This window comes from Marmota monax, unplaced genomic scaffold, assembly GCF_021218885.2.
Source record: "Marmota monax isolate L192 unplaced genomic scaffold, Marmota_monax_Labrador192_F-V1.1 WCK01_AAM20220418_F8-fsc00851, whole genome shotgun sequence".
Classification (NCBI taxonomy): domain Eukaryota; kingdom Metazoa; phylum Chordata; class Mammalia; order Rodentia; family Sciuridae; genus Marmota; species Marmota monax.
Genome location: NW_026692680.1, coordinates 1 through 139,866, shown reverse-complemented (window position 1 = coordinate 139,866; position 139,866 = coordinate 1). Strand labels below are relative to the sequence as shown.

General features: G+C 36.7%; 1 long non-coding RNA gene across 7 annotated transcripts; it reads left to right on the top strand.

The window, feature by feature from the left end:
* The first annotated feature begins 41,060 nt into the window (after positions 1 to 41,060).
* On the top strand, positions 41,061 to 137,685 carry LOC124093969 (uncharacterized). 7 transcript variants are annotated; one of them, XR_009226954.1, is made up of 7 exons: positions 41,097 to 42,969; positions 43,074 to 43,664; positions 104,299 to 104,391; positions 119,883 to 120,011; positions 125,541 to 125,773; positions 130,396 to 130,455; positions 131,630 to 137,685. It is a non-coding gene; the product is annotated as an uncharacterized LOC124093969 (long non-coding RNA). The 7 variants fall into 7 exon arrangements; XR_009226957.1 differs by lacking the exon at positions 125,541 to 125,773 and adding an exon at positions 116,968 to 117,038 and having other exon boundaries at positions 41,105 to 42,969; XR_009226955.1 differs by lacking the exon at positions 125,541 to 125,773 and having other exon boundaries at positions 42,359 to 42,969; positions 43,074 to 43,233; positions 43,355 to 43,664.
* Positions 137,686 to 139,866: the final 2,181 nt, after the last annotated feature.

The window sequence follows — 139,866 nt, the reverse complement described above, 5'->3', positions numbered from 1 at the left end:
CCCTGGAACCCACCCCCACAAAAAAAAATTATCAGCCATGCTTTTCTGGATCTCAGTACAAAATAACAGAAAGTTAATACAAATTTGGACTAATTAGAGCAGGTATCATGATGGTTCTTCCAAAGTTTCTCTATCTTTGATTGCCAAAACCATTTTCATAAAATGATAGTTTGTGTGAAGAATTTTTTATCAGTTGCAACTGATGTCTTGAGGGAAAAAAAAATAACTGAACAACAAATTTGTTTATTTTAGGGAGGTTTCTGTGGATCCTGAATTTTAAATTATTTATTCTCTATACTCATAAAGAATAGATAAGAGTTAGGCAAATTTTCTCAGCATTCATTTCAGGTTTTGCTGTCCAACGTTCATTGGTCTTGCTTCTTCTAAATAACTTAAACTCATCCTGAAAAATTGTCTAACATTTATTTTCTAATTGCCTGGAAGTTTTGTCTTTAATCTCTTTCACATCTAGTTTGAGCTTCTTAGCACAGTTCCCATGTCCCCTATCACAGAAGTCTCTTTAGACACACATCATGTCTTAAACCAGTTTTTCCTCTTTTACCTCCTACTAACTGTCAAATTTCTTCTCAATTTCTCTAATACTTTTTATCATATACTCTGCTAAATTGGCAAATGGCTATCATCTCAAATTTTATGCATCCAGCACAGATAATAAATTTAGGCAATTAATTATAGAAGCTATCTTTTTTGTGAACTCAGTGGTAACATAGTTTCTAGTTCTGATAAACACCTATACATGGGCAATTCAACTTTTTTATTTCAGATATTAGTAAACAAGATATATATCAGATGATTCAGTTCTCTAAAGGCCAAGCAAAGAAATGATTATAATTCCGGAGCAGCAGCAGTAAACACTTCCTTGTGGCCTTATTCAATGTCAGCATTTCATTTTAATGACAACTGGGTCTCTGCTGCTCATTGTGAAATCCTTGAATGTGCTTAACAACCTGCTTGGAGTATATTGAGTTTATGGGGAAGACCAAATGAAGCCTGTAAATTTATTGTAAGGAAATTGTGCAAATTATATAGGAGATAGTCATTCTAATTTAGGGCTGAGCAGCACCCAAAATGTAAGTATTTGAATGGGACAGCATTTAAACAAGTACATTCATACCTCTTATCACATTTCATCATTGTCAAACATCTCTCTTATTAGAATATTTCTCAATTCTTTATTAGTAGTGCAAAGGTACTCTAGAGTATGATAACACAAATATGATAATTCACAGGCACTCTACTGTTTGTAGAGAATTTCTCATATATATCATCTCTTTAATGCTCTCAGCAATCCATTGAAGTGGGCATTATTATGTTTATTTCACATATGAGGGAAAGGACCCTGATTTAATTGACCCAAAATAGCTGGTTGAAGAGGAATGGTCTTCTTCCTCCCAGTAAAGCACATATTTGTTTTTCTTTGTTTTGCTGTCCAGCATGTGTTTCTCTTTCCTAATTAATGGGGGAAAAACCAGGGCAGCACTGTTGTGTGTGGTCTTGTAAGTCAATAGGGTCCTGACTCCCACTACAGACACTGTAAAAGAGGTCCTCCTCAATGTCTGGAAGTGAAGTATGACTCATGATCTGGGATCAATCAGTTTTTTGGTTTTTTTTTTTGCCTAGAACTTTGAATCATAAGGACAAAAAAATGCAAAGGTAAAAGATTGATGAGAATATACTTAGAATTTTCTATGTGTGCTGACCATGAAGCATTTGCAAGGCCGATGATACATGGAGACACATGTATCATAAAAATAAATATTTAAAAGTTATAAATTAATATAAATAAATTGCTTTATAATATAAACAATATACTTCTATTATTTGAAAAATGAACTCTCATCAAAACTTGGATGCCAGATTTAGAAGAAGGAAAGACCTCCCATGTTCTTGCACAGACAGAATTAATTTTGTCAAAATGACCATAATAGCAAAAGCAATCTATAGATTGAGTACAATCCTTTTCAAAATACCAATGGTATCCTTCACAGAACCATTAAAAGCCAGTCCTAAACTTCCCATGGAATAATAAAAGAGTCAGAATCGTTCAAAAAATTCTGGGCAATAAAGGCAATAAAGACATTGTGATACCTGTTCTCCAATTATACTGTAGAGCTATAGTGACAAAAACAATATGGTATTGGAATGAAAAAAGACATGAAGATCAATGTAACAGAATAAAAGACACAGACATACAGTCATCTGATCCTTGACAAAGGTGCCGAGTAATGTGGGAGAAAAGATAGCTTTCAAACAAATGAAACATCTGGTGCTGGGAAAAGTAGATATATGTAGAAGAATGAAACAATGTCCCTACACAAAAATTAATTCATAGTGGATCAAAGACCTATAAATAAGACCATAAATGTTAGAAATACTGGAAGAAAACATAGGGTCAACATTCTAACATACTGGCACAGGCACCGACTTCCTTAATAAGTCTCCAAAAGCTCAAGAAATAAAACCAAGAATCAATAAATGGAAAGGCATCCAATTAAACAAGCTTCTGCACAGCAAAGGAAACAAGAGCATCAAAGGAGAGCCAATAGACTGCGAGAAAATCTTTGTCAGCTGCTTTTCTGAAAGGAGGCTAAAAGCCAGAATTTATAAAGAACTCAAAAACCTTAATACCCCGTAAACAAACAACCCAATCAAGAAATGAGCAAATGATCTAAACATGTTTCTCAAAAGAAGATATACAAATAATAATAATAAGAGGAAAAAAAGAAGACATACAAATGGCCAGAAAATAAATGAAAAAGTCACCATTCTTAGCAATCAGAGAAATACAAATTAAAACTACACTGAGATTTCATCCTACTCCTGTTAAAATGACAATCATCAAGAATACAATACTAATTGCTGGTGAGGATGTGGGGAAAGGTACACTTACACTTTGCTGATGGGACTGAAGATTGGTATAACCAAGTTAGAAAGTAACATGGAAACTCCTCAAAAGACTAAGAATGGAACCACCATATGACCCAGCTATCCTGCTCCTTGGTATTTGTCTAAAAGAACTAAAATCAGCTTGCTATAGTGATACATGCATAACAATGTTTACAGCAGCACAGTTCACAATAGCCAAATAATGGAATCACCCTAGGTGCCCATCAACAGATGAAAGAAAAATGTTGTATATATACACAATCAAGTTTTATTTATCCACAAAAAATAATGAATTTTTTCCATTTGCAGTAAATGGATGGAACTGGAGAACATCATTGCATGTGGATTAAGTTAGAACCAGAAAGGCAAAGGTCAAATGCTTTCTCTCATATGTGGAAATCAGAGTAAACAAAATAAAAATGGGATCCTACAAAAATAGAAGGGAGAGTAGAGGGAGGGAGGAAGGGAGGGCTTGGGGAAGCACTGGGTAATAAAATCTATTGAATAATGTTTCGTCCACACTAAGCTTTTTACACTACAATTAATCTGATATATATGTATATATATGTATATATATCAGATTAATTGTAGTGTAAAATGTCATATATATTATATATATCAGGATTTATATAATATATTATATTAATATAATATCAAAATTTATAGTATATTATATAATTATACATTATATTGTTATTACATATGATATACATATCAGGATATATATTATATATATAATAGAAGGAAGGTCATCAGAGTAGAACAAAAGGATCTGGGGGAGGGGAGGAAAAGCAAAGGTACCTGAGAATGAGATCGATCAAATTATAGTACATCCGTGTTTGAATATAGCAGAATGAATCCCACTATTATGTATAACTAATGCACCAATAAAAATTTTAAAAATGAGTGAAAAATTTTCATTGAATAAAATAAAATTGTCTAACCTAATGCTTAAATTTTTACTATCAGAAACATTACTCATGTGCATCCTTGAAGTGAAATAATTACACATGTTTAATTATTTCCAAGAGTTACACTTCTTTAAGTAGAATATTCACCTACAGTATTTGAATACTGTTTAAAAGTCAGGTAACCCATGTAGAGAGTTATTATATTTTGAACAGTACTAAGGTAGCATAAACTTTGATTAGGAACTCAGAAAGTGTGACTGAAACCTAGTGTTATTCAAACTCCTTGTATTAGTTCAAAGTATTATGTACAATACACTTCAGCAACATCTTCAAACAAATCTGGAGAGAAATGAATTCTTCTTTCATGTAATGCTGATTCATTTTACTGTTTCTTTTTAAAATAGATGTGTTGAAATATAATTTACATATCATACAATTGGCCCATATGAAAAACATAATTCATTCACTGGTAGTATATTTATAACATAGTGCAACTATCACCACAATTGATTTTAGAACATTTTTGTTACTCCAAAAGAAAACTCATAGCCACTACTCCTTAAACTCTCCATCTTCTCCATGCCAGGCAGACACTTACCTAGTTTCTCTGTTCATAAATTTGTCCACTCTAGACATTCAATATTACTGAAATCATATAATATGTGGTCTTTTGTGACTATCTCCTCACCATGATTTCAAGGTTCACTCATGTTGCAACATTTATTAGTACTTCAGTTCTTTTTATTGCTAAATAATATTCTACTGTATACATTTACCACATTTATTTGTCCATTTGTCATATGGACATTTGGGTTTTCTCTAATTTTTTTTATTATCATTACTAATTCTAATATGGACATTCATGTACAAATTTTTATGTGGGTATGTATTTTCATTTTTCTTGGGTATAGGTATATATCTAGGAGTGAAATTGTCTGAACCTATGGTGACTCTCTGTTTGACTCTCTGTATAAGGAACTTCCAGATGGTTCTCCAAAGAAGTCATACCATTTTAGGTACTCACCAATAGCATTTGAACATATTTTTCTCTATATCCTCATCGATACATGTAAACATTTGTCTTATTTTATTGTATTCACCCTAGTTAGTGTAAAGTGGTATCTTGTTTTGGTTTATATTTGCAGTTATCTGATAGCTAAGCTAATTTCTGTATCTTGTTCTCATATTATCTCCCCACTCCCCCTCTCTCCCTCCTTCTGAAAATATTAACCTGAAATATTCCAAGTGAAATATTAACTCCATGTCACAGTGTTTTATGTTGATAATTTAATTTTATTTTAAAATTATGCGCTATATATTTTAAAGATCTGAAAGGATTTGACTATAAAGAAATGAATCATTTTTGAGGATATAGATAGGTTTAACCTGATGTAACATTACATAATATATACATGTGCAGGCATATCACATGGTACTTTAGTAATATGTGCAAGTTGAAATTTTAATAAAACTATGATATATTTCTAATAGATGACAATATTAGTATTAGTTCGCTTTCCTATAAATGTAGATATTAATATCTGAATTGGCTTCCAAAAATTTTTAATGAATGATTTTATCAAGAATCATGATTAAGCTTTGGACACTTTCTATTAATGAAGAGGCACTAGATAAATCTACTAAATCAAGAGGCACTTGATTTAGAGTACTATGTTTTTTAATAGAAAAACTGATGAAATATACCTTTCAAAAACATATTTAAATAGCTCTGTAACAGATTCACTATAGATTTCTGATGATGTGTTTTGAATTTTTTACTTAAAAGGTGTATTTTTACTGTTAATATTGGACTTAGTTCAAAGGAGATCATCCAATATGAACCAACGACGATACAATGTTAAATACAATGTGGCAAACCATCTAATTGAATGTTGAAAGTTAAAGCTGTCTGCTGTGATTATATGAAAACTCTATGTGAATAAATGGTACTTTATTTTATATATAAAAATGGCATTCAACCACCTGAGGAAACAAACTTTAATACTCTTGGGACTTTGAGGAAAGACTGAAGGGCAGAATGGTAAGTTGGCTTTTAATACGAAATTCACACACATATATATTGTAAGTCTCAGGTGGATTTGCAAAAAATCCTGTTCTCAAATGGATGAAAGTGTGCAAACTTCTTTGAATAAATTTTATATATATATATATAAATGAAATCTCCAAAGAGTAGTATTTGAGATATAAACTGTCTGGAACAAGTATTTCATCACTGAACTTAGAGAAGGCTCACAGAGCTTCTGAGAGAATACAGATTTATATTGATACACATTTGAAGATGGATTTCTAAGAAAATATTTTAGTTCCCTATTACATCAAGACATCAAGAACAAGATTGGCTGGGATTCAGATTTAATCTCTTGACTTCCAGAGAATTGACCAAACAGATGACATGCCCAGATGGAAAGATTCAGAATAATTGAGAAAAGAAAGCCTGGGAAAAAGTGCTAAGATACCTACAGAATGGTTTCACTAACTTGGTCTTGGCTGCCGCAGTGTGCGTACTTCTTGCTGTGTGATCTTGTGCAAGAGGCTCCCTTTTTCTGGCCCTGACTTCTTATCATAAATAAGATATCCCAGGGTTATAATGTAGATTAAATGGGATAAGGAGTCTATAAGGTATTATTTCAGGGCAACAATATTTCTCACTGTCTCTTGGTGATAATGGTCATTTCATAATAATAATAATAAAATGATGTATTTTTGATCCAAGAACTTTTTAAATTCTTTAACACCTATGATTTCATAGAGTTTTCAAATATATGTAGAACCCTAAGAGGAAGGTATAGTATTGTGTTTTTAATGACTGGAGCACAGAAACTGAAGTACATAAAGCTTCCGTAACTTTCCTTAGGTCACACAACTGTGAAGTTATAAGCCTAAGATATGAATCCAGGTGCTATTAATCATGATATAATTATTATCCACGTGTGTTGAAATGAATATGACTATGTCATAGCACAAAATTCAATATATGTTATTGTATATTTATTTTTGTTCCAAAAATAATTACTTTCTTGAAAATCAGTTTGTAGATACTAATAAATCTTAGAAATAGGAATTTACTCTGGGAAAATTATTGGCCAAATCATATTGTTATATTGTTTGCATGCAGTAATATGTAACAACAAATCCCACCATTATGTACAATTATAATACATCAATAAAAATATTTTAAAAATAAAAAAAGAAATGGGATTTTTTTTTTAAAGAAACAGGTTTTTGTTTTTTTTCATGGGCTTATGCAGTCATCCTTGATGACTGAATGAAATCACATAAATCTGTTTTCCAACAGACTACTATGGGAATAGTAGTAGCCATGTAACACCATCAATGTAGCATGTAAGCTAATTAAATTATCTTAGCTAACAGTGATGGTAAAGAAAGGTAACTATAAGATTGTAATGAGTATATCATCCAAAAACCAAGAAGAGTCAACATCTGGCTATACTATAATCAAGAGACAGGACTCAGTTGTAAGATCTTTCACCTTCTCCTCCAGTATATTAATCCCCAATTTTAGATCAAGCCCTAAAAGAATGCCCTTGAAGAATCAATCCTCCAAACCAGCCTTCAGACTGTGGGGATGCAGAGTGGACTAGGTCCTGCATCCTGAAAGAGACTCTCAGCAGCCCAGCAATGTCTACTATAGTTGGTTACTGGGTCAACTGTTTTGCTTTTTATTTAAATTCTGGGCAGCACCCCCAGGGATTCCAGGGGCTTTCCTGGGGAGGAAATTATAGACCTTAGCACTGCAGCTGGTCTCAAGGCCATATTCAATACTCAGTCTTTCTCTTTGACCTCTGTCAAAATGGTGACTCTGTTGGCCCTTTGCCATAAGAAATTCAAAATTTCCAGGGAGCTGCCTCAGCTTAAAATTCAATGGCACTGATGATGTAGCCATGGAAGAATGTTCTTCCTTTCCTTTGGGAACCAGGACCTTTAAATTCACAGATTTCACAGTTGCAGGAACAAGAAGCACACATTTCTCAAGTGGGTCATGGGGGATGTTCATAGGGAAGGCCACTCTAGCTTTCACTTCTTGGTTCCTCACTTGTTATGTATTCTACTTATTGGGGACCTAGAGGTATCTGATACTCATTGATTTATGGTATATGCAATGTCCCAGATATTATCCCCTTCTCACAGAAAATTGTGAGCTTACACCTCCATTGTCTTTCACAGGCTATTCGATCACTCTGCCGGATTATTGTATTCAGAGCAGTGTGGCCTGTGATAAAATTAGTGGGCCCCATCATCCTGCACGTGTTTAGTTTTAAAGTAGGTCCCTTGGTCTGATAGAGTTACTATGTAAAATTACTATAATTGGATCTAGCACTCTGTAAGCTGTCAGAAAGCATTGTTGGCTGAGACTATGTGTGTAGGAAAAGCAAATCTATGTTCAGCATAAATGTCTGTTACTGTCAAAATAAATCACTGAAACTTCCAAGATGAAACAAGTATCTTTTGGTCAACTTGCCAAGTCACTTGATGGTCTTCTCAAGAACTGATGAAATATAAGGAACTAAGATGTAGTCTTTTTTTGCTGGCAAGTTTAGCAGCACCAGGAGATAGATTAGCTTTGATGAGGGATAGCATACTCTGCTGAACGCTTGCATAACCTCTTTCCCTAACAACAAGGCTGCCATTCTCACGTAGTCATTACACTAGCACTTCAATGGCCAATTGCAGACACTGGCAGAATCCAATTGATTGAATCATTCTATGGAGTTGTCTCATGCCTCTTTGAGAGTGTTTGCTTTCTCTTGGGTCTTCAAATGCAATTCAAAGATTTTCACATATTATGTCTACTTCTGTAGATATATTGATTCATCAGTTCAGCTATTCTTGTCTATGTTCTTTCAATATTTTCTCTCTAGATCTCTATCTGCCCATGCCATTCATCATGTGTCTGTGTACATTCCAAACTGAGGCCAAATCTCTTTCTATACAAACAAGATGACCAAGTGCACTGCCTGAAGTTTGCCCATTGAGAGTATTTCCTCTAATGGCTGTCTTGGAAAGCCTCACCTGAGTATGTGAAGAGGTCAAGCTTCATCAATCAGTCTTTGGAGGTGGTCTGCCCTGAGAAAAAGGCCTGAGACATCAACAGAGGCAGCTCTCTTCACCAATGGGCAGTTCTAAGACAGAGTTGACAACTGAAGGCTGTCAGCAATAACGTCCTCAGATGCTGAGACAATATGATCTTCAGTATTAAATGGGGACCTGGGCACAATATAGCATCAGCTGTTGTCTATTTTTTCTGTGAGCAATCTAAGGATATGAACTACATTGCATTTTTATCTTCCCTCAAGTAAAGAATGAACATGGCATCTACGGTAGTAGGATATTGGGAGATGGAAGAATACTTAGTAGCCTGTAAGTCATTTGCATCTCTACTCATTTCCTCATCGTTTTCCTTGATGGAATTTGAATGTATTTTTGGTTATCTCTGAATGTGTCAAAGAGAAATGACTGACTAGCACTAAACTAAGAAAAGAAGATAAGAAGTGTGATTGAGAGAGGCATGAGATGAGGTGGCAGATCTAGGACACAGGAGCAGAAAAGGGGCATTTGTGGCATTCTTGAGGTTGCAGACTAGATGGATAATTTCAATTCCATCATTATTCTAACATGGACACAGTCCCAGGACTTTGTATCATCTCTGTTCAGACCCAGGGTTGTGCTAAAGCTTCATATACATCCATAAATCTCTCTGGCTCCTGAGATGACATTTAGTTTTTTCTGTCTATAGTGAACTACACAGTTCTATAGAAGGTTGAGTTAATCATGGCAGCTACAGAAATACTGTTGTTAACTTCCTGTGAGTAATTAATGCAATAAATGAATCTGATTCACTTTTATAAGAACCTGAATAAAAATATAAAATACAACTTTTGTTTTATAAACCAAAGGCTCTAGGATTTTGAGAAATTGACATTATTTTACATGCATCTATGTTATTTGCTGAGTTTAAATATTCATTTTAAACAAGATGAATATCATGATTATTACGGTAACAACTTTTTTAGTGAAATGAGAATATGCTTTGAGGTGTGTAGAGCAGGCCTTCCTAGAGATGAATCAGCATGGGGTTGTTTATGTGGCAGGTTTTCATATTTGCTCTGGAAACCTCACTATTCATTTATTATGAAATTGGGGTGATGACATAGTTTTCTGCCATGTTTTCATGCTACCATGCTCTGTGGGTGCTTCAAAGTTGGACAGTCCTTTAGGCTGGTTAAATCTGCTGCTCTGCAACAAATTTTAACAAAATAGCTTGGCATACAAAGTTATTGAAGGTAAATATTATTTACTTGGAGTCATTAAATTTCTTTTTTTCCAGGCTTATTGGGGTATGGCTGACAAAAACTGTGCATATGTAAGATGTGCAATATGATATTTGATATGCATATACAGTGTGAAATGACTACCACAATCAAGCTAACATGTCAATGAGGTGAGACCACTTGAGCTCTATCCATTCTTTTAGCAAATTTGAAGTATACAATACATTAATACATACTGTGTTGTACATTAGGTTTCTAGAACTTATTTATTTTACAAGTTAAAGTTTGTACCTTTCACCTACCATTTGCCCATTTCTTCAAATTCCCTTCCTCTGGTAACCACAATTCTACTCTCTGAGTTGATTTTTTTTTTTTTAGGTTCTACATGTTAATGAGATTATGTAATATTTATTTTCTGCTTCTGGTTTATTTTATTTGGCAGAATATATTTCTGGTTCATCCATATTGCTGGAGACGGCAGGATTTTCCTCTTTTTGAAGGCTGAATGACATTTCATTGTACATTTTCCTTATCCATTCATCCTTCAACAGACACTTAGGTTTACCCATTTCTAAGCTACTTTAATAATGTTGCCATGCACATGGGAGTGGGGAGATCTCTTTTAAATAGTGAATATATTTTCTTTGATATATACCGAGAAGTGGAAATTCTGGATCACATGGTATTTATATTTTTATTTGTTGAGAAACTTCCAAACTGTTTTCCATAAATGGATTTTCCAGTTCACATTTCAACAACAGTGTACAAAGATTTTTTTCCACATTCTCACCAGCATTTATTTTTTACTTTTTCATAGTAATCATCTTAACAGTCAATTCAGATCTTTTGCCTATCTTTTTTATAAATTTGTTTTAATTAGTTACACATGACAGTACAATGATCTTGACATATACAGTTGAATCAGATGGGATATAATTTCTCACCTTTCTGAGTGTACAGGTTGCAGAATTACATTGGTCATGCAGTTACGTATATACCCACAGCAATAATAATGTCTATTTTATTCTGCTGTCCTTCCATTGCCCCCTTCCTCTCTTTTGCCTATCTTTTTGATAGGCAAAAAAGATAGGCTATTTGAATTATTGTTATTGGTTTATATAATTTTTTCATATATTTTAGTTATTAGCCCCTTATTAAATATATGATTATTAAATATTTTCTCTCATTCAATAGTTTCCATTTTCATTTTGATTGTTTCCTTTAGTATGTAGGGAGGAGATAGCTTATTATAGTATCAATTAATTTTTGCTTTTGTTGCATGTGCCTTTTGGGTCCCATATACCAATTATTGCCAGAACCAGTTTTATGATGCTTTTTTATTGTTTTCTACTAAGATTTTAAGGTTTCAATTATTAAGGTTAAGTTCTTATTCATTTTGAGTTAATTTCTGTGTATGCTCTATAGGATAAGGGTATGAGTTCTTCTGTGTAACAACACAGGTTTCTCTACATCATTTCTTGAAGAGGCTCCCTTTTCCTCATTGTGTTTCCTTAGTGCCTTTGTTGAAAGCTAGTTGACTGTGTATGCATGGGTTCAACTCTTTTTTAGAGAAGCATCCATGTGCTGCTGAGAAGAAAGTGTATTTGCTCTATGATGGATGAAATACTCTAGACATGTCCATTAAATCTAAATCATTGATTGCAATATTTAGTTCTATAGTTTCTTTGTATAGTTTTTGTTTGGAAGCTCTATCGAGTGGTGAGAGAGGTGTGTTAAAGTCACACACCTCTAATACCCAGTATTATTGTGTTGTGGTCTTGTTCTTGCAGTCCATGTGAGTTGTATGTTTTTTCCCAACATTTCACCTTTGGTTGGCAGATGTCTTTTCTTCAGAGGTGAGTCTCTTGAAAACAGCATATTGTGGGTTTGTTTTTTTTTTTTAAATTACTGCCAGTCTATGTCTATTGATTGATGATTTTAGGCCATTAATATTTAGGGTTAATATTGAGATATGATTTGTATTCCTGGTCATTTTGGTTAATTTTTGTTTTTTAACTTGATTAAATTTCTCCTTTGATTGACTTTTTCTTTAGTGTTAATTCCTTCCTTTGCTGGTTTTCATTTTTTTTTCATTTCCTCCTCATGGAATGTTTTGCTGAGAATGTTCTATAGTGCAGGCTTTCTAGTTGTGAATTCTTTTAACTTCTGTTTATCATGGAAGATTTTTATTTCATCTTCAAGTCTGAAAAGCTTAATTTTTCTAGATATAAAATTTTTGGTTGGCATCCATCCATTTTCTTTGAGAGCTTGATATATGTTATTCCAGGACGTTCTGGTGTTGAGGGTTTGGGTTGAGAAATCAGGTGAAATCCAAATTGGTTTCCCCCTATATGTAATTTGATTTTTTTTTCTCTCACAGCCTTTAAAATTCTATCCTTATTGTGCATGTTAATCATTCTCATTATATTAAGCCTTGGTGTGGATCTGCTGTAATTTTGTACATTTGGTTTCCATTTTATTCTTTAGATTTGGGAAATTTTATGATATTATGTCATTGAAAAGATTGTGCATTCCTTTGGTTTGTAACTCCATGACTTCGTCTACCCTGATAAATTGGTCTTTTCATGTTATCCCATATTTCTTGGAAGTTCTGTTCATGTTTTCTTATCATCCTCTCTATGTGGTTGACTTTACTTTCAAGAGTATATATTTTGTCTTCATTGCCTGATATTCTATCTTCTAAGTGGTCTAGTCTGTTGGGGATACTTTCCACTGAGCTTTTAATTCAGTTTATTGTTTTCTGCATTCCAAGGATTTCTGCTTGCTTCCTTTTTATAATCTCTGCCTCTTTATTGAAGTGATCTTTCACTTCCTGTATTTTCTCTCAGATACCATCCTTTATTTCAAAGATTAGTCTAACTATGTATCTTCTAAATTCCTTCTCTGACATTTCCTCTACTGTGTTGTCTATGAATTCTATTGTTGGAACATCTTGGTTTGTTTGAAGCACTTTTCCCCTTGTTTTTTCATATTGTTTGTGTGTCTTCACATCTAGCAGTATGGATCTGAGGTAGTACAGTTTCTATTCTGTAGTCTTATTTTGTCCCTGAAGGCTTCCAGGACCTCACCTTCAAGGGGGAGACCAATACTAACAGCACCCAATGCAAACAATATACACCTTTAAACCAAATAGTTACTATTAAGGTGTCTAAAGTTTTGTTCCAATGAACAGAAATGATGTTTTCAATTATTGTCTACAATACAGGTGACTTTTTTTTTTCATTATTAGTTGTTCAAGTTTGCTAAAAGGGTTTATCATTTCAAATGATGGACAAAGAGGGAACAGAAGTAGTATAAAATGTGATGTTTATGAGGGAGAAGGAGAGAAGATAGAGGTAAAAACTTACAGTAACTGCGAGGGAGGAATTAATAGAGGTTGGTTGTTACTATGAAAGAGGTGAGAAAGAGAATTCAGGGAGGCAGGTGAGAGAAAAAATATATTGCTGCAGTCTGGCTGGGCACAAAATCACCAGCCACTCAAGCAGGAACAAACTTTATTTTTGAAACTCCCCGCCAATGCCCCGTAAGCTCCGGGGGAAAAAATGCCCACTGACCCACGCAGCGTTCTCCTGGCCGGGCCACAGCAAATCCCTCCTCCGGAATTCCCTCCTACCGCACTTCCCCAACCGATGGGAACTCTCCAGGAGTCCCTTAGCAGGCCGAGGTGGACAGCAGGGGTCTAATATCCATATGAATGCAGATCTTAACATAATCATATCATCTCAATGGCTTGCTGGCGTCACCTTTCAACCAAAAATGCCATGCATCATATTACTTGACTGTGGCTCTTAGCAATATATACGGATTTTTTTTTTTATAAAAATATAGATTAAGGAGTGGGATAGCTGGGTCAAATGTTGGTTCCATTCCCAGTTTTCCAAGGAATCTCCATAATGCTTTCCATATTGGCTGCACCAATTTGCAGTCCCACCAACAATGAATGAGTTTTCCTCTCCCCCCACATCCTCACCAACTCTTATTGTTGTTTGTATTCTTAATAGCTGCCATTCTGACTGGAGTGAGATGAAATCTTAGAGTAGTTTTGATTTGCATTTCTCTAATTGCTAGAGATGTTGAACATTTTTTCATATATTTGTTGATTGATTGTATATCTTCTGAGAAGAGTCTATTCAGTTCCTTGGCTCATTTATTGATTTTTGTTTGTTTGTTTGTTTGTTTGTTTGTTTTGCAGGGTGGTGTTAAGATCTTTGAGTTCTTTCTATATTCTAGAGATTCATGCTCTATCTGATGTGCATATGGTAAAAATTTTCTTCCACAATGTAGGCTCTCTATTCATCTAATTGTTTCTTTTGCTGAGAAAAGGTTTTTAGTTTGAATCTATCCCATTTATTGATTCTTGGTATTAATTCTTGTGCTATAAGAGTCTTATTAAGGAAGTTGGGGCCTAATGGAACCATCATTTGACCCAGCTATTCCACACCTTGGTCTATACCAGAGGGACTTAGAAACAGGATACTACAGGGACACAGCCACATCAGTTTTATAGCAGCACAATTCACAATAGCTAAGCTGTGGAACCAACCTAGATGCCCATCAGTTGATGAATGGATAAAGAAAATCTGGTACATATACAAAATAGAAAACTATTCAGCATTAAAAGAGAATAAAATTAGGCATTTAAAGATAAATGGATGAAGTTGGAGAATATAATGCTAAGTGCAGTTAGCCAATTCCCAAAAAAACAAATGCTGAATGTTTTCTCTAATATAAGGATGCTGATTCATAATGGGGTTGGGGGAATTATGAATAATTAGATGAACTCTAGGTATAGCAAAGGGGAGGGGAAAAAAGGGAAGGGGGCCTGGGGGTAGGAAAGACGGTAGAATGAGATGGATATCATTACCCTAAGAACATGTATGAAGACATGAATAGTGTGACTCTACTTTGTGTACAACCAGAGATATGGAAATTGTGCTTTATATGTGTAGTATGAATTATAATGCATTCTGCTATCATATATAACAAATTGCAATTCAAAAAATATAAGAATATACAACAAAACTGTAATATACTAATCAAACATTTCATTCCTCAAAAAATTGATGTATGAAAAATACTTGGATTCAAAGATGGTAAAGATGTGAGAGAGAGAAAAAAATGAAAAACAAATAAAACAAAACAAAGGAAAGTCTCAATGGAAAATTGAACAATTGCTTCCCTTGGCTTTCAAAATCTTTCCCAGCTTCCCTTCTCTGCTGATACACTGCTGATAGGTGGGGTTGTCTGAAGCTTAATGGTGGCTCCAGTCTGATGGGAGCCAGATGGATTGGGTGGACAAGCCAATAGCAAGATACTCTCACATCCTCTTCCAGTCTTCTTACCTGTTGTAGCTGGCCCCTTCCATCCTCATGCACTCCAAGACTTACTGAGCTGGAGAGAGCCCAGTTTTCTCCACTTTCTCCAACCTGTGCTCCCCACTAGGTAACTGACCCTAGCCTCAGGCTTTCCAAAGACTTGCCAGACCCAGACTGGCCCATGCAAACTCAGGTGCAATCTGACAGTCCTGGGCTTCTACTTCCTCAGGCTCTGCCTTGCTGCAGTCCCAAGATCTCTATGCCATTTTAACTTGCAGAGAGACCACGCTGCAAAGATGCAGCCAGATGGTGGTCACTAGCACACCCAGCAGAAAGAATTCAGGTGCAACCAGACCTGCAGATACTCTGACAATATATCTCCAGGCCCTAGCAGGTGTCCTCAGACTGAGGTGGCTACACCCCAAGATGGTGGTGGTGGCAGACCTGCAGACCTTGGCTGGTGTCCCAAGATGGCGGTGGCCACATGTAACTAAACATGCAGGTACTGTGACAATGAACTTCCAGGCAGCAGCAGGCATTGGGCAGCAGGGAATCCCCTAGCAGTCTGTGGGCTAGCAGTGGGTGGACCTTAGGCAGTGGTCAATGAATGGGTAGATGAAAGACGGGTGATGGACAGCTGAGAGGTGGGCAAACAGGCAAATGAGGGAGGATAAGCAGTGATCAGTGAGTGATCACCTGCTGGCAGCCAGCAGGTGATCCAGGCAGACAAATGGGGGGTAAACAGAAGGGAATCAGTGGGCATCAATGGCTGCCTTGCAGAGAAACAGTATTTCCTCTGCTTGAATCAGGAGTCATGAAGCAATGGGAATGCAGCCTCCCTCTAGTTCTCCAGCTTGGATCTCCCTCATCTATTAATTCTGTTCTCATTGATTTCTGTATTTGCTTTCCATGTCAATACTGCAGTATTTTGATTACTATTGCTTTGTTATATAATTTGAAGTCAGGAATTGTAATCCCTCCCTTTGTTTATCTTGCTCAAGATAATTTTAGCTATGGAGTTATTTTTCTTTCTTTTGGTTCCATGCAAATTTTAGAATTGTCTTTTCTATTATATAGATGATTGCACAAATTGTGGCTCTCTACACTGTGTACAACCAGAGAATTGAAATGTTGCACTCCGTTTGTATACGATGAATTGAAATGCATTCTGCTGTCATGTACAACTAAGTAGAACAAATAAAAATAATTAGAAAAAAAGAAGTCAATTATATGCTATAGGATTTACTTTTAATATATAGAGCACCTTAGATAATATGGACATTTTGACAATATTACTTTTTACATTTTTTTTGTCTTTTTGAGTTTATAGATTCTTCTGCTTGATCAAATCTGCTGTTGGTGCTGTCCATTGCTTTTATTTCCATTTTATTCACTGTGGTCTTTGAAATATGTTTTATATTTTTAATGATTTCTACATCATTGTTGACTTATTTGTTCATTAATTGTTTTTCTGATTTTCTTGAAATTTCTGTCGACATTCTTTTGTAGCTTATTGATATTTCTCAAAATAATTATTTTGAATCCCTTATTTGTCAATTCATAGATCCCCATTCTGGAATGTTGGTTACTTAAAAAGCTTGTGGTTTTTCTTTGGTGGTAACATGTTTCCTTGATTTTTTTGTTTTTATCATTTGCAGTGATTTCTGCATATTTTATGGAGAAGTCACCTATTTCAGAATTTATAGACTGCTTTCAATGGCAGGGAACTTCACCTATGAATGGGTGTCAGGATGCTGGCCAGGTAGATTGCAACAATTCTAGTTCTAATGAAGATGCACAGGCATAGCCTTTGTGTATCTCCATAAGTTGGATCTAGTATCAGTGAAGATGACAGAGATCCTTAGTGGCCAGAATATGTAGTGTTAGTGATAGATTTGGGGATCATTGTTGGTGAAGTTTGTTGAAATCCTCTGGATCTCTTTTTCTCCTAAGGTGGAAGCCATGGCCCAAAGATGCAGTTTCCCTTGCTATGGTGTTGGTTCAGTATGAAAGACAGGTGTACGTGGAACATCAAGGGAGCCATAGTCTGGAACATGGGTACACACAGAGATATAGTGTACCTGGGGTCCAGGGCATGGGTGCTCACAATCAGAGAAGTGCTTCTTTATCCTAGGTCCTGAAACACATGGACCCGTCATGGAAACAGAGTCCAAATGCGATAATTTGGGCAGCAGTCTAAAGTTCAAGGTATGGATGTGCTGGCTGAAACAGTGACTCCAGTGTGCTAGGCTCAGGTGTATACAAAGCAGCTGTAGAGCTGAGGTCCAGAGGATGGGCATATTGAGTCATTTTGATAACAAAGTGAACTGAAAAGATACTACCATCTTTCAGGTATCTCTAAGTTCTATTAAGTTATTTGTATGAACACCACCGATGATTTCTCAATTTTTCTTTATTTCAAATTATTCGATATGTGTCCTTACTCTAAAGCAAAAATTTTGGTACTGTATATCACACTAGCCTATTTATAATTTTAAAACTATCAGATAGGCATTAAAGTATGAAGACAATATGTATTTTAAAAAGCAATTAAAAATAGGAGTCCTTTCTCTTTACACTTTGAGATCTGTAAGAATTCTTATGATGTTCATTTTAATATTTAGTAACATTACCTAAAAGTACCATTTTTTACTTAAAAATACTTTAAAATGTTTTTAAAGTACCAGTTTTGTATTTGTCTGTTACCAAAAACAACTGCAAATTCTAGCATTGAAAATAATTCAAGCATAAATGTTTCCTCTCTTAATAGTAAAGGCATAAATTTTTTTTTAAATCTAGTTAACACTATATAACCTGGTTTATCATCTGATCAAGAAAGAATGGATTTCTCTTAACAAGACACTAACTTTCAGGAAACATCCACAACTTACAGTGAAAAAGGAAAAGATTGAAACTGCTGTGACACAGCATATAACTGTTCCCTTTGGTTTTCTTGAAAGCACATTTTGTTGATAATAGGCAATTGTGTGGTCCTCCTGGGAAAAGCTGACTTAGTGAGAAGTGATAGATGAAGAAGATTTCAGTAAAAAATTGAGAAAATAGTTCTACATGATGCCCACATTCTTTGATATGTAAGGGTATTTTATGATTCCTGAAAAATAATTTTGTAAAAATACAATGAAAATATTAAAAATTATTTCATTCCAGAGTAATGAAAATGATAAAAATGGTTAAAAATATTAGTGAACACTCTTTCTTATGACATATTAAATGTATAAATATAAATGTCATAATTGAAACTGTGTGTATATTATTTAATAATTATTTTTAATCATATATAAATAAGCACATTTCCTAAAATTGTTTTATATTTATTTATTGTTAAGTGAGTACATAGAAATCGTATCTATTTATGGGATAGGATGTGCTGTTTTGATACATGCATAATGTTTGAATCAGGCTAAGCATGTCTATTTCCTTAAATATTTATCATTTCTTTGTGATTAAAATGTTTAAAGACCTTTATTCTAGCTTTTTTTCCAGATATACAGTATATGAACATTATCTAAAGCATTGCTACTGTGCAACAGAGCACCATAACTTATTTCTTCTAACTATAACCTAATACCTGTTGTTTGACTTTACTCGCTTGACCTACCCACTACTCTCCCCAGTCTCTAGTGACCATTTTTCTACTCTCAACTTCAATGGGATCAAGATGTTAGATTCCTAATATGAGTGAGATCATGCAGTATTTGTCTTTCTGTGCCTAGTCCATTTCACTTAACATAGTATGGGTCTATCCATGTTGTTACAAATGGTATAGATCTCAATTTTTTTGTGTGTGAGACTGATTAGTATCAATTTTCTATATATATCACACATTATCTATTTATCAGTTCATAAACACAAGGTATTTCCATTTCCTGGCTATTGTGAATAGTGATTAAGTAAATATGAAGTACACAGTTATTTCATTTCCCTTGAACATATACTCAGTAGTGGGATTACAGCATCTTAAGCTAGTTATAGTTTTAATTGGTTGAGCTACTTGTCTATGATTTGCCCATCATGATTGTACTGATAAACATTCTCACCAACTTTCCAAGCAGAAATTGATATCTTTTGTCTTTTTGGTACTAACCATTCTAAACTTGAGTCAAGTGAGATGTTATTATACTTTCGTTTTTTATTTTTCTAGTGATCAATGATGACAAGCATTTAAATATACCTATTGGCCATTTATTTGTTTTGTCTTCATTTGAAAAATGTTTGTTTTAGGTTTATTGTATAATTTTAGCAGGATTATTTGGATTTTGCTAAAGAGTCATTTCCATTCTTAGCATTCTGGATAGTAACTCCTTGGCAGATGTATAGTTTACAAATATTTTCTCGGATTCCTTAAGGGGTCTTTTCACTATATCAACTTTTCCTTTGTTGAGCAGAAGATATTTTAGTTTTATGTAATTCTATTTCTTCAGTTTACTGTTCTTATGAGGATTTATTTTTAAAAATCCTTACTTAGATTTTTTTTTTTTTTGTACTGGGGATTAAACTCAGAGGCACTTGGCCACTGAGCCCCATCCCAGCCCTATTTTGTATTTTATTTAGAGACAGGGTCTCATGGAGTTGTTTAGTATCTCGCTTTTTCTGAGGCTGACTTTAAACTCTCAATCCTCCTGGCTCAGCCTCCTGAGATGCTGGGATTACAGGTGTGAGCGTCGTGCCTGGCAAAACTTAGGTTTTATTCTAGTACTTTCATAGTTTTAGGTCTTACATTTCAGCTTTAATCGATTTTGAGTCAACTTTTATATATCACGGTAAATAGGGGTTGAGTTTCATCCTTCTGCATGCGAACATCCAAATTTCCAGCATCATTATTGAAAAGAATGCACTTTCCCTAATGTGTGTTCTTAGCAACTTTGTCAAAATGAATTAGCTGAATATATGTCGGTAGACTTCTAGGTTCCCTATTCTATTCCACTGGTCTAGGTGCCTGTTTTTATACCAATACCAATTTGGTTATATTTTATTCATGCCCGCCATTTTGATTACTATAGATTTGTAGTATATTGCAAAGTTGGGTAGTATAATGCTTCCTGCTTTGTTCTTTGTGCTCAAGATTGTTTCAGCAATTTGTTTTTTATTTGTCTTCTGTGGTTTTATTCAAATTTTAGTATTTTTTCTAGTTCAACCATCTATAAAGAATGGTATTGTTATTTTGGTAAGAATTACAATCTTTAATCACTTTGGATAAAACAGATATTGATTCTCCCAATACGTAACTGTAGGATCTCTTTGACCATATTTTTGTCAGTTTTATTTTGCTTTTCAGTAATCTTTAATTTCTGTCATCCATGTTCAGAATTTTCAGTGTAGAGATCTTTTATTTGGGTAAAATGTATTTCTAGGTATTTAATTTTTGAGTGGTCATTGGAAATTGGATTGTTTCCTTAATTTTCTTTCAGATAATTTGCTATTGACCTGTAGACACACTGCTAATTTTTACATGTTGATTTTAGACCCTGTAGCTTTGCTGAATTTTGTTCTAATAGTTTGTTGTTGTTGTTGGATCTTTGGAGTTTCTGTATATCAGATCACGTCATATGCAATGTAACTTGTCTTTCTCTTTTCTAATGTGGATATTCTTCATTTCTTTCCTTTGTCTGATTGCTCTAGCTGAGACTTCCTTCTGATGAGAACTCAAAAGACCATAATGCTGATAGGAATGCTGATGAGGTTTCAAATGGAAATGGAGATTCCACTGAGAATTTGGAGAAAAGGCTATTCCTATTACACTGTGACAAATAATTTGGTTATATTTTATTCATGCCCAGCACTTTGTGGGAGGCCAAGATTAAATGTGATAGACTAATTTGCTTGCCGCAGTTTTCAAGACTGCAAAGCATTCAGGTGGTGGCTTGGGTATTACTGGCCACTTGTAGCCAAATTTAGAGTGAGATTCAGGAGTAAAAAGATGCCAAATACATAGATTTGAAAAGTCTGCAGTTTGGACAAGAGAGGAATAAAAAGTCTGTAAGAGTGTGGCCGAGGGTCTGATTGCTAAAGAGATCAGTGTGGATTAAAAAGCCAAGTGTTTTCCATCAGAACAATAGGAAAGATGCCTCCAGGGCATCTCAGAAATCTGCAACTTCTCATCATAGCTCTATCAGAGGTGCAGAAGATAAAATATGTTTCAGAGACTTTCCAGGCTAGATTTTTTTTTTCCAGAAAAAAGTCTTGGAGCAACGTGCATGCCCAGAATCACATGATTTATTTCCTCATGCTCAGCCAGCAAAGTACTCTAGGGTCACAGCCATGGTTCAAGCAGGCCCAGATGTAGCTCAGGCTGGTGGTAAACCGTGGCGTTGTACGCATAATGGTGATTTTGCAGGTGTGAAAAATGCAAGAGTTATGGCATTGTGGTAGATTCCACTGAGATTCTGCGGGGAACGTCAGGGAGAGCTGGCGATGTGCTACGGTGCCAGAGTTCCTGATGGGGGATGAGTAATGGAGCTATGGGAGCTAACTGAATGCTATAATAGAGGAAAAAAATAAGTAGAGTTTCCAGCTACATGAAACATTCTCTGCAGAAAACTATAGGCAATGTGCAGAGACAGTGTAAGAGTGGCCACGTGAGCTGCAACCAACAAAGCTGTAGGGCTCGGGAAGCCCAAGTCCTTGTGAGTTCACATCCTTCCAAAGTGTGCCTGTATATGCAAGCCAGAGATCTAGAATTTACTGTTTGCCCCGATGGGTTGAGTCTTTTGGAGGGCAATTCTACATTTTTATCTGCCAGGATCAATCTTTTGGAATGTGGACTTTTCCCTGTGCATATTTCACCATTGTGTGTGTGTGTGTGTGTGTATATATATATATATATATATATATATATATATATATATATATACATATATATATATATATATATATATTTTTTTTTTTCCTGAACAGGGTCTCATCATTGAATTTTCCTTGAATAGACTTTGGACTTGGACTTTTCAGCAATTCTAGAAACAGTTGAAGATGGTGAAATTTTGGGACTGTTGAAGGTGGGAGATTGCATTTGATATTGTGAGATGGAAATGAATCTTGTGATATTGGGGACAAAATAGTTTGGGTGTTGTAGTTTGGGTGTTGAGTGTTCCCCCCACCCCCAGGTCTCATGTATTAAATGCTTGACCTCAGGGTGGTGGTATGAAAAGGTGCTGTGGGATCTTAGAGGTGAGGCACAATGGGAGTTCCTTAAGTCAGTGTGCATGTGCCCTGGAAGGGAGTGGGACAGCCATCTCTTAGCCTGTTTCTGCTTTCTGGATTGAGATATGAATGCTTGCACTGACAGGTGCTCTAACCACTATGTGCCATTCTCTCCTGTGGCCCAAACCAATGGGATGATCCAATCCTTTACTTGAACCTCCAGAACTATCAGCCAAACTAAACCCCGCTTTGCTTCATAAGCAGTTGTGTGATGTATTTTGTTACAATGGAAAGCTGTCTAATACAAACAACTTCATTCTGATGAGATAGATTCCTTCTATACCTAATTTACTTAGTTTTGCTTAAAATCACAAATTAATGCTTAAGTTTACCAAATGCCTTTTCTACATTTATTGAGATAATTGTATGGTTTTTACTCTGATTCTTTCTTCTTTCTGTAGATGTAATGTATCATGTTTATTGATTTACACAAGTTGAATCATCCTTGATCCCCTGGGATAAATCCTATTTGATCATACTGTATAATCATTTTAATGTGCTGTTAGATTCAGTCTGCAAGTATTACATTGAGAATTTTTGCATCTATGTTCATGTGAGATATGAGTTTACAGCACTGTGTTTGGTTTTTTTGTTGTTGTTGTTGTTGTGTTCCTATCTGGTTTAAGTATCAGGGTCAGGCTGGTCTAATAGTATGACTTGGAAATAATTCTTCCTATTCAATATTTGGAATAATTTGAGAAGAATTGGTATTATTTCTTCTTTAAGTGTTTGGTGGAATTCAATAATGAAGCTGTCATACCTTGGGCTTTTCACCGATGGAGGATGGATGTCTTATTACTAATTCAATCTTACTACTTATTACAGATTTGTTTAGGTTTGCTGATTATTCAGGATTCAAATGTGGTAAGATCAGAAATATGTCCATTTCTTCTAGGCTACCAAATTTATTGGTGTATACCTATTCATAATAATCTCTAATGATTATGTATATTTATGGGGTATCAGTTTTAATGTTTTCTTTTAAGTCTCTGATATTTTTGAGTATAATACTTTCTTTGTAGTCTAGCCAAAAGTTTGTCAGTTTTGTTTATTTCTAAACAAAACAAAACAAAAACATCTTGTTATGGTTTGGATGTGAGGTGTCCCCCAAAATCTCACGAGACAATGCAAAAAGGTGAAGAGAAGAAATGATTGGGTCAGGAGAGCCTTAACCCAAGCAGTAAATCAGTTCTGTGGTGGGATTAATTGAGTGGTAGCTGAAGGCATGTGGAGTGTGGCTGGAGGAAGTGGGGCATTGGGGACATAGCTTTGGGGTATATGTTTTGCATCTGGCAAGTAAAATCTCTCTCTCTGCTTACTGATCACTATGTGAGCTGCTTCCCTCTGCTACATTCTTCTGCCATGTTGTTCTGCCCCATCTGGAGACTTGAGGAATAATGTCAGCTGTCAATGGACTGAGACCTCTGAAATCATGAGCCCTCACATAAATTTTTCTTCCCCTAAAATCGTTCTGACTGGCTCTTTTGGTCACAGGAGTGAAAAAAACTGACTAAAACACATGTTTTCATTTTCTTGATCATTTTTATTGGTGTTTTAGTTTCTATTTTATTTCTCCTCAGATATTTATTATTTATTTCCTTCTCTTACTTTGGGGTTTGATTTGTTCTTGTTTTCCTACTTCCTTGAGGTACAAAGATAGATTGTTTACTTGAGATCTTTTGGCTTGTATGGTGTAGGCGATGATTACTGTAAATGTCTCCCTTAGTACTGCTTTTGCTGTATCCTATATATTTTGTTTCCACTTTAACTTGTTTTGAGATTTTTTTTACATTTCCTCTTAACTTATTTAATTGTTCATTGGATTTTTCAGGAGTGAGTTTCTTAACCTTCAAGCATGCACTTGTACAGTTTTCAAAGTTCTTCTTGTTATTAATTTCTAATTTTATTACATATAGTCAGAAAAATACCTTAATAGGGCTTTAATTTTTAAAGCTTGTTGAGACCTGCTTTGTGACCTAATAGAAGAATGTTTCTTGTGCTGATGAGAAAACAATATGTATGATACAGCTGTTGGTTAGAATTTTCTATAGATCTCTTGGGTCTATGAAGTCTAGGATGCAGTTAAATTCTGCTATTTCTCTGTAGATTTTCTATATGAATGATATAAAATAGTTAAAAATGAGGTATCAAACCAAAGACCAAATGTTTTCTCTGATAAGCGGATGCTGATCCATAATGGGGAAGGGGTAGAGAAGAATGAAGGAACTCTGGATTGTGCAGAGGGGAGTGAGGGGAAGGGAGGAGGTGTGGGAATGGAAAAGACGGTAAAATGAGACAGACTTACCCTATATACATGTATGATTACACTACTGGTGTGACTCTGCACCATGTTCAGCCAGGGGAAGGAGAAATTGTGCTTCATTTGTGTACAATGTGTCAAAATGCATTCTACTGCCATGTATAAGTTATTAGAATAAATTTTTAAAAAAGAGATATTAAATTTTTCATTTATTTTTTTTCTGGAAGTCTATATCTTTTTATGTATATTAATATTAGTTTTATTTATTTAGTTTTTCCAATATGGGGTATGTATGCAACTATAATTGTTATTTCTTTTCTATTAATTCAGGCTTTTTGATTGTATAATGTTCTCCCTTGTCTTTTTTAATGCTTTTAATTTAATGTCTATTTTACCTAATGTAAGTATGGTGATTCCTTCCATCTTTTGTATTGTATTTGCATTTTCCTGTAATATATTTTTCTATCTCTTCTCTTCTAGTCTGTATGTACCCTTAGAGGAAAATGCTTTTCTTTTGTATGTGGCATATAATTGCATCTTTTTTTTCTATTTATTCAGTTCCTCTATGTATTTTTGTTTTGTTTTGTTTACTGTATGTATTTTAATTAGAGAATTTAATCCATTTATACTTAAGATAATTTTAGGTAGGTTAACTTCTGTTAATGCTGCTTTTATATATATATATATATATATATATATATATACATATATATATATACATATATATATATATATACATATATTACATTTATTGTGATTATTTTCTTTCTTTTTTCCCTTTCTTATAACTTTCTTTTGTGACTAAGTGATTTTCTCTAGTAGTACTTTTTGACTCCTTGCTTATTATTTTGAGTGGGTCTACCACAGGTTGTGGTTCTGTGATTATATTGAAGTGTAAGTGATCTTTTGATTATAACCATCTATTCTGAAGTGATAATGACTTAAAATTGGTCATAAAGATATTTTTAAAAAGAGAGAAAATTAATAGTCAGAAAATTACACTTGCACCCCATTTTTTCCCAGTCTAAATTTTTGATGTTTTATATATTCTTATGTTGTCTCTTAGAATATTAATAAATATAATTATTACTTTTTAATTTTTTTTTAGTTTTTATACTAAAGACATAAATGATTTACACAATATATTTCCAATTTTAGAGCACTCTGAATTTGTATGTACAGCTACTCTTACCAATGAATTTTATACCTTCCAATGTTTTCTCTTTTATTATTTTTTCTTTCAGTTTGAGTAACATTTTTTAGACAGATTTGGTGATGATAAATTCTCTCAGCTTTTATTAATATGTGGATGTCTTTATATTTCTCTCATTTCTAAAGGATATCTTTACTGGCCACAGAATTCTTGGTTAAGAGTTTTGATTTTTATCCAGCACCGTGAAAATCTCATTCCACTTCTTCCTGTCCTCTGAGGTTACTGCTAAGAAGTGTTCTTTCAGTATCTTGAAACATCTTTATGTTTTTACCTCCCACCCTTCTTGTTGCTTTAAGAATCCTCCTTGTCTTTAACTTTCAAGAGCATAATTATAAGTCTTGGGACAGACTTAGTTGAGTTGAATATGATGGTCAACTTTGATATTCCTGTACTTGGATAATCACATCCTTTCCTAAGTTTAGAAGTTTCCTGTTATTATCTCCTTTAGTGGTTTTTCTGCTCCTTTGTCATTACCAAGTCCCTCTTGGATTCCAATAACCTGAATATTTGTTCATTTGGTACTGTCACAAATATATCACAATATTTTTAATCTTTCTCAGTTTCTTTTTTCTCCCTCCAATTATGTATTTGCAAGTAACCTGTCTTGAATTTCATGATTCTTTCTTCTGTTTAATGTGTTGTGCTCTTGAGGGTTTCTATTACAATTTTTATTGCATTTAGTGTATTTTTCATCTCTAAGACTTCTGTTTTTAAAAAATTACTTATCTGTTAACTTTTTATTTTTTAAATTACTTTTATCTCTTTGTTAAGTTTATCTAGTAGAATACTGAGTTGTTTCTCTGTGTTTTCTTGAAGTGCATTAAGTTTCCTTATAATTGGCATTTGGAATTCTCTCTATATGGGAGTTCATACATATTGTTTACTATATGGTTGGTTTCTGAAGATTGGTTTTGTCCATCATGTGAAGTCATGATTGCCTGAATCTTCTTGAAGCTTGTTGGCTTATAACAGCATATGAACACTGAAGGGTCAAGTATTCATTACAGTCTTCATAATCTCACTTTTTATCTGTCATTCCTGAACTTCTAAGCAAGCTGCTTATCTTCTCTGGGCCTGTGGTCACTTCTGCTATTTCAGCACTAGATGGCACCCTAAGTCCAGATTGGTCACAAATCTGTGGTTGGTGTATTTTCACTGTTTCAGCACTATAGGATGCCCCAAGCCTAAATTTTTCCAGATTCTGAAGTTTGTGGGTTCTTCAAATGGAATATGGAGAGTATCTAAAATGGAGAGTCTGACCCCACAAACCTATGCTTGGGGTCCAGATTAGCTCACACACTTCATTTATGATTACTGGCTTATGGTCATGTACTATCAGGTTTTGCTGGCATTGGGCCTTACCATGAAATAAAGCTCCAATACAATGAATTGGCACTTATCTCACTTTTATTCTCACAAGCAAACAATTTCATTTTCTATATTGCTCTGACTGGGGTTGGAGAAAGAGAAAGAGAGTAGAGAGAGGAGAGAAAGAAGTGGAAGAGGGCAGAGAGAGAAGAGGAAGAGAGCAGAGAACAGAGGGCAGACAGCGTGGGCTTGCAAGCTTTGGCTTAAGAAGGGTTGCGGAGGCGAAAGTGGCAGGTGCTGACTGGCAGGGTGGCTCAGGAATAGTGAGTAGACACTGTGTCCTGCAGGGATTGGTCGAGAAAACCTTTGAATTTGGCGCTCTTCTACTTGGCACCCTTCGGAGAGGAGGGGGAGGGGTAAGGGATTCCGTGATGTTCTTGAGAGTTGAAAACTTCAGCGGGGAGTCTCCCACACACCCACCAATGCCAATGAGAGAGAAAGCAGGAACTGGTGTACTCAGGGATGAAGTTGACAGAACTCTGATTTCAGGAATGAGGAGTGAGAGATGAAGAGGAGCAAAGGAGGAGCCCCCAAAAGGCTAAGACGGCTCTGCTGAGATAGAGAAAACTTGCAGAAAAGCCAGTGCAGTGTGGGAAGTCAGTGTAGAGTTGGAGTCCACAGATGCCCTCAGATGAAAAATGGAGCACCCGAACAGGTACATGATTCTGAAGATTAGAACAAAAGCCAGTGGAGATACAGATTGGGTGTTGGACTAAATAGCAACTTACAGAAATAAAAACCAACTGAATGTGTAAATTACTCATAGAAAATATAAGAATGGGAAAAGGATAGAGTTTAGATGAAGACCCTTGGAAGTAACAATAGATAAAAAGATTTCTGCAAAGAATCCTGAAATGATATAATTAAAGAAAGAAGAAAAACAAAAACAACAAAATAGAAGAATAGTATCATGCCTATTTGATAAGGCTTGCAGATAAGATCAGAAATTTCTGTAAATGTCTTCAAATGGTAGGTGATTTATCAAACAGTTAAAATGTAAGATAAAAATGTCTCAAGTTTCTTAACTATAATGGACTTTTATATATAAAGAATATTCTTCAATCAATAAAATTAAGAACAGCTTATCAAATATTTATAATCATTGACATTCTTTCCTTAAAGGAGGAAATAGCCAATTTGGTTTAAATCAGTCACATCAATTTTCAGCATAAAAATTTTTTCCATGTGGGCGAATGTGATCTGAGTCACAAACAGTAAAGAAATTGAGTCATGGACAGTAAATTGATTTGGATTATGGTGACCTCCCACTTAAGAAAAGATTCTCTATTTGCATAAACATAGCAAAGTTTCTGCTCTGTATTTCTGTGTCACAAGGAAAAATGAGATATATTTTATCAAAGTGTTAGAGAATGTGTTTGGAATCATTTGACTTAGAATATAAATTACATGGCAGAGAACAAGTTCACATGAAAGTAGGGGCTCTGAGAAGACTGGCAGCCAGCTCCCCGTGTCCCTGCAGGCATGGATTCCTGACTGGGCTGCATCCCTCTGGTCATAAACAACACTGATACCAGACTTCCAGGAAGGACAACAGAATGAGTTGACTAATTTATTTATTAATGGCCAGTGAATCTCCTGGTTGACACAGAGCTAGATCGTGAGGACGGATATTCAAGTTATCCTAGTCCAAAATTGTTATGCTCTGTGAATAATGAAGTGAAAATAAGGCATGTATTGTCTTTTAAAAAAATGATAAATAAGAGTGTCATTAATGGGTCACTTTCAGTATGCTCTTTTCTATTGCCTCTGAGAACGAAGCCAAAGGTTTTCTTTTCTCCACCTGTTGAAAATGACTGACAACTAAAGTTCATTGTGTTCAACTTTGAATTCAAACTTCTGATTTTTTCCTACTTAAGGAATCTCTTGGCTGACTGCTCCATTCAGCAGTGTGTTCATTACATTCCTCTTTTGTCTATTCTGAAAATCCACCCCCCAAAATTTAACCTTTAGCTTTCTTCAGCAACATAAGGCCCAGGCCAAGTCTTTTATAGTTGTATCTTTTTTTTTTTTTTTCCACTTAAGCCTTCTTTTTTCCCCCTTTCTTCTAAGAAGTCATTATTAGGTTTTAAGTTTCAAGCAGGCCTGAGAACAACAACTAAATTAACAAGGCACCCTCCGGGGTGTGCTCCCTTTGGCAACTTTTCCAAGTCACCAAAATAAATCAGATGTGCCTCAACTTGTGATGGAGTTACACTGTGGTAAACCTGCCATGAGCTAAAAATATCTTGTTGAAAAATGTGTGAGAACACCTCAATTACTGAACTTTATAACTTCGCTTAGCCCACCTTAAACCTTTTCAGAACATTTCATCAGCCTATAAAATCATCAAACACAAAGTCTATTTTATAATGAAGTGTTGAATAGGTCAGGTAACTTATGGAAGAGCTTACAGAAAGTGAAAATCAGAACAGTTGTATGAATCTTGCTCTCATACCACATTAAGTAAAAAAACAAAATCAGTCAAACCATCTTAAGTTGGAGGCCACCTGTATGGTTTCATGAGACAGACTCTCTTCACCAAAACATCAAGTTGAACAAATAATCCAACGAATTTGTTATGCACGTGATAGCAGCAGCTAACTAACACTGGGAGACTGTTGCTTCAACATACAAAACTATGTTTAATATTGGCTTTGCTCAACCTGCACCGTGCTTACTATCTTCTGTTGGCACCTTTGATCTATTTATTTTTCTTTCTTCCTACAACAGTATTTTATCAGTCAAGTCTTATCTAAAGTGTCCCTTCTTCAAGTATATTCAGTTGAAAAGATTCCTCAATCCTGATCTCTTTCCCATAACCCAGCATTATTATTCATTTGGAACTTACAACAGGATGCAATTATCATTTTTAGTTTCTTCACCTTTCCACCCCCATCAGCATTTCTTCAAAATAGTGTGGGTCCTTGATTGACTTGTTTCCCACATGCTCCAAATATCGAGAGAAAGCCTGAGTTGCACTGAACAGATCCACAAATATCTGGTTAAAAAGTAAATGAGTGATTTGACAATAGGTGGGGTTGAATATTATTGTCTTTATTTTCCCAATATAATTTTGTTCTTTGGCAGATGTTATTGTTTTCTCATCATTCTATTGAATACACTGTCTTTTCCCTATTGTGTGCTCTTAGCACCCGTGATAAAGATAAATGGATAAAAAATACATTGATTCATTTCTGAACTCTCTGTTCTTTCCCATTGGTCCATATGTCTGTTTTAATGCCAGTGTCATGCTTTCTTTTTAAACCACTGTAACTTTGTAGCGTAATTTAAAGCCAGGAAGTAGGATGCTTTCAGCTTTGCTCTTTTTGATTAAAATTAATTTGACTATCGAGGGTCTTCTGTGGATCTATATGAACTTTAGGGTTGTTTTTCCTATTCTGTAAAAACGGCCATTGGATTTTATGTAGGGATTGCACTTAATATGTACATATCTTTAGTTAGTACGAACATTTTAACAATATCATTTCTAGTCCACGAATATGGAATAGATCTTTATTTTCTCTGTATTTTCTTCAATTTTTTTTCATCATTTTTTTCAATGTACAGATCTTTCACCTTCTTTAAACTGATTACCAAGTATTTTGTTCATTTTGGTGATATTATAACTAGATTTTTTTTAGATTGTTAATATAAAGGAAAACTGATTTTTTAATTCTAAAACTTTATTGAATTAATTTACAAATTTTATGTGATTTTAGGGGGGTATCATTCAGGATATTTTCTGTGTAGGAAATGTCATCTGCAAAAAGAGAACTTTTTTTTTTCTTTCTTTCCAATTTGGACACCTATTTTTTTTTCCTGCTTAATTGTTATGGCAGGATTTCCTGTACTATATTGAATAGAAGTCATAAGACTGAGTACAGTGTCCTATTTCTTATCTCAGGGAAAAGCTTTAGTAACCTTTGCTGTGGGCTTTACATATACAGCCTTTTACTATGCCTATGTATGTTCTTTCTATACATAATTTTTGAGAGTTTTTAATCATGAAACATTATTAATTTTTAAAAAATAACCTTTCTGCACCCATTCAGATGATCATAAGAGCTTATTTTTCATTCTATTTTATGATGCATCACATTTATTGATTTGTGTATGTTGGTTCATCCTTACATTCTAGGAAAAAATCCTACCTCATCATTGTGAATGATCCTTTCAATGCACTGTTACATTGGAATCGTTAGCATTTTATTGAAAAATTTTGCATGTATGTTCTTTAAGGATATTGGCTTGTAATTTTTTTTTTCTTGTAGTGTCTGACTTGGTATCAGAAGAGTAATGCTTGCCCTATAAAATGAGTTTTTGAAGCGTTTCCTTCTCTTCAGGTTTTTGGAAGAGTTTGAGAAGAATTGGCATTAATTTTCCTTAAATGACTTATCAAATTCACTAGTGAAACCATCAGGTCCTGGTCTTTTTCTGTTGAGATATTTTTGATTACTGATTCAGTCTCCTCTCTTGTTATTCATCTGCTCAGACGTTATATGTCTTCATGATTCTTGGCAGGTTATTGAAATGGTTTGGCCGATTGTATATTTCTAGGAATTTATCCAAGTCTTATAGATTATCCAATTTATTAACTTATAATTTGTAATCGTTTGTTTTTATGGGTGCTGGACTGGTAGCTTGGTTTAATACGAGGGCCATGCTTTCTTTTTAAACCACTGTAACTTTTTTAGCATAATTTGAAGCCAGGAAGTGGGATGCTTTGAGCTCTGCTCTTTTTGTTCATAATTAATTTGACTATTGAGGGTCTTTTGTGGATCTATATGAACTGTAGAGTTAGCCTAGAGCCTGGAACCACAAAAGCTGATCTGGAGTCAGGATATGTGGGTGCTGGCCTGAAGGTCAGGTTTGTAGTGACTCTACTGAAACATGGAGTTATGATGGTTAGCCTAAAGACTGGGGGTTCAGGAAACAGCCTGGTGCAGAGGAGGTTTGGGGACTATGTATATGGGCCCAGACAGGTTCTAGGATATAGAGTCAGACTATAGGCTCAGGAGATTCTGGAAACGTTAGTCCTGTACCAGAGGCCAGCCTGGAATTTCAGGCAGGCCTAGAACGTGAGTCTGAGGGGCAGGCTTGGCACTGGATTTCACTAAGGTGTGCCTATTGCTATAGTCAATGGAAATGTCAAGTGCTAACTTCCTCCAATTCCCCACACAGAGGTTATCTTTTTGCTAGGGGAAGAGTGACCTGGGCAATAGGAAACTATCTTTCCCACCTACTTCAATGCATCTTTTCTTAGTTTTATGCTATATTCATGTGCTACAATCTTTTATCTGGATTGCTTGGCTCTTATAAAAGTATTTCAAGTGCGGATAGTTTTTCAAATTGATGACAAGTGCTGGAAGATCCTATTCTACCATCATATTGATGGATACTTAAAAAGAAAGTTTATATTGTTGACTTGACATTTTTCTTCTTTTTAATTTAAGTATTCAATTTTATAATCTTTTCTGTTTTAATTTTTCTCCCTTTTTTGATGTGTCATGCTTCATTGTTATTTAGTTAAAAATACTTTGTTATTTCCCTGTCACCCCTGTCACTTTTCCCCAAACTCAAGATAACATTTAAAATGAAAACACCACATAGTCCTTAAAAGGGCGGGGAAAAAAGGAGAAATTGAACATAAAAGAGAGGATAAATGAAACACATAATGGGAAAATAGTAAGTATAAATTCATACATCTAAATAATTACATTTGATTACCCATTCCTCCAATTTAAGGACAGAAATTATTGGAATAAATGAAAAATCAAGAGCCCCCAAGAGAAATACATTAAAAATAAAGAATTGGGTAGGTTTGGGTTGAAAAAAAATATTCTTGTTGCTACTCAAGCAATACATATAAAAAGATTAGAGTGCATATATTAGGATCATAGAGACTTCAAGGTAAAGAATATTAACAGAGATGAAGAGGGACATTTCATAATGCTAAAAGTTCAGAACACCAAGGAGATAAAACAATCATAAATGTTGCCGCAGTCTGTCTGGCTGCAGCAAAATAACCGGGGGGTGACGAACAACTTGTGAACGTTGATACAGCAGGAGTAGGAGCCGTTTATTGCAGGACAGGAGCAGTATTTATACATTCCACAGAGCTTATCTAATTAGCATAAACTAGATACATCAGTCAACCAATAAGGAATCTCTATATTTAATGGCTCACTTTTGTTACTTCTCAAACCACTCCCTCTGGCATTTTGCCAGGCACCATCCAGACTTGTTTACAAACTCTAACATTCCCCTGGCAAAATGCCAGGTGTTATTTTGACTTGTTTACAGACTCTAACAATGCCTAATGATGTAGTTAAGAACATGAAATCCAATCCCTATCTCAATCTTTCCATCCAAAAAAAAACTCCAGATGCTCTGATACACTAAATGTATAAATCATCAAATTCCAGGAACAAAATAAATGAATGTTTACACAATGGAGGAGGATTTCTAAACCTCAATGTGGAAAGCAAGAAGGCAAAGTTGGTCACTAATGCGAGTTTTGTATGTATATGGAAGTGTAGTGTGTGTGGACATGTCCACACATACACCAGCACACATTGCTCTTGTAGTTTGGTGGTGTTAAAATAAATCTTTGAAATAATCCAATTCATACAGACAGGAAGTAGAACGGTGCTTACTGGGATGAGTTACAGGGAAAAGTGGCAAGAGAGTATTTAATGAGGACAGGTTGAATTTGTGAGTAGAAAAGTCCTGGGGATGGACAAATGATAGTGATGGCTGTATCATAATGAGATTCTCTTTGGTGCCATAGAACCATACTCCTTTTTAAAAAGTTAACATGTTAAATGTCTCATATCGTGAACTTGTACAACTGCAACTGTGTTAATTCTGTTTTTAAAATACCACATATATTCTTTTTTTTAAAGATTTTTTTTCTTAGTTGTTGATAGATCTTTATTTTATTTATTTATCAAAGGTGCTCAGAAAGGAACACAGGGCCTTGGACCTGCCAGACAAATGTGCTTCGGCTGAGCTGCAGTCCCAGCCCACGTGGTAACTTCCTAAAAAAAAGTGTCTGAGATATAATGACACAGGAATATGTTTACAGATATGTAAAAGTATTTTTAAGAAATAAAACACCAGAGGGGATAGGGTTGTAGCTCAGTGGTAGAGTGCTTGGCTAGCATAGGAGAGGCTCTGGGTTTGATCCTCAGCACCACATCAAAATAAATAAATAAAATAAAGGAATTGGGTCCAAATACATCCCCCATTGCCCCCCCCCAAATAACCTTTAAAAATATATAAAAATCATATAACATGATTGCAATGGACCACATCAGGGTATAATAAAAAACTTTGCCACAGTAACAATGAATGACTTATTTAAATTGAAATTCTTGGGGTAAAGATAGGCATGCACTTTAAATTTTGGCATATTTTCTGAAACTTCTCTGCAGAATAGGTATGACAATTTGTATTGCAATTATCAGAACTTGAAAATTCCATTTTCCAACACGGTTAACATTAGATTTTCTCACTATCTTGATTCCTTGTATTTGATAGGAAAACACACACATGTACTTTATGTTTCCTTTGGATTCCTCTACTGTGATTTGGATTACTAAATTTTTGGTATGTCATCTTTTATAAACAGCAGATACTGGGTTTTACCACTTTTGTAGGCTCTTTGTTTCTCCCTATTGACTTGTAGGAGGTCCCTATGTTATTAAGCTCTCAGAAGCAGGGCAGATACCCACAGAAACATCCCCCAAAAACTGTTTTCTAGCAATTGGCCACAGTTTTGCCTCTTGCAGAGAGCTCTTTGCCAGCTTGACCTGAGAACTTCCCGTTACTCTGGCCTCTCAAAACTTGCACCGCCTCCCAATCACCTTGCCCTGTGGACCAAGCCTTGAACATAGGTTGCCTTGAGAATCTTCAACATCTCAACCATAGATACCCTTCACTGAGTGCAGTGAATCATGTAAGCTCTGTTCCCAGGGGAGAGAAAGTCCATACCGCTGTGACAGTTTCCTATGAATAGGTGTCTGCAACTATGCTTATTTCAATATTCACTATTATGTGGTCAAATGGAAATCCTGGAGAAAGTTATGGAGATTTTGTGGAATGGTTTTCATTAACTCAGAAAGGAAAGATAGGAAATAAAAATAATTACTAAAATTTAATCATTCGTTAATAATTAATAAATTTAATTATTAAATAATTATTGAAGCTTCATAAAGGGAAGTATCGAGAAGTCTATAAAAAATGAATTCATTCCATAACTGCCTTTGTGAAGATGAAGAGTAGCCATAGTATTTCTAGCACTAAGACAAATTCGCCACTGGGATGTAATTGAGAGAGGGCTTCTTTCCACTTGATATATTTTGTATGAATATTCACTGACCTGTGTTGTTTGGTTTTCTGGCATTCCCTCTTATTTGGATTCAGACTTGCCCAGGGCTACCCTGCAATAGGCCATATTCATACCAGAAAGACAGATTACTAAACCCCAGTTAGGATATGTAAGTGATACACATATCTTTCAGTTCATAAGATTCTCATTTTATCTGTAGACGCTAAAAACTGTTGAACCATCTCTAGGAAATTTCCAGTTTCCAGGAAAGGAAGATGCAGTCCTTCCTCTCATTCTGTCTGTCTCCCTGGCTGTGGAGTCTGGATGTGTTCAGGGGCTTTTCAAATATTTGACAAGGGCCCAAATTCCCATGATTGTTCAAAGCAAAGGCCTTATAGGAATTGTGCCCTGTTCTCATTAACCATGCAAGGATACTCCTAGGAAATTTGTATCAGCATAAAGGGACAGTTATCAAAAGAGTGATAAGCAATAAATACTTTATTATTTGGTAAATTTTTCTATAATTTTTTTCTTTAGTATTAAACTGAGCTTACCAAAACTGGAAGTTAAAAATGAGTAACAATACCAGTGAAGCCTAGATTTGTCAGCTTTTTCGCTACAGTGAAGACCCGATCTGATCAGAATTATCTTAGGGGAGCAAAGTTTATTCGGGGGCTCATGAGTTCAGAGGTCTCAGTTCATAGAGAGCAGGCTCCATTCTTTGGAACCTCAGGTGAGGCAGAACATCATGGCAGAAGAGTGTGGCAGAGGGAAGTAGCTGACAAGATGATCAAGAAGCAGAGAAAGAGATTTCTACTTTTTACTTACAGATAGATAGCCCACATCCTTGACAAAAAAGACAGACCTCCTCCAGGTCTGGAGGCACCCGCTTGCCTTCAGTTACCTTGCAACCGATCCAAACAGGTGAGTAGTTCACAGATTGGGTTAAGGCTCTTGATGCCCAATTAACTTCTACTCTCCAAAGATTCAAAGAAGTATTTACTAGAAGAGAAAACAGCCTCCTAAACCCAACACAGCGTGTTTGGAAAGTATAAAAAACAAAAACAAAAAAGTCAATAAAAATGTTTCCAAAGAGTTGTGACCAGATGAATAGCTTACAAATCAGCCACCTTTGTCAATACCTGCCATGGCTGCTCACTCAAATGAGAACAACTAAGGTATCCCTGCACCAGATCTTCCTCATTTTCTCAAAGAAACATCAAATGGTACAAATGCTAAACAGAGAAAAGGGAGAAAAGGCAGTGCCAAGGACCAGCTCTCTTTTTTCATCACCTCTAGCTTGCTCAGCTCACATGGAATTTGACTTCCATGCTGACAACTAGTATTAGGCCACCTAATTATACATTCAACTAGGGAGCCTGCCTCAGAAAGGTACTATAGAACAAATTCTGGTGCAAGTTCTCCTTTGATTTCAGGCCTTGGAATAATTGTGAGCATCCTTTCTTCTTCAAGAATAGGCAGACTAACACCCCACCCACAGTGGACAATCATACCTGGACACAATATGTGGGAACAAAAAAGAAAGAAAAAAGAAAAGAACAGAAAACACAAGAGAGAACGACAAAGAGGCTCACGAACTTTGATCCTCCAGATGCTCCGATTTTCGGCAACCCACACAAGGGATCATGACAATGACTTGATTTCCAGACAGTCACTGTCCTCAAACATCTCAAACATCTTTTTCTGCCTATTCTTGAAGAAGAAAGGATGCTCACAACTATTGCAAGGCATGAAATCAATGCACTCCACTCAAAAATCCTCTCACCCTAGTTTCAATTCTTGTGAAGGAAGTGCCGAAGTATTTGAACAATACTCCCATGAAATGACTGCAGAGCAGGGGAAAGTCCGGCACACAGAAAGGAAGTGTTTCACATCCATCCACTTTGGAGTCAAAGGCCTGGAGATCCTAGGCTCTGGCAGAAGAGTGCACTGGTTTGTGTTCTCCATGGGACTTTCTGGGCTTTGCGTGCCAAGGATCCCCCTTGGTGGCTGCTATGCCATCCTGGCTGCTCTCCAGATACTTGCGGGTGTCACAGGACAGGCGGACTGACAGCCCAATGACGTCACCGTGTGCCAGTCATCCTAGGGGCTTCCTGACCTGGTGGCATCCCAGGAAGATCCAACACAAGCAGCAATGGGATCTTCCTCTCTGGGTTCTACCACATTATTTGTTTTTATTGTATTGGGGATGGAACCCTGGGGAGCTTAACCACTGAGCCCCATCCCCAGACCTTTTTTGTATTTGGTTTAGAGTAGGGCCTCACCGAATTGCTTATGACCTTGCTAAGTTGCTGATGCTAGCTTTGAACTTGGAATTTCTGCCTCAGCCTCCATGTGACAAGACACCAGGCTCAAGTACTTTCTTCTTCATACATAAGATACATTAGTTTGTGCATCCACGTATTCCTGTCATCTTTGTCCTCTTTCCAGAATCAACAGCAATCTGGTGGAGCGAGCTTTTCCTAAATGTGCTGATTTTCCTTAACCTCCTAGGGTCCCTTGACTGTCCTCCGGTTCATAAGGGTTTTCTCCTGGTGGACTGAGTCTCAGCATACCTGTGGGCTTCTGCATACCATTACAAGATCCCATTATGGTAATGATCTGGTTTCCTGAGTGTGGTCATGATGTGCTGATTCTCTGTCACGACCCCGAGCCGGAATCTCGAGTTTGATAGTGCTTGTCATTCTTCTTGTGCTGAGGAGTCCTCAGGGATATCCATGAGAGGAGAAAAGATGAGTGGCCAAGTAATTCACTAATTACCCCACAGTGCAGAGAACCTCAAACACCTTGATGAGAACTGTGGGACTGCCCCAATTCTGGGCTCTGGGGACACAGATCATTGTCCCTACCCTCATGGAATTCAGATGACACCCTTGGAGAGGCAATGGCAGGCACTAGAGACCAAACGCAGCAAGGGGGCTGCCATGGCCCTGGAGGCTCCCAAAGCAAGCTGTGGAATGAGTTGTTTCCACTTTGGGTTTTATATTGAGCAAGATAAAAATCACTGGAAAATTTCATGTTCTAGGGTGACATCTTCTGTCTTCTTTTTTCCATGGTATTGAAGATTAGTTGATTCTGGCCACTTGTTGACCAAAGTCCTAATTGCTGATCTACTTTTTAAATTTTTTCATTTGCTTTCATTAGTTATATATGACAGTAGAATGCATTGATGCACTTTTGAAAGATCATATATAAATTGATTTTTGTTGTTGTTTTTAAAATCCCCTTGGCCTGCTGGTTCAGTAGTAAATTAGTGAGGCCTGGGGAGTGCCAGGAGGAGGTTCCCACACCATGCTGGAGGCGGGATGGAGCCAGGCCTACCTTGGGCTCAAGCTCTGTCCAGGAGCCGGTCCCCAGGGATGGCCCAGTTTCTATCTGCCACCACCTGACGCCCCATAGATCCTTTGGCTTGGCCAAGGACTGCCTCCACTCCTCAGCAAAGATCCTTGGGAGCTCAGGATCAGCCCAGATCTCCCAGGATGACATGAGGTGATAGCCTGGGCAAATGGTAGTCACAGGTCCATCCTACCTCGGGCTGACCCCTGCCAGAGCTCAGACTCAGCCCAGGAAGGACTCATCCCACTGTCAGATGCCCGCCAGAGCTCAGGCTCTGCCCCACACTGACTCCGCCTACTGAAAGACACCTGCCAGAATTCAACCCCAGCCCAGGCCAGCCTCGCTGACAGGCATGGGAGCCTGGTCCAAGGTAGGCCTGGCTCCATCCCGCCACCAGTCAACCCCCAGCAGAGTTCAAGCCACATCCAAGACCGACTCTACCCACAGGCGAACACCTTCCAGAGCTCAGGCTCCTGCCTGATCAGCCAAGGCCAGCTGCGCGCGATCCTGAGCAAGGGTAAGCCAAGTTCCATACCGCTGATCCCTGCGAAGGTCAGGCCCAGGCCTCATCTACCCAGCTGAACTGCAGGCAAGCCAGAGCAGAGAGTAGTCACAGGGCCATCCCGCTGCAGGCTGACCCCTGCTGGAGCGCAGCCTCATCGCAGGAATGACTCCGCCTACTGTCAGATACCCACCAGAGGTCAGACTCCGCCCCGCACTGACTCCACCTACTGGAAGACACCTGCCCAGCCCAAGTCAGCCTTGGTGACAGGTGTGGGAGCCTGGCTTAGTGGCCGACCCCCACCAGAGCTCAGGACAGACCCAGGACCGCCTCTGCCCACAGGGAACACCTTTGGGAGTCCAGGCTTATGCCTGATCAGCCAAGGCCAGCTGTGCGGGAGCCTCGGCAAGGGTAAGCCAAGTTCCATCCCGCCACCTGTAGACCCCTGCGGAAGTCAAGCCCAGGCCTCATCTGCCCAGCTGAACTGCACATGAGCCTGTTCTCAGGTTAAGCCTGTTGCCATCCCACCACTGGCTGAATGCCACCAGAGCTCAGGCTCTGCCCTGATCAGCCTATTTCACCTTCGTGGGAGTCCTTACCTAGGATAGCCTTGGTCCTTCCAGCCACTGGCTGACCGAGACTACACCCAAGCACAGGATAGCCACAGGTCCATCCAACTACTGTGGGCCAGGCTCCTGCGCCTGTCAGGAAGGCTGATCTGACTGAGGCTGAACTTCAGTGACTGTCTGTCAGTGGTCAGAGACAGTCATGGGCCGAGCCTGAGCTCTGGTGCCAGTCTCATGGTGACTGGATGCACTTGGGCTACCCTGGGCTCGGACTTCATCTCTTGCCAGGTCATAGAGTTGGATCTGGGCAGAGCTCGAGCTCTGGCGAGGTTCTGCATGTGGCAGGATGACACTGGGGGCCCACCTTGCCTGGCCTCACAAGCAGTTCAGCAAGGACAATCTTGGCTGAGTTTGAGCTCTGCCTGTTGATCCAAGGCGGTCCTGTGTTTGGCCTGAGCTCTGCTTGGGGCCTGCTTGTGGCAGTTGGTATTAGGCCTACCTTGGGCCAGGCTCCTGTGCCTGTCAGTGAGGCTGGTATGGGCTGGGGCTGAAGTTCTGCAACTGACAATGGGTGGAGTCAGTCGTGGGCAGAGCCTGAATTTGGTTGCCAGTTTCTTGATGACTTGGAAGGATATGGGCTACCCTGGACTCTGGCTTCATCCTGCCAGGTCGTTGAGTTGGATGTGGGCAGAGCTAGAGCTCTGGTGGGGTTCTTCAGGTGGTGGGATGGAACAGGGCCTCCCCTTGCCTGGGTAGTGAGGCCAATCTGTGCCTTGTATAAACTCTGGCAGGGTTGTGCCTGTGGGCAGAGTCAGTGCTGGGCCAAGCCTGAGCTCAGGTGGTGGTCTGGTGGTGGCCATATGTTCCCAGGGCTACCCTCTTCCCGGGTTTCTGTGCACATCTGCAAGGCTTATCTGGTGGGACCTGAGTTACAGCAGGGGTCTGCTGGTGGTGGGAAGGCCTGGGACCTACTCTGGGCTTCAGCTACCACTCAGGTCGTCGAGGCTGAAATGGGCCAGGATTGGCCACCATTGAGTGTCTGTTGGTGGCAGTCTGTCCTGGTCCAAACGTGAGGTCTGGAGGGAGCTGCTGGATGGAGGAGGCAGGCCTGGGAAGAACCTGAGCTCTGGCACCAGTCTCATGATGAGTGGATGGACTCGGCCTACCCTGGGCCCCATCTCCTGCACAGGTCCTTGCAGTGGCTCTGGACTGGATCTGAGCTCCTGAAGTGGTCTGCCGGTGGGCAGAGGCAGTCCTGGCCAGAGTCTCAGCTCTCGGGAGGGTCAGCCAGTGGTTCTGGGCCGGACCTGAGCTCGGTGCAGGTCTCCCAGTTGAGGGAAGGATGCAGTCTTACCCTGTGTGTGGCCTCCTGCGCAGGTTGGTGGGGGCAGATCTGGACCGTATATGAGCTCTGGCAGGCGTCTGCAGGTGAGTGAAGTGGTCCTGGTCTGGGACTGAGCATCCTGCTGGTAGTGGGAAGAAACCGGGCTACTCTGGGCCCCAGCTCCAGTGCATCTGGGAAGGGCCTGAGCTGGGGCGGGTGTCTCTGGACCTTTATTTTATTCATTTGTTCATAGGTAGTACTGAGGATCAAAGCCAGTGCCTTACATTTGCGAGACAAGAGCTCTATCACTGAGTCACAACTCCAGCCCTATTTGCTTCTTCTTGACCTTTAATCATGCTATTTTTTGGTTCTATATCATTTGTTCAGGCATGCATCTGGATTTTAACAAGTAGCAATTTTGTGATATCACCAGCAATGCTTCAAAAGCTGGCTTCAAATGAGACCTTGATCCTCAGCCCGATTACATCCCACACATCCGTATCACCTCTGGCATAGGTGCAGAAGAGAGATGACTAAGACATGGTCCATGTGGGGAGGGGGGAGGGTGGATGATGGGAAAGGCAGCGGAGCACAACAGACACTAGTATGGCAATTTGTAAATCAATGGATGTGTAACTGATGTGAATCTGCAATCTGTGTATGGGGTGAAGGTGGGAGTTCATAACCCACTAGAATCAAAGTGTGGAATATGATATGTCAAGAAATTTGTAATGTTTTGAACAACCCACAATAAAAAATTAAAAAAAAAAAAAAAAAAAAAAAAAAAGAATGATCCAAAAGGTGAAAAACACTTTTTTTCTGTTTAAATTTACATTTTCCAAGGTGATTGTTTCTTGAAACAAGACTCTCTCTGCCTTATGGAGAAGTCAGGATATATGACATGTCCTGGACCAATGATGCTTTTAGGAGAAATGTCACAAGGGTGAAGTCTAAGCATGACCACTCAAATGCAAATTCCATTGGGTTTTCTTTTTTGTTTTTTATTAAGAGTCATGGAAGAACATTTTTGGCCTTATGAAGCCTGGCCATTTTGATGACTTTTAATACAATCATTGACATCTTTACAATCTGTCACTCAATTGCACTTTGGTGAAATTGTCTTTAGAAATTGTGATTTCCCTATTTTCCAGTTTTCAGGTGTGATGAATTACATGTTCTATTCAATTACATGCACATAGTGCAATTGTTACATAAATAAAGATGTGAAGCTCTTTAGGAAAAAAAAAAAAAAAAAAAAAAAAAAAAAAGACATGGTCCATGACTCTCAACTTTTGGGAAAAATTGTTTTGAAGAGGTAAAGGGTAAGGCGACACTTGACAGAGATCTGCAGAACGCAGAGCCAGGTATGTTTTTGAATAAGATTTATGTATTGATAAAATTTGTTTATTTCCTTTTTGCTGGCATTCATATATCTGTAATTTGTTTTTACTTTTTCTTTTTGGAACAGGGATGGAAGCCAAGGCTTTGGGAATGCGAGGCAAGCACTTTGCGGTTTTGCCATTGAGCTGCTTCCCAGCCCATTCATTCATTGTCAGCGTGGGAATTTGGGGCTGCTTCTATGAATGAATCTACTATGAATATTAAAAAGAGACTGACCAATGGCGTTAGTATGTGTCCAACCCAATTAGCATAACTTTGGGCCAATAGCATTGGTCCTTTTTTCAAGTCCTAATTAGCATAAGTTTGGACCAATAGCATTGGACCAAGCGCTATATAAACCCCTTGCAGGTTGTTCAGACGTAGAGAAGCAGCGGAGGCCATCGAGGTTGGTGTCCTGGATTTCGCCGGACTTTCGCCGGACTTTCGCCGGACTTTCGCCGGACTTTCGCCGGACTTTCGCCGGACTTTCGCGGGACTTTCGCGGGACTTTCGCCGGACCTTCGCCGGACTTTCGCCGGAGTTCCATGGAAGTTTCACCCTGGTTTGGTTCCCAGAGGTGATTCTTCGACTTCCAAGAGACTGCTGAAAGAAAGAAGACATGGTTGAGGATCTGCTGGGGTCTGCTGCAGCGCTGGATGGAATGGCCCGCCATAAGGAGGTAGGTAGGACTCCTCTCTGCTGCGGAGGCCTCCCCACCCCGCACGCAGACCCCCTACCTGCCAGCTAGAGCCATGGAGTCTCATCTTCAAACTCTGGTTTCGAGGTATTGTTATTCGTTAGGTAATTAGCGTCTAAATATTGAAATTTGTTAATTTTAATTTCTACTAGTGAAAATTATGAGACTCATAAATAATAGAAAAATATTTCCCACAGTTCTGGAGGTCATAAGCGGGAAAAGTCTGTCCCAATAGTTATGTCATCATTTCACAGAATAATGGTGGAGACTAACTTACTCTTAAAAGCCTTTTTTCTTTCCATTCATTTGAAGTTGATTTCAGTGCTATCAAAATGTTTAAGGGAACCTAGGAAATGTTTCATTTTGTTAATTTTCATTTATTGGTTGTTTTTATTATAGAATCCATTTTTAAAAAATTATTTAAGTTGTTAATGGTCCATTTATTTTATTTTATTTTTTAATTCAGTACTGAGAATTAAACCCAGTGCCTCACACATGCCTAGGCAAGTGCCCTACCACTGAGCCACAATCCTGGCCCATAAAATTCAATATTATATAATCAATATTTGTATAAGTAAGATACCTTATATATTTAGAATTATATTCTTAGGATGTACATGGTGGTGGGATTCACAGTGTTGTTTCCACGTATATACATGGGAAAGCTGCATTAGAGTCTTTCCACTGTCTTTCCTTTGCTTATGCCCCTCCTTTCCCTCATTCCCCATTGTCTAATCTACTGCACTTCTGTTCCCATCACCCCTCCTATTGTGGGTTAGCTCCCACATATCAGAGAAAACATTTGTCCTTTGTTTTTTGAAGACTGGTTTAGCTTCAGTTACCATGAGTGTCTCCAGGTGGCAGATATTGTAGTCATATTTTTTTCTGCAAATTGGTATGTTTTCTTTAATCTTCTTTTTAAAAAAATGTTCTAATTCTACAGGACAATAGAATGCACTTTGACATAGCGTACATAAATGTAGTATGATTTCTCATGCTTCTGGTTGTACAGGATGTAGCATCACACTAGTCACGTATTTGCATATGTACTTTGGAATAAATGTCTGATTCATTCTACTATCCACTCTACCCAGTGTACCCCTTTCCCTCTCTTCACTTCTCTGTGCAGTCTAAAACAACTCTATTCTTCCCTACCCCCCCCCCCCCTTACTGTGATTATCATAAGCATATCAGGGAAAATTTTCTGGGATTGGCTTATCACTTAGCATGATAAGCTCCATCCATTTACCAGCAAATGTCATAATTTAATTCTTCTTTAAGGCTGAGTTTATTCCATCCTATATATGTGTGTAAAATTGTTTATGTGTGTGTATGTGTGTTTGCATTGTGTGTGTGTGTGTGTGTGTATATATATATATATGTATATATTACATATAATATATATATATTATATATATTATATATATGTATATATACACACACACACACACATACACACATATGTATATCTATACTCATACACACCACATTTTCTTTATTCATTTATCTGTTGAAAGACACCTAGGTTAGTTCCATAGTTTATCTATTATGAATTGAGCTGCTGTAAACATAATGTGACTGTGTCATTGTAATATGCTGGTTTTAAGTCGTTTGGTTATAAAATGAGGAAAGGGAGAGCTGTGTCAGATGTTGGTTCCAGTCCACGTTTTCTGAGGAATTTCCATACTGCTTTCCATAATGGTTGCCTCAATTTGCAGTCACACAAGCAATGTGTGCGTGCACCCTTTTCCCCACATCCTCCCTAACATTTATTGTTACTTGATGATTGTATTCTTGATAACCATGTTTGTCGACTGGGGTGGGATAAAATCTTGGAGAAGTTTTGATTTGCTTTCTACTAATGGCTAAATATTGAACATTTTTCATGTATTTGTTGCTTCTTCTGTGAAGTGTCTGTTAGTTCCTTAGCCCATTTATTGATTTGGTTATTTGTTTTTTTTGGTGTCATGTTTTTTGAGATCTGCATATATCCTGGAGAATAATGCTCTGAGGTGCATGTGGTGAAGATTTTCTCCTATTCTGTAGGCTCTCTTTTCACATTATTGATTGTTTCCTTTGCTGAGAAGAAGCTTTTTAATTTGAATCTATCCTGTTTATTGATTCTTGAAATTCTTGGAATGTAGGAGTCACCTTAAGGAAGTCAGATCTTAGGATGACATAGTGAAGATTTAGGCCTACTTTTTCTTCTATTTGGCTCAGGATCTCTGTTCTAGTGCCTAAGTTTTGATCTATATTCAATTGAGTTTTGTGCAGAGTGAGAGAGAGGGCTTTACTTTTTATTTTATGTGGCTTTCCAATTTTTCCTGCACCATTTACCATTTGTTGAACAGGCTTTTTTTTTTTTTTCTTAAATGTATGTTTTTGGCGCCTTGGTCTAGTTTGAGATAACTGTGTTTTTGTGAGTTTTCTCTGTCTTCTATTCTGTACCATTCATTGGTCTCTGTGTTATTTTGATGACAATACAATGCTGTTTTTGTTACGATGTCTCTGTAGTACAGTTTAAGCTATAGTATTATGATATGTCTTCTCTCTTCTTGCTTAGTATTGCTTTGGCTATTCTGCATCTCTTATTTTTCCACATGAAGTTCATGGTTGCTTTTTCTAGTTCTGTGAAGAATTGTTTTAGGGATTTTGGAATTGAATTAAAATTTATGATCAAGCACAAATTAGTTAAAACTATGAAAAAGAATCCCAGCTCACCATAGACCTGACAGTTGTCTGGTCACTGGTGTCGGTTGATCCAGCCACTGTCTCCTGCACACTTGATGGTTGCTAAGCTGAGGTTACTTGTGGCATTTTGGTGTTAAGGGTGTCTTAGAGTTGAGTCTACTCTGCATGTTGGTACTGAGGTCGTGGTTCAGCCAAGCTTTGCCAATGCACAGCCTGGGATACTTTTCTGGGTTTTTTAAACTTTTAATTGTGTCTGAAAATTTCTTTGGGTCCTTTAATCACTTTGCTTGATCAACGTTTGTGTGCTAGGCACTATACTAGGTGTGGAGTACAGAGTGAATAGGCCAAGTCCTTGCTTCCATGGAACTTAATGAAGTTAGTAGGATAATCATAGCATCTACCTCAAGGTTATGAGTTATGTAGGCATTCTGAGGTCTTAAATAATTTTCCATCCAAGTTCTACCTTTCCTCAATTTTTAATCAGAACTTGCCTTTTGACAAAAAGTTAAAAATCTCTCTTAAGATTCATAAGATACATAATTTATATCTTTTAGGCTTCAAATCTAATATCATTCATTTTCCAAAAGAGCAATATTGGGTCAAAATTGTATTTAACCTTAAAGTAGACTTGCAACATGGTATATAAAAACCTAGAAATAAAAAATGATATTGAATAAAATTTTAAAATGTAAGTGGTCAGCTTTTATTTCCATGCACACGTGCAAATTTTGATATGGCCATTTTCAGTAATTAAATAGGCAGCCAAGTTAAACATCATGAATATGAATGGCAATGTATTTGTGTAAGAGTATGTGTCTGAATTGTAGATGAACCACCAGTCTTGTGTGTGTTTATTGTGGAATTTCAGATAAGAATAGAGAAGGAAAGGATGGGTGGCAGAATTCTGGGAAAAAAGGCATTGAACCATCATTGGACTATACACTTGAGATTCTCTTGACTTCTCACCAGTGCCATTGACTTTGGAGTAAGAGTTCCACTAATTGGAGCTCATTTTTGAAAAATTGGCCATGCAGGTATTAATAAGAGGCTACTCTTTAAATAAAATCAAAGGGGTGTGCCTTTGAATGGAGTCATTATTTATGTGCAATCCTTGGGCCCAGTCTGCCTTTTTGGGATAACCATTAGATTGATATAATATGATGTGTTCCTGAACCCAGAGGTGAAATTCCTGTCCAGGCCCCTATTGATAACACTAATAAAGTCCAGTGACATTAAGGTGAAAATTCCAAAAAATCTCAAACAAACCTATGCTTTATCATTTATTCTGTTTGGGACTCAAAAATTAATAATAATGGCACTGTCAATAGAAAATCTTAAATATATTCAAGTCTCTGCAAAGCTGACCACCTCAACTAGTACTTATTCCCAAAACTCTGTGTTCCATTTTCTTGGCTTGATTGTTTTCATAGTCGAGTTTACATATGGAAACTTCTAATGTGCTAATTTGTTCATTTTGCTTACTGCCTGTTGTTTTTCCTCTAGAATGTAAGTCCCAAATGAATAGGAACTGCACTGGTGTTTTTTTTTTTTTTTTTTTTTCTTTGTCTTTCTAGTGTCTGGGAGGACAATGCAGAGCAAAGAGCAGTTCCTCATAAATATTTGTTAAATGAACACAAGAAGAAGTGAATTTTATTTATTTATTTAAGATAAATTTATGTTTCTCTGTCCCATCAAACTTTAATGAGTTATTTGGTCACTGACTTTAAACATTATCAGAAAGTTCAGTTTTCTTGAGTCTTCAAAATATTTTTTAACAATTCAAGCATAAAACATAAAATGCATGATTAATGACTCTCTCTTAATAGATGAAATAAGAGATTCTTTGACTTATTTATGAACAAATGAACAAATTGGAACAAATAAGAGCTTTAAAGTTAATTACTGAGATAACTGACAAAGGGTCATTTTACAAGCTCTAGCCTGAAGCTGGGTCTAACTGCCATCTCTGTACAGTTCATCCTCCTGCAATGTAACAGACAATCTGCCTGTCATCACAGAGTAGGTGGCCAGGCAGGACTGTGGGTGTGGATATGGGGACTATGTCAGTTGTTAACCAGGGCCCACACTGCAGTTACCAGGAGCTAGTTGGTATTAAGTTGCAATTCCACTGGACAGGAACCAGAGAGTTTATTTCACCCTGAAAGCAAAAGCCATCTCCTTTCTACACAGACAAGTCCCCTTAAGGTAGGTGGGATTTGTTCTGTTAATTCATCTACCATGTAAAAAACAATGGGCTTGATGCTGGAGATAGAGTGTTCAACAAGACAGACAGAGGCCCTGCAGCCATGGACAGGACTTTCTCGATCATAATTTTCAATCTGTTTATTCTGTTTATAAATCCTTGTCAGGAGAATTAAAATACCCATTTCTGCTTCTTTTAGGTCCTATGGTCTTTTAAATTTCCAAAAGTCTTCATTTTTATATTCTGTTAAATATTAATATTGAGTGGAACAGCAGAATAGAAAATATACTTAAGTGGATAGAAGAGGGCTTTTTCATGCGTCTTTACCATCAATTAGCTAGTTCACCTTTCACTCACTGAAGTTCATCCCTGGTTGAACCTTAGAACCATACAGAGAACATAAAAAAATAAAGCTTTAAAAACCAAAAATTAAAACAACCTCTCACACACAGTGTTCAGATCCAACCTCTGACCAATAAGAGAATCTCCAAAAGTAAGGGCCTGGACTTCTATGTAAGCAAATCCATTTTTGTGCTTTCTAAATTATAAGATTTGGCCAAATTCCCCTCTAAGCTGATTTCCCTTTTTTAAAATTAACTGATTTTGTCTGAATTTACAGCCAAGCCATTGAGCATATTGTCAGGAAGTTTAGAAAACTGTAACATAGAATTTTGATGAAGGGGCACCATTAAGTGAGCATATTCACTTGACTTTTTTCCTTAATATTTCTTTTTACTTCCTACTTCTCCTCTTTTCAAGAGCATCTTTTTCTTTCAAGGACTGTGAGTTGAGACTATGCAGGAAAATCTGAAAGTGATAGGATTAGGTTGAAAGCTTGACTGGCATGGCTGTCCTTGGTCAGGACAAGAGATGCTTCCTCATCCAAACTAGAAATAGGGACAGTTCTGTGGGGAACAAGTAAGTTGGTGGTTTTCTTGATTTTTCTCAGTAAAGCAAGAAACAAGGAAATTTGCTTAGAGTCGAGGAAGATTATGGCTTTATAAGAATTGAAGTTTTGTAATCAGAAGGGAGCATCAGTATTACTGTAGCTCATCAAAATGAAAACAAAGGGAAAGAGCTATAATGCTGACGGTCGAAGTTTGTAGAATACAAATTGAAATGGTTCATATTATAAAGTTAACTGATACCAATAAAAAGTATATTCTTATAATTTTAGAGGTAAAAAGTTTAATTGTAGACTTGAGTTGTTGGAGTTTTGCTTAACAGATGTGGCTGAAGAAAGGAGCTACAAAAGGAATGAAAGATGTTGGTGCAAGTTTAATATCTACAACAAACAGAAGAGAGTTCAAGAAAGAGCTGTTCACTTTCTTAGCACTATTTCTCTCTTAGCAATATATCCTTGCTTCTTTAACACACACACACCACACACACACACACACACACACATACACATACACAAATATTCATATGCACATAATCTGATGCTAAGACAGTTTCAAGAACACATCTTCCAAAGCATATGCTAAAGGAGGTAAATATGTAAAAACATGGAACAGACAAAATTGATTTTTAAGCCTGTTGATCACTGCTGGTGTTTGCTTATATTTAAATCACCTGTCATGTAAATCAGAAATAGAAGTGTATAAAGTCTTACATTCAATCCTTACACTTATTTTAATGAAAAATACAAATTTGGAAATAATAGATCCTTTTGGGTGGTCTTGTTTCATGATTAATCCATCATCCCATCACTGTAACATAACCCTTAATGTAATTTGTCTAGTTCCTTTATTATGCACAATTCTTTTATGTTGAACATGAAAAAATATATGCCAGGAACAGGAACATAGTTTGGCATGGATGAGGAGTACTGGGGATTGAACTCGGGGGCACTTGATCACTGAGCCACATCCTCAGCTCTATTTTGCATTTTATTAGAGACAGGGTCTCACTGAGTTGCTTATTGCCTCGATTTTGCTAATGCTGGCTTAGAACTTTTGATCCTCCTGCCACAGCCTCCTGAGCTGCTGGGATTACAGGCATGTACCACTGCACCTGGCTAGGAACATATTTTTAAGAGGTCTTTTTTATTGTTACTTGTACAGCATCTTAACAATAATTGAAACTTTAAAATAATCCTATCAAACCAAGACTTTACCATTTTGTGCATATACAAAAAAGGTACAAATTTTTACATTTTAATTATATAAAACAAAGTGTCTTGCATGTGATAGTTTTAAATACACACACACACACACACACACATATATATATATATATATAGTTGGCTTAAGTAACCTAAATACAAAAATATTAATAAAAGAAGTTGTAATTTTGAAATTCTCATGTAACAACCCAAAAAGCTTTAAAAGACATATTTCTCAGCTTTATCCACAATTTATTTTTCACTTAACCTTCCTGAGTTCATCATTCCTATGCTTACATGTATGTGTACAGGCTTCATTCAAATAAAAAAAGCAAATGTAGCAATAACAAAATGTACACCTTGAAAAGTCATTCAAGAGGCGTAGTAGGTTTTTTCCTTTCCTTCTTTTTTCTTTTGATGCATTGAATTTCAGATATATTGTGATACATGATACTGAAATTTTCCAAGTTAAAGCCCAAGTTCACTTACAATGAAGTATTATTTTAGAAAATAAGTATTTGAAAAAAATCTCGTACACATCTTTACAAGGTAGGTTAACCACCACTTTTAAAGGCAGAAAGAAATGCATTTGTCTCAACTGCAAAAACCTAAGGTTAGATAAAGAATCCAGCAATAAAGCTGAAAAGCAGAAGGGATAAAAGGGACAGGGTATTATTAATGCTTATCACTCCTTAGGTCCATGCAGTTCAATGACAGTTTCAAAAGGATGTGCTGATAAAGGATTTGCCTGTCCTTTGACACAGTGTGCAGTGGTTCCAGTAAGCCTCTTGTGGAATGAAGAAAGCCAAGACATTTTTGAAGCTTGAATAGAAGAGTGACAGCTCTGAACCCAAGTGGCATCCTTTCCCTCAGGCTTTTGTGATATATATATATACCTTTTTCTTTTCCAGTGCTAGTGCTAATACCAAAGCTGTAACTAAAATTATTGCCTCGTTCCTGGAAATTTTTATGAAGACATGTAGCAAAACCCTAAATGTTCAGGAAAATATCATTGTTGAACTTTATTGCAGATGCAAAATTCATTGCATCTTCCTAGACTATATCACTGAAAAAACCACTGTGTGAGTGACAATGAAAAAAATATGTCAAAAATATCAAATATATGGATTTATGTATTCTATCACACATACAATTCTAAAAAGTTAAAGATAATAAACTCCAGCTAAATGTTTAGATCATCAACTTGAGTATATATGACCTACTGGACAAAAAATGAAATAATTGTTTAAAGTTGAATCAATATTTTGCTCATTTCATTTATATGATAATGAATAGATTTATGTAGTTAACACTAAGTGTCTTTTACATAGTCTCTAAACCTTCATACTGATAGAATAAAAGACCTGAAAATATATCAAATTAAGAGTTTTAAAAAGGCATTTGTGTGGGTGCAGTGGCACACACCTGTAATTCCACCAGTATGGGATGCTGAGACAGGAGGATCACAAGTTTAAGGCCAGCATCAGCAATTTAGCGAGACACTTTCTCAAAATAAAAAGGGCTGGGAATGTTGCTCAGTGGTGAATTGCCCCTGGGATTAATCTGCAGTACATCCCTCCCTCCAAAGAAAAAGGTATTTGCATTTTTATAGCTGGCCTTTTTCACTTGGTATATTATCAAAGTTCATTCATGTTACAGCATTTATATTATTATTATTTTTAAGTCTGAATATTATTTCAATGTATATATATGTGTGTACCATGTTTTATTTATCGATTTATATGTCCGTGGACATTTGGGTGGTTTTCACCTTTTTACTATTGTGAAGAATAATGCTGTGAACATTGGTGTACATCTGTGCCTGAATCCCCGTGTATAATTCTTTCAAAATAAGAATGATAGGAGTGTAGTTGCTGGATTTTATGGTAACATTAACTTTGAGGATCTGTCAAACTGTTTTCCATAGTGACTGTTAGCATTAGCAAAGTAAAAGGATTGCAATTTCTCCCATATTCTCATAAATTTTCTAATTTCCACTTTTAAAAATAACCATCCTAGTGGGCATGAAGTGATTCTTCATTGTGGTTTGATGTTCATTTCTCTAAGGTCCAGAGATGTTTAATATCTTCCCCTGTGCTTATCAACCATTTGTATATCTTTCTTTGGGGAAATGCCTGTTCAAGTCATTTTCCCATTTTAAAATATTTGTTGTTGTTGAATAATAAAAGTTCTTTATATATTCTAGATATTAATACTTTACTATATTTTATTTGAAAATAATTTTTTCTATTCTGTGATTTTTCTACATGTGTATATTTTAATCATAATAATTTTCTTATATTTGGATATGGCTCCTTTGTTCTAGAAATGCATTATAAACATTATAGGTTACAATCATCCATTATCTTTTATCTTTTTATATCTCTGGTTTCTGTTGATTGGCAAGCATACTTACTATTCCTGGGGTGCAAAACTTGAATATAACAAAAGTACATTTTTATAATTGGTTCATTTTATTTTAGAGACTGTTTACCTATCTTGTGGCAGATATTGTATTAATCTGTAGGGATCTTTGCTGACTTTAGTCTGGGTTGTGAATTTTCTAAGGCTACACTCTTTTTTTCTCCTACTTATAGGGTTAGTTCTCTAGGTTCCAAGTTGAGACATCTTGGGTGTTTATGTGAACTCTGCTTGTCAGCAGATCCAACTCTTAAATTTTGTCTCCTTGTTACTCAGATTCTAATAAGTGGTGTTCTGAACTCCAGGGGCTTAGCCTTTAACATCGTGTTCTGTATAGGAAAGAATTTGGTAAAAATTATTTTACCTTGAAGTGGTACTACAGTGAAAACTTGTCCAAGGACAGGCTTTTTCCTAGCAATTCCTATGGAACCCTGCTTGTTCCACACAAGATGTGTTGACAATCCAAATTCCAAATTTTGTCATCTGAGACCTCTGATATTGCCAGAATTTATGCTGAGTTATCTGTCCTGAAGAGCAATTTTCAGCTGAGTGAAATTAGTCTTTGAAATTCTACTAATGTTATGAGGATTATAGTGCTTGCAGAATTGTGGTTCATGGAGATACCTTTCACTTTGAGATCTTCAACTCCAGCAATCTTCTGTTTGTTTATTTATCGTTCCTTATTTATTTTTAAAACTTTTTGTAGTTTCTAGTGGGAATCAACTGTAATTCTTTCTCTCATAGCTAGCTTTTGAAATCTCATAAATATTTTCACTGGCAAAGTTCTATCTGTTCTTTCAGAGGAGGGGGAGTTTTAGATCTCATTTGTAATAGCATTGTGAAGCTAATGTTATCTAGGTAAAAATGGAATTTTTCTTCCCTTAAATATTAAAGAAAAATTAGAATCAATTCCTCTCTATGCCTAAACAAGTAACTTTGGACAATGTGGTAGAAATAAAAACATCAGTTAACCTTGCAGAGACAGGAATTAACTCAATCTGAATGTCAGTAAACATTTAGGTAACACCTTGGTTTGTGGTAACTTTGCACATGAGTGTTGATAATTCCCCCCCTCCCCAAATTCCTGAGAATATATAATTCTAATACTTCAAATAATTAAGTAAACCTTTGTGATTATAATGGTTAGAAACACTTTTATTTTTCTACAAAGCTGATCACTTTAACTTAATTAACTCAGAAAGTTTCATCTTCTTAGAGAAAAACATACAGGGAATCTATCCTATAAATTTTGCATTTTTTCCTTAATTTAATTGAAACCATTGAATAATTCTTCAAAATATGCAATTTTAAAATTTCCTAACCCATAATTACATATTTTGTGGGAATGTTATGATTATTCATTGATACTGTTTTAATTTTATTTTTATGCATCAAAACTCAGTGTGCCCCTGAATTTTCATTAATGTGCCATTTTAATAATCAGTAGCATTTAATAGGGCTACAACATTTCCTAAAAGTGTATAAGTTGAGGCTAATCCCACAATGATAAATAAATAGAAAAAATTAAGAATGCAAATTTTCTAGTAAACAGAATAAAAACTGTTTTGCCTGTTTTAAAATTACATAATATGCTTTTCCTAACAATAAAATCACAGCTTATATTTCCACCATGATTCCAGAGACATATTTTAATTATCCTTAGAATTATCTGATAACTTAAAAGAAACTTTCTGCTTATTTGTTTAATATATTTGTGTGTTATGATTTGGATTAAAGGTGTCCCCCAAAAGCTCAAGTATGAGACAATATAGGAATTTTTGGAGCTGAAATGGTTGGATTATGAGAACTGTAACCTAATCAATGGATTAATCCACTGATATGATATGGATTAACTGCCTGGTAACTGTAGGTAGGTGGGGAGTTGCTGGAAGGGGTGGGTCACTGGAGCCCATAACTTTGGGGTTTATATTTTGACCCTGGTGAGTCGAACTCTCTCTCTCTGCTTCTGGGTTGCAATGTACTGAAGCTGTACCTCTTCCATGTACTTTAGTCATGATATTCTGCCTCACCTGGGGCTCAGAGCTAAGGAATCAGCCAACCATGGACTGAACTTCTGAAACTATGAGCCAAAATAAACTTTTCCTCCTCTACGTTGTCCATGTCAGGTTTTTTGGTCAAAGAAACACAAATCTGACTACTATGTTTAATATACAATACCCACAGTTATAGACAATGCTATAAAATAATGCAATTATCAGTAGTTATTACAAGCTTAATTCTCATTTTGTATCATAGTGAAGTAAGCCAATCCCCCAAAAAACAAAGGCCGAATGAATGTTCTCTCTGATAAGTGGATGCTGATCCATAATCTGGGGAGGGGGCATGGGAAGAATGGAAAAACTTTGGATTGGGCAAATGAGAGGGAGGGGAAAATGATGAGGAAAGATGATGGAATGAAAATGAGGACATTACCCTAGGTATACATATGATTGCACAAATAGTGCGACTATCTATTGCGTACAACCAGAGAAATGAAAAGTTGTGCTCCATTTGTGTATAATAAAAAGAAATGCATTCTCCTGTCATGTACAACTAATTAGAACAAATAAAAAATTTTTAAAAAGAGTAGTAACTTTGAAAGTGTTTACCAATTTTACTCTAATCTCTATTTCTAACTTGGGAAGAGTTCAAGAGTTTTAGAAGAAAAGAAAAAAAAATTAGATGGCAGGAAGTACTAGAGATTTCATTTCACCACATTTCACCCTCCCTAATAAGCTCTAGAAAAGAGAACAGGCTATCAGAAACCCTCAAGGCATTTTGAGAATTCTGAAAAGATAAATATGTTCTTCCTTTCATAGTAGAGATAAAATGATTGACAAGTCTAACCTCCCTTTTTTCTCTCCCTTCTCTAGATAAAGCAAGTAAACAAAAATGACCATTCTCTTTGAGAACCTCAGAGAGCCTCAGAGACAGCCTCTGAGATTTCTAGTACCTCAGTATGGGAAAAGAACCACAGGGTATTTATTTGAGCTTAAAGTGGCAGGGAAAGAGAGAGAGAGAGAGAGAGAGAGAGAGAGAGAGAGAGAGAGAGAGAAGGAAATGTAAAGAAGACTTTGGGGAGGGAAGACTCCCCAGTAACCTGACAGAACTCTGATAAAAGAGAAGATGGGCTTATATATGTCTCAGCAGATTCTGGACCCTGATCTAAGTACATATTCCAATTAATGACTTCAATTTGTTTTTCAAAGCTCAAAAAATCCATATGTAATCCCAGGGAACAGGTCATGTTACTTAGTTGACTATGCAAAGTCATTGCTACATTGGAAAGCTAAAGACCAATATTTTAAAATAAAATAAAAAATACATTTTGCACACTTAGTTATTAATATTGCCTATAGTTATAATGTCATACATCACATTCCAAGTAGCAAAAGTATTCATACTTGCATGAATTTATCACTGGGGGTTGTACGCTTTAGTTCTTCAGAAGATATACATGTAATACACATTTTTCCTCATGCAACTCAAGTTTGGAATAGATGAAAGAATATGAAGCAAAGGGAAAAAGAAAAGAAGGACAGTTTAGAGGAATTTTGCATATCTAGTTGATGGGACTGGATTTGAGATCCAAGAAGTTTCTTGCTCTGTGATTTACCTTGGGGATATTGTGAACTAGTCACTACTTGTTCTAAGGACAGTGAAATTGCATGAATTAAGGCAGGAAAAAAAATGGAGCTAGTAAACTAGTACTAGTACAAAATATGAGTCCATATTTGTGGCTCACATCTTTTACTAGTTCCATTTTTTTGAGTTGTTCTTATTACTGCCATTCCTTTCCCTACCCCCAAATTTCAAATATGAACTTTGGAGTAGCATTATGTACTTTCAGATATTTAAATGTTTGTCATTTATATTCTAAGTTTTATTCATATCCAAAAGGGACTCTTTTTGTAGTCTGCTTGAATATCCTGAAGGTTTCACTGTGGATTTCTTGCTACTGAAGAACTTCTTAGAAAAGGGGAATAATTATATTCTTTTAGTGCTTCAAGGGGAAGGGGAAAGATGATGAACTTTAGTGCATTGGTAATGGAGGTTACACAAAAGGCACAATTATTAAATTTTATCATTACACAGTAGACTTGAGGTTGACAGTCAAGTGACAATTTTAAAAAAATAGAAATAGAAGCATATGCTTTCTTGAACTGAAGAGTAATATTTTTTAAGGCTAAATTTGCCATACAGCAACAAAACACTAAAAAAACACTAGTCATATAGTGACAATATAGAGACATATAATTGCTGATATTAGGAAATATACTACAGTGTTAAGAATTATAGTTTCTCATTCTTTAAAACTCAGGAAATATAAAATGCACTTAAAACTATCATTTGTACACCAAAATGTGTTTTTTTATATGTTATAAGAATTTAGAATAGAAATGTTTAACTTGAAGAGATGAAGCCTTGACATGCTTACAAATAAGATTTCAGTGTAGACCCATGCACCTATTTTAAAATATAGAGAGAGTTAAAGACAGGTTGTGACTAAGTTATGTATTTTCTGGCTGTATATGAAGCAGGGACAATGCAGTAGCAATGAACAGAACCTGGTTTCTATATCCTATGCTGCAATAATAAAGATTCAAAACTAAACCAGGGAAAATATAAGGTGAGCCTGAAGCATTTTGTTGTGCCTGAAAATAAGAAAATGTGAAAACAAAACAAAACAACAACAGAAAGAGGTCATATTAAAAGGACACAGGCTGCAGCTTCAAAGAGCTTTCAATACCAAAGTTAGAACATCTTGAACCAAAATAAATAACAGCAGCATTGGATCATAAACTGTAAAGTAAAATAAATTTCCATCAATCCCTACAATTTAAATAAATATTAAATGGATAAATGAGGATAAGTAAAAGCTTTTCTTTACAGAGAAACTCCAATGTGCAAGGAAAAATGAATATAGAGAATTATCACTGGAACACCTCTATGGATGCTAAATTAGTGGGTGAAAATTTCAACAGAGGCAGTATGGTTGTATAGTCTCAAAATGCCTCAAAATAATTAGAAAGAGAAAAATTTTAAGTTCATAATTGGAGAAATCTGGAATATGCCACATTGGTCAAACTGTCATGATTCATAGTTTAAGTAATGACTGGACATCCCTTTACCCACTCATATGAAACACTGAGAAGGGCATAACACCTCTCTGGGATCCTTCCTAAAAATGCATAATCTCAGTGTAACCATGAGAAAGCAAACACCAAGCACAAATTGAGTCATTCTACAAAATCTTCCCAGCTATCTTCAAAAAGATCGAAGGTAATAAAAGACAAGTAAAGACAGTTATTGAGTGCATCAGCCAATAGGACATGACAATAAAATGTAAAGTGAAATCCCAGAATGGATCATAGAGTAGAAAGGGAGAGTTACAGAAAAATTGGTAAAATCCAAATGACTTTTATACTTTAACTAAATTGTACTAATGTAAATTCCTTATTTGTGATAAGTATTCTATCATTATGCAAAATTCTAACACGGGGAGGCTGGATGAAGGGAGTACAAGAAATCTCTATATTATTTTTGTAGCTCTTTTATAACTGTAAAATTAGATCACAGTAAAATATTTTAAAATGCTGTTCATGAACATGATGTGGTTTTGTCTGATTAACTGGAATTTAATTTAAATAAAATGTATTGGTTTGTACTATTCACTAATGCTCTTTCTGAACAACATTTTAAAAATATTTAGAATAAATTGGAATAGCAGATATTTCTTTTTCCACTGGAGTCAGTCTTTATCAGGATAATATATTACTGTTTCCATTTTCCTCCTTATTGATAATGTTGTCATGAACAAAGAACATCTGAAGTCCAATGTGTCAAATTCCCAGTGCTTCATATTTAGTATATTAAAGATAGAGGATTGTGTTCCTTTGACACTCATTAATTATATGCAGTTTGGATGACATTTACATTCTAGTTGATTACATATTATAAAACCTGACACTTTTAAAGCTCTAGATGATAAAAATATATACTTGAATATTAATTTGGGCTCTTGCCAAATTACATTGTACAACTGTGATTTTTCTACAGTATTTTGGGCCTTGGGCAATAGCAACATGGATATAAATATTTAAAATGTTTAATGAATGTCTTTACTGAGTACTGCCATGCTATTAGTATCTGATGAATGTGTGATATATTTATCTTACATACATTTTTGCATCTAGGTTCATCAGAGATATTGGTCTGTAGTTTTCTTTCTTTGAGGTGTCTTTGGTTTCGGAATCAGGGTGATGTTGGCCTCATAGAATGAATTTGGCAGAGCTCCTTCTTTTTCTATTTCCTGAAATAACTTGAAAAGTATTGGTATTAATTCTTCCTTAAAGGTTTTGTAAAACTCCGCTGTATACCCATCCGGTCCTGGGCTTTTCTTGGTTGGAAGTCTTTTGATTGCTTCTTCCATTTCATCTATTGTTATTGGTCTGTTTAAGTTGTGAGTATCCTCCTGACTCAGTCTGGGCAAATCATATGACTTAAGGAATTTATTGATGTCTTCACTATCTTCTATTTTATTGGAATACAGGTTTTCAAAATAATTTCTAATTGTCTTCTGTATTTCTGTAGTGTCTGTTGTGATATTGCCTTTTTCATCCCGTATGTTAGTGATTTGAGTTCTCTCTCTTCTTCTTTTCGTTAGCATGGCTAAGGGTCTGTCGATCTTATTTATTTTTTCAAAGAACCAACTTTTAGTTTTGTTAATTTTTTCAATAGTTTCTTTTGTTTCAATTTCGTTGATTTCCGCTCTGATTTTAATTATTTCTTGCCTTCTGCTACATTTGCTGTTGTTTTGCTCTTCCTTTTCTAGGGCTTTGAGATGAAGTGTGAGCTCATTTATTTGTTGGTTTTTCCTTTTTTTGAGGAATGACCTCCAAGCGATGGATTTCCCTCTTAAAACTGCTTTCATTGTGTCCCATAGATTCCGATATGTTGTGTCTGTATTTTCATTTATCTCTACGAATTTTTTGATTTCTTCCTTTATGTCTTCTGTAACCCATTGATCATTCAGTAACATATTGTTCATTTTCCATGTGATGTGGGATTTTTTTTCCTTCCGTCTTTTATCATTGATTTCCAGTTTCATTCCATTATGATCAGATAAAATGCATGGTATTATCTCCACCCCTGTATATTTACTGAGGGTTGCCCTATGGCATAATATATGGTCTATTTTTGAGGAGGATCCATGTGCTGCTGAGAAAAAAGTATATCCACTTGATGATGGTTGATATATTCTATATATGTCAGTTAAGTCTAGGTTGTTGATTGTGATATTGAGTTCTATAGTTTCTTTATTCAGCTTTTGTTTGGAGGATCTGTCCAATTGTGAGAGAGGTGTGTTGAAGTCACCCATAATTATTGTGTTGTGGTCTATTTGATTCTTGAACTTGAGGAGAATTTGTTTTATGAACGTCGCAGCACCATTATTTGGTGCATAAATATTGATAATTGTTATGTCTTGTTGGTGAATGGTTCCTTTTAACAGTATATAATGTCCTTCCTTATCCCTTTTGATTAATTTAGTCTTGAAGTCAATTTTATTCGATATGAGGATGGCCACCCCTGCTTGCTTACGAGGACCGTGTGCGTGGTATATTTTTTCCCAACCTTTCACCTTCAGCCTGTGTATGTCTTTTCCAATCAGATGTGTCTCCTGGAGGCAGCATATTGTTGGATTTGTTTTTTTAATCCATGTTACCAGCCTATGTCGCTTTATTGGAGAGTTTAAGCCATTAATGTTTAGAGTTACTATTGATATATGGTTTGTACTTCCAGCCATGTTTGATTATTTATCTTCTTCTTTTTTTTTTTTTAATTTAGTTTGTTTCTCCATGGTTAGCTTTCCCCCCGCCCTCTGTCTTTATAGAGGCACTTCCCACTGATAGTTTTGGTTATTGTTTTTCATTTCTTCCTCGTGTAGTGTTTTGCTCAAGATGCTTTGGAATGCTGGTTTTCTGGCTGCAAATTCTTTTAGCTTTTGTTTATCATGAAAGATTTTTATTTCGTTATCGTACCTGAAGCTTAATTTTGCTGGATACAGAATTCTTGGTTGGCATCCATTGTCTTTCTGTGTTTGAAATACGTTGTTCCAGGATCTTCTCGCTTTCAGCGTCTGTGATGAAAAATCCGTTGTTAACCTTATTGGTTTACCCCTGAATGTAATCTGCCTCCTTTCTCTTGTAGCTTTTAGTATTTTCTCTTTGTTCTGTATATTGGATATCTTCATAACAATGTGTCTTGGTGTTGGTCTACTGTGATTTTGTGTGCTCGGTGTCCTGTATGCATCTACAATTTGTATATCCGTTTCCTTTTTTATTTCTGGAAAGTTTTCTGTAATTATTTCTTTCAGCAGGTTACTCATTCCCTTGGTTTGAATCTCTGTACCTTCTTCTATCCCGATGACTCGTAGGTTTGGTTTCTTTATGTTATCCCATATCTCTTGGATGTTTTTCTCGTGGTTTTTAACCAGCCTTTCTGAGTTGGCTAGGCTCTTTTCAAGATGATATATTTTGTCTTCATTATCTGATGTTCTGGCTTCTACTTGCTCCACTCTGTTAGTGATACTCTCAATTGAGTTTTTAATTTGGTTTATCGTTTCCTTCATTTCTAGAATTATTGTTTGGTTTTTTTTTATAATCTCAATCTCCTGATAAAGATGCTTAACTTCTTCTTTTATCTGTCTATGTAATTCATTTTCAAAGTGTTCTTTCACTGTTTGGATTTGCTGTCTCGTATCTTCTTTAAGGTTCCATTCCATCTGTCTAAGGTATTCCTTGAGTTCTTTATATGACCATTTTTCTGCTGACTCTAGGTCCTCCTGAATATTTAGGCTGTCCTTCATTGTTTGTACTCCTTTTCTTCCTTGCTTTTTTATGCTGCTCATGTTACTTCTTGTTCTGTTTGACTGCTGAGTTACTGTTTACTCTTATAGATTTATTTGATGCTTGAGAGGAAAGATATTAGAAGGGAAGGGAAGAAGTCACTAAAGAGAATGAGAGTAGGCAGGTAGAATTCAAGGAAGGGGGAATAAGAAAATTGAAAAGAAATGAAAAGACAAAAGAAACAAGAATAACAAAGATTAGATAATAAAGAAAGAAAGAAAAGACAAAAAAAAATTTTAACAAAAATAATAGTGATAATAAAAAATGAGAATTAAAATTTAAAAAAAATAATAATAAAATAAAAAAAATTAAAAAAATAGGAACATTGAAAAAAAATAAAGAACAACAAATAAAAATTGAAAATTAAAGAAAAAGAAGAAAATAAAAGAAAAAAAGAAAAAGAAAAGAAAAAAATAAATAATAATAATCATAATAAATGCAGTCCTAGAGTTCTATTAACTTCTCTTCCAGTAGGTGGAGCTGTGCCCACTGGGCCAAGCTTCTCCTCTCAATAGGTGGGAACCATTCACTGCAGCAGCTCTTTCTCCTAGACTGGGCGGGTCTCCAATCCTGAGTGTCTAGGGCCTTGTCTTGTGTTTCCTCAAGCCAGGCCGGCCGTGCTCACCTGTGGCGCTCACCACAATACTGGCTACACGCCAGGTCTGCTGCTCCTGGGAGCCCTGTTTTCATGAACACCTGGGCTCACTCTCCCTGTTTGCCTCCGTCAGACCCTAAGTTTGTGGAGCTTGGGGCTGAGATCCCCCAGCGAATTTGCTTGCCCTCCTGTAGCCACGCCCCCGGTAGCTGGTGCAAGAGACCTCAGTTGTCAGCACTGGTGGGAGCGGTAGCCGGGAGTTCCGCGCCGCGAGTCCCGCGCCACTCCTGATTCCCTCGGTCTGGTTATTGCGTTCACAGGAGAGCTGGGAGTGGCCCTTAAGTTTTCCCTGCTCTGTGGAGAGAGATGACTAGGGGATTACACACCTGTCGCGCTGGTTTCAATGCAGTTATCTTCTCCGCCCGTGACGCCATTTCTCTGCCATGGTGATATCCCATGCAAATGGTGACCGTTTGTTCCCTTTGCCGGGTGACCAATGCAACGGGTGGGTCCTGACTGTCTCTCCCAATCCCCGTTTCAGTCCTGTGGCCACTGCCTATGAAGGCTCGGTTGGCTTTTACCTCTGTAAGTTCCTAAGGGCCGGCCAATTATTTCAGCAGGATCGTTAGTGCTGAGTCACACGAAGCAGGCGAACCGGAGCTTAATTGCCTCTGATTCGGGCTCTGTGTGTGTGTTCTGAGGGGCCCAGCCTGTACACCCCAGATCCACGTCAGCTCAGCATTGCCTAGTGATCCTGAGCAAACAGCATTTAGACAGTTTACTGCTCCCTATGCCTGCGCAGTTGAAGATGTCAGAGACTTGATCTCTCTGCGCCTGCCACCATGTTACATCTCATCAATGATATTCATGTTGCCCTTACAGCTTCCTGGTATAAGCAAGTTCTTGGGATTATACAAACTGCTGCTTCTGTTTCCAGTCCAGATTTCTAGAAATGAAACCCTGCCGCCGTCGCCTCCGTCTCTGGGCCGCGCTGACGAGCGCCGCGCTTGTCTGCGACCATAGCAGAGCCGCCCTGGCCTCCTCAGCTCTTCAGCCCAGTGCCCGGTCCCAGGGGCCCAAGCGGCTGCCGCCGCGGCTCTCCGTCCCCCTCCTCTGGAGCACGGGTCCCCTTGCACGGGGTGCAGAACGACCCCAGAGCAGGCTCTGTCCGAAGGTGCAGTGGCGAACGGGCCACCGAGATGCTCGAGGCTGCAGTCCAGCCTTCGGAGGACAGGGCTCGGCACGCAGCCCAGCTCCAACCTCTAGGTGCGGCTGCCGGACAGTGTATACAGAGCCATCAAGACAGCAAGCAGAAAGCAAATGGCGGCTCCCGCGGAGTGGATTTTCGGCACAGAAACCACAGCCCCGCCAACAATCCCAATCCACAAACTCTCCCTGTATAAAAAATATTCAAAAAAAAAAAAAAAAAGAAAAAAAAAAGGCAGGGTGCACTGAGCTTTCTTTGCCTCGGGTACTTACAATCCACTGCTGATTACACATTCAGCTTCTCCGCCCGGAGCGAAGCGAAAGAGGAAGCCAGAAATGACTTTTTAATCCATCGTGAGGAGAGTAAGATTTCTGGATCACATGCTCAAACATCAAAATATAGTTTTAAAATTTTTCTGTAGAATAATAAAAAAAGAAGAGGATCCTAATTTTCTAAGGGACAATTTAGGAAAGATAAAAATACTCCAAAAATCTTAATTGGTTCCTTTTTTACATAACATTTAGGATTCATTTTGACATAATTATAAAATCATGGAATATAATTTCCTCTAATACAGTCCCCAGGACCAAATCTATTAAAGAGTGAGAGAGTAAATTTCCAAAAGTTACCCAGGATAGCACACAAAGTTCACAAAAAGTTCACATGAGATATGTGTATGTGTGTGTGGATGTGTGTGTTTTCCCAACTAAGTGTGGAAAAATAGCACACACATACATATATATTCTCTAATACCTTAAGTATCTTTGAGTAAGACTGTACATATATCTCAATACCTGGTGCAGTCATATGCTATAAAATCAACTGCAGTGCTTCAAGGGTCTGAGACAAATTGAATGCATGTAAATATGCAGTTCAAAGAACCTGAACTGTCTTCTAGATCACATGAGTGATAGTTCTTTAATAATTTAGAAAGTCAGCAAAATGTGGTCAGTTCACATCTGGAAAAAAGGAAACAGAAGTTGATACTTGAGAAGAAGCAGGGAGTAATGATTTAAGATGATCAATGAATTCACAAATAGGGATATCACATGTTCCAAATATTTTTTTTCTTCTGATGCTTATATGATAGATATATGAACAGTTTCTTTTGACTAAGTGTCAAGATCATTTCCATCATTTCAAAATTCCTCTTACTAGACCAGGGCCAGAGCAGACACGTTATTCCAGGTACTTAAAATGGCTTATTCCAGTGTATCAAATGGAAATATTTGTGTTACATTAGAAACACTCTATATATTTCTGTCTTTATAACAATCATTCTTTAGATTCAGAGAGAGAAAGCTCTATTCTCAGATAACACTTGACTAATGAAAAAATTTTTCCTGGTTTACTTTGTGCATTTATTTTCTATTGCTGGATAATACATTAGCACAAACCTATGCTAGCTAAAAATAGCACACATTTATTCTCACGGTTGCTGTGCACCAGGAGTTCTATCATGACCTACTCTAGTCTTCTGCTGGGGATCTCACCGGCTATAGTCAAGATGTCAGCAGAAGCTGCAAGCTGATCTGAGGCTGGGAATCCTCTTTCAAGATCACACAGTTGTTGGCAGAATTCAGCACTTTGAGGTTGGAGGACTGAAGTCCCCAACTATGAAAGGCTGCCTGCAGTTCTATGGCAGTCAGCTCTCTTCAACAGATGGTTTATTTCACAGCAACGTGCTTTTCTAAGGCTGGTGAATGAGTTTTTCACTCCAGCCTGCTACAATGTTGCGTTGTATAATGTATCATACTCTTAGATGTTCCTTGTTATTACCTTTGCTGTATTCTATTGGCTAGATCAAGTCAGTTTCTGCCCATTGTCATGGAATGGCAACTACAAAATATCTTAAATACTAGGACACAGGAATTATTGGGAGTCATCTAGGGTGTGTGTCCACCACACTTTACCTGCTTTAGTAAATTGACCAGAGTACATTTTGTTCATCAATTTTGTCTTAAATGCATATCATAATACACATAATAACAAAATGACCTATATTCATGTTTTTCTCCTCCATCCTAGAGTCACTTAAATTCCTATCTCCAGAATAAGCTAACAGGTATTTACTGTTTTTCTAAATAAATTATGTAATTAATAGATAAATAAAATAATGAATGTGCAAATGATTTATATTTATTAAAAATATCAATACAAGACAATGTAAGTGGTACAGACGTAAGGCCTTTTATGCCATTAAGAACATTGGATTTGAGCAAACCTTGAGATGTGGTAGCATGGTAGAGCTGATGAATCACAAAAAATAATAGCAGAAGTAGAGGTAGGAATAAATACTGAGTTCCACAAAACAAGCAGAAGGTTCTGATAGGGTGTACACAGCAAGATGCTTCTAGTCATATGAGGCCCCAGAGGCCATCTTTACAAGTCTCTTGTTTACATTGTAAAGCACAGGTTACATTTCAAAAAGATAGGGCAAAAGTATTACAGCTATTCATGTTTAAAACTATCCTTTAGAAACCTCTTTCTGTGCCAGACAATAATATTTCCACATCTCTCAAAATGGCTATAACATATATTTGATGAAATCAGGACTCCTGAACAATTTTTTTTTTATTTTGCCCATGTAATTTCAAATTTCATATACATGAATTACTCAATATTTTTATATTTATCATGTTTATAAAGTTTTTTGACCAATGCATAAACCATGTACAGTGCTTTTAGATCAATTTGTGTTACTTAATAAATTAAATGCAGCCTTTCCCCTTCTCTGTGACAACCTGTGTCAAGTATTTTTAATACTTAACTCACTAATTGGAATTCCTTCCTACTCTTTCCTTTTATTAACTAACCTCTTGGTGAGAGACCAACCAGCTGTTACTTTCAACTTACTTTTAAACAGATTTTTAAAAGTGTGGTATTCCAGACTTCTAAATGCTCAGTCTTTCAAGCTAGCAAAACTATCTGTATATATGCCAATTAAGGAAGCAGAAAGCACAGCCATGGTTTCATAAATTACATTTGATATTAGACAACATCCCAGAGATAGCCTCTATCCCTCCCCTCTTAACTCCCATATCTCCTTTTCCAATTTTCTTCCAATTTAATCTTATTCTCATAATGCTTAAATCTGAAAACTCTGATCAGTATAAAAGTTCAAACTCCTGGAATCTCTATTTAGAACACTTGACATGCCCCAAATATCAGCCTCTTAAATGTATTGCACTCACATTGTAGGAGGAAACACTTTGCATTCTCCCAGCCTGCCACTCCCACCACCCACTCTACAAGTCAAAATCAAAGCCACAATTTTGTTGCCATGTTAACCTCAAGAAGGACAATGCATCTCTAAAACTAAGTAACAAAAGTTCATTTTTTATTGATCATTCAATCATGAACCTGTTTTCCAGTAAAATGAAAAGATGATCTAAATCAGTCTCCTTTGCTAAAGCATCTCAGAGATCTTTCATCTTAATTATTATATGATTGCAGCTGCTGCCATTTCATTCTAGGTGAGTCATTCCAAGGCATGTCACTCTGATCACCTTCTACTTGTCACCCTTGATTGATCCAGTCCTCTACTCACGTTGCTTTTGCTTAACTACATCAAGTAGCTGTTGCTATGAAAATTCAAACTGTAAGAACCTCACTTGTTTAAAAACTGTCAAAATCCTTATATATTTTATAGAATCAATTTTCTCAGTATACTCACAATAATTTTGCCTTCAAAAGTCAATGGAGTTAGATAATTGAAAAAATTTCACATAGTGGGTATTGAATTAAACTTTTTAAATAGAAGGTGGTTTGTGCTAGCAATCAGGAGCAAATTAAGTGGCACTCAATAAAAAAATGTGTGAATTTTTTTTGAAAGTTTAGTAAGAATGACACTAGTTTACAAAAGAAAGCCTTGTTAATCAAGTAAATACTATATATATATTGCTTAACTAAATGCAAATACAAGTTTTTCTACTTTAATATTTAGATGATTTTTAAAATTAATTTATTTTAATTAAGTATATATGACAGCAGAATGAATTTTGATTTATTGTACACAATTGCAGCACAACTTTTCATTTCTCTGGTTGTACACGATGTAGTGTTACACCATATGTGCAGTCATACATGTACCCAGGGTAATGATGTCCATCTCATTCCACCATTCACTTTAAGAATTCAGATCCATACTAACACACATTCTCTCTCTCTCTCTCTCTCTCTCTCTCACACACACACACACACACACACACACAAACACACACACACAAAATGTGGATAGCTTTTGTTTGATATACAGAAATTAATCTGGAGATTTCTATTGCATAAGTCACCAAGAAGACAGTTCCACAAAGAGTGGATCAGAGATTCAAGGAAAGAAAGCTTTGAAAAATATTTTAACAATGAAAACTTCAAAACTGCATTGGAAGAGAAATTTTCAAGGAATGGAAACTAATAGTTTGGCTTTACCCTTTATGTGGCAAGTAGCTAAATTTTGTTGGTTGTGTTCTAATGTTCTCTTTTCAGGGTTATATGGGCAGACGGATTGAAAACTGCCAATCTGACTCCTGGCCAAAGGCAGATTGGAGTTTGTACCTATGCAATGTGTGGTATAATTCTCGGTCTTTTCCATAATTTGTCTCTTCATTTTTTCCCATTAAGTTCCTAAAATTAAAATGCCCAACTTTGCACTCAACAGCTGTATACTTAAGAAAATCTGGTCTCTGGACTTTGCAGTATCAGGTCCTTTCACTCCTGTTTTGTCAACCTTTTCCTGCACATGTTTTTGCTTCAGAAAATTAATATGCTCAAATTTCTCCTTCATATAAATAGAAGGATTCTTCTTTCTCCACAAGTCTTTCTCTTTTTGGCCTTCATGCTCTCTCTGTCCTGGTTCTCCTCCTACACTTCTGCGATTCCTTCTGTGTTTTAGACAAGCTTCCCTATTTGCCCAGTGTTGTTCACAAAATAGTTGTTTTTGATGATCTTACTGTGCATATTCTTCTGATTATTCAATGCATTCATTTTTATTCCATGATCTACATTTTTATTTCTGTAAAAATAGCTATCCCTGAATTTCTTCAAGCTTCTAGTTCATATATCTCACCATTTACATCTCTTTCTGGGTTTTCCTGGGAAATACTCAAATTCAGTATGTACCAAAAATAGCTATTTTTTTCCTCCTGCATCTAAGCACATGGCACTGGCCATCTGTTCACTTAGTCATGTCAGAAACCTAAAAACTCTTTACCTCTTCATTCAATCTTCACATAGATTTCTGAGCTTCATTGATTCTGTTTTTTGATATTTTGCAATTTCATCTCATTATATAATACTTAATACTTAGTTTAGATTCTCATTGGTCATTTGATTATTGCTTAATCGTTTTTCTTTCCCTGGTCTTAGCACTGAAGAAGATTCAGAATTTTCTGACTCAAACACAAATCTGACCATGTGTCTATGCTACTAAAAGCCTTCAATAATTTGTATTATACAAATGATAGGCCAAAATTCTTTTAAAGGTGAAACAATGTTTCAGTCCTAATATGAACTTCCAAAACTTGTCAGTTCCCAGTCATTATTTGAATCCTAATCCTCTCTCACTGAAACTTAATGGGTCACTGTGACTGCTTTGGGAAAAAGAAGTGGTTCTCTTTAAATTCTGAGGTTAAGAAAAAAAAGAAATACATTTCCTTCTGTCTCTATCTTTAGATATTCATTTATGGAAACCAATAACTAATGTGAACCCAGGTAGTGTGGAGGGGCCACAGATAGATGTCATGGCAAGAAGCCTCAGTGAAGATTCAGATTGTAAGCTGGTATCAGTGATGATCCTGTGAGTGATCACATGTGAGTGAATGGACCTGACAATAATCAGTTTCTAGGGATTGTCACTGCCAGTCTTTAAGTCTTCCAGTCTTAGATTGTGTGGATTAGGATAAACCAAAACAACAGCAACAACAACAAAAACATTGTAACCCATGCCCTCTGGGGATTCCTGATATATAAAATTAGTGAACATAATCAGTGGTTTGAAAAATTTTGTTATGGAGGCATAAGTAATCAGATTAATTTTCTCCATGATTGACTAACTTCTTTGTCTTATGAATGCATGTGCTTAGGAGTTGCTACACTGTGATCTGATCATGTTGGAGTAAAAGTAGGTGTTTTTTTTTTTTTTTTAAATTGGTCAAGCTTAATGTTTACTGAAAACATGTTTAAATCTCTCATGAATGCAAGTATGTTTCAATGTTAGCAAATCTATCAAGGGATCAAAGGACCCATTTTATCTCTAGAAGTTATTTTTCTTAAATTGCTTTAAGATTTTAGTTATGCATATAGTCACATCAAACATTTGTGTTAATATTCATATTTGCATACTCTTATTTTCAACCTGTGTGTATATTTTGTTTAACATATATCTATGTGAATAACACAGAGTTGAAAAATTTTAAAATCCAGTCTAAAAATTCCCTTTAAGTGCAATAATCACCTCATTGACTTTAGTTCTTATCATCCATATCTTTTTTTTCCTTTTATCTTGTGATTACTTTTACTCATATTTCTTCTTATTTTTAGGTTTTATGCTTTGATAGAGATTGAATACTTTTTAATTCTGTTTCTTACTTTCCATGTTTGGAAATGATACTCTTTTTTTAAAAAATGTTTTTGTGGTTACCACAGAAATTACAGCATGCCTACTTCATTTTTTAAAAAGTACAGAATTGATGAGTTTTCTGATACCACGAAATGTGCTACCATTGTGCAATAAATCTAAATATTTCACTTCCAAATATTTTAAATTCTTATTATTTTACAAATCTGATATTTTATTGTTTGGCAGAATTCCTTTAAATGTGATACTTTTGTCTTTAACTTTACCCCACATATCTCTAAATATGTCTTTATATTCTATATGATTTTGTATTTCTATACTATGTTCCATGTAGATTTTTTAAGTCTCTATCTTCTAATTGCTGATTCTTTATTTAGCTTTTTGGATCAGTCCTAAAACCATGTGTTGAGGGTTTAAACAAAATTGTATTATTATAATTACATTTTATTCTTATTTCTACTGTTTCTTTTTTTTCCAAATATCTTTTTGTCATTTTAATACTATTCTATTTAATTCATATTTAAATTCACTTTTAATGACCTTTTATTATATTTTTACATGACAGTTGAGTATATTTTGAAATATCATGCATACATAGAATACGTATAACTTATTCCAAATAAGATCTCATTATTGTTGATGTGGAGTTACATTGGACATGTATTAATATATGACCATTGGGAAGTTATGTCTGATTTATTCTACTATTTCTCCCCTTCTTTCTCTTCATTCCCCTTTGTATAGCCCAGTGAACTTCTAATATTCTCCTCCTTTGTTGTGAGTTAGCATCCACATATCAGAGAGAACATTCTGCCTTTGCTTTTGGGGAACTGTCTTATTTCAACATTTCTCTTAGCATGATATTCTCCAGTTCCATCCATTTACCAGCAAATGTCATAATTTCATTCTTCTTTATGGCTGAGTAATATTCATCATGCATATATACCACATATTCCTTATCAATTCAACTGTTGTAAGGAACCTAGGTTGGTTCCATAGCTTGGTTATTGTGAATTGAAATACTATAAGCATTGATGTGGCTATGTCACTGTAGTATGCCAATTTTAAGTTATTTACATATATACCAAAGAGTAGGATAACAGGGTAAATTGGTGGTTCCATTCCAACTTTTCTTAGGAATCTCCACAGTGCTTTCCAGAGTGGTTCCACCAATTTTCTGTCTTACCAGCAATGTATGAGTAAACCTCTTTCTCCACATCCTCACCAACAATTATTGTTGCTTGTATTCTTAATAATTGCCACTCAAGGATGAAATGGAATCTCAATGTAGTTTTGATTTGCTTTTCTCTAATTGCTAGAAATGTTGAACTTTTTTTCATGTATTTTTTGACTACTTGTATTTCTTCTGTGAAGCACCTGTTCAGTTCCTTAGCCCATTTATTGACTGGATTATTTGTTGTTTTGATGTGAAGTTTTTCGAGCCCTTTGTATATCCTGGAGATTAATGCTCTATCTGAGATGCAGGTGGTAAAGATTTCCTCCCATTCTGTAGGCTCTCTGTTCATATTCTTGATTATTTTCTTTGATGTGAAGAAGCTTAGCAGTTTGATACTTTCCCATGTATTGATTTTATTTCTTGTACTTTAGAGTCTTACTGAGGAAGTTTGTTCCTAATCCAACATGGTAGAGAGTTGTGCCTACTTTTTCTTCTAGTAGGTGCAGTGTTTCTAAGGTCTAAGGTTTTAGTCCTTGATCCACTTAGAGTTGAGTTTTGGGCAGGGTGAAAGGTGGGTTCAATTTTATTCTACAACGTATGGATTTTCAATTTTCCCAGCACAATTTGTTGATGAAGCTATCTTTTCTCCAATGTATGTTTTTGGTGCCTCTATCTAGTATGAAATAACTGTATTATATGGATTTGACTCTGTGTCTTCTAGTTTGTTCCATTAGTCTTCATGTCAATTTTTGTGCGAATACTATACCACTTTTGTAACTTTAGCTCTGTAGTATAATGTAAGATCTGGTATTGTGATGTCTCCTGCTTCATTTTTCTTGCTAAGGATTGCTTTATCTATTCTTATTTTTCCAAAAAAAAAATTCATAACTGTTTTTTTTCTATTTCTGTGAAGATAATCATTGGAATTTCAACAGGAATTTCATTAAATCTATATAGAGCTTTTGGTAGTATGGCCATTTGAGAATATTAATTCTGCCTAGCCAAGAACATGGGAGATTTTTTCATCTTCTACAGTTTTCTTCAATTTCTTTCTTTAGTGCTCTGTAGTTTTCATTGTAGAGGTGTTTTACCTCTTTGTTAGATTTATTACCCATTTTCTGATACATTTTTGAATGGGGTAGTTTTCCTATTTTCTCTTTAAGATTCTTAACAGAAAAGGAAACAATCATGAATGTGGACAGAGAGCCTCCATAATGGGAGAAAACCTTTGCCACCTGCATCTCAGATAAAGCATTAATTTCCAGGATAGGTAAAGAACTTAACTCCAAAACCCAAATAACCCAATTAATAAATGGGCAAAGGAACTGAACAGGCACTTCTAAATAACTAACGTAATGTTTGTATATGGACTATATAATATGAATTCAGGCCAACAATACATGAAAGGACTGGATTTTATTTATAGCTGCTTAGGAATGACATCTTCTCTTTGAGTCCCTGAATGGACAGGTTTGTTCCTAATTTTTTTCTTCCTAACTATATACTTCCATGAGTTTCTGATTTTGAATCAGAGGCAATTTCCATTAGATCCTTTGTCTCAAATATCCTTTCAACATTGTTATTGACATTTTCCATACTCTAAGTTTTATTTCCATGTGTCGTTCATATATAGCAGACTTACAAAGGAAATTTGACAAATGACCAAGAAATAATTTATTACTTGCATTTTTTTAATATTTATTATTTTTTAGTTGTAGTTGGACACATTATCTTTATTTTATTCTATGTGATGCTGAGGATCAAACCCAGGGCCTCACACGTGCTAGGTGAGCGATCTACCACTGAGCCACAATCCCAGCCCTGACTTGCATTTTTATACCCTGAATAAACTCAGTGCATATTGAAAAACTGAACCTATGATATCTTTGAAACACTTTTCTATGTCTCTGACTCCCTTAAGAGTCTTTAATCAAGACTGGCTATTTGTTGATTTATAGTCACAACAGTTAGCACTGCTTTTACCTCATAAAATACATTCAGTAGCCACTTGACATAGTTTTGAAGCCTGTTTGCAAAAATAACCCATTTCTGCTTCACATATTTTCAGTTAGACTTATTATTAAATACTCTCTTTTTAAAAATATAAAATCTTCCTAATTTAAGAATGGTTTCTATAGTTTGATCTGAAACTTGATGTCAATTTGATAGCACTAGAAACACATTTAATCAACAAAAATTTCTCAAGTGCCTATTATATGTCAGAATAAATGCTGAATACTAGCATAACAGAAGTAATCTTCATAAATCAAACCTCAATAATTTGAATTGAAGCCAGAATTATTATTCTCTCTTCCTTTCCTCTATCTAGCATTCTCCTGACCCTTAAATAAAAATCTAGGTCAAGTCTTATGATTTATGCAGTCATGCTCAGATGATAGAAATTCCTCGTCACTTATGATTCACAAGCATAATCTTATCTCAGGAATAGTCAAATCTACAAATTTTATTTGAATGAAATGATTTTCTCCTGTTCTACTTTTGACAACAGTAGAAAAAGAGGGTTATGATTGACTTTTTTTTTTTCGCTAGGTTTTTTTTTGCTAGTCATACTGTGACTTTTGTCCAAAAATAAGAGAGGTGATCAATCAGGAAAAGTCTTATTAGACTTAGTACAGATTTGAACTAACACTGGTTTCCCTTCCTGTGGTAGATATTGATACTGAAAAATACACTTTCTCCTTCAGAGTGACTTGTGGTCCCATTTAAGACATCCCTAAATTGCTGGCTGTCACTTGTTTAGTGCACACAGTAGAAGGTATAGCATGCTAGTGTATAATTGGTCACTGCTAATTTCCCTGTGACCTCCTCAGCATGATAGCCTGTTCTCATTCAGGGGATCTCTGTGAGAATACACAGTATAGGAAATCTTCGAAGTCAAAATTATTTAAGAAAATTGAAAGCAAGTTTTCTTTATTTCTCACATGGCCACGTATGATCTTTGGGTAACACACTTTTGAATCTGCAGCAACACAAATGTCTTATTCATCTAAATACAGATCTCTGTGTGCTGCCACATGTAACTTTAGTTAAATTCATTTTAGTTTTGTAGTTTATCAGTGCCTCCACTGCCAGATTTAAAGTGAGGAAAAGTAACTTTTCTTACTTTCCTTATGGGGATTTGGGTTGTCATTCAAGGCAAAATCTGTGCAAACAAATATTCAAATTTATAAAATCCTTATTGAAATATCAATTTCACTTACATAGACAGTGGTGTAATTTTCATGCAGTTCCTATGCAGATTCAATATTGGTTGCTTACAATAGCATTTGTAGTATAAAAGCATTTGGCACTCAGGATCTGAGCTAAAACTGAGAGACTACTATTTCTAGCTCTCTTTTATGTAGTGATGAATAGAAGCTTACTATATAGGTGTTCACATTGTAAGAGAAAATTAGCATACAGTAATTGCTAACAGCATGATACTTGTTTTAATGACATATAAAGCACTTACTCTGAGATCCCCAGAAGATTAAAAGAATAATTCTGCCTGGTTATATAACGTAATTCTTAAAAAGTAGGCAATATTTGATGGGTAGTTGAAAGATGAGTAGAAGTTTGGCAGGAATAGAATAGCAAAAGCTTATTCAACCAGAAGAGCTATATGTTCACAAGCAAAGAGGAAGAGAATAAAATTTGTTTGAGAGAAAACAAAAAAGTGGGGGGTGGGAGAATGAGGGATGGAAATGATGCTAGTTAAGTATTTTGGACAAGATGCCAATAGTCTTATGCCATGTTTTAGGAAATAAAGAGTTAAGAATTTTTATTCTAGATATAATCATGATGCACTTTAGGTGAAAATAAAGTATTTATCATGATGATTGTGATGTAAAAATGGTCCAAGATAGAGAAGTAGAGAACCCTGAAAAAGTTTCCTTGAAAAACAGGCTCTGAGATACCAGACTTAAAACTATATTACAGAGCAATAGTAACAAAAACAGCATGGTACTGGTACCATAACAGGAGGGTGGACCAATGGTACAGAATAGAGGACACAGAGACTAATCCACAAAGCTACAACTATCTTATATTTGATAAAGGAGCTAAAAGCATGCAATGGAGGGAGGATAGCATCTTCAACAAATGGTGCTGGGAAAACTGGAAATCCATATGCAACAAAATGAAATTGAATCCCCTCCTCTCGCCATGCACAAAAGTTAACTCAAAGTGGATCAAGGAGCTAGATATCAAATCAGAGACTCTGCGTCTGATAGAAGAAAAAGTTGGCTCCGATCTACATATTGTAGGGTCGGGCTCCAAATTCCTTAATAGGACACCCATAGCACAAAAGTTGATAACAAAAATCAACAAATGGGACTTACTTAAACTGAAAAGTTTTCTCTCAGCAAGAGAAACAATAAAAGAGGTAAATAGGGAGCCTACATCATGGGAACAAATTTTTACTCCTCACACTTCAGATAGAGCCCTAATATCCAGAGTATACAAAGAACTCAAAAAATTAAACAATAAGAAAACAAATAACCCAATCAACAAATGGGCCAAAGACCTGAACAGACACTTCTCAGAGGAGGACATACAATCAATCAACAAGTACATGAAAAAATGCTCACCATCTCTAGCAGTCAGAGAAATGCAAATCAAAACCACCCTAAGATACCATCTCACTCCAGTAAGATTGGCAGCCATTATGAAGTCAAACAACAACAAGTGCTGGAGAGGATGTGGGGAAAAGGGTACTCTTGTACATTGCTGGTGGGACTGCAAACTGGTGCGGCCAATCTGGAAAACAGTATGGAGACTCCTGGGAAAGCTGGGAATGGAACCACCATTTGACCCAGCTATTGCCCTTCTTGGACTTTTCCCTGAAGACCTTAAAAGAGCGTACTACAGGGATACTGCTACATCGATGTTCATAGCAGCACAATTCACAATTGCTAGACTGTGGAACCAACCCAGATGCCCTTCAATAGATGAATGGATAAAAAAAATGTGGCATTTATACACCATGGAGTATTACGCAGCACTAAAAAATGACAAAATCATAGAATTTGCAGGGAAATGGATGGCACTAGAGCAGATTATGCTTAGTGAAGCTAGCCAATCCCTAAAAAACAAATACCAAATGTCTTCTTTGATATAATGAGAGCAACTAAGAACAGAGCAGGGAGGAAGAGCAGGAAGAAAAGATTAACATTAAACAGATACATGAGGTGGGATGGAAAGGGAGAGAAAAGGGAAATTGCATGGTAATGGAGGGAGACCCTCATTGTTATACAAAATTACATATAAGAGGTTGTGAGGGGAATGGGAAAATAAACAAGGAGAGATATGAATTACAGTGGATGGGGTAGAGAGAGAAGATGGGAGGGGAGGGAGGGGGGATGGTAGAGGATAGGAAAGGTAGCAGAATACAACAGTTACTAATAGGGCATTATGTAAAAATGTGGATGTGTAACCGATGTGATTCTGCAATCTGTATTTGGGGTAAAATTGGGAGTTCATAACCAACTTGAATCTAATGTATGAAATATGATATGTCAAGAGCTTTATAATGTTTTGAACAACCAATAAAAAAAATTAAAAAAAAAAAAAGAAAAACAGGCTCTGTAGTTAAGTATGTTTGAGATATATCATATTCAACTGATCACACACATCTGCCTAAGGAATATTCTGAGTTTCTTAAGGTAAAAGAATCTCACAATATTGAATTAACCCAGCATCAATCAAGTGTGTTATTGCATACAATTTTAAGAACTATTGATGTTTTATAGAAACATTGAAGAGTATAAATATTTCTAGACAGCCTCATTGTTAAAGGCATTTATAAGAATGCAGAGGCTATTAGAAAGTCATAATGATCATTTTCATGACAGATTTTGAGTCTTAGCTATGACAGTGACAGGTGGGCTGATGCTGTCCATCAATGTGGAGGGTTTGTTTTACAGAAGGACGTGGGTAGTCAGTGAAGAAAAGGAGTCATTTCATTCATGGAGCTCTAGTTTCCAATTGCTTGTTGATGTGGAACCATTCACAGAACATAAGCATAAACTAATGCTTAGTTTTTTCTTTAAATATGAATTTGCTCATTTTTTCTGAAGTATTATGCATCACACTAAGACTGCCAAATACTATTTTATTGCTTACCTGTATGTGGATCCTATTTATTAATTTAATCGCTAAGTGTGTGGTAATTCAACTCCTATATAAGATTTATCACTCCCGCCACACCCAGCAGAGCCTGGGATCTTGGGGATATATCTCTGAATAAAAACACTAAAATATTTTTAGCAAAAAAGGAAATGTTCATTATTATGGAAGAAGACTCTGCTTAGATCACATGTGACAGTCTGTTAATGATCTTATTCATATTTTACTTTTCTTTTTGATTGTTTCTGCAATTTGGAAGAAGGAAGGATGATTCATAAGTTTTTCTTTTTTAAATAGCTATGCTTATATCTTGGGTGAAAAAAAAATCTTTCTCTTCTTTGTTGAAAAGCTCTAGTATGACTTTTATTTCCAGTAGCAGTGCTGACTTTACATCCTGGGAAAGAAAATAGTGGCATAGAATACATAAAAATGCTTTCTCAATGCATAGCTGAACTTGCAAGCTATTGGGGAAAATCCCAGAAATAGAAAATGAAAAAGAAGCTGAAAACCATCATGTTAAGTGAGCCCTGGAATCATGATGTCCTGAGGGCATTTACTCAGTTCACTAGCCTGAATCTTGGATTTTAATGTCGGCAGAAGCGATAGGAAGCAAAGCTTTGGGAATGTATAAGGGGGTTACCTAGAAAAACAGTTCAGTGTACAATCACACTATTCCAAAGTTGCAACGTAAGGAAACTGTAAATTAAAAATCATCCCACAGGCAATATTAGACAATAATGACATATATTCTCCATCATCCTGGATTCAAAGTAGAATTCAACAAATAGAAAAAGAAAAAATAGCGTGGGGCCATTTATAAAGATATGCCTGGCCTCATACAGATAATGATTGAGTTTATAATTCTTGAGTAGTTTACTGGGTCAATGACCAATTTACATTAGATAAATGTTTTAAAGCCTTCTGAGTTAGCTGGAAGAGCAAAATACTCTCTGTAAAGAGACTTCTCTGTGATCTCACAGAGAATCTAAAGATTTGAAACAAAAATTCACAATTGCAAGAAAAAATTTGGCAGTTACATAATCATATTGGGGAATTATAACACACCAATCACAATAATTATCAAAACAAATGTGCCTAAATTAATATACAAAGAAAATTTTATAAATCAAAAAATGTATCCATGTTATATGTATATAACTTCAGACTTTAAACCGACATTTTTACAGGATTCTTTGCCCAAATAAAAAGTGATAACAGAAATCAAATTATGACATCATAACCCATATAATGCCATAGTGGGAGAAAGGGGTGAGGGTAGCAGCAATATAGTGTGTCAAATTCTGAACACTGACATGAGAAATAAAAAACAATGAAGAGGTTAAAAACTACTAAATTTTGGTTCTTTGAAAGTATCAGTCAGATGAAAATAAGGATAGCTGATAAGACAGTAAAAGGAAGTCACTAATAAACTATGTTAGAAATGAAAAAGAAAAACTCACAAAAAGATCAAATTATTAGATGTATTATAAAATAGTTTAGGTAAATAAGCATAACATCTTAGAAAAATTCATCAATTCTAGCACAAATGCAGTAACAAGCAACAAGTTAATTAGAAAGTTGAGTAATCCCATTGCTATTATATCTACATTCTGCTCCACTAAAGAAAAAATATTAGAAAAATAGAAATTCTCCAAACTACTCTGTTTATGTATTTAGATATAATACTAAAAATATTCACAAATAAAACCATATATCTCAAAGTGTATAAAATATAGAATATTTTTATTTGAATAAATTCAGAAGAAAGGACTGGGTTGTGGCTCAGTGGTAGAGCACTTGCCTCCCATGTAAGGGATCCCTGGGTTGAACCTCAGCACCACAAATAAAAAAATAAATAAAATAAAGATATTGTGTTCATCTGTCACTAAAAAGCATTTTTTAAAAAAAGTAGAATGATAATTTAACATTAGAAAATATAATTTAGCACTTTAAAGAAAATGTGTAATTATTTTATTTTAACTAATTGAAAAATATAACAGATATAATATCCATAATGCTAAAATCTCTTAATAAACCAAAAGTAGAATATTCTTTCCCTAAAAAAATGTATCATAAGTATACAATCTCCATCATTTTTAATGCTAATATATGTTAGAGACTTTTTAAAAAAATCAGGAAAAAGCACACTGCTCACATCAGTTATATTTGGCATTTTTCAAAACATAGTTACTAAGACAAAAAGGAATAGTAACAGTAAGAAAGTAAGAATAAAAAGTAAATTTAGCCTCAATTATTAATACTATTTCATACTAATTAAAGTTATATGAATGCCCACATAGAAAACAAACAACAACAAAAGAGAACTAAAGAAAAATAATTGACTTTTTTCTTAAAAATAAAGAATTAAAGAAAGATTGTTGTGTAAAAATTTGGTGTTTATATATCAGCAAGAATTTAGAAAATATAACAGAAAAAAAATGATACCAATATGGTTTACTAGGGGGATATTTCCTCTATGAGCAAAATGTCTGGTGCTGTATAAATTTTTATTCTTGGTGTTTCATCTTGGTTACCCTTATCTTTATTTGGGCTCCTAATTTACTGTTGCTTACTTTTCCTTTTTTGTACTGTGGAAAACAATCAGATTATAATCATAGACTTAGTTAAACTAACTTATCTAGTCAGATTTCAAGTAGTGTCATTAAACTTTATAAAGATTGTGCAGCACTGAGACCTAACTGGGTAAGAAATTCTCTCCTCAGGAATAACTCTAAATGTAGACAGAGATATAAAAAAAAGTTATTTTAGCATTCTACAAATTGATCAAAGATATACAATAAACAGAAATCAATTTAATCATGAAAATTGGTGAAGTTTATGTAAAAATAATGTGATTCTGTGGTGTTCTCGATGAGCAGAGATCCTGTGCTTCGCCCCCACTCCCACTCTATCAGTTCATCCTGGATGGGCACAGGCTATTAAAAACCCTGGATCTTGCTGTTAGTGCCAGAGCGGATCATTTTATTTAGAGTGTTATCAGTTCTGGTGGTAGTCTCAGTCACAAGTGAGTAAGGAGAACTAGCACTTCTGCTGGCCTGAGCTAGTGACACCATTTGGTACAGGAGGCAGGCTGGTTGGTAGAAACCAAAGGTAAAGGGAAGACGTGGACATGACCTAGAGTTTGATACAGTATACAGGACACACCCAGCTTTATCTTCAGAGAGTGAAATTCCTCCTGACTTGAGATGTTTAAAGCAGCCTCTGATCAACTTTTGGCTGAACAGAGGACATTCAGGTATGGGGGAAAACCACAGGAAGCCAGTCATAAAAATAAACCCACAAAAATAAACTGAACAAGAGAGTCACACAAAGACATATCAGGGCCAGGTTAATTAAATCCAAAGAATAAAAGCAAATCTTTAAGGCAACAAGAAAAATATAATTCATCATGTACAAGAGAACAAAAATATAATCAGTGGTTAACTTTTTATTAGAAAAAAATAGAAACCCAAAGAGGCAATACATAGACATTTTTAAAGAATGAACACAAAATAACTGACACGAATTATATATCTAGGAAATTTATCTTTAAAACATGAAAGTAAAATAATGATATCTACAGATGAACTGAGAGAATTTGTAATCACTATAGAAAAATTTTCTTATAAGAATTACTAAAGGATGTCTTTTGTGCTAAAAGAACGTAACACTAGACAATAACTTGAATTCATAGGTAGAAAAGAAGAACATCAGTGACAAATATGAGATATAAAAAATAAGAGACTCTACATGGTTTTATAACAGAATTTGAAGCTAGAGAAAAGAGACCCAAATATTGAGCTAAATTTGAACTTAATTATACTCCTGCTATTCCACCTCTTTCCGCTATAGAGGTCCTTGGAGGTATTTGGTTTCTGCCTTCTCTAGTGATTCATGTTATCTTTTCATCTTGGGGTTTTCTTCAATGGATTCACATTTTCCCTAAGTCAGTAGAGTTTTTTTTAAGACTCTTAGTCAAATAATATTTAACTATCATGGAGTTTCAGTTTAAAATCAAAATTTATAAATGCTATACATTAGCGAGAGGGCATATGGACTAAAAATCACTCATGCTACACATTTATAAGACTGCACACATTTACTCACTCATCATCAACAGAGAACATTCTTGGTCTGTAAACAAGGAGTAAACTGACAAACTTCGAGAAATTTGAAATGTAAAGTCTTAAAATAATAAAATGCATGTGATGCAACTGTGAAGTAGAAGGCTCCTGCTAGATTACAATGGTAGAATATCTATAATCTACAAAGTGAAGTGAATAAGTTGTTTTTCAAACAAATGAAAATTGTAGGTTTCTCACCATGAGTCACCAAGGGAAATCATGGAAAGTGTCTCACTAAAGAATTTTAATAATAGGAAGGAATGAAGAAACTACTTCTGTGGGATGATTTAATGGCTTTTTTCATCAAAGGATAAAAGATAAATTCTCCATTAAGACTGATAACGATAGTGGGGCTGAGGGTGTAGCTCAGTTGTAGAGCACTTGTCTAGCATGCACTCAGCCCTGGGTTTGATCCCTAAAATTTTTAAATTTTAAAAATTAAAAAAAAATTAACAGCAATTGATATCAACTTTGATATTCTTGACATTTTGTTTTTATTTCTGCATACATTTAATACTTTTTGGCTTGCTTATAATGGTTCTTTGAACATTTTGTAATGTTTCAAAGCGTTACTTCACTTAGTCCAAACTCTGTACTCATGTATTTAATCTCTACTGAGTTTTAAATTGGTCTGTAGTTGATAAATACTAATATTAGATTACCGATGTCTCCCTCTCTATCTAAAGTTCCTCAGAGTCTCTAGATAAATAGTTCAAAACAGTACAAATGGCAAAAGATAAAAGCAAAAAAATAATAGTTTTTGTGGCCAGAGATTAAGAACCCATGATAAGCACTTTAATTCAATAGCATTTTGAGTATCCTATGAGAGATTAGTAATTGACTCTTTGTAAGATTAAGAAAGTGATAATTATTATTCAAATGCCTACTAAAATGATAAATAATTTTTATGATAGTCTATTTATTATAAACCTAAGATTATAATTGTGTACATTTTATATTTGAAGAAACTTTGACAAAATAATATTTAGTTATAGAGTAATAGGTAACACTTGTTGATCAACTGCTATGTAGTAAGCACTGCTTTAACTGCCTCAGATCATTTAATCTTCACAATTATCCTATGAAGTAAGTGCACTTGTCATTACCACTCACATTGAGAAATGGGAGAAAGTAAAATGAGGCTTAAAGTCATTAAGCAATTTGCCCACAGCTAATCAACCAGCAAGTACCAAACCCCATTTGAAAAAGACGTCTTGTTTGAGATCTCAAATTCTTAACTCCTAAATTCTAAATTTTCTGCAATTGCCTCATGTTTGATAGCTATAAATGGGAAAACTACAATTGGAATATGTTTATTTGCTTATAAACCTCTAATATTATCTTAACGGCGTACTTCATCATCTAGGATGGTACCTCTGCGAAGGGGAGAGTAGGAGAGGAGGCAGTTGGTGGTGAATGACTTTTCACCATAAATGATTTTCTTTTCCTTTTGTACTTCAGGTAGGATTAAGGAGATCTTACATAGGTGGGACTGAGGAAAGAGACTGGAGGATGCTACAGAATAGTTGTTATTTGTGATTTTACAATTGTATAGATGCAATTTAAAAAAAAAAATTGTTGGGCCGCCAAGAGAAAAGGATTCCCTCCCACACCATCTGTTTCCCTGAAACAAGCTTTTTGTTTTCACCCCTCTAGGTCAATGATGGTAATGTAAGAGGGTGAGAGCCAGTTTTTAGATGCTTTGGCTCTTCACCAGCCTTGATGACACCAAATTACTATCCCTTCTTTGTTCCAAATTTCCAAAATTTCTTTGCAATTAAATCTTTTTCCCTCTGCCAGGGTCATCTCACAATCTAAGATTAAGGGAATGTTCCCTATATTTCTCTGCTGTTCTTACTTTCATCTAGAGTAAGAACAGAACGTCTAGAAGATTATTTTATAGCAGTACAGAATTTATTTTCAAGCAAGTATTAATTATAATGACCCTACATAAAGTAATTTGTAGTGTCAGAATGGCTTTTTCTCCATTACACTATAGTAATTTTCTCTGACCCTAATTTTATCCAGGCAGAACATACTAGTGAAATACAAGGGACAAATGAGGACCTTACTTTCCAGGGAGTTTCTTAAGATAACTCATTCATTCATTGATCATGACTCTTGATAAGTGGTTTATTTAACAGATTTAAGAAAAAAAACTGCAAATTATATTGCAATTTATTTAGAAAATATTAATGGTGCTGAGAAGAAAAGAATTGCTCTAAATTAGCAACTCCCATGATTTTTTAAAATCAAAACATCTTTCTTTAAATTTTTATTACAAAATATGGGATGAATATGGATGAATACCTCTGCTTGGCCTTTTAAAGTGGTCCCTAAAGTTTTTCAATGTGGGACACAGTTTTAAAACCAGTGAAATAATTTATTGTAAGCCCCAGAAAACTTACCTCCAGAATCAAAAGCAGGAGCCACAAGTAGCAGAGGGGAGCGAGAGGAGGGAAGGGATGTGGAGATGGGAAGGACACTGGAATGAGACAAACATGTATGATTATACTACCGGTGTGACTCTGCACCATGTTCAGCCAGAAAAATGAGAAGTTGTGCTTCATTTGTGTATAATGTGTCAAAATGCATTCTACTATCTTGTATAACTAATTGGAATGAATATTTTTAAAAAAACCTTTGTTATACAATCATATACTTGGACTTAGAGTAGTATAATAGATGTCACAATGATAAAGTTCTTTTCCTCTTGTACTGTTCCAGGTTTGAAAGCAAAACTAAAACATCAATTTTTCTTCATAATTCTTTGATTTCCCCATAATGTCTAATGCATTTTTTCTCATTCTTCAAAACAAATTCTCCTCTTTCCTTAAATCTCCAGGTGCATCTTACCTAACTCCAACTGAACATAAGATCACATATTTTCTATTAAGGAAAAAAAGACAATGAAGTAGACATTGATTATTTCAATTCTGTACTCTTTACTTTGAAACACAAACTACAGCACTTCCTGCTCTCTTTTCTTCAAATCTCTCTGAGTGTGAAGTATATGTTATTTATGTTCAGTACCTAGTACACATTCCAATAGGCATTCAATATATGTTGACTGAAAAAGTGGAACAGCTGATGGGCAGTTCAGATTTATTAGTAGAAATTGATAGAATATTCTGAAGACAAATGCACATGTGATATATATATATATATATTTTCATTCTAGACTAAAACAAAGCTAAATAAATAAATGATTTTGACATAATAGAATTAGTAGGACATTTAATTTGCTGTTACACTTGCTTAAACATGACTACATGGTCCCTGATACCATGTTGGTATTGGGGTTAGGGGACCCAGTTTTCTAATCTTGACTTGGTTACTAACTGGCATTGGCTCTCTAGACTTTAATAACGAGCTTAAAATGAGGGCCTTGATTGTCTCTAATTTCCCTGGCTATAAAAATGTGTCATTATTACTTTCTTGTCAGTGTGGCAAATTGACAGCTGATGTGAGGATTTTGTTATAAGACAAGTGAACAAAATGACGGGGAAAAATGTCAGAAGTAAGATTCTGGGAGAAGAGAAAGCACCAAGGATATACTGATGCTGGGGCACTGAGTTTACTGTATTGATTTGTCTGGGCCTGACCATAGTGGAAGACATGAAAACTTGAGGTCTCAACATCATTCTTATTACTTATTTCTTGGAGCAATACAGTCAACAGTAGAGAGGTGGATTTAGATAGAAATGTGTATTTGAAAGATTTTACACAGAATACAAAACATATACTTTTACTTTTTATATTTATTTATTGATTGATTGATAATGAGAGAGGAAACCAAGGATACTTTACCACTAAGCCACATCCCCAGTTCTTTTTATTTTTCACTTTGAAGCATGGTCTCACTAGGTTCCTGAGGCTGGCCTTGAGCTTGTGCTCCTGTTCGCTCAGCCTCTCAAATCTCTGGGATGATAGGTGTGCACCACCACATGAGGTCATACTTTTCCTTTTGAGGTCAAGAGAAGACATGAAAGGATTTTACAAAATGATGTAACATTTCCTTTTAGGTATCACAGTTTGACGATGATAATTGTAGGGATACCACTGAATTTTCCAGAGTTCTAAAGTGGACTGAATAATAATGCAAAATTTATATTGTAAGTGTGTATCTTCTTAATTTGTTATACTTAATCACTACTTATGGACAAAATCATGAGGAAAGATCTAAAGATGAATGTAGTCATTATCCTCTATTTTTCTGAGACTATTACTTGGTATTCTTACACATACAGACTGAAAACCATGATTTTAATTATTACTTGAGAAATTTTTTACATTTTGCATTTGTCACTTAGTCTGTCCTGATACTTTATTAAGCCCAAGATAAACATGATAATGCAGAATGCTTAGTGCCTTAGTGGGCAAAGAAAAAGAGCATGTTGGGGATGTTGCCCTAAACTGGATTTGTTGGTTCTGAACATTTTGTGAGACTAAAAGTGTAAGCTCCATTCCCAGATGGGTTAGTCTGTTTTAGAAGGATAAAATTCCACATTGGGCATATAGACACAAAAGCTGATACTTGCCTTTCCACAACAAAAATTGAGCAAGGGTATTTCCACAGGGAGGAAAGGCATGTCTTATGAACATGGCAGCATCCTATTTACCAAAAAAAGAAGAAAGAAATGTTTGTATGTTCCCTCACCAATTATCAGGTTGGTTTGTGACATTATTGGTTATTGAAAATGATTATTCTTTGGAAGTAAGGATAAGAGAAATGAGTCATATCACAATGGAAGATAGGCAGATACTTAATAAATTATTTTACTCTTTAACAATTGATAGCCATTTTTATTGCACTTAGTTTAAATTTACTTAGTGACCACATAGTGCCTGACAGCTTGCAAATGGCATATGTCCTACCCTTACATGCAAATGGTCATATTTGGACAGATAGGAAGCCAGATGTTTCACATACTTACAAAATTCACTTAAAGTAAATAGTACATAGATGGATTACAGCTCTAGTCAACTTTGGATGGCCAAAAGTGGTAAAAAGAAAAATAGATGCTGTTAAAAGGGGAGAAAGCTATTCATCAGCCTTTAACTTTTCTGTAATACTACTGAAAGTGAGGTAACATGGATTTATCCATTGTTTACTTGAAGTAACTTTTGTGTCACTATGCTGAAATATTCCTATCAAATATCCATGAGCTATGTATTTTAAGACACCTGTAAAATTACTAAGTCCTTCTCCTTCAGCCCCATGTTATGTGAAACATGAAACAAAAACAAAAACAATTTCCAGTTGCTTTTTTTCCCCAGCAAATAAGAACATCTATTTTCATACCTGAATATTCAGTTGTAATGTGTGTAATTTTGTAGTCCTGCTGCAAAGAATATTTTTCCTCTTTGTACAAAGACATAACAGATGCAATTAGAGGATATTATATTGTCATATGCATCAGAGGAATAGAGTTGGTATTAAATCTTTCACGTGGCACTCAGGCACCAAGGCATCAAAAAAGGAAATGGCATTCCTCAGAACCCCTTTTCACCCTTCAACCCTAGGGGGTCTTGTTATATCTGAAGATGGTATTTGTAAAAGTCAAGTGCAGAATGGGCTATAAATTGTCTGAGGAGCTGTGGAGAAGGAAGGGGCTCTCATCATGTCTAAAGGAGTACCTTCTCAAGGACCAAGTAAAGTGCTGATTTTACATGCTTTGTTGATTCTCCAGGTACTGTGAATATGGGAAGGGGAGGTTTGATTGATGAGACAGCCCATTTAAGATTGCAGACAATAGTAGGTGATGGTGTTGAATAACAATGGCCAGAGAACAGCTCATGCACCATTACTTACAAATCTTGATTAAAAATAAGACACCTACAAACAACTCTGAGATTTAGAAGTACCACTGTCCTTGTTTTATCAGCAACTTGGAGCAGCTTCTGTAGGGTCATCAACTGCCAGTCTTCATTGTATTAATATTCTGGGTTTCATATTCATTCAGATGAAAAAGTAATGAATTTCAAAACAATGTAATCATATTACAATGCTACTAAACCTACCTTCTCAGACACCCCCCTGTGCTTTGGATAATGCTTTGTATCATTCAACAAGACATGTTTTTTTTTTTTTTTTTATGCTGCATTAGATTAAAAAAAAAGCCAGAGAGAAATACTAATGCCTGTAGAACTACTCTGATGGATGTTTTTCAAGCCCTACAGTATACTCTCCTTGAACAGAATTTTCTTCTCTGTAAATGGGAAAAAGAAGCTTAGTTGAAAGAAAATTAACTTGAGTTTTCCTCACTTTTAACCTACACAGGTCCCAAAATGTATTTTTAAATTGATTAAGCACCTACTATTTCAGTTTTATATATTCATTTAACAACTATCTGTTAAATGTCACACATTTAACAATGAACTAATGATATAGCAGTAACAGGTAGAAAGTCTTCCTTTCTTCGTGGAACTTACCTTCTATTTGTGGGGGCTGTTGTGTTAGTCAGTTTTCTGCCACAGTAACAATACATGATAAAAACAACTAAAGTGAGGAAGGATTTATTTTGACTCATGGTTTTAGAGATTTCATTCCATGATTGGTTGGCCTTGTGGGGAGGCAGAACATCACAGCATGGAACATATAACAGAACAGAGCTGCTTGCCTCATGGCAGTTGGAAAACAGAGGGAGAAAGTGAGGAAGGGGCTAGAAGCATGCCTACATTGATGTTTCCTCCACCTAGGCCCCACCTCCTAGAGTTTCCATGACCTCCCAATAATGCCATCCAATTATGAATCCATCAGTGGATTAATACAGTGATGAGGTTACAGTCCTCATGATCTAATCATATTCCCAAAGCCCCACCTCTGAACATTCCTGCATTTGGTCTCAAGATTTCAGTGCATGAATCTCTTGGACATTTTCCAGATGCAAACCTTACAGCGTCAAATAGAACACATAAATAAATAAAAACAAATACAATAATAAATAAAGATATATAGATATACATGTATATGTATATATTCATCAATCAATAAATAAAGACAAATATAAGCCAGGAGTGGTAGCACATGCCTCTAATCTCAGTGGCTTGGGAGGCTGAAGCAGAAGGATCACAAGTTCAAAGCCAATGTCAAAAAGAGGTGCTAAACAACTCAGTGAGACCCTGTCTCTAAATAAAATACAAAATAGGGCTAGGGATGTGGCTCAGTGGTAAAGTGCATCTGAGTTCAATCCCCAGTCCCTACCCCCACCAAAAAGACAAATACTGATAGAAATACTAACTATAATGGAACCAAACATTTATTGAACATTTATCACATGCAAAAATGTACTAGATGCTCTCAAAAACAAAAATCAATAACCAAGTATTTGTCCTCAGGTAGCTTATAGAAGTGTAGGAAAATACAAATCATCACTTTGTTCATGTTAAAATATTGTGCACACAATTAGTTTTGTGGTTTTATCTCCAAGTTTAGTTCTTCCTGTCTGAGTTTATATGTAGTATTACCATAATAGTAAGTATGGGGAGACAAGATGAAGATGGAAGTGAGATGCAGTATCTTCATTCAATAAAGTGTTCAAAGAAAGTAAAGAAAGAAAGAAAAAGAGAAAGAGGGAAGGAGGAGGGAGGGAAGGAAGGAAGAAAGGGAAAAGAAAAGAGAGAAAGAAAGGAAGGAAGAAAGAAAAAGAGAAAGGGACAGTATTGAAGAAAAACAGGATAATTACTATCTTGAAGGATGTGGCAGGTAATAAGTTCAGTTAGGACACATTTTGTAGAGGGTAATCAGACTATTTGTGACTTTACCTTTTCTATGTGACATATAGGATCTTTTCTTAAATGATCTACTTTCTTCATATAGGCATCACCCTTAAAGTTTCCATCACTTCCCAATAACACCATTGAATTATGGGAATTGGGTAGGATACTTGAATAGGATATCAAATACATGGAGCCTCTGAAGGGTGTAGGAGAGAGTAATAAAAGTCAAAACTTTTTTTGTAGTGCTGATTATCAAACTTGGCCTTTCTCATGTTAGGCAAGCATTCTACCAACTGAGCTATACATATTCTCAGGCAGAAAAGTTAAAGATTTAAGGTAGTTGAGAACTTTGACTACTATGTGTTTGTAGGGACATTAAAAGACCTGTTTGATTGATTTATCTTCACCAATCTTAAGCAGCCTAGAGGTTGAAAAGAATAAGGCTGGGTAATGAGGGAAAGAAACAATGGAAATACTAGGGCTAAAGTAATTAAAGGTATTGGTGAGAGCAAGATTGAGGTAATATCCAGGGATTGGATTCTAGTTAGGGAAATGAGAGAACCAAGAGGTGGCTGATAATCTGGAAGAAAATGGAACCCTTGAAGAACCTTTGCCTCTCTGAAGTTAAAGAGTAGTTATGGATAGAGTGAAGGCATGAGGAACATGATGGACAAGAGTCTGAGATCAGAAAGCAGGGATTTGCATGTAAGGTTTCTGATTTGAAATAGTTCTTTTTTCTGGTTGATGATGAGGATTAGGAGAAGGAAAGTGTATAGCTAAAGTGGTACTTGAAGAAAATTTTTAGAGTTAAATAAATGACTCTCCAAGGCAGATAGGTTAAGGTCCTCAGAATAGGGAAAGAGGAAAAGGCACCATGACATTCTGAAAGGAGACAGTGGGCCATGAGAATATCCGGTTGCTACCCCTGATAGCTGCAACCATGATGGCTCTTCCTTAGTTACCTTTACCTGTTGCAACGGCCACCCACAAAAATCTACCCTTACATGAAGGGTGGCTTCTCCCTGACAGATGTGCAAAAGCACAAAGTTGGACCCATTCTCTTAATTACATAAATAAGGGATTGAATTTACACACCTCTGATTGGCTCATTAAACTCAGAGCTTGAAGAGTTTAATTAGTCCAGACTAGCATCCCTCATTAACAAAGTCTCCACCTATCACCTGTGCTAGGCCATTAGGTATGTCTTTAAAAACCCTCAGGCAAAGAATAGCCAACAGCACCCTCCCATGGGACCCCTCCTGTTCTATTGGAGCCTTTTTTCTATGCTTTAAATAAATCTTACTTCTCTACCCTCTGCTTGTCCTTGGAAATCTTTCTTTGAATTGGCAAGACAAAGAACCCAACCCGCCTATTACAGAATTAATTGCTGTATCTTAGGGGAAAGAGTAGTTACTACCAGGATGGCTAGCAAAGAGGAGGGAGATTATTGAACTCATTGATTTTAAGCTGTGGTTGCCAAATAACCCTAGTGGTACACACCCTTGTAGAATTCTCCTCCTAAGCTGTAGCTTGGACCTTTAACTTGCTTCTAACCAACAGAATATATAAGTGATAGGATATCATGCCTATAAATCCATTGTTGTTATGTGATATAGGTGAAGGATTTTGCATATATAATTGTTACTTAATTAGTTTAAAGTATAATAATGGGCCTATTCTGGATTGAGCCTGATGTTGTTAGGTGAAGCATTAAAAGAGGGTCTAAAGGTCAGAGATGGGTGAAGTCAGAGAAATGCTCTCCTGTACCCTTTAAGGACACAGAAGCCATGTTTTGAATTTTCAGTAGAGGAGATAGCTTTGAGGAACTGAGGGCCTATTTCTATAACACAGGAATGAATTCTTCCAACCACCACATGAGTTCAGAAAAGGATCTCATGCCACAACAAGACTCCAATCCTGACTGACACCTTGATTGCAGATTTATAAGATCTTGAGCACAGGACCCAGTTAACCCATGCCCCAGTTCTTGATCTATGGACACTGTGAGGTAATAAATGTAAGCGGTTATGCAGTAATAGAGAACTAATTAGGTATATTAAATAGACCACCTTATGTTAACAGATTGAAATGTGCTCATAAATCTTGTGTAAAATTCTACTAAGAAAACTTTTCCAATACTTCATTTTTCTATAAAACTTTTATTCACAGGAACAAATATGAGATGGTTTCTCAATTAAGACTGTAGATTAGAGCATGAGAAGCAAGCTGTGCAGTAGATAGATATAGAACAATGGGACGGATCTCAGTCATACTTCTCATCACTCCTACTCCTCCTTAGTCAACTTGTCTGCATGAGCAGAAACAAAAGGAACAGGTGCGTCCAGCTGGAGGAACTGAAGCTGCTGACAATCAACACCTCAGGAAAGAAAGCGGCTAAGAGAGGGTAAAAGATGTGAAGTTTATGGAAGAAGCTGAGACGAAGAATGGAAAAGAAGAAGAGGGAAGACAGGGACAAGGGAAAGGGAGGAGAGATTCAGCTCAGTGGCTGCTTTGACAGACGCATATAATTTCATGATGGCTTCAGGCATGCACCTTCTCCCCTAAAATAAATTATCTTTCCAGCCAGTGTGGGAGAGGTTGCCTTACCAGCCAGCAGTGATAGTAAAGGTTCTTTTGCATTGTGAATTCCTCCCCACAGGGTAATCATTGGATATTCCAGGACACCAAGTAGGTCTGTATATAAACATCTTCTATTTTCTTTGATTGTATCAATGGCTTTCATTATAAACAAGCAAGAAAAGTCTTAATGTCTGTTGGCTTTACTACAAAAATGAATAGCCATGAAGGAAGAAAACATTAACTGTTGAAGTATAAGAACATTTAATAATGTATGGATTCATATCAATTCTACTCACATAAAAATCACTTAGTATTTCAGTTTTCTTCTAAAAGTTTACTTTGGAACCAGAATGCAGAACCTTCTGAAATTACTAAGTGGGGTTTCAGACTAAATTAGTAATTATACATTCGGGCATGGATAAACATTTGTTAAACACACCACAGAGCACTTTAAAGTATGTGGTGATTCAATAGGCTATAGGAATATAGTGGAGTCTTTGATTCATTATTTAAAGAATCATGCTTGAGCTCCTGATATACAGTGATTTTTCAATGGTATCCATTATATTTTCTGATGTGGCTCATGGTTATGGGAAGAAGAAAGATGGAGTTGATCATCAATTAAAACAATCTTTATTAATCTTTATTATGTTAAAAACAATCTTTATTGGAGTCAAAATAGTCTGGGGAGTCACACAGAAAAAGTAAAAATCAGGACAATAGCCAATATGAACATTTCATCATGCATATTGCTTGAGAGTAATTTGTGTATTAAAGACACTATTTTAAAATCACAGCCCATTCATTCATTCAACAAATGTTATATATGTGGACACAGATGGATATTTTTATTCAGAGTGATCTTGATGCATCTTTGAATCAGAGATAAATCAAATCCTTCTCTTTCCACTTATAAAAGTTATTTGACTAATCACATTATAATGGCTTTGTCAAAGACCTTTACCTAGGTGAGAATTCAATTAATGTAGGGTAGTCAGAATTAATCACTAATACTTTCATAGCCTGTGTATCTATCTCTATGGTAAGAGTAGGCAGAAAGGAGATTTAGTGGACCAACAAGTTAAAAGTACTACTTTTGTCTGCAGTTTGTAAAATGCAGGAGTTTGGTGTTCAGATATGTATGATTTGGACTGAGCAAAAGTAGATAGGCAGAATTTCAAAGGATCATACTTTATAAAGGTACATGAGGTGATTTAAATACAATATATTAAGTAAATGAAGAACTAGTAGTAAAAGAAAAATTCCTGAGATAGGATTAGGAAAAAATTGTCATGGCTAATAAGACTCTGGTAGGAAATAGGAATAAGTATCTGGGGAGAGACAGCTTGTCCAAAATAAGACCAAACATTAATTGTGGAAATGACTCAGTAATCGCTAGTCCTGCCTCTGAGATCAGTGATTTTCAGAGTACAATTGGGGAAAATACATCTTTACCACCATTAGTGGCATTTTCCTGCCTTTACAAAGTTTTAGACTAGAGAACACATCTCCCTTGTTCTATATCTATATATAAATACATATGCATATATATGCATGTGTGTATATATATAGTGCTATCTCCAAGTACTAATTCTCAATTTAACTTTAGAATAGTTTTTCACTAAATGGAAAATGACTTTTAAAGAACAATATAGCTCCAATTTTCTTTAGAATAGAAAAATCCAAATCCCTTTAGACTTTTCTACAAACTGTTATTTTCCCTACCCTTTAATCATTTCTCTTGTTTTCCTCTCTGGACTACATCCATTTTCCAGACACCTCTTTTAACACACTGAAATTAAAATGGTAAAATGTTCTGTTAAGGTCCTGGCCAGTTTTGAATAGCATCTATGTTTCTATGTCTCATTAACACTTCAGAGTTATTGACAGTGAGTCCTTTCATGCTCAAGTACAGCCTGGCTGAGCCCTCTTAAAACAGAATAGTACAAGTAATAACTCTATATCTGTGCTTGCTGACCAAAGGAAGCTGCTGTGGTTTCTTAGAGAGTTTCTGGCTCGCTCTAGACATTTCCAATATAGCAGCTCATAAGCAAAGTGCTTTTAGCAGTGTTTATTTATAGGATCTTCTTCAGTGAAGTGACATGAGTCTCAAAAATGCTGTTCAAATCACTGCATGATGAACTGCACATTAAATGATCTTATGATACTTTGGATATTAACTCCAAAGAATCAATTTAGACACATATGTCTCCTTTCTCCAAACAATGGATAAATCAAATAATGATTGTTTGACTTCACAGGATTTGGAGCTGATCTACAATGTGATTCTGTGTCCTGTAGATACAGTCATCAGCTAGAAATTTCTCAGGCAAAGTAATTAAGCTGCATAGGACTACAGCATTCATAGCCTAAAGGGGAAATGGATCCCAATTTAAGAGCCCATACATGTTAATTTGTATTTATCCCTAATGGTCATCTGCATGCATTACATATTGCCACATATTAGAAAGCCATAAGTTGTTTATATTCCTTTAAGATGTTTGACAGGGGAATTGAAAATAATCCTTGATTTAAATATTGCATAAGTATTAAGTGTTTTCAAAGGGTGATTACAGATGGGATTTGTATCCAAGCCATTTTCCCCCAACAAGTTCTCAGCTACAGGCCACTTAAGTGCAGTTAATTCATTAGAACTCGAAGAACTTGAGTTAAATACATTAGTGATGAACTGTTCATCTGTAATAAGGCTGACTCGTGCTGGTAATTTCTTGCATAGTTATTATTTAGTACGTATTCCAGAGTTCTGAAAGAAAGAGAAGAAAACAATGAGAAATTTAGCTTTACTTTTTGAGTCTGGTTTTGAGAATATTCTTTCTGTGTCACTGGCTTAATTTGAGCATTCCAGTGTTAACAATTCAGAAACAGGTCAGAAAAGAGACTCAGTGCATTTGTATCATACTAGATCACCCAGGGAAGGCTGGAAGGGAAGACCAGAGAGATTTATGAAACAGTATTAAAGGATGAGTGGGGTTATTCTTAAAGTCTCCAAGTCTTCAACTCTACACCTTAAAATTGTCTGTTTGCAATATAGCATCCCTCCTTAGAGCTCGGAACCCACCAGTGGTCCCTTATTCCCTGAGCAAATGAATTAATTTGGCAGTTGCTGTTCCTCTCCCCAGACCATCCCTATGTTATAATTATCAGTTTTCTCCTTCCTAGTTTGGAATAAAATAACTCTATCACTTTCTGCATTTAATCAAAGAAGTTGTCAGCACTTGATGGCCTTTAACATATGCTCCCATTTGTCCTATTTACCTCCCCAGTCCCCGCCACTTGTCTTCTGTCCTACTCAGTGGACAAAATCTCTTCTCCCCTCTTTCTGTGCACTAGCTTAGAAATTTAGTATTTCCAAGGTAAAGCCTCCAAATCTTATTGTTCCTTCTTAGGTGATGTACTTCCAAACCTTATGTAACAAATAATAGACCCAGTGGAAATCCCTTTGTAGAAAGCTTATAGTTGTTCAGAACATACTAGTTGAATGATAAAATCTGTCATCTTTGTATTTTGGAAAAAAAAAACTGTCATCTTTGTACCTGGGTTTAGTGGATGGATCTTTGGAGATAAATAATGCTTGGTTTTAATGCCAGCTCTAAAAATCATTAGCTGTGTGACCTTGGATTAAACCAAGGTTATTTTGAACTTTAATCTACTTTTTAAATGGGGCTATCAATTTCAAAATGAAGTATTTGTCAGTTCAGTGAATAAGACTCTCAAGTCAGTATAAGGATTGGAAATGATATCTGTTAAAAACAAAGCCTTGATGAATACATGGCAGCTATTATTACTATATTCTCCCCCATTTACAATGGTTCGATTTATGTCTTTTAATCCAGTAGTGTGAAAATGATATGCATTTAGCATAAACTATACTTTGAATTTTGATCTTTTACCACACTAGCAATATACAATATGATGCTCTCATGCATGTTGTCCAACAATAGCCTGATATAAGTGTTCTGAACATGTTTAAGGCAGGCTAGGTTGGGTATGATGTCATTAAACAAATTAAGTGCATTTTAAACAATGATCTTTTCAGTTTACCATGGATGTATCAGAATATAATCCCATTGCAATTTGAGGATCATCTATATTAGGACACAGAGATAGGGAAATTTGGCCACACAGGGTTGTTTTTTTAGCTGTTATTGTTGTTTTATTTATTTATTTGTTGGTTGGTTGGTTGTTTTGATACTGAGGATTCAACTCTGGGATACTATCACTGAGCTATATACCCAGACCTTTTTATTTTAGAATTGGGTTTCATCAAGTTTCTCAGGCTGATCTTGAACGTGTTATCCTTCTGCCTCAGCCTCCTGAGTGACTGGGAGTACAGGCATGCACCACGTCCAGTGATGGGTCATTTTAATGAGAACCCAGGGTAGCACTTGGGAAGACCAACTGTAGATGTAATGAGGTTGACTGGCCCTAAGAAAAATTTAAGTTTGCTGTGTTTGATTCATGTCATCTAAAATAACTAAACACTCAGCTTATCTCTGGTGATAAGAGTTAGTGTAAAGCCACAGGGAAGGAAGGAAGGAGGGCAGTCATTCTCCTCTGTGGTGCCAGAAAGCATCATGGAGAATTGGAACTTTGTGACACTCTGATGTATCATCTCTCCACAGAGCTCCCTCTGTCTCTCTCCTGACTCTGTTCCCAGCTCCACTTTTACTCTGAAGTTACCAAATGCTCTGCAGCATATTCCTTTATTCCTCAGACTCTCTTTCTGAATCATGCCTTTCTTTGGCATTCTTTCATCTATCCTTCTCTGTGTCTCAGAATTAACTAATAAAATTAGACCCTGTCTTATAGAAAGTTTAGTCGTAGTACAGTATTGACCATCCCTATGGAGTAGTCTTCTCCTGCCAAGCCCCTCAGAGATGCCTGTGCATCCCCTGTGGGTGATTGTTAATGACTGAATTTTAGCCTCTAGAATAAACTTTGGTGGTCAGCCTGGCAAAGTCAAAGGGCCCGAAGTAAAGCAGTATGTGTCAGGAATCACTTTGAATTATTTGGCCTGGGAGACACTATTGTGTTCACACTGCTTGGAGATTGTGTCAAAGATACTGTGACACTCTGGGTACCCATTGGCCTACTGATCTCTCAGGGCAGTTTCTATTGAGGAAGGAGATTTTATTATGAATAACTTTATAACAACACTAAGCCTTATCTACCTTATAGATAAATCATCTATCAAGATAGTTTAGACCATGTCACACTTGTTTACTAAGTTCTTAAACTTTAAGACTCTCTTCGCTATCATGGCTGAATTATTATAAACATATTAAGCTTAAAGGTAAGACATATTTTTCTGAAAGAGTGGCATCCAGTACCTAATCTGGACAGTCAAAGGGAAGAGAAGAGGTTGAGTGCTTCAGAGTGTGTTGTCTCTCACATTGTGTTTGAGCCTTGCCCTTAAGGAATAAACTGTCATTACCCTAAAAAAGAAGGTGCTGAAACACAGCAGGCAAATAAAAGAATAACATTCTTAGAGACCCGGTTATAGAAACTAAAAATGTAAAAACATTTCTTCTCATGACCATAATGTCAGACTGTAGCATGGGTGAGGAGGAGGATGCTTTTTCCAGCTCAGCACAATGAGAATTAATACTCAATTAGAGAATATCACTATTGACTGTACATAGCATTCAGAGGGTGGCAGAGGATAAGACTTCCCATGAGCAGAAGAAGAAAGCCACATGGAAGTATGAGGGATAATTCTGCCCCATTTTTCTGCCACTTGAACCATAAAGAAGAATTTAGGGGCCAGGGTTCCAGTGATTGACCTGGATATGATGAGATTTGGCTATTGGTTATCTATTGCTATATAATATTTTTTCTCCAAAACTTTGTGGCATAACATAGCAAATATTTATTATCTCATAGTTTCTCTAAAATATAAATTTCAGTGGTTATGGTGCAGCATCTCTCATGAGATTTCAATAAGGTCAGTTGAGGGCTCAGCAGGTGGACAGTGTTAATCCTGCCTATCCAAGAACATGGGGAGGGGAGGGGATTTCCATCTTTAAGATCTTCTTCAATTGCTTTTTTAATTGTAGAGATCTTTCACTTCCTTGTGTAGATTTATTCCCAAGTATTTTAATTTATTTTTTGAGGTTATTTTGAATGAGATAGTTTTCCTAATTTCTTTCTCAGCAAACCCTTATTGGACTATAGGAAATCTATTGATTTACGAATGTTGATCTTGCATACTGCTACTTCAGTGAATTTGCTTATCAGTTCTATAAGACTTCTGGTAGCGTTTTTTAGGTCTTCTGATCCTCCCCCCAAGGACAACTGCTATATTTGATGACAAATATGTCACCTGAGGATCACAAGGCCAGACCCAATGTGACTACTCATGTCCCACATGTTAGAAAGGTCTTCCTCCAGTTGAGATTAAATTTAATCTTTTTGAGAAATAGAAAGCTGCTCTACTCCAGCTTCTTCAATATAGAGGATGTGAAGCAAAGCAAAGCATAGTGTACAGAGTCATGGAAACGGGCACCTCAGGATTCTCATGAGGACACACACCATGGAACAGTTTTATGATCAACGTCATGGTGCTATCAAACTCTTGACAACTTACATAACTTCATTGCTGCCCTGTTTCTGGCCTGGCCACATTTCCTTCTGTAAAGCCCAATTCTGCTTTCTATGTAAACACAACCTGCAGTCATTCTTACATCAGTTCCAATTCATTCTTATTTACTCTTTATAGTAATTTTAGATATTTTTTACTCTGCAGGATTTTCAAACTTTAGAAATACCGTTAAGAGAATTCCATATAGGAATTCTTTCCTAATTGATGTAATCAATCTTGTTGAACTAATCTTGTTGAGCAAACAGCTTTTAAAGATTTTTAACACATCATTAATGAGGGAGACAGGTCTATATTATAATAGTTGAAAGATTCATCTATACATGTGAAATATTGAAGTGTATTTGCAAATGAATGCCAAAATTTCTTCCTAGTGGGGGAGGGAAGACCACTGAAACTGCCTGGACAAACTTTATTTCCTGTCTCTCCATGAGAGTTATTTGGAATGTCTAGGAGGAGTCACAGACTTTTCACATTTTGCCACATGTACTTTATCTTGCCTCTTTCCCTAATTCAACCTTTCTGAACAGTTTGAGAAGAGTATTTGTGTCTCACACCCCTGGACACTTAATGCCATTACTCTGCTATGAATTGTCCAGGATAGCACATTCTCTCTCATGACCCTGAAAAATTCCTACATTCAGGAAACTAACATTGACACAATACTTTCCTCTAGTCTATAGCCCAATTTGTTAGTTGTCCTGTTGTCATCCTCCATGCTTGATTTAAGTCCAGGCTCCCACAGTTCATACACTTATCACATCTCTTTAGTCTCCTTTATAGTTTTAGAAAATTTTGAAGTTTGCCTACTTCTGAAACTTAGAGACAAAGACTGTGGCATTTCTGTGTATGTGTGTGTGTGTGTGTGTGTGAGTGTGTGTGTGTGTGCACGCACACATAAGCACTGCTTCATTGGTGATTATGTCTTCAGCTATTATGTCAAAAGCCAACATTTGCAAAGCACATTTTATCTCAAAAGTAACATTGCAAAAAAATAGAAAGCAGAAATCAAATCCCAAATATGTAGCACCAGGCCTACAATATAGAAATAGCTGTCGATGTGTCTTCCATGCTTACCAAATTGAGTCAGTCTAAGAACTTGGGATGCAGGAGGTGACTAGAACTTGACAGCCTTCGAAGGAGGGGTCGTATCCATGGGCTCTTCACTGGCAGCCTGGGAGGTTGGTGGTGCAGAGGCCCTCTGTGCCAGGGTGGAGGGGGTCGTATCCATGGGCTCTTCACTGGCAGCCTGGGAGGTTGGTGGTGCAGAGGCCCTCTGTGCCAGGGTGGAGGGGGTCGTATCCATGGGCTCTTCACTGGCAGCCTGGGAGGTTGGTGGTGCAGAGGCCCTCTGTGCCAGGGTGGAGGATGGTGAGTGGACCTTCACTGGCAGCATGGTAACCACGGGGGCATTGGGAAGAGAGGCTCTTTTCCTTTTCCTGGCTTTTCCATGGTTCCCAAGTGCAGGCTGAGGGGTGGGTGGTGGGACAATGGTATGGGACAGATTGGGGTTGGGTTGGGAGAACTGAAGGGTTGGGGGGCCGGGGAAGACTGGTCCCTTTGCTGGCTTCCTGTGCTGCCTATGGCGATGGACACTGCGTTGTGGGCCAGAGCTGTCACTGGACGCAGAAGATGGGAAAATGATGGCCATGGAAGGGGGGGTAGTGTCCATGGCCATGTCCTCAGGCAGCACAGCAGGATGCTTGGAATGGTGAGCCGATGGCATGGCTATGAGGGTTGGAGGGACGGAGTGCTGGCCCTGGGTATTGGGGTTGCGGGTGGAAGGGACAGGAGTGGGTCGTGGGAAAGAATGAGGAGGAGGAGGAAGAGGAGCAGCAGGAGGAGCAGCCAAAGGAGAGGGAACATTAGGAGGAGGAAGAGGAGGAGGAGCAGGAAAAGGAGTTGGAGGAGGAGGAATAGGAGGAGGAGGAAGAGGAAATGGAGAAGGGGGAGGAGGAAAAGGAGGAGGAAGAGGAGGAGGGGGAGGAGGAGGAAAAGAAGGAAGGGGAGGAGGAGGGGGAGGAGGAGGAAAAAGTGAAGGAAGAGGAGGAGGAAAAGAAGAAGGAAGGGGAGGAGGTGGTGGAGGAGGAGGAGGATCAATACACATGGGGGTTGGGGATTCTGTTCTGGAAGAGGTAGGATTGGAGGGGAAAGGGACCTGGGTATGAGGTGTGGGGAGGTGGGAACTGGGAGGTATCACAGGTCTTGACAGTTGTGTTGTTGGGTGAAACACATTAGGGGTAACTCCGACATGGGGACTGGGGCTGAATGGAGAAGGAGGTTTCCTGGGAAGAGGCAGAGGAATATTAGATGAGGGGGAAGGTGGAGGGATGGATTGGTTCAGGGGCCCAGCAGGCTGGAATTCCACCTGCCTGCTGGCAAGGTTGGTTGGGATGGGGGAGGGGTCAGTGGGTGGGGGGAGGGGGCCTGCATTCCAGGTAGGGCCTGCAGGTGGGGAGGATGAATGGACAGTGGTGGTGCAGTCCTCCGGAGCCTCTCTTCCGCCCTGGGCGACCTCTGCCTCAGGCTCCACGTGGTTACTTCTGGCACTCTGAACCCTCCTCAGGGTGCCATTTGTACATAAACGTGGCCGCTTTGCAGGTGGGGGCAGCCCATCCTGATGCCAGGAAATCAGTGATGGCAGGGCCACTGGCATGAGCTGTTTCCTTTTATGCGGCCTCTTGGAAGCAGCAGTTAGTGAGGGCCAACTCTGGGCTAGAACACAGGTCGGCTTTAGGCCCTGCTCTCCCTGGATGGCATCTTGGGAGGCTGGAGAGACAGGCAGATCTACAGGCTCCTGGGTCCACTTGTGGAGCATTGAGGGGCCCTCAGCTTTAAGGAGGGCGAGCACTCCTTGAGCAGGGCAGTGGGAGCTGCAGGTTGTGGGGCTCCCAGATGATAAGTTCTTGGGAGACACCTGGGCCCTCTCTGGAAGGATGTTTCCCTCTGGGGGCCAAGAACTGGGCTCCAGGGCACTGAGGTCTCCCCGAGTGTCCTCCTCCTCCTCCTTCTCCACCTTCTCCTCCTCCTTCTCCTCCAGCTCCTCCTCCTCCTCGTCCTTCTTCTCCTCTTCCTCCTCGTCCTTCTCCTCCTCCAGCTTCTCTTCTTTCTTCTCCTTCAGCTTCTCCTCCTCCCCCTCCTCCTCCTTCTCCTGCTCCTCCTCCTCTAGGTGGATCTTGCCTTTTTCTGGCTGGTCCTGGGCCCTGAGCTCAGCTTCCTTAGAGGCACCAATAGGGCAGCAAGAAGGTGTCATGGGCCCCTCAGCGTGGTGGATGAGCTGAGGAACTGAAGGCAGGAGGAGAGGCCTGCGCCCAGGAGGGGGGATCCTTACTGCTCTCGAGGGTCCGAACATCTGAGAGTTCTTCCGGGATAGCACTGGCTTTTTGGGGAGCGGCCCCCAGGACACGGGCAGCAGGGTCCCCCGAGAGAGGAGCGGGCCTCTGTCCCTGCCAGCAGCAGGAGGCCCCCGAGGTCCGTGATCCTGGGGGAAACGCCTGCTGGCAGGGCTGAGGGGAGAGGCAGGTGCAGCGGGGTGGTCCCTGTGAGGAGAGGGAGCCTCCCGGGCGAGGCGGAGGGGAGTGTGATGGCCCAAGAGGGCCCAGCGGCACAGCCTGCGAACGCACTTGGTCAAAAGACTGCCCAGGGAGGGCACCTGGGGCTCGTCACTAGGCAGAAGTCCACACTAGTCCAACGCTAGTCAGCACAGAGCAGCTTGGCTGAGAAGCCAGCTCCTCCTTCAACCACAGGCTGAACTCCAGTTTAGCCTTTGTGACATGTGGCTGGAGCCTGTGACAGAGAAAGGACTTGGGCCAAGATGATTGGTCAAAGGAAGGTTCCAGGGTGAAGAGACCCCTCCCCCCACTTGGTCTGAGCTTAGGTGCCTCCTGACTCTCCCCTGCTTCTTCTCCCACACCCACCGCACAGTTATTCTCACCCTCCAGAGGGTCATTCTGAGGCTGCTTTCCTTTGGGTTACTTAGGCAGTCATTCTACTTGGCTCCGAAAATAAATATCTCCACGATTCTACTGGACGTGACTGTAGCCATCCAGAGTCAAACCACCATCCGTTGCCCTCAGATAACTACAGCTATAGTTCCCACCATACTATCAATTTAGAAAACCATTACAGTTGTCCCTGGAACTGTCCCACAGGATCCTTGATCCAGTAATGGTGCCTGACTGTGATGTTACTTCAGGTAAAATATGTAGTTTGTTTGGGAAGAGTTCCCTCTCATCCTGACCAAAGCACATACACATCCTTCTCTCTACACCATATTGAAGGTGTGCAGTGTTCTTCCTGTTGCCTAGCGTTGCATTTTCCAGAGAGCTCAGTCCATGTTTGGCTGACTACATTGCTCTGGGGCTAAGATGATGCAGAACATTTCATGTCTCAGAGGTGTCAGTCCATGGACAGCCAGCTCCATTGCCCTGGGCCAGAGGTGGAGCAGAACATTAGGGCACAAGGACATTTTGAAGGGCAGCTGCTCACCTCATGGCAGCCACAACGTAGATAGTAAGAAGGAGCAAATGGCAAGATTCATCTCCAAGGGTTTGCTACTAGTGACCTAGTTCGCTACCAGTGGAGCCAGCTTTACTGCAACTTCTCTGGCCAAACTCTGCTACCTGCTGCTCATTTTCACAGTCATCTGGATAAATGCTGCTAGCAATATCCATACCACTGGATGAAATTGAAATTTTTGTGCTGCATTGAAATTTTTCCACTAGAATAATTAAGACATCATCTCTAACTAAATTTAGCCACATAGATAGTGTCAAGACATGTGTAAAATGTTAAATGGAAAATGACAATGAATTTGCTAGAAAGTAACATGAATGCCCTCCAGTCCCTCTTCCAATAGAATAAGCTTTCTCCTCAGCAAAGTCATGAGCACCGTCTTTAATACTGACAGTCCTTTAGCCTCCTGGCCTTCTGAGCTTCCACCAAAATCACTCCCAAAGCTCTGCTTACCATAGTGAAAGCTTTTCCAGATGGCATCTCTAAAGTTTTGAAAATTCCACCCCAAATTCCGAAAGGATCTAGACAGTACTGAACCAGATGGTTAGATTAGTCACAGTGAAGAACTCATCTCTTGGTAACCACTTCTATTCTAGTCAGCTTTTTTTTGCCACTATGATCAAAAGACCTGACAAGAAGAACTAGAGGAGGCAATGTTTAATTGGCTCACGGTTTCACAAGCAGTCCAGAGTCAGCTGCCTCCAGAACTCTGGCCATCAGGAAGCAAATAATCATGGCAAAAGAGTGTGGTGGAAGTAAGAAGCTCAGGATATTGCCACAAGGTGGAGAAGTGCTAGTGGGCTCCCTGGGCACAATATATACATCCCACATACAAGCGCTCATTGACCTACTTCTTTTTGCCAACCCCTACCTGCGGACAATCATTGTCCAGTTAACCTGTATCAGTGGATTAAGGGAATGATTGGCTAAGGTTCTCATAGCCTAATCATTTCACCTCTAATATTTCTTGAATTGTCTCACCCATGAGCTTCTGGGGATACCTCATATCTAAATTGTAACACATGCTGTTGTTCTGGTTCAAGCAGGAATGTGTCCTGGGATGAGAAGACTCCATTAAACCCGGGTTGACCACAATGAGAATGGATCTGTAGGAGTCCTGGTGAATGGAAAGCGATTAGGTAAACTGTGTTTGTTTTTTTAAACTTATATATTCTAATTAGTTTTATATGACAGTAGATGGTATTTTGATACATCATACATAAATGGAGTATAACTTCTCATTCTTCCAGCTGTATGTGTTGTAGAATTACACTGATCATGTAATCATATATGCACATAAGCTCATAATGTCTGATTCATTCTACTATCCCTCCTACTCCCATGCCACCTCCCCTCCCTTTACCTCTCTTTGTCTAATCCAAAGCCCTTCTATTCTTCCTTAGGCACCCTCCCCCGTTTTTGTGAATTAGCATCCACAAATCAGAGAAAACATTCAGCCTTTGGTTCTTTGGGATTAGCTTCTTTCGCCAATGTCATAACTTTGTTCTTTTTTATGACTGAGTAATAGTCCATTGTGTGTATATACCACATTTTCTTTTCCATTTCATCTGCTAAAGGGCACCTAGGTTTCTTGCATAGTTTAGCTATTGTGAGTTGAGCTGCTATAAACATTAATGTGGCTGTGTCACATTAAGTCATTCGGGCATAACTCAAGGAGTGGGATAGGTGTGTTTCATTTTGCAATTGATGGTTTTGTGTTTGCTTTTCTCTCCTGGTCACTCCATATCCAAACATAAAGCGAGTCCAACATCCTTGTGTTTTCTAATTAAGAAACACCGGAAAAGGCACAATTCTGACTTTGACACTCACATTGGCTGCTTCCACTGTGGACCAGTGTAGGGACATGCTCTTCTAGGTGCCCCATGGTGCATGGTAGTCTGCTGTCCCTGCTGCCTATTGCATCACTGTGACCACACCCAGCTGTGACCTCTGCTGGACCCTGCACTGCAAAGACCCATGTTGCTTCCACCTAGGGATCAGGAAATGGAGAAGGCAGGCCAAGGATCAGAGGTGGGGTCACAGCACCTGCACCAGAGGGCACAAACCCCATTCCCTCTGGAAAGGCGGGAAAGAAAGGGACAGGTGTCTGTTTGTCACTGCCACAACGTGCTCCCCATCTTCTCCTGTCCGGTACAGTGGTCCACATGCTGGACTTACAGTTGCCAACACCCTGTCACACAGCCAGGTAGCCAGCTGCTGTCATCCTGTGGAACCTTGACATGGCTTAGATGTGGCAGCTGCCACCACCCCTGTGTCCTTGCTGGGACACTTGTCCACACCTTTGGGACTATTGGAAATAAGATTATCTGTGGAAACCATGTCCCACCCCACCACCCAATGCTGCTTCTATCACCCCCTGATCCGGTCCCTGCAGGTGTCTTGGTTGCCCAGAAGACTCTGCTTGACCACTGCAACAGTCCCTGGCACCAAGGAGGTTTCCTAGGACACAATTACTCCGTATGTGCCCACCCACAGTGGAAGTACTTCTGATGCCCCCACTCTTTATTGAGGAACAACTCTCCCATACGTGACAGCTCAGAGAGACGAGCCCAGTAAGCTTGTGCAGACTGGCATGGCAGTGCAAAATGGGGTCCAGCAGGCAGGCAACTGACTATGTGCACAGACCCACCCTCCTGTCATGGACAACACAATTCCTCGTACGCTCATTGGGCCATTCTGACACCGCTGTTCCATGGACTGCCCACCTTGTGATCCAGAATAGGCCCCAGTAAAGCCTCTGCAGATGAATTTTAAATTTTTTATGTTCTTTTTAGTTATACATGCCAGTGGAATGCATTTTGACACATTATAGGTACATGGAGTATAACTCCCCATATTTTGGCTGTACATGATGAGGATTTACACTGGCCATGAATCCATATGTGAACATAGGAAAGTTACATCTGGTTCATTCTACTGTCTTTCCTTTTCTCATCCCTTTTCCCTTCCCTTCATTCCCCTTTGTCTTATCCAATGAATGTCAATTCTTCCCTCCCCACCCCTTTATTGTGCATTGGCATCCACATATCAGAGAACAGTCAATCCTTGTTTTTTGGGATTGGCTTATTTCATTTAGCATGATAGTCTCCAGTTCCATCTGCTTACCAGCAAATGTCATAATTTCATTCTTTATGGCTGAGTAATATTCCTGTGTGTGTGTATGGTTGTGTGTATGTATGTGTATGTGTGTGTATTTTTTTCCATTCATCTGTTGAATGCCATCTAGGTTGGTTCCAGAGCTTAGTTATTGTGAATTAAGGTGCAAAAAATATTGATGTGGGTGCATCCCTATGGTATGCCAATTTTAAGTACTTTGGGTGTATGCCAAAGAGTGGGATAACTAGTTCAAATGCTTGTTTCATTGCAAGTTTTCTGGCAGATTTCTATACTGCTTTCCAGAGCTTGGGAGGTTGAAGCAGGAGAATTGCAAGTTCAAATCCAGTCTCAGCAATTTAGCAAGACCCTAAACAACTTTGCAAGACCCTTGTCTCAAAATTTGAAAACAAACAAACAAACAAACAAAAAGGGCTGGGATATGGCTCAGTGTTAACCCCCCATGGGTTCAATTCCTGGTACTAAAACAAATAAAAATAATGTTTCATAAATCACTTCTGAAAAAAATCTCCTTAATTTTCTTAACTGGTGTTTTAAGATTATGTCCACATACAAAAACACGTCAACCATTTGACACCAGAACAATATACTGCCTTCAAGATGCAGGAAATCTTGTTATTTGAAACCCTAATGAGCTTTAGGAGACATTATTGTATTTGAAAACAGCAAATGTAGAAGGTGGTGCTCTATGACCTCAATGAAGTGTGGAATCAAAACCAGTTGCTCTGTAAAAGCAGAGAGCAGGATGGTGGTTCCCAGGAGCTCGGGGTTTACCAGTCTACTAATAACATGGATGTAGATTACAGACATAGCAAGTGCAAATGACCTGAGCCTTTAGATTGATGAACACTAGTGGTTGAAATAAGGGCAGTCCTGAGGGGGTATAAGGTATAAGGGTGGTGATATAAGCAAAGACCAGATGATACAGGGCCTTGTAGACTACTCTGAGGATGTGCTCCAGGGGAAAAAAAAAATGTCTATCTGCAAACATTTTGTGCTCATCTATGAGTTTGGAAGAAAATTACCATACATAGTCTTCTGTAGTTTTTTAAGGAAATGCTAAGACCTTAAAAAACTTAAGTGTATTATATTTTTAATAATTTAAGAAACTTAACTTTGTGAGGAAAGAATTATTTTAACTTAGACACAAATGTGTGTAAAATTCACATTGTGAGGTAGAGAGTTGGTTTCTGCAGTAACTGTTAGTTAACTTAGAATTAGATGTTGAGATCTCAAAATATATTTAGAAGTTGGTAGAAATGAAAATATGGCGAAGGGAGAAAATATGTATATAATTGCTATAAGTTAGAGAATGCATTTGCCAATTTTTATAAAAAATAATTAAAAAATTTAGACACCATGTTCCCATTTGCATAATGAACTTTGACTAACCCCAGATCTCTGTCTGCTTTTTAAGGGGAAAGTACTTTGTCATCTTTAACTATCTGGACCCTTAACTATCTGGTTCCTTAATCTCTAAGACATTAGGCTATTTAAGATCCATCAGTGTATTAAATGTTTAAATTTTCAGATTTATTTTTAGAATTTGGTCCCTCAAACTAAATGTAATTTAATTTGTAGTGAAATCCTCACAACCTATGGGAGGAAGAATGTTCCCTTTAATCCCTCATGTGAATTACATGGATTTGAGTTTATACAATATGTAATGTTACGTTCTCTTTCATAACTTAATTATTTTATCAAAACCTAAGGTGAAATTGGCAGGTGTCCTTAGTTTAGCATCCAGCCAAAGATGAATCCAAGAGCAATTTGCTGAAAAGAAATAGAGAAACTTTCTCTTCTGCCAAACTTTCTCATTCCTGCTGCTCTTGAAAACTGTCTGTACAGGGGAAAAAATCTATAAACACAGATATAAAAAGCAACAGTTGCCTCTGTTCAACTTCCCATCACATGTGACCTGATTTTCTAGTTCTCTGTGATGCCCAGACCCTTGCTTCCCAGCAAGAGCCAAAGCAAACTGCTTTCAAGAGTCTCCATCTCTGTTTGCAAACCATACCCAGTTTACCTATTAGACAGGCATCTGGCATGGGGACCACAGCACAGCTTCCTCCTGTACCCAAAGTCTGAGACAGGGGCTGAGCTGTATTCTGTCTGGACTCATCTGTAGATGCAGAGGTCAGTGTTTGATGAGATAAATTGACTTGTTTTTGATCCTAGGACAAAACAAAACATTTTGGGGACCATAAATGGCCTGAGGCTGATTTGTTTTCTGGAGAAGGGCAAAGAGTATAATATACTATAGACTGCCCTTGGAAAAAATGTTGCAAGGGGAAAGAGTAACTCTGAAGAAGGGCTAGAGACCAGGGAGAGACTGACTACGTAATTAATAACCCAAAGCTACAGTCTGTTGCCAAATTTTTCTAGTGATTTCCCCTAATCCTTCAAATTCTTCCTAAAGTCTTTTGAAAGATATTTTTGCAAGATACAACATTAACTTCCATTCTATTTTGCTATCATTTGTATTTTTTTCTTTGCTATGTTCATGAACTAGAGCTATTTCCTGACCTTTTGGACAAGGCCATTATTTTCAGAGTCAAATTAAAAATTTTGGTTAAGGATGCTTATGTATTCTGGAAAAGAAAATTCTGAAGATATCATTTGTGTTCTTAGGCAAATTATGACACCTAGGATTGTTTAACCTTAAAAAATTCTTTTATAATTAAAGCATTAATAGAAATATTACTTATATCAGTTTATTGTTGCATAACCAATGATTCCAAAACTTAAAATGGATATTAAAACAATATTCATTAACTTAGTTTATATTTCTGTGGGATGGAAATTTAGGGTGTTTTCATCTTACAGTTCTGGGTCTTGGCTGGGCCCTCTGTGCTGTCACGTGCATGTCAGTTCAGCATGTCTGCTTCTAGGAGCTCTCTGATTGTCAGAATGACTGTGAGACTAGGCTGCATTTCTCCCACCTTCTAGTTGGTTTGTCCAGATATGTTTATATGTGGTCACAAGAGTGGCTTGACTTAGAACTGGTAGACTATTAGCCTATAACAAGTAACAAAATTGGCTCAATTTATCAGGTAGGGAATTAGACTCCATGATTTCATGGAGGAGCTTGTACTGACCTTGCAAAGGTGCAAAGAGGGGCTGTATTTGCAATTGACCTCACTAATCAATGGCACTACATGCTAGGCAATTTATATACATTTTCACCAATTTTTACAATAACACAATATGTTAATGATCACTTCCTCACTTAAGAGTTGAAGGCACTGAAGTTTAGAGAGACTAATTGCCTTGCCCAAGATTGTAAATAATAATCAGACAAGCTCTATCTTGGACAATAATTTGTGTGAAACAAAATCTTTAGGTTAATTTTTTTCTTGTTCAATTTCATATTTTTTTTTCTTTTATTGATCTTATTTTTTAATAAATACAGGACAACAGTGGAATGCATTACAATTCTTATTACACATATAGAGCACAAATTTTGGTATCTCTGTATATAAAGTATATTCACACCAATTTATGTCTTTATACACGTACTTTTTTGCATTACAATTCTTAATACACATATATACCACAATTTTTCATTTTTTATCTTCATAGTTTCACCTTCTGTTAAGTTCTGGAATCAAATTCTACCATCTTTCTTCCTCTGTTAAAAATCTTATTATACTTTAACACTATATTATTTTTTTCCAGTAATAATTTCTTTTTCTGTAATAAAAAACCAAAAAATAAAATATTTTTTTCTTTAAAAAAAATTTGAGAATTTCTTGATTTTTTAAAAATCTAAACCTCATTATCTTAATTTTAAATAGTAAAATCTGGATAGTAGTCTGTAGTATGGATTTATTCTGTATTAAAAAATTTGGGGGGGGCTGGGGTTGTAGCTCAGTGGTAAAGTGCATACTTAGCTTGTATGAAGCCCTGGGTTTAATCCCCAGCACCACCACCAAAAAAAAAAAAAAAAAAAAAAATACTATTTTCCAGTCCTCATGAGTATAATAAAAATTGGGGTAAGGGAGGAGAGGAAGATGTATGTCCAAAAGACAGGCAGGTGTTATTAGGACAAAGAAAACAAAGAAATAATAAATGTTCTAGAAGAGATGTGTAATTCTATATACATATCTATATGTACCTTGACTAACCTTCCAGGGCAGTAGTAGAATGCAAAGAGCCATGTTCTCAAGTATTTGCATCTAAAGGTTTCTTGCACAACTGACTACTTGTTTGTAGTTGGTGCATCACCTCACTGTTCTAGCCCTCATATTCTGCACTAGAAAACTAAGGGTATTAGATTTATGAACAACTCTGAATTAAAATAATCCAACCTTCTGACTCTCTACACAGGACATCTGGAGGAATGTACTTACGGCTGAAATTTGACCAGCCTACTGTGTAACAAAGTAGTACCTCGTGTAATTTTCAATCTGTGTATGGGGTGAAGGTGGGAGTTCATAACCCACTTGAATCAAAGTGTGGAATATGATATGTCAAGAAATTTGTAATGTTTTGAACAACCCACAATAAAAAATTAAAAAAAAAATGAATGTTCCTACCAAAAAAAATTCCTTCCAAAGGCAATGCCATTCAAAATTCTCTTAAATTGATATGAGGCTAACCTTATTATTGTCCTTAGTGGTCTCTATTCATTGTCTTTAGTAAAATGGAAGTGATACCTACACAGTGTTCTTCTCTTAAACTGTGGATTAACATAATTATCATTTCCTTCTAATTGAATGCAAGCAATTGGTGACAGCAGTAATGCCTAATCCTTATATAAAACATCACCTAATATTCACTAATTGTTTTGACAGTGTCTCCCCTTATGTCTGCTGTCCAAGATTAACTTGCTCTTGGAAGGAAAAAAATCAAGGGAAGGCCTGGGAACAAATGTTGAGAAAAACATCAGTCAGATAAGCTCTAAGCTTCAGAAAAAAACACTTTTTATCTTGTTGTTTTTTTTTTTTTTTTCTTGCTGCTTCTCATCAAAATTGAGACCTTAGGATTTCAGATAAGGGTATGAGCTAGAAGTAAGAGCTCGAAGAGGTCTGTGTTTGGTGGGGTGCTATTGAAGAGCATGGCACAAAGAATCCTCTTGCTAGCCAGGCACCTCATGATTGAAGTTCTGCATGATACTTGGAATCAGAAAATCAACTTCTAATAAGAATATTCATTTGCTGTCTTTGTGCCTGATATAGATCTCATTTAGGAATCTGTAACTTGAGCAGACACCTAGAAAGTTCACAGTGTCAGAAGGTGGGGAAGTTGGAACCTAAGTAATATAATAAGTAATCAAGAGCATTATCCATGCAAATTCTGTTTGAGTACATTCTTACCATTTCTTATTTCTATGAACACTGAACTTTGCCATATCCATGGGCTGAGCATTGTTGTTTTTCAATTTGCTTTTACTATCTCAAATTACTCTTTTTCTAACAGGGCTTTAGGCTTTTAGAATACCAATAAAGATTTGGTATATTTGCTCCGAGTTTTCTGATAATGTTTTTCAAAATCAAACAGTTCCTTTATAATAATGATAATAATAATAGCCACTACTATAATAGTTTGTTAGAGTTGCCATGAGAAAATATAGATTGGGTAGCTTAAACCAAATAATTTTTCTCACAGTTTTGGAAGCTAGAATTTCAAGATCATGGTGTTGACAGGTTTGGTTTCTTTTGAGGTTTGTCTTTTGGCTTCTAGGTGACTAGCTTTTAGCTATATTCTCACATAGTCTTTCCTTTATACTCAAGTGCCAAAGTGCCTTTGTCTAGGCTCTTCTTAGGAATCCAATCATATAAAGGTCTCATTTTAACTTAGTCAATTCTTATCTCCTAATACAGTTATATTTTGAGGGACTAGGGACATAATAGATGAATTTGGGGATTACAGTGACCTTTCTTTATTTCTGCCATGCATTATTCTAGTCACTTTGAATGAATTAAATTCAGGGTTCTTCAATCTCAGCACTAAGGACATTTTATACCTGACAATTCTTTCTTGGGGTAGGGTTAGGAGACTGTTCTATGCATTGTACCATTACTAAATCCATTTTAGTATCATCCTTGGCTTCTGCCAGTAACTCCGTCTCCCCAGGTAGTGATATAATTATTTGCAGACATTGTCAGATTTCCCCTGGGGGACAAAATTGCTCTAATTGAGAACCACTGATTAAGTCTAATCTTCTCCACACTGTTTCAAGGTAGCTTTAATATCCCCACTTTATAAAGGAAGGTACTGAGATTAAGAAAGGTTGAATGACTGGCCAAGTTCACATAGAAACAAAGGGGCAGAGCCAGGATTTGAACTTTAGTTGTTTTTTTCCATGACATTAAGCTGCTGCTTAGTGGTTATCCTGCACCTTTTCAGCTTTCACCACTGTCTCTAAATCTGCTACACCAAATGCTGAATGATGGCCTTAAAATAATCAGTAATCATGTGATGATCCTTTCTTTGTAATCTTTGTGAAATATTCTAAACCATAAACCTATTATGCTTTCTGAAACAGTGACCTAGGGGTATTACAAATTGTCCGCAGAGCCAGGCACCAATGCCACCCTCTTTATGGTCATTAATTAAACTGAGAACAGGCTGAAAGATACACATCAGCTGGATGTGATGTTACACAACTGTAATCCTAGTGGCTTGGGAGGCTGAGACAGGAGAATCACAAGTTCAAAGCCAGGCTCAGCAAAAGCAAGGCACTAAGCAACTCAGTAAGACCCTGTCTCTAAATAAAATACAAAATAGGGCTGGGGATGTGGCTTAGTGATTGAGTTCCCCTGAGTTCAATCCCCAGTACCCTCCCACAAAAAAGACTGAAATACACATTAATAATAATAAATTACAAATCTTAGCTAAAACAATTCATCTTTTCACCCCAAAATTATGTGATAACCCAATTTTAAATATGAAAATGAAGTCTGGGGAAATAAGTTGGGAAATTGCCCTGATTAGTCAGAGTTAGGTAAAGAATGAAAATTATACTTCTGCTGTGTGGGAAATTGTTTAAAAACAAAAAAAATGCTTGCCTAGTGCATCCCCCAAAATGTGACAGCTTCAGAATGGTGTTCAGGTTTTCCTAAGAACCCAGATGTTCAATGACTAGTACTTGAACTTTCAATAAACTCCAGAAATGTAAAGAAAACTAAATGATTGTGCATATGTGTGTGCTACAGTGTTCTGAGAAGAATCCTTCTCTAATTCTCAAGAAGTAATATTTGCTTCCCCACCATGAAGCCCAAGACTTGATTAACTTTATCTTAACATACCAATAAATGTTGTATTGGCCATAAAAACAGTCAGCTCTAGTATAAATCCAACTCCAGTATTTAATTCCTTGACCTTCTATGTCAGGGATTTCCAGAAGCAAGCCTAAAAATCATCTAAAATCTATTTTTCAAGTTATAAATTGAACTTTATTGAAATAAAAGCTTCTGTTTTGTATAACATACTATTAATAGTATCAAAAACAAATCTTAAAATTGGGGGAAAGTATTTGCAAATCACAGGTCTTCCAAAAGACTTATCAATGATCATAAACAAGGGAATTCACAGTAAAAAGAAAACTGATATAAAATCTCAAGACAGTTTACCAAATAAGTTATACAGAAACCCACACCTGACAATGTCTTCAACATCATTAGACATAAAACCACAATCAGATATTCTAATACTTAATAGAATGGCAGAAATTTTCAAATGAAACTAATAATTTATGACATAGATTCAGAACAGCATGTTACATGTTTCATGCAATAAGCTTCAATTTCATGCTTCTCTGTCTACTTTGAGAAAACTAAGTCTATGTTCACACAAAATCCTGCCAATGGAAATTGATATAAGCTATGTTTTTAAGTTCAAAAAGTGGAAACTACTCCCAAATATATTTTAAATTGAGAATACATGAACCATCTGTATTATACTATACAATGGAATATTAATCAGCAATAGAGAAAGACAAAGCAATATGTGTAACACTAAGTGTGAAATGTGTGAAAGAAAGCAAACACAAAAGGCTGAATTTTAATTATGATTCCAATTTATATGACTTTTATGCAAATACAAAATCATAGGTTCAGAAATCAAATCTATCATTGCCAGGGACTAGAGGTGGAGGATGATTAGACCAGATAGAAGCAGAGAGGAATTTGGGAGGGTTGTTCTTCATCTTTTTTTGCAGTGTTGCATATTATTACAATCTTTTTCAGAACTCACAGAGCTCTAAAGAAATAAATGTTACTTACATACATTAATTATTAAAAAGTGGAGGCAGTTAGTTCTGATTGTTTCTAAAGAGATGGACAAATGATCATGTAGCACAATCCTCTTTCTTTGTTCATGAACTTTTAGTGCAGACAGATGTATCATTCACTCATGTAGTCCATTATTTGGAATGAATATAGGAAGGGGGATTTGTGATGGTATCAGGATAGAAGATGCAAGAATGCCTAAATACTGCTATATTTTTAGATAACTATGACAATGCCTTAAGACTAAGACTGTTTCACCCTTTTCAGTCATAAGAGTCAAATCTTGGAAATTCCTATACAAACAAGGAATGGATATTATTACAAATAAAAAGAACACACAAAGGAAACAGGAGGTAAATTTTATTTATGTCTGGATTAGAATGTAGATGGTCAAGACCATTTATGTCACGGCTTTTCCATATGGGATATTTCCTAACTCTGCTTTAATATGAAAGAAGTGAGAAAATAAATATAAATATAAAAATGTTGCCCCAAATTGCAAGGCATCTACGTATTCCATATTTGCCATGTATATGAACAGGAAAGGAAAGAGAATGCTATAAAATTTGATAAATTTCTTTGATTGATTCATATGTTTTCATAGTCAAACAGAAAGGAGAGAATGGGAAAAAGAGGGGATCCCTGAAATGATGAGATAAAGCCAGTATGCCAGCATTCATCTGACAGACCATGATAGCTCTCCTCTTCTTGTGTTCATCAGCTAATGCAGGGATTGAGTTACAAAGAAAGTACTAGGTTGAAGAAAGGAGGTACCCTTGATCTCTGGAAACAAAGAAGTGTTTCTCCTGAGGAAATCACAATATTATTTTAAAGCAACAAAAATCTCATTGAATTGCTCTTTTGGACTATCAAAAGTGGGAGATATGGAGAGCTGATGGTAGATAGATATATAGATAGATAATAGAAGATATATTTGTGCACATTACATTATTATAATAAAGGGAATTTTTAAAAATGATATGCTGGATGGATGCATTTGCCATCTCTCTTGAGTCTATTGTTTATTTTAGGGGTTATGAACATGCACAACATGATAATATTCCAGGTTTCAAGTTGTTTTGGGCCAAGAAAAGTATGATTTCAGAAGTCTCAGTCCATAGATGGCCAGCTGCATCGCTCTGGGCCTGAGTTGAGGCAGAACATCATGGCAGAAGAGTGGTGGAGGAAAGTGACTCAGGACATAGCACCATGAAGCAGAAAGAACAATCACCTAATATTTTTAATGTTTTCTGTCCATTTTCCAGCACAGTGTGCCTCAGCCATAACTCCTCTTGACAGAACAGTTGATTCCCCAATACAGCTAGGAGACAGTGGAGATGAATCCACCTAGTAATCGCCACCTAGTCTTTTCTTGGTAAGCATTATGCTGAGTGGTGAATGAACTCATCAGATTCCTTCCTGACAGCAGGGCTGTTTAATTTTGTTTTGAGAAGGAGAAGGAAAGAAAGGAGATACTAATAAGATACCTGATAAGTAACAAAGGACAGTCTTTCCAGGGGCAAAAGTATCCAGAGTCACCTTTTCTGGTACTCTTGATGCTTTCAGACTTTGGAATAGGCAGGAAAAAGGTTCCCACCATTTGATACCCCCAAATAAGCATTTAAGTGAAACAGGAGCAGAAGTACCCCCAGACATGGATGGATTTAGTGAAAACCTTTGTGGTTTAATTGGAGGAAAGCAAAAAGCCCACCAATTCCTGAAAGTGTGTCCTTTGATGACATCAAAACAGTGTATAATGCTTCATTTAACACATATGACACATGGGAGTTTGGCTCCATGAGTCTCTTATTGAAATGTATTAGTTATTTTTAGAAGTAAGCTATTCTCAGACTATTAAAGCTGAATGATTTTATTTTCTTTTTGTGGTACTCAAGTTGAACTAATGCCCTCAAAAATGCCAAGAAAGTGTTCTGCCACTGAGCTGAATCCCAAGCCCTTTATTTTTTGAATATTGATACAGGATCTCATGAAATTGTTCAGATTGGCCTCTAACTTGCAATTTTCCTGCCTCAGCATCTTGAGTTGCTAGGATTCCAGGTATGTACCATCATATCTGGCCTGAAGAACCTTAGAAGTTCTCTATTTCTATTTCTATTAATTAGTTTATTTATTTTAGTTAGCAAAGCCTGGGTCCTCATCTTGATCTTGACGGTGTTATTTAACTACGTGACCTCTTACAAGTCATCTTGTTAAAAAAATATATATATATTAGAAAGGTATTACTCCCAAATCCCTAGATAATATATGTATGTAGTGTATATTTGATTGTATGATTCTAAACATAAATTATATTAAATTATTCTAATCATTTATTGAATTTTGCAGGTCATTTTTTTTTATATTGAATTATGTCTATAATTGAGTGGGTCCCAGTTTCATCTAAATTAAGTGTGGAGGTAAGAATTTGTGATCTCCAGTTGTAACGATTTCATGTACGTTAGGAGTCCACCTAACTCCTGAACAGAAGATATTTCATTTTGGCATGTGAACCTAAAGTAACTCATTGAGCTATCTCTTTTCTCTGAGTAAAGCTGCATAAGGACTGTTAATGTGGAGTCGAAGTGCCTCTGTTCTTTGTTTCTCTTATCTCCACATGTTAATGAATAGGTACAAGGCTAAAGGAAGAGATGCACGGAAGCATAAAATGAGAAAGTGGTAGAAAAGGAGTATGGTTAATCCATAAAATGAATAAATTGCTGTTGGACAATTGAAAATGGCCCTAATTGCATTCTAATTGGTTGTAGTTAGAAGTCTTTTTTTTTTTTTTTTAACTTTTTCCAAATGGATTTTTAGGGGCTATATACTTGGTCAAGGGAAAAGGATTATTTTGTGCCTTATATATTTTGTGCTAAAATCCATAGTATGTAAGGATTATCGAAGGGTTATTGTTTCATCCTCTTTATTTGTATTGCATCTATTAATTTGTTTTGGATTACATCTTCTCAGAGGAAGCATGAAACTTTTCATATGCTTGAGAAAATGCAGTTTTATGTGCAGTTGCACATAAATAAGAATTAGTACTAGTACAAGGTAGAAAAGTGAACCGAGTAAAGGATTTCTGAGGCTATATTTAGGAATCCAAAATATGTTTATATTTATGAGTATAAAAACATATATGTCTACTTTGGCTTCAGAATAACACTCTATTTGAGTTGGTGGCATAGCAATCTGCTAAAATAACAGTTTATAGTATAGTTCTTGGCATGCAGTTGGTGAATGAGTGGAAAAACAAATTAATGATGAGAAGTCCATTTTAATATCAGAGTCATCCTAGTGATTAAATTAATGGCTGATCATGAAAATATCAAATTGCCCATTACAGGGCAATCATTACTGACTGTTTTACCACCATTGTAGGTCTGAGGTTTGAAGAATTTTGTCTAGTAAACATGATAAATGCATTTAGCAGCAATTTCTTTTTCTTATTTTTAGTAAGAGTGATGTGAAGGAGTGCTGACAGAAGTCATCAACTGTTATGTTCATATCACTTATTAAGGGTTCATATTATTAATTAAGGTAACAGAGCACAGTGGTTAAGGGCATGATTTTGTGATACAGAGTTATAGACTTTTTAACCAGATTGCCTTGGTTAGAACTCCAATTCACCAGCTATGTGGCCTAAGACAAGTTTTTATAAATTGTTGTGTCTCAATTTCCTCATCCTACAAAGTGGGATAATAATTGTACCAAATTCCTGATTTTTTTTTAATGAATCCACAAAAAGCACCTAAAATAGGGTCTGGGACATAGTAAAACACTCAAGAAGTATTCAATATTTCACACCATATAACCTGAATGCTCATACAGATTATTTCCAACGCTTCTAGGAGTACAATACAGTCAGCAATGTACCTAATTTACAGAGGAGATGACTGAGACCTGTTGAGGTTAAATATTAATTTAACAAAGACTAATTCAGGTCTAGAACTAAAGGCTGTTTTTTCTCTTCTTTTTTCTGCCATCTCCCTACCCTCCCTCCTTACCTCCTTTCCTTTTCTCTGCAACAAAAATCTTGATGAGCAAGAGATAACGGGTGTTGCCACATTTCGTTCGTATAATTCCAGGCTGAGTCAAAAGTGCTTGACATTTCAGTGAACCTGTGCAGCTTTAGGGAGAAATTTACAATTTCTGTTTAATACTTAGAAATACCAGAAATGGATTAAAGAGCTTCACGACTTTCAGATGAGGAATTGTTTCTCTAAGTGGTTATGTAAAAGGGAGCCTCTGGTTTGCTGTTCCATATTTGTGAACATTTCAGTTTTAGGTCAGTCCTTTAAGTATGGCCATAACTAAGATTTGAAGTGGGTGAATTTTCGATTTTATGATTTTTCCAAATATTAAGAAAAAGGATTTTTTTCAAAAGTCACTACTATAACCGCCCTGGCATCCAATGAAGACAAGTTTTGGCCAATAATGACTCATTTCTTATAAAGCCCAGCACATTTATTCTTTGTCCCTGTTTCAGAAGGAAATAGCAGCAGCAGCATGGCCACTGCTAGTCAACACTAACACTGAAGTTTATAATCCATTTTGTGCCTTTTCTGGCTGCCGCTGTTATTCTCTGGCTGGAGGGGCTCCAGGGCCACACACAGAGCGTGCATACAAGACAGTATCTTTTATGGAGCAGAGCAAAGGGGGCACAGGCTTTCAAACAGGGAGGGGTGAGACGCGAAGGCCAGCCCTAGAGCACCCCTCATTATCCCAGCCACCCACACAACCAGGAAGTTCCACGCAAGTCTTGGCTGAAGACTAATGAAAGTAGAGACTGAATCATGGATAAACACTATGAAATTAAAATATGGTGACTTGAGGAGGACAAAGGCTCCTTTTTTTTTTTTTTTTTTTTTTTTTTTTTTAAGTAAAACCTACTTATTCATGTCTGCCTTTCAAGAATGGCACTCCATGAGGCCTAGCCTGCCCACTCACCACTAGTGTAGTACTCAAAGAACACACCCTCGGCCTTGAGTCCTTTCTCACTCCTCCCAGATCCACATTTTAAATTTCTCGCTTCCTGCTCTCTTTCTCAGCAGGCAACTTTGCTTTTAATTCTCATTTTTCCTGAGACTCTTTCTCATTATACTGTTATCTTTCCATATTATTTTCCCTTCACCATTCCTATCCCTCCTCCAACCCTGCTTCCCCTGTGTTGTTTGCTTTTTTCTTTGGTTTGAACATACTCTTTCACTTTGCACAACATTTTTATCAGGTTCCACATCCTCCTTTGGGTTTTCTCTTTACAGAGCAAAACAACATGGCTGTCCTCTCCTGAATGTCACATACCCCCTGCTAAGGAAGCAGCTTGGCCTTGCCCCTGGACTCACCTGACCTCTACCTTTGTGATCTAATTTGTTACATCCATTAGTTCATGGGTAAGATACATGGATCTCTGAACTTCTCTGTCTCTGACGAGTATGTTAAAGTAAATAGGTCTCTGGTAAGAACAAAACCATAAATTAATTTATACCAAAGCTCATTGTGCTTTTGAATTCCCAAAGAATTCAGTCTCTTTTGTAGCCCTCCAGCATATGAAATAAGCATATAAATAAATTGATAATACAGGGCAATGTGTTAGGGGAGAGGAAGGTACCAAAGATCCAGTTCATGTTTCTTCCAGTTTCGCTGAGGGCTGGGTTTGCCAGGGGGGAAATAAAGTAAGAAAAAAATAATTGTTAAGTTGTAGATGGACAAAATACCTTTATTTTATATATATTTTTGTGTTGCTGAGTATCAAACCCAGAGCCTCACACAGGGGAGATGATCACTTTACTGAGCTACATCCCCAGCTCTGGGAAAAGAAATTCTTAACTCTGGATTCAAATGCTGGTTGCATTTATTAAATAGCTTAATTTTGGTGTCATTTTCCCCATTGGCTCTGCTGCTGTCATTTTTATGGCTATAAAAATTTTAGAATACTTTTTAAATTTTAACAGTTTTTAAGTTCTTTGGAGTAAATGTACTACATTAAGCTATTAAGTCAATCAACATGGCAACACAGCTTTATGGAAAATTTTTATAGTTATATAGTTCAATTTTTTTTTCCATGTTGAGTACTGAGGTGGATCTGTAAACATTTCCTCTATCTCTCTTACACACAAACACACACACACACACACACTAATTTTTTCTTTCTTATAGAAGTAGTACATGTTCATAGTAAAATCAAGAAAGAAAAGAAAAATGAACAGTTTAGCTGGGTGTGGTAGCCCAGAGCTATACCCCTGCTATTCCAGAAGTTAGGGAAGGGGAATCACAAGTTTGAAGTCAGATTGGACAATCTAGTGAGAACCTGTCTTAAAATAAAAAAGGACTGGAGCAGTGTGGCTCGCCTGTACCCAGAGGCTTGGGAGGCTGAGGCAGGAGGATCACGAGTTCAAAGCCAGCCTCAGCAACAGCGAGGCACTAAGCAGCTCAGTGAGACCCTGTCTCTAAATAAAATACAAAACAGGGCTGGGGATGTGGCTCAGTGGTAGATCACCCCTGTGTTCAATCTCAGTACCATAAAGCAACAAACCCAACAAAGAAAGAAAAAAACCCAACAGCTCAGAGGAGGAGAGAGGAAAGCTGAAATCCCTCCTGCAGCCTCACTTCCAAGAGCAGAGGATTTCAACTGGGACAGGTTTGCCTCCCAGGGAACATTTGGCAGTGTCTGGAGACATTTTAATTGTCACATCTGAGTGAGGACAGGGAACTGGCACCTAGTGGAAGGGCCCAGGGAAGTTGCAAAACATCCTGAAATGCCCAGGTGGACCTCCTTCGACAAAGAAATACCCAACCCAAGGTTGTATTAGCCCCTCTGCTGTGGAATCCAGGCTTAGAGTGACTACTCTGTTTTGTAGATTGTTTTGTAGATTCTTCCAGGAAGTTTTATGATTTGCATGGAATGCACTCTGTATCCTCACTAATCTGAGACTTGCTTTTTTTTTTTTTTTTTTTTCTTAAGGAATGTCTTGGTTAGTTTTCCATGTTGACACATACAAATTGCCTGGTTATTTTTAACCATTGAATAGCTTTCAATTGACTCCTTATACTACAGCATACTTAACAAACCCTCAGAGGTAGAACATGCTGTTGTCTTTAACTTTTCGTTATTGTAACTGAACCTACCAGAAAAGTGTTCCTAAGAGAAAGTACACAAAAGGCTGGCTTCTGCCACATTCTTGCTTGCTTTACTTTTGCTCAAATTCTGACTTTGAGGTTAAGTTCACTTTGGAAGGTTGAATCAGTGTCTTTCTTACAAATCCCAGTTCTCTTACCACTGTATCTCCCAGGAGCATGGGAGGAGGAAAGAAGAGCAATTGTTTTTTTTGTGCCACATCGCTAGGGAGTTTATCCTGTAGACACTTCTAAAGTGTAGCTCACCAGCCAGCAAATCATGTCAGCTGTGGAAATGTTAAGCTTAGGGGGCTTGCCATATCTGAATCACATCCAAAACTTTTTAAGAACCTGGATTAGTTAAAATATGCTAGAGATTCAAGCTGTCCCTTAGGTTAAAAAAAAAGAAGAAAAGAAAAAGAAAAAAGAAAAAACACTTCAAAGGCAACCCCTCATTGTCCAAGTTTTTTTCTTCTAATTCCTCTGTGTGAGTTCATTCCAGAAGTTCAGCCAGTTGACATCTTACACTGATTTCCTTGGTGCACTTTCATTTTGGGTGAGAAAAGTGAGGCTTGTACATATGATCCATCAGTTATAAGGCATACATCAGATTCAGAACCACACAATCTTGCTCGATTGGGGAGTGATCCTCGCATGGAACATTTAAGGTAAATATTCTCATGTCCCCACAGAGGAGACTATCACAGGAAAAAATATTCCAGAATAATTTCCATTTCACAAGAACATAACTGACCCCCAGAATAATGCATTTAAATTCTTAAACGGTGTGGACTTATTTTGGGGGGGAGTACTGGGGGATCAAACCCAGGGCCTAGGTGCAGGAGCTCTGCCACTGAGCTACACCCCTAGATCAAGCTCCTGGACTTAACTATTTCATCTCACTTCAAGCAGCACAGAAGTTAATTTTGTTTCAATTTAGTTTGTTATTTGTGTGAAGGGGGGAGGGTCAAAGTTCATAGCTGGAACAAGGCTTCAAAAAAAAAAAAAAAAGAAAAACTGCTTTAAAAAGCTCTTGCTTCCTTCCCACCAAGAGGAGAGTTTCACTTTTTGTTTACTAAAATGTGAAAGCAAAATGGGAAAACTGCTTGTCCCTTCTTTGAAATATATTTTTTGAAATATATTTAGGAAGGCTATGCTTTCAGGGATCATTTCTGTAGTTTGTTAAATAAATGTATTTAGGTCTTCTTTTATGCCTTAACCTATTATTTCATCCCTTCAAACTTCATTGCGTTTCTCCCATGGCAACAAGGAGCAATCCCCATAAAAACAACTTGCTGCCTTTTCCATAGAGATAAAAATAAAAGAGAAAAAAAATGATCAACTCTCTTGTAAGGCCTCCCATAGAAGCAGGCTATTTTTAAAGGCTCCCATGGAACCTTCTGGAAGCAGCTGTATGTTTTGATGAGCTGGTACTGGACTTGGTGGCTCCCTGGATAATGGCTTTGCTGTGTATTCCACACTGGCTCTCTCATGGATGTGAAATGAAAAGCCACACGTGAAGGGCAAGCCGGGTCCAAAAGTCAGTTATTGCTTCTTTTGCCAATGATTCACTAAGTGCCTCTGAGCAATTCACTCATTTCTTCCATCCGATAAAGTTATTTGACATGAAGGAGAAGTGGCAATGTTTCCTTATCTTCTCAGGAGCCAGAAGCTATAAAGACAAGGCCACGGCCAACTCTACTTTCAACTGCTCCTCCATAAATCCTTTGTGAGGGAACACTTATGAGGGCTCAGCTGTTGGAAGAGGGCAGAAGGAGAAAGTGCATAATTGTGTGGGCCGTGGAGTGAGTGGGGCAAAGGGGAGTCAACACAAGAGGGCCTGTTGGAGAGAACAGGAATGTGTCAGAAGTTATCTTCATTTGTCATGGACTGTTTCCTTCCCTTTGAACAACGTCATGTCTTAGACTCCACGACAGAAGCTTAAAAGAGTAGAAGAGTTGTTCAAAGATGTCTAAGGAAAAAAAAAAATTTTTTTTTTTAATCCCTTTCCTCTGGGATTAAAAGTCTAGGAAGAATGAAGCCCTAAGCAATTCATTGAGACTGAATTGAAGAATAAAGAGGGCTGGGGATGTGGCTCAGTCAGTAAGCACCCCTGGGTTCAATCTCTTGTATCAAAAATCAAAAAACAAAACAAAACAACAACATCAACAAAACCACCAACGGCTATGAACAGACACAGAGCCCTTTCTACTTCAGCCCCCTGTCTTCTCCCACCATGCAGTTTTTATAAATCTGTCTTGGTTCACTTCTACCTCAGTCCTCTGTGAAATATCACAATATCATAGAGTAACATTATCCAAGAATGATTTGTGTTTATCACACTTCATAATCATTTGGAGCTATCAAACATCTCAGTGATGAGAAGTCTTCTTAAAATTATATAGCATACTCTCAAACGGTGCCTTACACATGAGTTAACCTCAGTAAGTTTTGAAGAATGATAAGGACAAAGGGCAAAAGTTAACTCTCTGTCCCTCCATGCGAGTATCATCTCCAAAAAAGGGGGTGGGAGATGGATCTCTTCATTCTCCACGTAGGTATGAGCTAAACTCAGTTCTTTCTTTTTTATTTATTTAGTGGCAGGGTGTCACTATGCTGCCCACGCTGGTCTGGAACTCTTGAGCTCAGTTGGTCCTCCTGCCTCAGCCTCCCCTAGTAGCTGGCACTCCAGGCTGGCCACCGCTACACTCAGCTCTGAATTGAGTTCTTAACAAAACAAAACAGAAACTCACTTCTTTGTGCACTCCAGGTCTTTTAAGTTTACATGCCTAGAGAGTTGCATAAAAATAGCTCAAGGCTGAACCTTCCAGGGAAGTTATTTTTTTGTTTTCACTAACGGAACAATTTCTGAAAATTGGGACTGAAATTATAGTTTGCAAATTGTGATGCATTGAAATTCCCCTCCACTTTCCTCTAAATAGCATTGTACTGTATCCAATTGCAGGGATGGAATAAAATTACCACAGGAGATTCAGAGTCTCATTCTTAAACCAGAATGTTGCCTGTTACTCACGGAGACTCTCTGAATGGGGAAAGGCATCAAGCAAAGGTGGCATCTGAATTAATGCTTTGTGGATTGTGACCTTTGCTATCGGGAAGGAACATACATTCTGTATTTTGTGCATGTGTACTTTAAAAATATGCATTTATATTATTATTCATATTATATATTTATATTATTAAACACATACACATAGATAGATCAACTTATTGTTTTCCCATAAATTTACCTATATATATTATAATTTGGTTACTAGAATCCATGTCATAAGGACATATTCCTACAACCCCTTTTCAAATTAAAAGCTATTGAACCAAAGAGAACCAAAAAAAAAAATTACTTTTTTTTTTTTTTACCAGAGACAGAGCAAATTTTCCATGATCACAAACCATTTATGATTTATTAACCTAATTACCAGTGATGTACTGGAAAGAAAATTTAGGGGAATTCAAATTCATTTTTTTAAAAAAAGTGACCCTGTCCAATGTACTATCTATTCTCTGAAACTATTAGCAATTGTTTTTTTCTTAATGTGCAAATGTCTCAGTTCCCCAAATTTCCCCATAACAAATTCTCTTGTTCGATTTTTTTAATGCTTCACTTATTTTCTTGGGATTTGTGAAAAGGGCCTACTGTGAGTACTGTGCTGTTTTTGTATGTTACTGATTTATCATATTTTGTTCACTTTTTGGTAAGCTTTTATAAAAATCCATCTATATCACTCACATCTAGGTTTACTAATACAGTTAAATATGTGCATGACCAATTGCTAATGTGCCAAAAGGTTATCTGCTGCCTCTGGAGATGATGTCCACTCCTCCTGTGGTGGTTCTGCCATCGTGCATATCCTGAATCTGATTATGAAGAAACATCAGACAAATGAAGAATGGTCACAAAGTAAATGGCCTGTACTCTTAAAAAATAAAACAGTATGAAACACAGAGAAAGGCGGAGTAACTATTCTGGATTAAAGAAGACTGAAGAGACAAGACCATCACGTGCAAGTGTGATCCTTGTGTGGGTCCTAGACTTAGGAGGAAAGGTGGTGGGAAATGACCGAGGATAATAGTAAGCACTTGTCAGAGTTTGAATATGGATTGTAGATAATAGTGTGAGTGTTAAATTTCCAGACATAAGATAGCGTCTTTGTTCTTAGGAAATATATACTGAAGTATACAAGGTAGAGGGGCATGATACCTGTAATATCTCATACAATTTAGAAATCAATCAAGATATCTTTTTATAAATGAGATAGAGCCAGAGACTCATGCACATGAGACAAATATTAACAAATAAAAAAGCCTGTGTGGTGTAGACTAGACTTCATAATATTTTTACAACTTTTTATAAGTTTGAAATGATACCAAAATGAAAACTTACTAAAATGAATGGCATAAATATACTCACTTCATTTTTTTGTGTGACAAAGAAAGGTAAATAGCATAATTTAGGGCTTCAGATTGAGGGGCATAATAATCTTTATGTTCATTTCTTTTTTTTCTAACTCTGTTCTTGGAGTCCAAATAATATATCAGAAGAACACCAGCTTTTCTAACACATTGTTATAATTAATGAGGAATCTGGTGTTAATTGTGAATAAATAATGTATGGATTGAAAGATAGCACCAGCTGACAGTGGTAATAACATGGTGTGATTCCACGTCCACAGAAGATATTAGCTGGAGAATTTGGGAGGCCTTGGGGGAGAAAGATTGAAAAGAGACATTCTCATAAATTTTTTGCATTCTGGAAAATAACAGGTGCTATTTCTTTTAGAGGCAGTCTTTTGTTCTATTATTTAACCTCTTCTGATTTTTACTTTCAATTAAATGCAATTTCTATTATATTTCATAGATGGTCCAAAGAGCAAAGTTCAAAGTTTTTGACTCAGTGGGATTTAATAATTAGGAATCTGTGTATATGTGTGTGTGAGAGAGAGAGAAAGGGAGGAAAGGAAAGGAGGGAGGGAGGGAGAGAGAGAGAGAAAGAGAGAGAACTTTAAACAAATTGTTAAGCATATTGAACCATATACAAGGCATAGATCCTAAAGATTCATAAATTATCAGGCCCATATTTTGAAATAAGGTTTGAAATTAGGAGTGAAGGGGACATGTATCAAACAGATTATGAGGAATTTAAAGTTCTATAGAATAGACTAATGATATGGTGGGCATGTAATGCTGTGGAAGCAGAGAGAAGAAAGGACTTGGAAAGGAGAGGTTATTAGGGAAAATCAAAGGACAGTGTTAGACACAAGGAACAACCAAAAGATGAAGAAGTAAGAGATAGGATGTCAATCATCTCTCCACTTTCCACTTTTCTGATCTCTTGAGAGAGGTATAATCAAGAAATTTGCCATCACTATGTCTGCAATTTTAGTTCTAAGCCCTTAGCAGTAAAATTGCAGACATTCAGTCTCATCATTGCCTTCTGAAGTCTTGGTAGACTTCTCCCAGTGTTTTTCTGAATCTTCTTTACGGCACAAATGTGATATCTGATGTCACCAGACTTAAACTTTTTTACCTCATAGTGTCAATACCTGCTGCTCGGTTCCTCTGAGACCAGTCCAGCCACTGAACTAAGGACCCATCCCTTCAATTAATTTGTAATGAGTCTGACCTTCCATCTTCCTGGTGCTTCCTGGATGAGCCAAGAACTAAAATGCCACAGTGCACTCTACCCATGGGGCTCATAATTTAGAAGATGCTCTAACATTATCTTTTTAATATTGCTTCTTCAACTAGGTTCCCCCCGCCTTTTTTTTTTTTTTTGGAACAATGTTGAAAATATGTAGACCTTCTTGTTTTTGTTCTTCTCATCTCAAATTCTTGTCAATATTTTTCTCTTTTACTTCATTAACTGAATTCAGGAGAGTTTTCTTTGATCTATCTTCTAGTTTACCAATTGTCTCTTCAGCTCTATCTATCCAATTAATTTGTACATTGAGTTTTTAATTTCCAAAACTTCTGTTTGAGTCTTTTAAAAAATATACTGATGTTTTTTATAGTCTCATGTTCCTGCCTCCTATTTTAAAGTTTCTCTTTTATTTCTGTAAGGTTAGAAACATAGTTATGTTATATTCTGGATTTAAAAATTTGAATATCCACTGTCTTTGTGGCATTTTTCTGCTGTCTATTGTCCTAGTTGACTCTACCATACCTTTTCTTGTTTATTTGAGTGCTTTGTGACTATTTTTAGTGGGAATTCATATTCATTTTGACTATGGAAATTCATTAAAATCTAGATTGAAGCAATATGTTCCCCCAAGGATAGCTTGCATTTGCTTTTTGAGTCATCTTAAGCACAGAAACTCTTTAGCTGGACCACTTGAAATAAAATTCTGTGCTTTAAATTTGCTGAATTACATAGGTAGGTGGATTTGGACTTTAGTGGTATAAATTTTCATGATTTCTTCCACTTTATTCTAAAGTTGAGACAGACAGATTTTTGTGCTCTCCACCTCTGTGATCTTGCCTTATTTTTCATTTGTCCTAAAGTTAAGGGTATATGGATCTTTGATGTCCTGGCACTCCATGTGAAAATCTTTCCATTACTTTCCTGCCTTGGGCATGTAATTGTCTCCTGTTTTCTATAGTCACTGCAGCTGTCATGATGGAGGCTCCGAGGTCTTTGGGGCTTACTTAGCACAAGCCCTTGGAGGGGAAAGCTGGCATTGGCAATTGCTTAACTTCTGGTTCTCTGCTTTCACTTAACTTTTGGCCTCTGTGGGTTTCTTTGTTTTGTGCCAGCTCAGTAATGCAATTAAAGATCTATTTTTTCTTAATTCAACCTTTTAGTCATTTTTATTGGCAGAGATTTTCAGGAGATCTGGCCTATAATAGTGCCAGAAACAGAAGTTGGCTCTAAGCTGTCTAATAACCAATGAGAAGAGGAAAATCTAATCAATTACATGGTCACAGGGGCCAGGAAAAAAAATGACTCCCATCGCTTGGGAGAAATGCAACAATCATTGGCATTCAGGCCACACTAGGATTTTTCTCAGCTGCCATTTCAGTAGGCACCATAGTCTCTACAATTGTCTGGGAGGCACAGTAGATCCAGGTGCTGCACTACTGGGCATCATGATTAGTACCATTAGGTTGCCAAGCTGCATGGTGTTCAAGGGTAAAGATCCAGGAACACAGATTACTCTTTCACTTTGTGTTAATACTATGTAGATGGGTTCCAAAGTGAGCAGATTCTCCAAAGGCTTCTGAATTCTCATTCCTAGACTTCTAAGTTTCTGAAACATATCTAGACATATTGGAATGTCTTATAGTTCAGGCATAGAAGATAATTTTTAACTTATGCTGCACAGAAAAGGCCTCTAAATGACATAGGTGGAATGGGTCTACTATCAGGTAGTAAAACTGAGTCAGCATCTTTTATGCCCTTTTTGTGGCATGACTTTAAAAACACTTCTCTAGGTAAGTAGAAACCAAAGATCAAAAGGAGCTGTGGTGAAAGAACACTTTCTGTAATTGTTAACCATTATAAACTTTATATCCTGTTCTAGTTATATTTTAGTTTGGTTTGCTAGTAAATAAACTAGGAAAGTGAAAGAATACTTACTTGGTTACATGAGACTGCTAAGTGTAAAGACATTGATAAATATTAGTTAAATAAAATTTTTTTGAGAATTTTAGATAAAACTTGATTAGAAGACATGTTTTCTAAAATAGCAAATAGATTATATGGCAAATAGAATCCTGGATCTCTGTTTCATCTTAAATTAAAATATATGAAAATATTTATGAAAAACCTGTTTGCAAAGTAATGGTAGATAAATCATATTCTGTAAATAGCACTAAAACCATGGTTACCTAAAGCTTCTATGCCTGGGAGAGTTGAGAAGAAGAAAAATTTCATATTGCAAAATAAGAAAAGTTTAATGAGTTGGTCATTACAATTACCAAGAAGGGGCTTACCTGAGGTTGGGGACTAAACTTCAGTCAAAAGAGAAATAACAGACTTATGATTCCTGTGGAGTTTAACAAAAAAAAAATGGGGTTGAAGGCAATTATATGGATCCCTTTGTCGTTTACAGTGAGAACAGAACTGACATTCTAAGAAAGAACTTTCTGTCATTTCTCAGAAATAATTAAAAGTGCTATAAGGATCTCATGAAGTGAATTTGAAAGACTGAAATAAATCATACCTTATTGCTTGAGACCCACAGAAATGCCTGGTGATTTTAACCACATTGTGAATTTAACAAAAGCTCCTATCTGTTTTTGAAACTCTTGGGTTCAGTGAATTTACTAAATTATACTCTTTGTCAATACATGAAACTCTTATGTTGTTTACTGTGTGTGAAAATAGCAACTTTAAATTTATTGTCAATTTTTTTTTTTTTTTTTGGTGCTGGGGATTGAATCCAGGGGCACTTAACTACTGAGCCATATCCTCAGTCCTTTTTTTTTTTTTTTTCTATTTTTTATTTTGAGACAAGATTTCACTAAGTTGCTTAGTGCCTCACTAAATTGCTGAGGCTGGTTTTGAACTTGTGATCCTCCTGACTCAGCCTCCCAAGCCACTGGGATTATATGCATGCACCACTGTACGTGATTTATTTTGTGCTTTAATGGTTTCTATAGTTATATTCTGATTTCTAAACATTTTTTTCCCTTTCTGGACAGGTTCTCCCCCATGATGTAAGTGCCACAAGCAGGCAGAATATAGATTCCAACCCTTGCTTGGTAAGCAGGAAATTGTTATTCTTAAGTTCAGGATTTTCTTTTTTTAAAACCCTCTCAAAATTAAGAAATCCTGTTTTGTTAGCTAGAAGAGCTCTAATTACTGTGAATATGCAAACATGGGAGTAAATTGTAAATATATAATTTAGTTAAGATTTACACAAAGAGCTTGAGAAATAGTCATCTCCTTTCTCATCTACTCATTTGAAATTGAATTAATCTCATAAATATTATCACACTGGTTTCCCATTGACCATTTTTACCTGAATTTAGAAAACATATAAGGAAATAATTTTATGGCAAAAAATTTAAAGAAGAAATAAATAATCAACCATTTTTAAGACTAGAAATGGTATTTAGTTTTGAACCTAAGTATTTATGCTTTCTAAAGAGGGGAGATAGGGGGACTATTGATACTGAAAAGACATTTTCTGCAAGTTTCATAATTAAGTGGAAAGACTGTTTAAAAATTGATAAAGTGAAAGAATGTGAAATCCCTTAGTTTGAATTTATATGCAAGTGATAAAATATTATTGGAGAGTAGTTTATTTTCCACATTTAAAATTTAATTTGAGTGTCTTTTCTTCCCAAGCGTTGGTATGAGGTTTCAAGATTCATCCAATGTATTTGCAATTTAAGCATTATATTCTCCAAACTCCTGACTTCTTCTGTGTCCATAACTTCAGAATTTTTAGAAAGTTATCTGGCCACAGAGGAAACATGATATACAAATGGCCACTTATACGTTGGATCAGATGGAAATATTCTTTCAGTGCTGATTTGTGTAAAAATTTTCATACATGAAAACTTGTAAAAGAACTTCCATTTATTGGGATGATCCTTTCCACATTGTGGAAATCTTTACTTAGAGGATATAGTTCAGTCAAGAGAAGAGGAGGCAGTCTGTAGTGATCCGTGGGAGCTGTAGTTTTTGTCTGCTCATCATTGGGTCTTCCTTTGACTCCCTCATTCTTAGTCATCCAGATGACGATGTCAATCAGTGTGACCTGTCCCCAGTTCATGGGTGAGTGTGCTATCAAACATAGCTACTGGAGTGCCAAGTATCGATTCAGGAATATGCATAGAAATCAAGAAAGATAAATTATCTTTCCTGAGAAATTGATAGAGGACTTCTATTGGATGGGTGACATCTAATTCCACTGTGATTGCTTAACAGGGCCAATGTACATCTGGAGATGATTGAGGTCATCTTGTGTGACACAAATACATCGACTGAGCCTACCTGTAATGTAACAAGTGGAGATACACACAGCTGAAGGATGGAGAAGTGAAATAAAACTCTGAGCTCACTATTTGCCCCTGAATCCATCCCTGCTTAAAGATACAGCCTTCTCTGGACTTGCCAATTACATAGTCACTACATTTTCCTTTTTCTTAAACCATTTTGAGTTGGATTTCTAAAAAATCTAACCAAAATGTGTCTTTATGAATACAGTCCTTATTGCAGATCTTCTATAATTCTGCTAAATTTTTCTCTTGCTCACTTTTTCCTTCTTTAGTCTGACCAATAAAGAGTTTAAAAGTTTTATGCTAATATAACAGATTCACCAGAACACAAAGAGTGATTTCATGATGCAATTCAAACATAGATTCCCCACTGAGAAAACACTGAGGTGTTTGTAGTTACCCATGGCTGTGTGTAATAACTTTGGGCTTAATGCTTTCATTTGAAGTTACTGTTGTGGAGTCTAGAGCACCCTGGGAGTTAACCTGCAGGACAATGTAAAGAGGAGCATATATTCTTTCAAGGCACTTGTAGCTGTCATTTTATTTTTTGAGAGTTATGAATGGAGGTATTGTTGCAAACAGCTGTACCGTGAAGGCATTTAAGCCAGTTATTACTGCCTGTGGTGTCTGCACTCAAAATGTTGCAAACACTGAAATTATGATTTAGAGGTGAAAAATGTGAGTTTTATAAGATATAGCTATATGCTTGGCTCTGTCTTTTTATATTATTGGACAGATTCTTTTAAAATGATGATTCTAACTCTAGGTGCCTGCCATTCTAATGAATTCAGGAGTGTTGGCCAGAATATATCAAATAACACGTAATAATATATTAATTTTGAAAGCAATATGGTAACATTATTTTTAATGTATTTAATTATTTCCCAATGGCATTATGCTAAATCTATACTATGTGGAATGCAATTTGAGGAATCAGAACATAGCAAACGAATTTTTAAATGTTACATATCTTTGATGACAATGAATTTGGTTGAATTGAACTAAAGTGACAGTCTTTAAGGTTAGAAAATAAAATTTTGTGTTTTCTGGAAGAACTCAATCATGTTATCTAATAATTCGTTTCTTTGTAGTAGAATGACCATCTTTAAAACATTAAGATGTATTGTAACCCTCAGTTCAGAGAATAATCTCTGCTTTTCTTACCCAAATCATGATGTAAACCTTCACTAGATCAAACTCTCCTTTCATTAAGATAGAGGCAGAAATTCAGTAATTGGGTTGCCCTTCATGATTTCTGACTCATGATAGCAGATCATGCATCATTTCACATCCGGTTCATATGCCAACTAAAAACTATTCCAAAATTTTTTGCCAGAGTCACCAATAGAAAATTTCTCAATTAGTCTACAAGTTAATGGAAGATATGATGTCTGTTTAATTTGTGAGAACAGCATATTCTGCATATTATTATGTCATTTAATAATCTAATTCTTTAACTTAAATGAGTTCTATAGATCATAGATTTGTTTTTTTAAAGAAGTCACTGATAGTTCATCTAGTAAAATATTCTCAATTCATAGGTGTGCCAGTTAGAATGCTTTGAGTTGCATGTAATGGAAAACTGATTCAAACTTCCCTAAGTAAAGATGGGAATTTGGAATTCACAACACTGAATGTTCCAAGTCAAGAGACTTTCTCCAGAGTTGAGAGTCTATGACTGGGTCTGGATTTCTTTTTAGTTCTTACTCCTGCTTCTCAGTGTGGATGAGGTTCTTAGGTAGAACTCCCTAAAAGGGGGAGTGGCAGCTCATAACCGCATGCTTCCTGGCACTTCTACTAGGAAAGACTCTGCCTCCCTGATATTTTAAACCAAATCTCAGAAGTGAGTTTTCCTGGCCCTGATTGATTGGCCTGATTGAGTCACTAATTCTTTTTAATTAATCTCTGTGATTAGTGATCAGACTTGCTGACTGGATCAAGGCAGCGGGCTTCCACTCCTGGAGCTGGAAGCTGAATCAACCCCACACCAACTGCACTGCAGGGGAATTCAGGTTACTTTTTCTGGTAATGGATGCTAGGGAAGCAACCAATGAACTGTAAGATGAGGGAGTCTGAAAGAATCTAAGGGATGTGGCTGGTCACACAGTAAGCAGAAAAGCCTCCTCTAAAACCTAATTTAAAAATCATTGTATCTGTCTAAAAGGTCTATGAACTACTGTACAAATTCACGCAGTGGGCACTGTGACATAGCGTTGTGGAAATGCAGGCACTATCTAGCACAGTATGTATCAATGTGTGGTCTGAAATTCACTTTATAAAAGACACCTGGGATGTCTGGAAAAAAAAAAAGAAATTTCAGATTCCTGATCCCTGTTCTGGATTTCCTGAATCAGAGTCTGTGTGGGCAGAGAGGGCTCTGGAATTTTAAATATGCTTTCTAGGCAAATGTCCTGCCTGTTAAGATGTGAGCTCCCTTGTGCTCACATGTAACTCATCATGTAACTCATAAATTGTTATGGTTAACAAATATTCTAAAACTTCTTACCACATCTGCCTCAGATAGTTGGAAATATTTTCTAAAAAAAAAATGTTTTTATTGACTTTCTTACCAAGACTGTAACTACTTCTAAATTAATCTGTTGGACAACTCTGTTAGGAGAATCATGAGGTCTTGCAGAAGCCATCAGGAGAGCAGGGTAATCTGCAGAACACTGAGAGGCAAAAATGAAAAACATTTTTGTTTTATACTATCAGGGAGTATCAGCAAGTGTGAAGATGCTTGAGTTGAGCCAAGCAGGAAAAATATATTTACTATGATAAATGGTATCAAATAAAGCATGCGAGTACCCACTTATAGGTATTATTTACCTATGAGAACTCTTCTCAATTGTCTTCAGGCTATGATTGATACATTAAGAGTTTGCTCCATCTGTAACACTTGGATAGTAAATGTAGGTATTTCAACAGCTAGTGAAATTCATATGAATGTGACTGAGACTTATAATAAGAAATACAGCATTCACTGTGTTGCTTTGTTAGATCTTTGTTTTGGTTGGGTGACACAAATCCCAAGACAAAAATTCTACCTGCTTCCTAGAAATGACCTAGGGTGAACCTATTGCCTCCCCTGTAACTCCCCCTGGAAGACCAAGAGTGTTTTTATTATCCTAGTGACAGCATTTCTTGGAGATTGGCTGGGGAGTGATTGTATTGTTTTTAGATAGTAAACAGTTTTGTGGAAGAATAGCGAAATTAAAATTATTACTAGAGTAAATGTGACGTTTTTTCAATTGCATTTCTTGCAATGCTACAGGATTTGTGAGATGTAATATTGAACCATTGTCTGCTCAGGAAGTTGAATTAATTTTTTAAGTGCTGCCTGAGGAGAAAACAATGTAAACAGAGTAGGAAGATAAAATTCTATGTACAATCATGATTTGAACTAAAATAGCAGTGAACCATAGTCGAAGACAATAACAGACAATTACTGAGTGTTTGTGTTCACTGAATATCCAGTATTACTGAGTACACTAAGCTATGTTTTGAGCAATTTACATGTAGTAATTATTATATTCTGAGAATAATCCTAGAAGAAAAGATGTGCGCACCCTTGTGCTCACATGTAACTCATAAATTGTTTGCCATTGTTCCATTTTACAGATGAGGAAACTGAGACACTTAGAGGGTGATAAAATTTGCCTAGGTTCATACATCTTGTAGATAAAAGTGTTAGAATTTAAACTCAGTCTTGATTTAGATCCATACTCTTAACCATGAAAGTATAGTTGCTTGTGTATGATTTTAAGGTGTCATAACAAATCAAGAATTATGTTACTACTTCCCAATATACTCTTATAATGAGTTCTGTAGAGCAAAGGAGGGGGCATAAATCCCAATCTGTGGTTTTGCTTTCCATAGTTTCAATTATAAACAATCAGCTATGGTCTGAAAACATTAAAAGGAGCCTTCTAGAAATAAACATTTGATAAGTGTTAAGTTGCTCACATTCTGTCCAGTGTATCCATGCTGTATGTACTACTCACCTGTTAGTTACTTAATAGTCATCTGGCCATCAGTTTGATTGTTGCAGTAGTAGCATATTATTGTTTTTCTGTTTTATTATCATTTATTATTGCTAATCTCTTACTTTGCCCAATTTATAAATTTGACTTTATCATAGTTGTATATGTACAGTATAGGAAAAAACAATATATAAAGGATTGAGTATTAATGTGCTTTCAGGTGTCAACTGGGATCTTGGAGCATATTTCCTAAGAAGTATGGGGGACTATTGTAGTATGTAGTAAATGGTAGTATGAAGATTATATGACCATAATTTCAAGCCATGTGCAATTAATGATAAGTATTGGAATTGGTTTCAAAAGACTTCTAGTAAAGACTAGTCTAAGATATGTGGGACATCATTCTCTCTTGTGACAATATTTATCTGCCATTAGCTTGGTAGGCCTTTTGTGTTAGTTTGACAGTAGTACATATGGACATGGCTAAATCATGCAAGTTTTCTACCAGATTATCTGTGGCCAAAGTAGCCAATCTGCACTGCAAGATGATGGACAAGAATTAGGAATTCACCTATGGTTGGGAAACTACACTTGATAACCACAGAAATTCAGAAGTTCCCCAGGCTTTTACCTGGCTTTCTGAGCACTTTTTTCAGCCAAAGGTAGATACTGTGTGATGACAACAATATGATTCATTTACGGGTATTTAAAGTCTATGTTGCCTCCCAGATAATTTTTAAATAATAATATCAGTGAAAATAACAAGCTCAAAATTTCATGCTTCATATACTTTTCTGTATATTCCTTTTCAGCCTTGTTTTACAGATAGAATTCTGCATATTTGCAATCTTATTGTATATCTAATTTTGAATCCTATTTTGTACTTAATGTTTCCCATTGTGCTGTGGTTTTTTTCATTATTGCCATCTTATTGGCACCCAATAAGCAATTGAATTGATAGTCATATGTTATGAAACTATTTTCTGATGGTTGAGCTTAAACATTTTTCCATTAATAAATACTTACTGTGAAGCTGGGTTGGCCCTCATACCAAATCCTGCCAACTACCTATTTTTGTAAATAAAATTTCACTGGAACAGAGTCACACACACTTGCTAGTATCATCTATTGTTGTTTCTGCATTATAACAGCAGAGTTGAGTAGGTATGACAGAAAGTCTAAAATATTTATTATCCAGCCCTTTAGAGAAAAAGTTTGCCAACGCTAAATCGCTATCTTAGTACCAAATCGATTCTGAATAATTTCATTAAGATAAATCCCCAGGGTTGGGGTTATTTGGCCCAAGTGTTTTGGATTCATACAGTCTCAAAGTGTATTTCTGAATTGCTTTCTGAAACTGTTATATTGATTTAAAATCTTACCAACATAATAAGTGTGCTGCTTTCAATCAACTTTATCACAACTGGGGTTTGTCATTTTAAGTTTTTCTTAATTTAATGTCCGTTAATAGTGTACATCATTGGACTTTTTGTTTGCTTTTCTTCAGAATGAAAAATCTATTTCTCTGAATATCATTAGTTGTTTTTCTTTTGTGTGAAATGTCTGTTCATGTTTCTTATATGCTAATCTATTAGTCTTACTGCTGCACTCCTTAATTTGTATGAGCTTGCAGATGATTTTCTGACTTACATTAAAAGCACCAGCAGTAAGATATGTTGGTCAATGGCTTAGTGCACAAAGATGCACATATATCACGCAAGTATTATGTGATTCATTAAAGCAGATAGAGAAGTCAGGCTTATAATAATTATGAATGCCACCTTTTAAAGCGAGAATAACCATGTTGCCGATGTAAATAATACCAGTAACTCTTTTATTACTCTCTAAATCTGTAAGCTGAACTCCTGCAAGGAAAATATGTCTTCTTTATGTAATGAAAATATTTGCTTATGTAGTATTAAATTTCTCATTTGTATATGACTCATGTAAGTAGACAACCAACTCAGCTCTGGTCTTAAATAAAAGAACTTTGTTACAATAATCTTTTTTCTCAAGATAAAAAATGTTGACGAACTTGAGTCTCTCCTACTCTGGTTGCAAAATTAAAAAGGTCCATAATAAAGTTATAGAAGAAAAATGTGTGATGAAATGCAGGGTAGAATTCTCAGGCAAAAGGAAGAATAGCTTCCTAGAGAGAAGAACAAGGAGACGTTACTTATATTTGTTATAATCTTAAGGAAAGTTTTTAGGCACATATCATTTTGGTAATATTTTGAAGATATTAAGTCATTGCACTTTATTTTCCCCTTTAATATCATGTTCCCTTTTCGCCTCCCGCTTCTGGGTAAGCTGTGAGTCCTGTTGCCCTAGGGAATGAGAAGACAATTCAGCATGGAACAAATATATGTGATTGATCAGCTTTACTCACAAAACTGAATTTCTTGAACATGCTGCAAGACAATAATTTTGAAAGACAGGCTATGGTGGGAAAGAAACATGTTTTCTAAATTTGTTTAGCAATCATTAATATAAAAATTTGATTCATTACCATATGCAAAGTGTAGTTGGAACTCAGTTTGAAGACTCAGAAAAATGAGAAATATTTCTCATTTTTAACTTGGGATCTGGAATAGCAGCATGAAAGGAAGACTTGGGGCAATAACGTTAGGTGTTTTGGAGGAGGGTGCAGCCAGTGGTCCCATTCAGAATGTTATAGAAGAGATAGTGCCATAGCAATGAAGGAAGATTTAGTAAAGGCCAAATTCCTTGTTCTCATGACTGCCTGGGCATGCAGAGTTTCCATCCAGACTTTAATTCTTTTTTTTTTTTTTTTTACTTTTTTGATGCTTTGGAGAAGGCAAAGATGTTGCAAAAGCTTAGGCAGATGACAAATGGGCCACAGTGAATGGGGATTTTAGGTTCAAAGGCCATGTTGGGGGCTATAGAACCATAGTGTATACCAGCTTGATGCTAGATGGCAAGAAGGGACTTCCAAGTCAGAAAGCAGATCTAACTTCAGGCAATCAGAGGAAGACTGCTTTCTCTTAGTCCTCTACACACTCAGACAACTCTTAGTGTCAGCCATGTATTATGGCTAAGAGCAGTGGTTTTCCAAGTTTGAATCCTAGTTCCAACACTCAATAACAACTTGACCTTGGCCAAGTTATGCATTTCCCTCATGTCTAAATTAAAAACAGGGTTTTTAAGACGGTTTAAGATAATTTTTCTAAAATGCTTGAAAAGGTGCCTTGCATACATTAACCCCTCAATAGTCTCATTCATAAAGTTTGTCCCTGGGTAGGAACAGGGTATGGACTTGAAAGAGACTGATTTCCCAAAAGACACCATTTAAATGGAAAGGAAATGACAGTGTCTATAATTGAGTGTATTCCACTGTCCAGGGGAAGATTAGACTTGTTGTACGAAATAAAGAAGTCATGTTTTCTTGGTACATGTGAGTGCATATTTGTGAATTTGTGATTTCTGTGCAGAAACAAGGCCGAGGACCCTCTGCACCTTGAGCCCTTCTAGCTGGGATCTCTCCAAGCTTTTACAAAGAGTTATGGTTGGCCAAAATATCCATTTCCTCCCCCCTTTGCTTCCCCCTACCCTTCCCAACATTGCAGTCCCACCACTCCACCTTAGCATTGCTGATCAACAGGCCCACACTGTAATCTTCTAATCTTTAAAATTTTTATTTATGGGCTGGGGATGTGGTTCAAGCTGTAGCAAGCTCTCCTGGCATGCGCGGGGCGCTGGGTTCGATCCTCAGCACCACATAAAAATAAAATAAAGATGTTGTTTCCACCAAAAACTGAAAAATAAATATTAAAAAATTCTCTTTCTCTCTCTCTTTAAAAAAGAAAAACTTTATTTATTTTATTAGAGGCAGACACCATGACCCTCTTCTTTCATCTCTGTGCTCTGCTGACAAGACTCTGTCTTTCATTCTTCTCTAGGTGCTCCTTTTAGCCACTAGGAGCCATTCTCTTTCTTGGTCCTTGAAGTGTCATTATTTTCATAGACGCTTGCTTGGCTCTTGGTTCTTCTCACTCTTTATTTTCCCTATATGCCAACTCATGACTTCAGGTGCTACTCAAGAAGGCAAACACACATGAAATTTCTTTTATTTTTTTTTTCCATTTTTATTGGCTCATATTAGCTACTAACAAGATTCATTTTGACATAATAATCAGTACATGGAATACGATTTGCTCCAATT